Source organism: Haliotis rubra, unplaced genomic scaffold (genome assembly GCF_003918875.1).
Source record: "Haliotis rubra isolate DU_JTF1 unplaced genomic scaffold, ASM391887v1 Scf56, whole genome shotgun sequence".
Taxonomy (NCBI): domain Eukaryota; kingdom Metazoa; phylum Mollusca; class Gastropoda; order Lepetellida; family Haliotidae; genus Haliotis; species Haliotis rubra.
This window is the reverse complement of record NW_025767257.1, coordinates 2,005,472-2,128,534: the sequence shown is the minus strand read 5'-3', so window position 1 is coordinate 2,128,534 and position 123,063 is coordinate 2,005,472. Positions and strand designations below refer to the sequence as shown.

Sequence of the window (123,063 nt, the reverse complement as noted above, 5' to 3'; positions counted from 1 at the left end):
CTCTCTCTCTCTCTCTTTCTCCCTCTCTCTCTCTCTCTCTCTCTCTCTCTCTCTCTCTCTCTCTCTCTCTCTCTCTCTCTGTGCACGCGGAAAAAACCAATAGACACCTGGAAGAAAGGCTGACGTGATCCAGCATGTGAAAGAGAAGACATTATGAAGACGGCAAAGGGCAATTGAGATTGCAATCCATCGAAAGTTCAATGTATCGTTACAGCCTATTGACAGTGGTATAATCGAATCCTGATATTGACTGATATTGTGGTGCACAAAATGAACAAAGTCATCAAGCCAAAATCCGGTTTCATTTGGAAATAGTCTGACCCGGAATCTCGACGGGAATTACAACAAAGCACTTTGTCCTGTCCCACGAGTTAATAAATAACACAGAACATTCGAACACTTAATATTCAGGTGTTTTGGTCGAGGGAAGGGGTAGTTTTAGTTAGAGACACTACTTCAAACCATACACAAAGCTAAAACATCTTCATAGTATTACAATTTCTATTGTTTCAGGCCATTTTGCTTTGCGAACAAATATAAAACGTGCGGCCTCGCAGCTGACATGACAAGCCACTATGTGCTAGGGCTGCGCAATATAACCGGTTCAGACATGAAAAGGATACGTATTGCGATACGCTGATCGAAAACCGGTATTTTGACATGCATTCGGAAAACTTCGTAACGCTCGGAAATCTGCGGATATTTCCGTTTTTGAATTGTTCTTTTCCCTGTTTCATTAGTGCCAAATGTTACTTAAATTTTTATTTTGTCATGATTAAAAGTTTTTATAAAAGGTTAATCAATCATAGTGATTTTGTTGTGTTTTTGCTTTATAATCAAGCATTAACTCGATTCTAAGTAGTTTTTGTTAAAAACATAATCCTTGCAATATATTGCAATACATATCGCAATATATGCTTCCGCATCGCAATATATCGCAATATGAAAATTCTCTGCAATACCCACCCCTACTGTGTGCATTGGTCGTCAGCTGACATCTTAGAAGTGTTGGATTACGATGCCATGGATCCTTTCAGGTCATGCAGGTCATGCAGAAAGGTCACGTTGTCGCCAGGTACCAGGTTGTATTCACCATCGACAGTCAGTTCAATGCTATTTCCCGACGAGTCACGTCTCTGGGTGTCCTCTAACGTCCAGGCGAATAGATGAATGAACTAAAACGTTTTAGTCTAATTTATAATGCAGACATGACGAGATGTATCAGAATTACCCCAAAGAGCTCTTGTCAAATCGGTCTAAGATTTGGAGTGCGACAGGGTAAGGTGCTATCAGCAAGGTTCTACTTTTTATGTTTAGTTTATCTCCTGATATCTAACCTGAGGAAAGTTGCAGAGTATACTTGCACTAGAACACTTGGTGTCCAAGAAGGTGGCACCATCGAAACCTGCTCAAGATTATCTTTCATGCAAGGATTTATACTTGAAATATAGGAGACATACATTGCCACAAATGTGATGTTGCTCTGATCTTCAGTCAACAAATACGTAAACTATATCATGTCACCAATGCTTAATATTCTTTGATACTAGTACGTATATAATTACGATGTTATACTACGCTTCTCTCCCAGGCAGATGTAGATGTCATCAACAGGACCAAAGACAGATACAGCTGATAGCACGTCAGCTGAAATGTACATGTAATGTACACCACCAGGGACTGTCGCCGTCCTTTCTTTTGTTGCAATTCATTATTATTTACACATCTGAGTGTGTTAACACATTCAATGTACTAGTCACAACTGTAAGTCTTTTCTACAAATTCTGCTGCCACCCACGGCACCCCAACGTATTAATTATATGTCGAGAGGAATTGTTTGTTTTCCTCGTATACAAGGAATTCCTACAAGATGTTTCAAAATAAACATAAAAATACAGTTGAAATTCCTATATGCGCTTCTTTTGGGGGAGAGTATATATATTATATTGTACAAAACATACACTATTTTGATTTGTTGTCGCAATACTGAATCATAAAAAAAATTGTCTAAATGAAAGGACCAGGTGTAAGTAGTGTAAAATTATTCCAATATGTCATCGAAACATTATTTTAATTTCATGTGATAATTCAGGGACATTTCAGATAAAAAATCTTTGCTTAGTGCCAAGTAAATATGCATGTAATGTTTGATTTTAAGAGAAAAAGATCGTTTTTCCTATGTTGAGTAATGCAAGATAAGACATGACAGTCAACTTGGATAATGAAGGAACATGTGTCAAGACCCGTGAAGATCCGGGTTAGAATTGATCTTCAGTAACCCATGCTTGTTGAGGCGAATAACGGGATCGGGTGATCAGGCTCGCTGACTTGGTTGACACATATCATCGTATCCTGATTGCTTAGATCGATGCTCATGCTGTTGATCCCTGGATTGGCTGGTCTAGATTCGATGATTTGCAGACCACCGCCATATAGCTGGAATAAATTGCTGAGTGCGGCGTACTAAATTCCTCACGTACTTGTCAAGGTCAGGTGAACGAAATCCATCCCTATGCATTCTTTTTGTTGTTAAAGGGTTACGTTCAAAACCTCCGAGGATAATTTGTGCTGGATATGCGTAGGACAATTCCTCAACATTGATTCATCAGTGACCAAAACAACCGATACAGTTGTTTCGTTTCACTTGTACCGGTTTGTGTGTGTGTGTGTGTGTGTGTGTGTGTGTGTGTGTGTTGTGTGTGTGTCTCTATTCGTGTCAACAACTGAGTTGCCGTTGCGTGTGTTTTTGACGGGTCAGGATGCGCTTTCTTCTTCGTAGTATCATTAGCATCTGAAAGTGACTGCTCCTGATAAAAAGTCAGAATCGTACAACCGCCTGTGGGGTCGAATCATTTACCGACGCACAACTGAAATAGACACTGCCATCGACAGTTGACAATGGGAATCTGCAGCTCGGTCATACTGCGGTTGCGTCACACAAACAAATGGTCTTGGCGAGACTGGTCGGTTGGTTCGCGCCGACAAATATCCCTATATAACGGCGGTCTGTAAATAATCGAATCTGGACTGCACAATCTAATGATTGACATATTGTGCATCGATCAACTCATCAATCGAGAACATGCATCAACCAAGTCGGAGAGCCCGGCTATATAACGGCGATCTGTAAATAATCGAATCTGGACTGCACAATCTAATGATTGACATATTGTGCATCGATCTACTCATCGATCGAGAACATGCATCAACCAAGTCGGAGAGCTCGGCTATATAACGGCGATCTGTAAACAATCGAATCTGGACTGCACAATCTAATGTTTGACATATTGTGCATCGATCTATTCACCTGCGTCACTTCTTACGACAAGCGTGGGTGTCTGAAGATTGGTACCGATTCGGATTCTTCATGGGTGTGGGGAACCCAAAACGTTGAGTGAATGTGAATATCAGTAGACCCATGGCCGTGACATGAGTATGGTAGCACACACATCGCACGTGATACAATACGTGCCTCCCTCTTCATATTGAAACTGGACGCTACAACAGACCCTCCACCCCCTTTTAACACAGAGTTTGCAACTTTTGCTCAAACAAACTTGAAAATGTAATTCACTTCCTCTCCGAATGTTCACTAAATGAAGACAACAGATACGACATTAAACAAACATATATTTACAGCAACCCCTCAGACCTACTTGTTAACCCATGAGTGACAAAAACCCCAAAATATCAAACACACTGCAGTTACACCACACAAAATGACTGTATTACCCAAATTTACTAACGTCAGGAAATACTCGTTTCATCCGGCGGCCATATGAACAACGTTTGAAATCTACGTATCATCTGGCCGTCAGATTTACACACGTTTAAAGGGGTGTTAAAATAAACGAACATTCAACTCTGCATTTACATGTATTTCACAGGTGTGTAAATCTGGCCATTGTTTCCATGTGTTTCCTAACATGTGTAACATATGTAAATGCTGTGATTGTAGGACATGCATTTCAATACCCTTGAAATCTCGTATGACCAGGGTTAGGTTTGTCATATATTTAGTACATGCGTAAATGGTTGGAAATGAGTAAATATAGTGTTACAAGATTAGCACTACTTTAACATGTATTTCAATGGTTCTGTAATGTAACTGTCACATAGGGTTCGTTAGCGCGTCCGACCACGCCATAATGTACTGAGATAATTAGAAACACATGGTGAAGTGATACCCATGACTGAGCACCACTAATAACGTGCGTGTCTTCCTTGACATACACATGATGTCTGTTTAAAAGGTTCAAATATCGGGTCTATGGGCCAGAGCGATATGTATGTTAGGGAGTGTGTGTGTGTGCGAGGGAGAGGGTGTGGCATGGGGGTAGGCTTAGGGTGGGGTGGTGGCGGTGGGTCGGTGTTGGGGTACTGATAAGTCTTTCTAACCAGTAGGTAATATCGTTTATACTTTTTGTAATGGAAATTACATAACAGTTTAAATAACTGACCTTAGGTACACTTCATATATATGCTATACAAGGAGACACTGCTAATTAGAATAAAACACAGACAGATGTGTTCACACAGACATGAACCGGTAGGTCCCTAATTTTAGTGCTCACTTGTATGAGTTATCCGACTGATCATAACTGAACAAATTTCATTATCTATACTTTCATAAAAGATGATTACAATGTATTAATGATTCCCGGTGTAAATTACTGTTGTAAATGTGTGAACATGCACATACTTGGTATGACCTCTTTTTGATTCGGAATACAGGTATTATTCCATACGGACGTTTTCTCAAATTTCAGTTACCCGACGGAATATACTGTAGACATATTTTGTTTCCACCTCTTTGGTAGACTAAAGAAAATTGTAGTGATTGCAATTAGCTCATAACTAAGCAGTTTCGATAATTATTGAAAGCTTACTACCTGACAGCATTATGTTGCTCATGCGTTTTCTTTTTTGCTTTTGCTTTTTGCTGTCTAATTTGTTATACATTATATAATTATGTTAATCATTTTGGTATCTCAATATCATGGAATATAATTTGTACTTATTAATCTATCAAAGTACCGAAACGTATTATCTGTATGCTTTTATTTGTATGGGTGGAACTGTTAAAAGTACCTTCGTGCAGAATTTCCAGGAAATAGAAACTGAAAATTACTAGATCAATGGAAAACTAAATTGGATAAAGATCGCAAACAATCATTATTTATATTCCACTTTTTAAATTATCAGTGTGCAGATCATGTCACTAACATAAAAACTGAAGGATATATGGTGACAAAACTGGGTTCAATCTTGAATGTATAATAAATGTACAAATGTATATTCTTTAACAGTATCAAGGAATGATGGTCCGAGATATGTTTTTAAGACGCCAAATATTCATTTAACACCCGACACACACCCTATATCCCTTTCTCAGGTATTTATTTACCCATTTTACACCACACCTTTATTTTTTACCAAAGTGTTATACATATGTTTTAAATGCTAGTGTCTCATAAGCCAGGATATGGCCAGATGTTAAACATTATTTTAGTTTCTTATACTGTTGTAACTTAATTTTATGTTTAACATGTGACACTATAATAAACTCATTCTGTCTGCAATATTCAGAAAGCTGTAAGACTTCAAATGACGATTTTGGATGCAGATAGTAAGATTGTTATTGCACTAGTAAACGCAATATGCCAAAACAGCGAACCGACCGAAGCGTCCTGTAAATCAAAACCTGACAGACAAAGTGATAATTTGAATGTTACTGCGTCAAACAGGCATGGCTGTTGTGAAGATGAACGATTCTCGGTAGCCATTACTAAACTTGAGTTGCTTGGCAGCATCACTGTAGTCGGTTGTGGACAGACGAAGGCAGTAGCATGCGATCATATACACTGCATTCCTATAATAAGCGCCCGGGCACTTATTTTTTCAACGGACTTCCAAACCGGGCGCTTATTGGAGACCCTGCACTTATTGGAGACCCTGCGCTTATTGGAGTCCCGGCGCTTATTGGAGACACGGCGCTTATTTAATCATGCACTGAGTGAGTGAGTGAGTTTAGTTTTACGCCGCACTCAGCAATATTCCAGCCATATGGCGGCGGTCTGTAAATGATCGAGTCTTGACCAGACAATCCAGTGATCAACAGCAGGAGCATCGATCTACGCAATTTGGAACTGATGACATGTGTCAACCAAGTCAGGGAGCCTGACCACGTGATCCCGTTAGTCGCCTCTTTCGACAAGCATGGGTTACTGAAGGCCAATATTCTAACCCGGACCTTCACGGGTTAATCATGCACTGACACACATGTTTACAACACCCCGTCGCTCCTATTTGAAAACATAACATTATCAAAGAAACAGCAATAACTCTGTGTTTCAGCGGCATGCACATCTTCCCTTTATGTGGTCTTATAAACAATAACAAATTCGAATTTCCAACAATTTGAACAAAGGATTTCTGAACATTAGGTCGTAAGAAACGTCAAACACTTTTTACACAGTTGACAATTGTGAATTGAAAGTTCTTGAATCTCGTATCATCTAGTTCTCTGGGTCCATCTCTTAAAAAACCAAAAACCAAAAAAACCATATCCAGTGCTTATTAGAAGAAATACGGTAGGCTACACAGTTATGTTAGGCAGCTGTTTGCGACCGAATCTGAAACTGACAATTTAATAACATATATGATATATATATATATATTGATCTTGTGTGTTTAATTCATATAAAAATATAACATATGTGATATGTGTTGATTTTTGTGTTTAATTATACGCTTCGCACATGACTGTATTTCGAAACAATATTTGTTTTGATGTAGGGATGCCATGTGGCTCGATTTGAACAATAACGCCATATATAACGTGGTAGTCAGTGATGGTCGTTGTCGGCACAGGTACTACAGATACTTACCCCAGGTACCCCATACTAAACAAAGTCAAAATACGGAAGAGTCCATATTCCGCAATCCAAAACCGAAACCGCATGTAGTTGTTCCCGTTCAACAGATTGCGAGTGGTATTCAAAGTGGTATTCAGTGGTTACTGTGTATTCTCATTACTTACATAACGCAATCAAATGTATCTAATACAACAGCATGACAGTTCCGATCAAGAATACGACACAATGGGAATGGAATCGTCCTAGGGTACGTTTCTGTATTCGCATTATGGCCAGGGTACATATCTGTGTACAGTGTACAGAAACGTACCTGGGGTACATATCTGTAGTACCCGTGCCGACAATGACCCCATCAGCGTCAGTGATGGGTGATGATGACATGGTGCGTTCAACTGCCTCATACGCGTTATGATTTGTAAAGTGTTTTCATCACAAGGAATAACTAATTTTCAGTCGAGTTCATTTGTCTGAATAGGTATAGTAACAATCCAGATGTAAACAAGCTAGAGTTGCTCCCCGCTTCGACCTCTTATTGGGCAAGAACATTTCCGGGTTAGACAATCACGTGCGGTTTCGTAAATTGTTGATTTCATATAGAGTTTCCCACACAACTATTTAAATATGTATTTGGTGGCAGCTGCTGACTTTGCGACAAATGACACATGAAAATGAAACAGCGTCGGTGCACATCATCAACATATTTATATCACTAGAAACTGAGAACAAAGTAGCACTAGTAAAATAATATTCATAAGAAACAAAAAAATATAAACCCAAAATACGTACAATACGTACAACGTACAATACACTTTGCATAAATGCTGTGGTAAACACTTGTGTATGATTACAAATATAACTCCCAAATATCAATAACTTTATCAGATAATAGTTCCAACGTCGACAATGTTAATTACTCCCTCCTTCCCGTTCACTCCGCATATCAGCCTTTCGCCAAAGCACTAAGCAGATGTTTGTAAGGGAGTAGGAAATTAGTGCAATAATGTACGCCTATGTTGATTAGTTTTGAGTTAATAAATTTAACAGTGCAAAACTGTTACAACACAAGAATATATTACAAATCCATAGACAGACTTTCATATGAACACACAGATGTATGACATTACCCATTTCTCATAGTAATCGTTATCACAAACTTCAGCGGTAGAATTAGAAAGAACGATTGACTTAAGGAAAGTAGTATATACAAAAATCAAGATGGAGGCAGTGCCCAGGCTGCCGATGTTATCCTTCGAATTAAAACACAGCCCAGAATACGTAGAATTTGGACCATCACTGAAACAGGTAAAATATCATATGTGAATAATCAGTGTATATGATATTTTCGATGGGTTGCCATTTGTGCCACGATCACTTTATCAGTCGGCCTGCATTGGTAATCAAAACACTGTTTGACATTTCCGCATTTATGTTGACCATCGCACGTTTGTTTTGATAATTTTTTGTTTGGACACGGAAGCATTGGTCATGAAATATACCACACTAGTTACGCATAATTATGATATTGTTCTTATATTATATAATGTGGTTGTACACATAATAAGAGTACTTTTGCGAGAAGTTTCAACCTCGAAGATGACGTGACATAAATCTAACCTTTATGCTATCGTTGATCACAAATGTCAATGTGATTATATGTAAACATTGATATTCATTTTATAGTTCTACTATCGGCATGACTGTATATTGGTAATAGGCCAAGGACTGCCGATTGTGATCTTCAGCAACCCATGCTTGTTGTAAGAAGCGACTATATAACGGGATCGGGTGGTCAGGCTTGCTGACTTGGTTGACACATGTCATCGTATCCCAATTGCTTAGATAGATGCTCATGCTGTTGATCACTGAATTGTCTGGTCCAGACTCGTGTATAATTACAAATATAATTTTGATATATATTTATCATGTTTATACAAGTGTCTGAAAAGTGACCGCTATGCGGCTCTGCTACTACCTAAGACAATAAAATTACATGGATATGTAGAATATTACATTTATCATGTTTATTATCCAATGGTGTAAGTTTCAGTGGAAATAGTAAGGTGGTTTGAAAAGTAGACACTGTTAAAGGTTGTCCAACATTTTGTTATGTGTTAAAAAGCAGTAAGTTTCTCTCAGTTTTATTGTATACTGAAGACCGTGAAAACTGTGAGTGAACAAAATACTGCCTGAACAACACAACAGCATAAAATGGATTTGTATGCATATGTATGACATTATTCATTCAGTATATAAAATAGCTTCCCATAAAATGTAATACTGAAAACTGATTTTCCTAAGACTTCAGCTGACAACAGAGTCACATGAAGATGAGGGGTATAATCCTGCTATGCTGAACACTGGGTCATTGTGACTCGGGTCACTTGGAGAGAATTAGCTTTGGACCATTACAACATATTTTCATGATGTTTTGTTCATGGTGAACCTAACTATTCCATACAAAGATCCACTTTGTAATCAGATATGATTGGGTAGTATTACAGATTATAAGAAACGATGAAATTGCCCAACGCAACAAAGGATGTAATAGTGAAATGGATGGACCATGTAGTAATTAAATTAGTACTAACATTCTCGGTTTCTCCTGCTTGTGTAGATGTATTTTTTTAGGATAGGACCCTTCTTTAATAGTTATTATGTGCCTATTTCTCTTCATAATCATACAGTTTAAGATGATAAAATATTGCTTGTTTCTTTTTAATGGAACTACCAGGATGTAACAGTTTGAAAAAAAGGAGGACATGGCATCATTTATAAAAATAAAGTTAACATTTTTCATCATTACCACGAGAAGTAGTCTGAAATGATGATCATTCCCATTGTTGTTGTGCATCATTTTGTGTCAGTTGTGGCATCATGCAGCATGAAAACCTTGGACAATTTCCTTTGAATTTACCAAGTCTTTGTATTTCTAATTTCCTAATTCCTGCTACATTCATATTCTAAAAATATTGAGAGAATGTGTGCAACTAATAGATGAATGGATCTCTTAAAATTTGAGAAAATGCTACACAGTGTAAACTCTCATTTTTGGGGTTTCATTTCAAACAAGCAGTCTTCCGAGCACAGTGTTTGTTTTCACACCTAATATATTTTCTTTGATTTCATGTGGACACTTTGTATTGGTGAAAAAGGCCATATTTTATTATATTCTAAAATGTATGAGGATTTCAGTGATGTTTGTGTCCCTGCTGACTGTGAAATAAAATTCAAATATACGCTTCGTGAAATGTGATTTTGTAAACGATATCCCATATGGCAGAAAGCTCACATTGTCGTTCGTTTTCACATATTTTCCAAAACATCCTGACCAATTCTAGGTTTATCAAGGGTGTTACAGAAGCATCACTGGTGATTGGAAGAAAAACAGATATCAGTGATCACTATGCTATTTCTGAAGTTCATGCCTCCAAGTAATTATCCCCATAAAGGGCATTTACCTTTGGATTCACTTACTTGTCTAGCTCACCTTTATGTTACTCAGTTTAGGTACCCCTTTAGTAAAACCTCCTTTGCAATCATTAGGTGAATTCAAACATCCTTGTACAATTCTTAGGATTAAACAGGCAATCTGTACCCAAGGAGATTTGTACCCAGACCTATTCAGCAGACTTGAACCCAAGTGTTGACGATCCATACTCACTTATACCTAAACAACTGGAAAACTCATACCCAAAATGGCTGAATTCCCAGATATTGAGCCATCAAGACCTCAGTCACGAATGTATGAATGTATAATGAATATATGTTTCAAATGTTCAATGAATGTTATTATATTATTATATGCCACATTTCTAAAGCGCGCCCCTTTTGAACTACTTCAAGATCACTCTAAGGCACTTCACAATTTGTTTTTTCACTCGATCATTGGATGTCAATCTCAAACGGCACATTGTATTATCAATCTCAACTCCCTGGGGATCATACAACTCTTGCAGCCATTAGGTGCACCGAGTTAATGTGGCTTTCCCATCCTTACAAGGTACCCATTCACAGCTGGGTGGACTGGGACACATAGTCACGGTACTTTGTCCAAGTTTACTGCACGTCGCTGTACCCGCAACTAGGTGTTTGCACGTATTCACATGATTCATGTGGCCACCATCTGGTCATATACCAACGGATTCGTGTGTTCTTTTAAGTGCACAGGGTTGTGTACTGTACACTAGGGGTTGTGACAACCCTGAAAGAGTCTTCACACAAAGCTGACTCCAAGGTTTTTGAATGTATAAACTGTATGAAAGTTTGAAATATATTAGGAATAAATGTTTCAGAATTGGGTATGAGTCATCCAGATTTAGGCATGAGTCATTCAAATGTGGATATGAAGTATCTAAATTTGGGTACCGGTCAACCGAACGGTATGAATGGTCCAAAAAGGTATGAATCTGAATGTTAGGTGGGAGTTTGCCATTTTTGTTGGGTACAACTACAAATCGCCATGGATAAGGATATAGTACCTAATTAGACACCTTTTACAATCCTCAGGGCAGTTGAGAATCAGGGTGTTGTCTAGTTATCACTTCTCTCGAAATCTTTATAATGTTTCTCAGAGAAAACATGCTACTGTGCATAAGCACAAGTAAACAGATGATTTGTGTAGCACCTGTGATACGGCGATGGCTAATTAGATTAAGTCATTAATTTAAAGGCACTATTTCACACCACACTTCTCTAAAAATAAATAATGCATTTCTCTCAATAATACTAACTATCGTATCAGCCCTCGTGCTAGGGTTACACTATGTTCTCGGCAGCCCTGTTTTTTGACTGAAACATCATGAAACAGGGACAAAGCGGGATGGATGTGAGACAACGTATCGGGACTGAATCAGCAAATGTTACAGTCTGTGATTGCCATTGATGCCGTGCCCAGAGTTTTAAACTGTTCAAAATATTGTCACGGCAGTTTACAGTACTAATGAGAAACACAGTACTATTAGTAGGCCGTAGTAAAAGGGGGGGAACGCAACAAAACGTGACAGCATGTAAAAGGCTGTAACAAAACTTGACGGCGGTCCGTAGTGGGACAGGAGGCATGTGTATTCCCAGGCATCTCACAGTCATTTCAATTTTGTCACGTTTGGCCGACACCTTAAAACAACAACATTTACGGTTCAGTGAACAGATTATCTACTACCTGTTACCTATATATTATAATGGAATAGTCCAAATAGAAACACAGGAACAAACTGAAGCTATATTATTTATTTTGAAAGATGGATGAAAAGACAGTAATTTGAATTTTTATTGCTGCAATATAAAAACTGTTTATTTTCATAAATATTTCGGTTTAACCTTCTAGTCTAACGGGAGTCAGCTTCATCATATTGAAAACATTAGCTTAGCTATTAGAAATTGCGACACTGTTGTATCATATAAATCAAATAAAGAAAAATGTGAACCTAAATATTATTCATATGGAATAAAGAAGTTATATGTTTTGCACACAATATTAAGATATATGACGAGTGCACTTAATTACGATTTATTTAGAATAAATATTTAAAATATGACGCATCATGTGAATGTGGCCATGGATGAGAGAATGTTTTTCATTTCTTCCTTGAATGTCCATTGTATACTACTCAAAGACATAAACTGTTACAATCTTTAGAAAGTATTGTTAAAACTAGAACACTGATTGGTATTAATCATATCTTACATGGCAATGCAGGTGTCTCATTTACTGCAAATCAGAAATGTTTTCAAATATGTACATATCTATATCTCTCCAACAAAACGTTTTCTCAGTTAACTTCTATTGTACATATGCTATTATTGGGAAGGGTCTTTTCTATCAATAAACACAATCAAACCTCTCAGTGACAAACCTGTTTTTTATATTCGATAGTAATTGATAGTAAAATCAATTTTGAGAAGAGAAATCATTTATCATTTAATCACAACAAAGTTCTATTTACCCACAATCAAATTTCTCAGTAACGAACCTGTTTCAGGCTCACCCTGCTCTACTCATTAGACAGTGGACTGTTCCATTATACCCGTAGGTGTTACCCTACTTAACCTTTTAGTTCAGTGTCTGTCAATTGGGTGTCTGTCAATTGGGAGATAACCGTTTGGCCACATTTGTTTGGCATTTGGTCACTGTTGTTTCACCCTTGCAGTCCGTTTTGTCCCGGTTCTCATGGCAAGCTGGGTTGTATGGTAGCCGAGTCATCCCGTTCTATCACAACGCATCCAGCAGTCAGATACGCCACATTGCGTTCGCTGACAGTCCATTTTTGCAACTGATGCTGGCCTTCTTGCTGACGCAAGGACTCAATGTATGCCCAAAGCTGGCCGGCGTCCACGTTTCATCCGTAGAAAGTCTTGACAGAATGCGCAAAACGTGTCAAAACCTTGATCAAAACGTGAGAAACATGAAGGAACCCATAACAAGACAGGCCTGGAGGAAACGTAATGGCATCCGTAGTGGACTGCAGGCCGAGCCGTAGTGCGTCTTTCAGCTTCCAGGACCCGTTTATCACAACGGCCTATCACGGATAGTGTGATAAACTGTGAAAAATTTAGCAGCACCAAACAAAACTTGACTTTGGAGGGAAAAAATGGCCGAAATTCCACGCCACACTATGTTTCTGGGAAATGGGGCTGCCGTGGCCTCCAAGAACATAGTGTAACCCAAGCATAAGGGAAGCTACCATATAATTTATTTAAAAAACAATTACGTATTCAGATATTTAGATTTACAATATTAAATTAAAAAGTTTGAATGAATTAATGCAATGTTGTAGGAAATGACTCTCGTGTCCTCTACCTGCCGAACATTATTTCAAGCAAACCCCATAGAGTTATGTCCCTTGGAGTGCTCTCTATGAATATTCTACGTACCACTTGGGATTAAAACCAGTTTGGCAAACACCGACAACACCGCGTGCGACAGTTTTCGATGTGCAGAGCAATTGTTTACATTCCATATATGGCAAGTGCTCTCTGTTTGGAAGCTGTTCGCCTCGAAGTTTCAATTATCGATTTCAGGCAAATCATAAGGGATAATAAGTCTTTTATTACGTCAATAGGAAGCTAAAGTGAGTGCATATGCCCCAATATATATAATATAGGCCAAAATATTGTTGAAAATGTGTGAAATTGTGCCTTTAACCTAGCTTGGCTTCAAACATTCAATGTTGATGGTTAATATATTGATCATGTTATAAATGTTTGCAGTATATTCGAGAGCACTATGGGGAGGACCCTGCCCTGTACAACAAACCATGCACTGACCTGGAACAGCTCAGACAGGTAGGACTGGGGCAGATTATCATCCATAATAAGGGCCGTGCAGATAAACATGCTGGTCCAGAATAAGGTACACTGGTATCACTGATAATTAATATCCATGAACAATATGATAATTTATACAAGCGTTGTGAGAGCAATACAGATTATCATTATTTAACATGTATTTCATATGTTTTAGGAAGTTTTCTAATATTCTCTGCCTGACCTCTTTGACTATCCTAGGGTCGGTGGAATAGCCTAGTGCTTAAGGTGTTTACTAGTCACACCAAAACCCTGACTGATTCTCCTCATGTGTGAACCCTTTTTCCGGTGTCCCCCACTGTGATATTGCCGGAATATTGCTAAAAGCGGCATAAAACCTGACTCACTCACTCTTTGACTACCTGTGTTTTGCTTGGTGTACTTCCAGGGTGCCATCCACGTGAAGCGCGACTTCATGGGTTGCAGCACTCTTAAGAAGTACTATGCCCAGCTGCAGTTCCTGCAAGGTAGATTCCCCATGGGGGAAGGGGGAGAGGCGGCGATAGCCTTCACGTGGTGAGTAGCTGTCCTACTGGAGACTTGTGTGTTAGACCTGTGATGTGAGACAACTCACTGACACTATGGCTCTTGTGTGTTCCAGGGAGGACATTCAGACAGGAAGAGAATACATCCTCGGGGACATCAAGTTCGAGCAAGCCTGTATCCTGTACAATATCGGTCGCTCTGCATTCCATCCTGGGAGCAGTGGATACTCGCCATAGTGCTGAGGTAACAATATATCAGTCTTATTGGAATCAGATGTTTGTACTTGCTGCTGCTCAGAGATCTGTGGACATTCCATTACAGGTCACTTCAGAGCATGATCACAAAAGTAAAGGTCCAGATGTTTTCAAATCATGCAACTTTAGGATGGGGATCTCCAAATGACAGTTATGGGCAGCAAGACTGATTGCATCACGGACCCACCCTCCACATACCTCCCACCCTCCCTACATACCTTGTCCCTCACATACACCCACACCCTACATACCTCAACCACCACCACCCCAACACACCTACATACCTCGTCCCTCACATAACCCCCTTACCTCGTCCTTCACATCCCCAACCACACCCATACCATATGCATTACTCACTTTTCACCAAAACATTTCTCTAAATAGTACTATCAATGAAAGTACCAAAGTAATTCAAATGTATAAATGGAGAATCATTTGATTAGTTTTTAGAACACACAATGTGAGGTGGTATTTTCATGTGTTTGTTGTCATGTGAAACATGTCTTGACTTTCTTGTAATATATGTTACATTTGGGATTACGCTTTCTCAGCTAAGTACAGATTCTAGTACATTTCAAGTTTGAGCCCCATGTGGGATTTTAACCCACGCTCTCAGATTCAGGCACCTATTGTGTTTTTTTTGTAATGTTTTCAAAATATGATCTTTTTTCAGGGTATGAAAGTGTCATGCACACATTTCCAGTGTGCGGCGTGGGCTTTCGAACATCTGCGAGACTATTTCGGGAGTTCGGCAATGAGTACAGACATGTCCCACGAGCTTCTTACATTTCATGTCAGTCTCATGCTGGTAAGTTGTCCCGAATGTCCGATCTCCATTAACTAGCACCCAGGCTGGGAGACCAACACTTAAACTTTGCCTTATTCTGGGATTGGGGTTAAGGCGTTCGCTCGTCATGCTCAAGACCGGCTTTCAATTCCCCACATGGGTACAATGTGTGAAGCCCATTTCTTTTGATCCCCGCCATGATATTGCTGGAATATTGCTAGAAGCGGCGTAAAACCCAACTCACTCACTCACTCTGGGGTAGGGTGCGCATGTTTAGGATATGACCATATGTTAACTGTCCTGGCACACATTTCATAAGAAGTTCAATCTCACCATCAAACAATGACATCTCTTATTTTTTATTAGCGTCCCAGTTCTTGATAGAACTTGAAGCTCCCTGATTTTACTTGAAGACTCTTATATTTGAGCTGTTCAGGGCCTTTCACAAAGCACTAAGGTGATCGTAAGTCACTAAGGTAACCTTAGTACAATATTCATAATGGGAATTAAGGTTAACCTTAGTAAAGGTTTCTTTATGAAAGGAGCCCCAGGTGTTGTTGTTTACGTCAGGTGTTGCTTTTGGTCGTGATTCAGAGTTATTTACACATTTGCTTAAATTTTCTTTCTGTGCTCAAGGCTCAAGGTCAGGAATGTATTCTGGAGAAGTCAATGATTGACAGTCGGAAGAACACCATCACAGCCAAGGTGTCTGCTCAGGTGGTAGACTTCTATAGGACAGCCATCAAAAACCTGGAGACATGCAACCAAGAGGGCATTGTCAGCTCCAGGTGCTATAAGGTGAGCTTTTCGGGTTACATGATGGTCAGGAGGGGGAACAGTTGCCTGATGAGAGGGTGAGATTGTAGGAATGAATTGTGTGTGCAGAGCTGGCTCAAGTTGATCAGCTGGAGCTTGAGGCAAATGATGTTGAAAGAAACATAAGAATCGGACTACACAGATCAGTCACAGGCTGCTTATCAAGAGTTATTCCCCTTTATCTGCATCATTTTTTATCATTTCTGTATCCAGGACTGGAGGAAGTGTTTAGAGTTGAGGGTGTATTATGTCTGACTGGTGTTGTTGACCATGAGTGTTTCTGTATCCAGGACTGGAGGAAGTGTTTAGAGTTGAGGGTGTATTATGTCTGACTGTTGTTGTTGACTGTGAGTGTTTCTGTATCCAGGACTGGAGGAAGTGTTTAGAGTTGAGGGTGTATTATGTCTGACTGGTGTTGTTGACCATGAGTGTTTCTGTATCCAGGACTGGAGGAAGTGTTTAGAGTTGATGGTGTATTATGTCTGACTGGTGATGTTGACCATGAGTGTTTCTGTGCCCAGGACCAGAGGAAGTGTTTAGAGTTGAGGGTGTATTATGTCTGACTGTTGATGTTGACTGTGAGTGTTTCTGTATCCAGGACCAGAGGAAGTGTTTAGAGGGTTGAGGTTGTATTATGTCTGACTGTTGATGTTGACTGTGAGTGTTTCTGTATCCAGGACTGGAGGAAGTGTTTAGAGGGTTGAGGGTTTATTATGTCTGACTGGTGTTGTTGACTGTGAGTGTTTCTGTATCCAGGACCAGAGGAAGTGTTTAGAGTTGAGGGTTTATTATGTCTGACTGTTGATGTTGACTGTGAGTGTTTCTGTATCCAGGACTGGAGGAAGTGTTTAGAGTTGAGGGTGTATTATGTCTGTCTGGTGTTGTTGACCATGAGTGTTTCTGTATCCAGGACTAGAGGAAGTGTTTAGAGTTGAGGGTGTATTATGTCTGACTGGTGATGTTGACCATGAGTGTTTCTGTATCCAGGACCAGAGGAAGTGTTTAGAGGGTTGAGGGTTTATTATGTCTGACTGGTGATGTTGACCATGAGTGTTTCTGTATCCAGGACTGGAGGAAGTGTTTAGAGGGTTGAGGTTGTATTATGTCTGACTGTTGATGTTGACTGTGAGTGTTTCTGTATCCAGGACCAGAGGAAGTGTTTAGAGTTGAGGGTTTATTATGTCTGACTGTTGATGTTGACTGTGAGTGTTTCTGTATCCAGGACCAGAGGAAGTGTTTAGAGGGTTGAGGGTTTATTATGTCTGACTGGTGTTGTTGACTGTGAGTGTTTCTGTATCCAGGACCAGAGGAAGTGTTTAGAGTTGAGGGTTTATTATGTCTGACTGTTGATGTTGACTGTGAGTGTTTCTGTATCCAGGACTGGAGGAAGTGTTTAGAGTTGAGGGTTTATTATGTCTGACTGGTGTTGTTGACCATGAGTGTTTCTGTATCCAGGACTGGAGGAAGTGTTTTAGAGTTGAGGGTGTATTATGTCTGACTGTTGATGTTGACTGTGAGTGTTTCTGTATCCAGGACTGGAGGAAGTGTTTAGAGTTGAGGGTGTATTATGTCTGACTGTTGATGTTGACTGTGATTGTTTCTGTATCCAGGACTGGAGGAAGTGTTTAGAGTTGAGGGTGTATTATGTCTGACTGTTGATGTTGACCATGAGTGTTTCTGTATCCAGGACTGGAGGAAGTGTTTAGAGTTGAGGGTGTATTATGTCTGACTGTTGATGTTGACTGTGAGTGTTTCTGTATCCAGGACTGGAGGAAGTGTTTAGAGTTGAGGGTGTATTATGTCTGACTGTTGATGTTGACTGTGAGTGTTTCTGTATCCAGGACCAGAGGAAGTGTTTAGAGTTGAGGGTGTATTATGTCTGACTGGTGTTGTTGACCATGAGTGTTTCTGTATCCAGGACTGGAGGAAGTGTTTAGAGTTGAGGGTGTATTATGTCTGACTGGTGATGTTGACTGTGAGTGTTTCTGTATCCAGGACTGGAGGAAGTGTTTAGAGTTGAGGGTTTATTATGTCTGACTGGTGTTGTTGACTGTGAGTGTTTCTGTATCCAGGACTGGAGGAAGTGTTTAGAGTTGAGGGTTTATTATGTCTGACTGGTGTTGTTGACCATGAGTGTTTCTGTATCCAGGACCAGAGGAAGTGTTTAGAGTTGAGGGTGTATTATGTCTGACTGGTGTTGTTGACCATGAGTGTTTCTGTGCCCAGGACTGGAGGAAGCGCATGGAGCTGAAGGTCTGTTTCTACCAGTGCATCACATTCTACTACATGGGACGACAGGCAGAGGACCAACAGAAAATGGGGGAGAGACTGGCGTACTTCCAGGCCAGTCATGACAAACTCAACGAGAGCATCAAACTTGCCAAGGTCAGGGTCATTCGCAGGTCTTCTCACTGCAGACAATAGTTCTTTGGTTTCTGTAAATATGACATGAGAAGACTTACAGTTACTTCTGGTCATTCAGCCAGGGATAGGAGATTTACTGTTTCTGTCCTGGCTGATCGTAGTTTGTCTATTTGTTATTTTGGTGCTAATGTTTGATCTGTGCCTTGCATTCACAGAATGAAGTTCCTGAAATACAAGATGCCCTGAAGTTTGCTCAAGATGTGGTTGGCGGAAAGTAAGTGACTGGTAGCCACAGTAACATGCAGGTGGGCTTAGTTGGCCAAGTATCCCGAGGCAACACAGCAAACTGTGCTGAGATATATCCCAGTTTGCTGCCTCACCCTGGTTATTTATCATTATGAACATCTAGTCAGTGCTTGGGAGTTTCCCTTTGATGATAATTGTCTATGCTGACTGAGACACAGTTTCAACTCAATAAATTTATTCTGAAATTTTGTTGCGTTAAAAACAGGGAAATGCAGATCTCATTCACATCAGATTCACATTTGGTCAACACAACAAAATTCCAATTTTCACTGATGATGTTCACTAAGTTTGCAATCTGTATTAATATATTGCACAGGAGTGGATCAGGAGACTTCAGTCATACTTAAGGAAAACATATCCTGTAAATCATTAAATTAATGCGTCACGAATTTAATGCAAGTGCGAGGGTCCAGTCTAAAATGCGTCACAAAATTAATGCAAGCTCAGGAATCTGTGTTGATGATAAAATGAATTGAGCTTGTTAAGCAATGAATGGAAATGAGCTGACGATGTTTTGATTAAGCTGCCTGTTTGATCACGTGATTGCTTGCTACTACTTGTCTTATGACAACATGTATAAACGTAATCCGACTTGAAAGACAGTCTAAGTAAACTTAGACTCAGTATTATTCGTTACACTACTATACTGAGTCTAACAAAACCTTGTGGAAGGTCGCGTCAGGTAACCTTTGAGCGACCTATGACCGTCCAATCAAGCGCAAGACGACCGAATGGATTTAACCAATCAGACAACGGCTACTATTTAGGGTTTGGCGGGACTTACAAAATGGATTTTCTCTTCCTTGGTCGCCAACACTGATCTCATAACAAATGAAAACCCGCTTAAAACACAGATATATGACCTGTAGAATATACGCTTTTGGGTTTCTGTTGACATGGTTATCATTAGCTAATATTTCCGCAAGCTGACATCCTTGAATACTGACAAAACGCTATTCTCAGTGTTTACTCACTGTTGTGGCGTGCTCCATGTGCATCACTCGGAAGCGATCGTACGGAAAATAGTATTCGGAATCGTTCGGGTACAAAACTTTTTCAAGGTAAAAGTTCAAAAGGTATGTGCGAATGTCAACTTTCGTGATTTGGTAAGCTGTGTTCTGATTGGTCCATTGAAAAGGTCAGCTGACGCGACCTTCCACAAGGTTTTGTTAGACTCAGTATAGCAGTGTAACGAATAATACTGAGCCTAAGTTTACTTAGACTGACTTGAAAGACACAAGTCATCCACCAAGGTACAACAAACAAGTGGCTGGAGAATGTCCGGTCTGGCTGATGTGCTTGAGTGACTTTAAACAATGACCAGTGATTGTAACCAGTGGTAATTACATGTGGCTTGAGATACCTGTAATGAGGAAGTGACCTGTATTGGTGTAATGTGTAGTGTCAACAGATTTACGTTTTCTGCCTTTTATTACTAGACATGGTCAGACTGAAATGCGTCATTATAATAATGCGAGAAGAGTACAGACGCATTTTTCGCATTAATAAAATGCTCGCATTAATGTCATGATTTACAGTATGTAATTACATTTAGATCAGATTTTGTTCTAAATTTCAGATTCAACTCGGCCAAAAAAGACAATGATTTTGTGTACCATGAAAAAGTCCCTGCATTAGACAGTCTGCCAGAAATAAAAGGTGAGTTCATTTGGATTTGTTCAGATAGTTTGTATACATGATCATATGCCTGATCACAATGAAAGTATTTCGTTTTGCTTAATAGATGAACAAATTATTTTCCAAAAGCAAAGTTTTGCTTTTCAAGATTATGCATTGTCTTCCTTGAGGACATTTGACACAGTTTCTAGACAGTATGTCTTCAGTCTCCATGTTTCCATATTTTCAGGGGCATCACTGGTGAAGGGGATCCCATTCAACCCAACAGATCCAGAGATTTCTGGTCCAGATATTTTCCAAAAACTTGTTCCAATGGAAGCGCATGAAGCATCATCAGTGTACAGGTAATACAGACCGAGGAGATAGTGCCTCCATCAGGTCACCATGTCTACTGTGTATGAATAGAACCCAGTGAAAAGACCCACTGTCTGTTGTCCTTTTGACCCGAGAAGATCCGGGTTAGAATTGATCTTCAGTAACCCATGCTTGTCGTAAGAGGCGACTTATGGGATTGGGTGGTCAGGCTCGCTAGCTTGGTTGACACATGTCATTGGTTCCAAATAGCACAATGTTGATGCTCATGCAGCTCATAATCACTGGATTGTCTGGTCCAGACTCGATTATTTACAGACCGCCGCCATATAGCTGGAATATTGCTGAGTGCGGCGTAAAGCTAAACTGACTCACTCACTCACTGGTGTGTTTTGATTCTTGGGCACACTGGCAATTATTGGTTTACTCAGTCTGGCTTGATGAGTTTGCCAGAATTCTCCGCTAACCCTGTCACGCTAGTTGTAAACATCGAGTTTGATGCTGCTAGCTGTATCTTTGTTCATTTACGAACTAGGAGCGGTGGGGTAGCCTTGGGGTTAAAGTGCTCGCTCATCATGCCAAGGACCAAGGTTAAATTCCTTACATGGGTACATGAAGCTCATTTCTTGTGTCCACTGCTGTGATAATGATGGAATATTGCTAAAAGCAGTGTAAAACCATACTCACTCACTCGCACAGTCACAATGCTTTTACTTTTGAGAAAGATGAAAATGTGCTTGTGTACTTTATGTTTCATTTAGCGTTCATGCCTTGGTATAGATAGTTTCTATAGTATACAGGGTTGACATGATGTAACAGTCTGTTGTGATGTTTGTTTCAGTGAGGAGAAGGCAAAGCTTCTCAGGAAGGTCAGCGGAGAAGTGGAAGAGAAGGTCATGGAACTTGAGTAAGGAAACTTTGGACAACACTGCAAACTCTAGTTGGTCAAGTACTCTTGTTAGGGAATAATCATGCAGGAACTATTCGTTTAGATTATGATAGGAATTATTTTGAATTATATTTGAATGTTTTTCGTCAAGGATGTTATGGTTGAAGTGGAATGTACAGGACAATTCTGGCATGCTTGTCTCTTACAGACAGTACATGTCGTCGCTGCAACTTGACCCTCACAAGCTGATGCCCAGGATGGAGCCCCTGCCACAGGAACTGCTGGAGAAATGTGCAGCCATGAGTGTCAAGACTGGCGCCATCCAAAGCCTGATAGAGTCAATGGCAGGTCAGTGTAATAAGAGTGAGTGAGTGAAAGTTGTTTATGCCACATGCGACAGTATTCTATCCAGTCATGGTGGTCGTCTGTTGCTTCTCTCATCTGGACAAGACTAGTGGTCAATGGCGTGATGTGTTAAAGCTCAGCTCATATTTTGTCAAAACATTTATGAACTATATATATATTTGCTCCTTCACCAATAGGATCAACCTCTTCTGCTTTGTAGACAGTGTGGAAGAGTAGAGAATGGGCGGACTCTCTCTTACAAAGTGGTCCCTTGGCGGGGGTATTAATGTGCACTCCGTGCATCCGTCCGTCCCTGCACATTCGTCTTTTCCGGGGCAGAACTTCAAAACCGTTCACTACTAGTATTTCTTCACCAAACTTGGCACATGGATAGGTCTGGTGGTGTACTGGTGCCTTTTGGTATTTTTGGAATTCTGAATAAAATATTTTTTTGTGTTTCCATGCCAACAAGTTTGGCTTCGACTGCATTTGGTGGTAGTGCTCCTTTCTGGAGTAGCCTGCCATATACACACCCAAACATTTGACATAATCATAACTAGTAGACATATTCATGAAGAGTATTTTGTCATTGCGGGGGATATTGATGACTTTGTCTTCTTGTGTTGACCAGTTGTGTTAATGTGTTCATTGTGTAGAGCAGTTGTGTTAATGTGTTCCTTGTGTAGACCAGTTGTGTTAATGTGTTCCTTGTGTAGACCAGTTGTGTTTATGTGTTCTTTGTGTAGAACAGTTGTGTTATTGGTCCCTTGTGTAGAGCAGTTGTGTTATTGTGTCCCTTGTGTAAACCAGTTGTGTTAATGTGTTCCTTGTGTAGACCAGTTGTGTTATTGGTCCTTTGTGTAGACCAGTTGTGTTAATGCGTTCCTTGTGTAGAACAGTTGTGTTATTGGTCCTTTGTGTATACCAGTTGTGTTAATGTCTTCTTTGTGTAGAACAGTTGTGTTAAAGTGTTCCTACTAGTGCACTATCAGGGCTCGATTTAGTGCTTTGTTACTTGCACTGGTGCAACCCAATATTACAAAGTGCTACCTAGTTATTAGTGTTCTGCAGTTGTGTTAACGTGGTCTTTGTTGTACAGTTGTGTTAACGTGGTCTTTGTTGTACAGTTGTGTTAGCATGGTCTTTGTTGTACAGTTGTGTTAGCGTGGTCTTTGTGTTGTACAGTTGTGTTAACGTGGTCTTTGTGTTGTACAGTTGTCTTAGTGTGGTCTTTGTGTTGTACAATTGTGTTAACGTGGTTTTTGTGTTGTATAGTTGTGTTAACGTGGTCTTTGTGTTATGCAGTTGTGTTAACATGGTCCTTGTGTTATTCATTTGTGTTAACATGGTCCTTGTGTTGTACTGTTGTGTTAACATGGTCCTTGTGTTATACAGTTGTGTTAACATGGTCCTTGTGTTATACAGTTGTGTTAACAATGTCCTTGTTTTATACTGTTGTGTTAACATGGTCCTTGTGTTGTACAGTTGTGTTAACATGGTCCTTGTGTTATACTGTTGTGTTAATGTGGCCCTTGTGTTGTACAGTTGTGTTAACATGGTCCTTGTGTTGTACTGTTGTGTTAATGTGGCCCTTGTGTTGTACAGTTGTGTTAACATGGTCCTTGTGTTGTACAGTTGTGTTAACATGGTCCTTGTGTTATACTTGTTTAACATGTCCTTGTTTGTGTTACATGGTCCTTGTGTTGTGTGTTGTACAGTTGTGTTAACATGGTCCTTGTGTTGTACAGTTGTGTTAACATGTTCCTTGTGTTGCAGCTGTCGCTGGTACTGCTACTGAGGTGGAGCTCAACTTGAAAGAAATCTTTGGTTTGTTGGATGAGGAGCGGAAACAGGATGAAGACTTCCAGGTGAGTGATGGAGAGCCTGTAACCACTTGGGAGAAGTGTGTAAATGTTCGTATGAAGTAGTGAAGTAGCAGTCGCAGGTGACATTCTGCAACAGCAATTTTGTCTGTATGATGTAACGATAAGAAGTTGGTACAGTTGTTAGATTGCCTCTGAAGAATGACCCTGCCAAGTATATTTGTATAAACCTGTTCAACTGGTTCAGGTCTTCCTATTATCAGGGAGATATGTGAGCACATGATGCCAGTTGTTTTCAAAGAACAGTATTTCTTTGCTGCTTTATGTTCTGGCGACATCAAGTGCTGATTATGAAGTATATGGCCGAGGAGTTATCAGACAGGTATAATTTTGCCAGAAATTGTTGGTTTCTGATTACAAGAATCTTTTTCTTTTAGAAAACATTTGGCAACCGGGCACCCAATATTGTGTTGTCTGAGATCCGTAAAGACACTGAGATGCAACGCTAGAAACACAAGCAGGGCAGCCAGTCAAATGAGAACCTCCACAAGGCCATGAACGTCCACATTGCCAACCTCCGCCTGCTGGCCGGAGCACCTGATGACCTCCAGGCCACACTGCCCAAACAGGAGTTGACCAACTGTAAGTCGGAATGTCCACGGTGACAGATTGTTTTGCTAACACACAATCTTTTAAACATTTTATATGAATTTGGGCCATTTTCCCAATATTTTTAAGGTTTGAAAGTGTAAATGTCATGTGGTCATGAAATGTTGCATAACTGCGTATTCAAGTATTCAGTATTTTCAGTATTTGTGAAACTGATTCTTGGTGGGAGGTGGGGTAGCCTAGTGGTTAAAGCGTTCGTTAGTCACACCGAATACCCGGGTTCGATTTCCCACATGGGAACAATGTGTGAAGACCATTTCTTGTGTCTCCTGCTGTGATATTGCTGGAATATTGCTAAAAGCAGTGTAAAAGCATACCTCACTCACTCACTCACTCACTCACTCTTGGTTTAGTAGTGCCTCATCCACTTGGATATTTATAACTAGATTAGAATGTGGATCAGCTGATACAGGAATAAGAATCCAAAGTCAGAATCAATATATAATACGTTAAGGGTATCATCCATAACCTGTTTCAGCACCAGAGGATGAAGCTCTTGTACAGGAACTTCAGCGACTTCTGTCCAAAGTTGATGAGATGAGGAAACAACGTCAGTCCTTGATGGAAGAGCTTCGAACAAAGGTCCAGAATGATGACATCACAAACGTACTGGTTACTCAAGACAGTGGCAGTAAGGATGTAAGTTTGGGAATATTTTTATCCTTTACTTCAATCTTTCCAGTGTAGAAGTGAGTTACTTTCTGGCCATGCTTTATTTTCAATTCAAGGGCTCAATGTAAGATGTGTGTCAACACGTAACATATGTTATATTTGGGATTCCACTTTCTTAGTAAAGTGAGTGAGTGAGTGAGTTAAGTTTTACGCCGCACTCAGCAATATTCCAGCTATATGGCGGCGGTATGTAAATAATCGAGTCTAGACTAGACTATCCAGTGATCAACAGCATGAGCATCGGTCTGCGCAATTGAGAACCGATGACGGACCACCCATTCCCATTAGTCGCCTCTTACGACAAGCATAGTCACCTCTTGTAGCAAGCATGGGCTGCTTAAGACCTATTCTACCCCGGATCTTCACAGGTTTTCTTACTAAAGTACACATTCTAGTACTTTTTGTTGGGTTGATTCCCATCCAGGATTCAAAGCCACGTCTTCAGGGTCAGGCATCTTATCGCCAACACACAAAGTGTAATCCCAAATATAACATATGTTACATTTGACCACTTTCTAAATGGCATTGTGTAATCGTGTGTCAACACTGTCAGTTCTGATAAATGGAATGGTTCCAAGGTAACTGTGTGTTTGTGATTACTTGGTGAATTCCAGGTTTTATAATCCATGTAATTGCTTAGTGAAGCTGACTTCGCAAGTAACAATGCTGATTAATGCTTGGTCATGTATTATTGAATTTAATGCAATGTTCACTTACTCAAAGCTTTCAGAAAATAAGATTGTGAAGAAATATTAAAGTTTTGAACATAGTTTCTGAATTTGCCTATCAAGGCACTAAAATCTGAATTTTTAAACTTATCCTATCTCACGGTATGCACCTATCTTCTTCTTCTACAACCATGTGTGGAAACGTGCTGTAGGCTAAGTTGAATCAAAACTTCCTGGCCTCTGACCCCCGACCTCTGCCCCACTCCAATAGCAGTACCTGTAAATCATCTCAATAAGCGTGCAGATCGCTCAGATGATCACATGACGTTCTGTGCCTGTCATTCTCTTTCTTGTTGCTACGTTGTGTGGAAGTGTGCTGTTTCTTAGTGAGATTTTGACTGTGTGTTCAATATAGGTAAATCTTGTCGCAGTGCTTCCAATAAACGCAAACATTGCGACAGGTGTGATAGTATTTCTGCTGCGGACCCACATGCGTTGTGTGTAGATTGTTTGGGACGTTGCAACTGGTCGCAACGTTGTACTTTTTGTGCTAAACTTGATGATGATGACTTTTCGGAATATCTCCGTTTGGCTTCCCGATGTTTGGCTGACAGGGATCGCCGTAAACCCTTGGAGGGTCCTTCCTCATCTAAACATTCGAGATCTGAATGTCGTACGAAGACACCTGTTCACCGGTCTAAGTCCCCGTCTCCAATGAAGAATTTCTGGATGATGCTTCTGATTCTCATCTGAGTGAGAATCTCCGGCATTTATTTTATCCGCAAACGTCCAGTCCTATTGTAATTCAAGATTTTTCGCCGCCTAGAGTTGTAGTTTTAACTACTTCTTCTGCCCAATCTCGTCCGTCTACCCAGGTGACGATTTCTCAGAACCCTGGTGCGGCGCTCGGATTGATGGCCAGCATTCACTCTCAACCACCACCATCTAGCTGGAATATTGCTGAGTGAGGCGTAAAACTAAACTCACTCACTCAAGCAGCGATTACGTTCTGTTCGGCGCTTTCCAGCACAGTGATTGGCTCAACGCTTTCTACCCATGCGCTGCTTGTTTCCAGTTTGGCGCTTTGTCCCGGTTCAGCGCTCTCATACCCTCCTGTGATGTCTACAAGTATGGCGATGATTTCAAGTGCGGTGCTTTCTACATCTGACTCGAATGTCGTCCCTCCTGTCTATGGACCACCGCCTATTTCCAGTGCGCCGCTTACCTCCAATGTGCCGCTTGCTCCCGGTTCGGCGCTTACTGTCAGAGGGCCGCTTGTTTCCAATACTCTGCTTGGTCCCAGTTCAGCTCTTCCTGCCAGAGTGCCGCTTGCTTCCAGTGTGTTGCTTGTTCCCTGTTCGGCTCTTACTTTCAGTGCGCCATAAGTTGTTCCTGGTGCACCGCTTGTTTCCCAGTGCGACGCTTACTTCCAGTGTACCACATTCTTCCAGTGTGCCGCTTTCTCTTTGATCAACGTTGCCGCCTTTGCCAGGTCATCCACCCATGCCAACCTCTGGTTCTACTTTGCCTCCTACCTCGGGGACTACGTCTATCACCTCGGCCAGGCTTATTTTACCGGTTTCTTGCTTTTGGGATCTAAACAGAGAGCCTATTCTCCCTCTCTGGTTGAGGCCCGTGAGTTGTCGCACTTGGATGGCGCCATTCGGAAGGTTTTAGCTCCCTTCAACATGGTTTTGACAGCGACTGAAGCTGTGGCTATGTCTGTCTCGCATGCGTCTTCCCCTCAACAAGCTTATTTTCGGGCTTCGATGGTGTTTTTACAGGAGCAGTTCCAGACTATCTTGGATCAGCTGGCCCATTTTTTCTCTTACCTCACAGCGGTTCGGCGCAGGGGCCCACTTCACTTATCAGATCTTTTCCGTCGACCTTGGTAGGGCAGATCACTCTGTAACGGGGCTATAAGAAATATAGCCACAAAGGTTGGTCAGGATGCTCATTTGCAGGTCTCTGTGGAGCTATTGAACTTTCAGCGGTTTCAAGTAGAAGATTTGTTGTGTCAATGGCGGCCAGTAGGCGGAAGACTTGGGATTTATGCCCTCAGTTGGACCATCTTGGACAACCCTTACGTTCTCTCCACTCTGTCCAAGGGGTTTCACCTTCCCTCCTCTCACATTATTTCCGGAGCACAGGACGTATCCAGTTCGTCAAACAGCTGTGCTTCGATCCACCATAGCTCCTCTACTTCAGAAACTTGCGATCGAATCCCTGGGCCTGACTCCTGCCGACCCAGAGTTTTACTCTCCAATCTTTCTGGTTCCGAAGAAGGATTCCGACAAATTGAGTCTCATCTTCAACGAGATGTTCCTCCAACCACCGCCTCATTTCCGTATGGTGTCGTTGGCCCTACTCAAGACTATCATCAAACCGGGGAATTACATGGTCAGCCTCGTCCTACAGGATGCTTACCTTCACATCCCGATCTTCCCGGATCATCGCAAGTTTCTTCGTTTCGTCTTCGAGGGCCCCCACTATCAGTGGCGTGTTCTCACGTTTGGAATTTCTTCGGCCCCGTGGCTGTTTACACGGGTGACGAAACCCATCACCAGCTTCCTCCATCACAAGGGGATACTTTTTGTAACATACATCCAGGCTCAGACTGACCGTGCACTCCTCCTACATCACATGGGGTTCATGATGCAGCTACTTCACCAGTTAGGCTGGCTTGTCAACATGGAGAAGTCGGAATTAGTCCCTTCACGCAGTCTGCATTTTATCTGGGCGGTGTTCGGCACAGAGCTCAACAGACTGTTTGTGCCAAGGGACCGTTTCTACAAGATCTGGCGGTTAATTCCCCTTGTGTTGTCTCAACCCAGGACTCTTTGTCAATGGCAGGAGCCTCAGGGGTCAACTTCAGCTTCGACCTTTGCAGTTATTCCTGGCTCCTGGCAACCCGCTTTCACTCCTATGGTGGATGGAAGAGTTAAACTTCTGCGGTGGAGTCTGCTTAAGGCCATTCGTCCCGACTCACCACCTGTACGTGGACGCATCTCTACACGGGTGGGGGGCTCACCTTCTCGATCAGCAAGTGGCAGGGTGGTGGTCTCTCGCAGGTCACGCTTACCACATCAACATTCTAGAGCTCAGGGCTGTGATTTTTTCCATCACTCAGTGGCAAGAAATTCTATGATCGACCTCTTTCATGGTCCCGTCGGACAATGCAGCTGCACATCAACCGGATGGGGTCTACAGGGTCTCCTCAAATCCTACAGTGGACACAACGGTTCTTCCAGTTGGTGGACGCTCTCAACATCTCCATTCGAGCCAACCATATTCCAGGAGTGAAGAACGTGATTGTGGATCTGTTCCTTCCGATTCATCCCTCCCTGACAGAGTGGAAACTACATCCACAGGTGTTCCAGACCATATGCCTTCCGCTGATGACTCCGACAGTGGATTTGTTCGCCACTCGTTTCAACCACCAGTTGTTCGTGTCTCCGATTCCGGACCCTCTTGCCTGGGGTCACGACGCTCTAGCCATTCTTTGGGGCGACCTAAACGTATACGTGTTTCCACCAGTGGCCCTACTTCCACGTATACTACTGAAACTGCGCACCACTCAGCGGATGACACTGTTTTTTGTCACACCCTTTTAGCCGGTCAGAAGTTGGTTCGTAGATCTACAAGAACTGGCTGATCCAGATCCTGTACAACTTCCCGAACGTGCCGATCTCCTGGTTCATCCACACTCGGATCAGCTGCATTGGTCTCCGCTCACACTCCATCTTCACGTTTGGCGCATCTCCATAAGTCGCTAACTGCTAAGGGATATTCTAAGCGTGTCGCCACTGCCATCACTACAGCGCATCGCACCTCCACTAGGTCACTCTATGATGGCAAGTGGAAGAATTTTGAGGCGTACTGCAGAACTAAGGGTAAAGCTTCTCCCACTACTGTTTCGCCGCAGATGGTGGTGGAGTACCTACAACATCTTCGAACCTCCAGGAAGCTTAGGGGTTTTACATTGTCTACTTACCTGGCTGCTCTTAACACCGTTATTGCGCCAGCCTCAGGTGTGAAGGTGTCTACAGTTCCTGAGCTCCAGTCTCTCCTCAGATCTTATAAACTTGCTGACCAATCCGGGAAGTTCCGACCAACAGCTTGGGATCTTTCCGTTGTGCTTAATCATCTTACGTCAGCGGACTACGAACCTTTGGAGGAGAAAGACTTTGAGCAGGTCACTTTTAAGACCTTCTTTCTCTTGGCTTTGGCCACTGCAGCCCGCATTTCCGAGTTACACGCCCTCGACTTCTCTTGGGTGCGTTTTGACAGGTGAAGACATGCAAAAGTATTTCTTGGTTTGAGGTGGGACTTCGTCGCCAAGAACGAACTACCAGGACAGCCGGACCGCACGTTCACGATTCCACTGCTGTCCACTATCTTGGGTCCTGATGACACGGAAGATCTTTCCCTGTGCCCAGTTCGGGCATTGCGGATATACTTGGCTGATTCTATGGACCGATGCAGGTTGTGCAAGATACTCTTCATCCCGTTGTCTCCTGCCTCCACCTCAGAGGCATCACCTCCACCTCTCGCATCACTTTGGCGTTTTGGATGAGATCCACTCTCCTGCATGCCTATGCCTATGCCGACGTTCCTCCACCTTCGACAGCGAATCCTCATGAAACCCGGGCCCTAGCTTCCACCATGGCGCTTCATAGGAACTGTTCCCTTCAGGCAATCATGGAGGGATGGTTTTGGAAGTCGGATACTGTTTTCGCCTCATGCTATCTTCGGGATCTCTGTCAAGGATCTTTGTACCTTTTTCGTCTTGGGCTTAGACCTCACCTCACCTTCTCACCTATGCAACTAGGGTGTGTTTGCACTGTCATAGCCATGACTCGTTAGACTGAGAGGCCAGTCTTGTGCTACATGCTGAGATGGTCGACACTCAGCTTACTGACCTCTTCTCTCAGCAATTCCGTCAGTGAAGTGTTGATTCCCGATTACCTATGTGGTTTTCAAAGCTCCTAGTCCTTTCTTCCCTTGGTAAGTTAGGGGGATTGGTACTGAACGTTAAATCAGAGCAACCAGGCTGTTCTCCCTTTACCGCCTTCCAGCGTGTCTGTCGGGGAGGGTTTCGAAGCTGGGGCTGTCCAGATAAGGGTCTTAGACTTTAATTCACTGGGGCCACCTGGTAAATCGCGGGGTGGCGGGGCTTACTTGCCTAACTGCGTCCTTTTGCTTGTCAAAAGTTGCGGCTGAAAACCACATTAATTTGGGACCGCCCACTCCCTTGAGTTTTGGAGTCTGCATATCGGGAGTTGGTGCTTTCTCCTGTCCTCCTTATGTTTTGCGACCTCACGGTTGTAGAGTTCACACAGGGTAATCTGCGGCCCGCCTCCAACCGTGGGATAATGCATACTGTGAGATAGGATAAGTTTAAAATTTTGGAAATTTTAACCATAAATTGTATATTTATATACTTATCCTATCTCACGCGATGGATGCCCACCCGACCTACCCTACATCTCAGAATACTTGACGCTCCAAGACGAGAATGACAGGCACAGAACATTATGTGATCATCTGAGCGATCTGCACGCTTATTGAGATGATTGACAGGTACTGCTATTGGAGTGGGGCAGAGGTCAGGTGGTCAGAGGTCAGGAAGTTTTGATTCAATTTAGCCTACAGCACGTTTCCACACGTGGTCGTAGAAGAAGAAGATAGGTGCATACCGTGAGATAGGATAAGTATATAAATATACAATTTATGGTTAAAATTTCCAAATCCCAGGTATATGCCTGGTTATACTTGTTTCTGGATTTACTGTTTTAATGGTATTTTGAAGAATACATATTGCAGATACTTACCAAGTAAAAATCAAATGATGGTTCTCCTTGCTTCAGAGCATCTTTGAGGAGCAGCTGAAGAAACATGACAAGCTGGTGACTCTGATTCAGCAGAACCTTGGGGCCCAGGACAACATCCTCCGAGCCCTCACCGATACCAATGCCAGATACGCCACTATTAGGAAGGCCACCAGTGAGTCTATTGCCAGGTAGGTCTGTCATGGCAATAAAAATGCCAGAAAATTGGTATAATCCCAGATCAACAACTGGTATGATTCTACCCCTTAGCACAGTTTCATGATGACCATGTATTCTCCACAGACGTGATGCCCGGATCAGTGAGCTTATCAAGTCATATGAGGTGTACGAGGATCTTATGGGAAAGTCTCAGAAAGGTCTGGAGTACTACAAGAAACTGGAGGAAACGGTCGGGCGCATCTTGACTCGGTGTCGGTCTGTGTGCAAGGTACAGCAGGAAGAGAGAGATCAGATCACAAAGAGATTTGCTGCCAAAGGTCAGTACTATGACAGTCATGCTTAAGATGGGGATGGAAAGGTTCTGGCTACCTGATGCTGATGGAAGAGACTTGTCTTGAACTACAGATAAATTGACATTAAGGACATAACATGGTTCAAGTGTATTACTTTATAGTATATGTGTTTGGTGTTGTCCTGAATCCCTGTGTTGTGTTTTCCAGAGGCCCCATCAAGGCCAGCAGCACCAAAACCAGCATCAGCTCAAATCCCTGGCCCAGCTCCCGGCCCAGTGCCCGGCACAGCACTACCGGGTGAAACAACTTTGCCTTCCTTTGAAGGTCCCAAACTGCGAGATTATCTCCCATTCATGAAACCAGCAACATTTGGACCCAAATCTACAGACCGAGGTCCTCCAGACTCTCCAGGAGATCATGTCCCAGGTGGATCCCTACCTCCCAGTCTCTCGGGATCTCCAGTACACCAGAGAGGGGGATCTCCCCGGAGCAGTCCCGCAAGACAGGTTCCTGCAGGTGGAGGTCCTGCTGGAATAGATTACTCAAGTCTTCCTCCAGAAGTGGCTGCCCAGCTGGCAAAACTTCCTGCAGGCTTCTTCAACAAGCTCAAAGATGGAGGGGGTCCTGATGCTACCGATGGTCTTCGACCCCAGCAGCATCCCACTGTGCCTAGTGTCCCCAGTGTCCCAGACACTGGCATAGACCCCAACCTACCTCCAGAGATTCAGGCCCAGTTGGCCAAGCTTCCTAAAGGGTTCTTCAGTCATATGAAGGGCAGCCATGCTTCTGGAGGTGTTAGTGATAACCAGCCTTCTTCCCTCCCTCATCTACCAGTGTCTGGGTATGGAGCTGCAGCAAACATGGGTCAGAATTATCATGGTTCTTTGCCCAACATGACTCAGCTTCCCCAACATCCAGCAAGAAGGTTCGATAGCACTAGCACTGTCTCATCCGTGGAAACACCAGTTATCTCCCCTACAAAAGGCCCACAGGGTGATCCTAATATTCACCAACACACCCATCATGGTGGACAGGGTGGAGAATTCTCGGCAGGACAAGGACAGCCTCATCATCAAATGATGGCACAGTATCAAAATAGAAACTTACAAAGTCAGTATTCTGCAGATCAGATGTTGCCATCTGTTGGTCGTGAACCAAGCGCTATGTCACCTCACAATATTGGACAGTTGGGCCAATCAAACACAGCACAACCAGTTTCCCAATCTCATCCAGGAATGCAGCATCAGGCACATCATGGCCTCCCACAGCAACAATCTCAACAGCCTGTGGTTCCCCAACAGCAGCCACAGCAGCCTGCTCCTGCCTCTTCTCCTCAGCCTGGTCAGTATTCAGCCACAGGTCCTCAGAGTGCACCTCAGCAAACCCCACAATATCAATATCAGCAGCAGCCTGGGAACCAGTTTCAACAAGGTTATCAGCAGTTCCAGCAGCCAGCTGCAAGCCAGTATTACCAGACACCTGGACAAGGAACAGCCAACCCTAGTCAAACAAGGACCATTCCTCCTAACCAGGCTGCTCCATCACAAACTGGTTATGGTAGTCAGCAGTACACCTCATCATCCCAGTCTCACTATGGATCCCAAGTCAGTGGAGGTCAAACTTCACAGACACCTAGTGGTCAATCCTTTCCTCAAAATCAAACATATCCTGTTAATCAAACCCAGCCTGGTTCTCAACATGGGAGAGTTCAGATGCAGACATCCATGACGCAAGGTCCGGCTAATGTTGGACCTTCTCAAACAGTATTAGCACAGCAGTATCAAATGCCTAATGTGCAACAGCAACCAAGTGTTCAAGGAGGTCAAAGAAATGTGCAATCTTGGCAGGGCCAGCCAGGCCAACCACCTGTATCACAGACTCAGCCACAGCCTAATGTTAATTATGGTGGACAGATGCCAAATACTGCACAAGCCAAATGGCCACAGAGTCAAAGTCAGCTGCCACAGCAACAACAACAGCAGCAGCAGCATGTGCCAGCCCCACAGCAAGTATATCAACATTATCCAGGACAGGCCTCTACCCCATACAGCCAGGCAGGGTACAGCATGCAACAGCAACAGCCAACTATTGCCAGCTCACAAACATTCGTTCAATCTCAGCAGCCTGGAGTTGCAACTTCCTCTGGATATTACTCTCAGCAGCAGCAGCAGCATCACCAGCAGCCGCAGTCCCAGCAGTCTACAAACACTTATAATCCTTCGTTCCATACCCAGCAAACCCAACACACAAGAATGCCATCACAGACACAGGTGTATCCACAGTCTGCAAATCAAGCCCCTCAGCAATACCAGACTCAACCTAGAGGTCCTCATCCTGTTCGTCCCCAAGCCAATTACCCAAATGTCCAACCAGTTCAGTCTGCCACAGGGCAAATCCAGCCTCAGAGTCAAGGATACGGAATGCAGCCAGCTAATCAGCAACCACAGCAACAGATGATGAATCAACAGATGCATTTCCAGCAGCCACAGACTTCCGTTGGGCAGTATCAGTATAACAAACAAGGACAGACTTTACCCAACACATATTCCACCCAGCAGGGTGTACCTGGGCAACAAAGTCCACAGATGAGCCAAGGCCCATACCCTCAACAACAACCAGTGAGACCACCTTCAGGTGGGTACACTCAACCAGCTACCCAACCTCCCATGTCATACCCAGTAAATCAGAGAGCACCTGCTCCTCAAGGCTTCAACCAACAGATGATTCCACAGACAGGACAGACCAACCAACTGTCCAGATCACAACCGCAACAGCAGATGCAATACCAGCCTGTTCTGCAACCAACCCAAGCAGCAGCTATGTCAAATCAAGTGTCTGGTAGCTCTCAGCCAACTCCCCAATCTCCTGTAACTCCTCATCCAGTTCCCCAGCAACCTACTTCCAACACATCTGTCCATCCTGCTCAACCTCCTCAAGGTGCTCTTGCACAAACTCCTTCCCTCCATCCTGGTCAGCAACAGAACCAAGGTCTGGTCAATCCTCCGAACCTGTCCAGACAGAGCTCCTCCCTGGATGAGATTCTTTCATCCAGTCCAGAGAGTGCCAAAGACTCATCTATTCCTGCACCTGTGATTGCCCCCAAAGTGTTAACTGCCCAGGAGATTCAGCAGCAGAAGGAAGAAGCTAGGAAAAATAAAGACATTTTTGAGCCTCCAAAAGAGCCTTATTCTTCTGGTTGTGAACTCAATAAGTTTGTTTCGGATGTGGAAGCGTTTGGAAAACTTGTTGATGAACTTATGATGGCAAATGTGATGGGTCAGACAAAGCTCGATTTCATGTGGAAGGTAAGGATGTTTGTTACCAAACATTTTCTCTTCCTCCACAATAATTGATGAACTAACCAGTATTCCTGAATTTATATTCATTGGGTTTTTGGTTCCTGGAATTAATCAGTCTGAACATAATTACCACTTATTGCAGTTAAGTCCTTTGAAGGATGTGGAGGTGCCATTTCTTTTAGCTCACATGGCCATGCAGATTTGTTTCCTCTTTATTCAATGTCAAGACTCTTGTAAGTTTAGCTGGGATTGTATTTAATGTTTTGTGTTTTATGTTGAAGGAGCTGTCAGACCACCAGGAACAAGAAGGCAAAAAACATTCCATTGCAATAGCTCGATGTTACCCCATGAAAAATAGAGACCCAGATATTATGCCATGTAAGTAAAGGCCTGTTACTAGACTGTTAAATGTTTTTTTGTATCTTAAAGGATTAAGAAATGACATGCTTAAACTTGATGTACAGTTATAATTATTTGGTAGTATAGACAAGGCACACTTCAAATGACAATGGCATGCCTGAACAAACAGGTTCATTTTAATGGATAGGAATTTATGTAAGTATTGAATTTTTAAGTATACACGGTATAAGGTTTACTTTGAATCTCTGCTGTAACTATGTATTTTTCCTTATCCTGACTCATGCTAAATGCTTGTCTCCTTCTTGCGAATGATAGTGGAACACTTGAAATCCCTTGAAGTTCCCTTTTAAAAAGCGGACGTATAATCATCACTCACCCACGAGTAGTCTCCCTTGCCTCCTTTGGCGCCCTTTTTGGTCACATGACCAGCCATGTTTGTCACTCTCTCCTTCTTCGCCCTTGAGGACGGTTGTGAGAGCACCTGGGTCCCTATACGGCACATATCCTTTTCTATTTTGGACCTTTTCCATCTAAATGGCAGCTATATACGGTTTTTGGATTGTATATTATCAAATGTTTTGATATTATCATACTAATTTATACGTTGTTTGCCATGTTTTTCATCTGGTTTACAATTGATGAAAACTTGTATTTGTTGTAGGTACCGGCTGTCTGTGGCTGACCCGCATATGTTATGTCCTGATTGCACTACTACATGTTCTTCCAGCTATCGCTGTAAACATTGTCAGAAACTAACTACTTTTGAATTTAATAACTACCTTTTTTCTCTTCAAGGACTGAATAAGAAGGTATTCACAAGTCATGTCTGGTAAATCAAGTGATTGCGCTGATAACCATGTGTTAACTACTGCTGCCGATGTTCATATTCCAGTGAATTGCCGAGCGGTTTACGAGGGAAGGTTGCTGTTCCAGTGATGAACTCCGTCTTGAATAAGTAGAGATCATCATCAACGGAGCTGTCCTCATCTTCTTCAGTGCAGAAGAAGAAGTCTACAGCTCCTAAGACCTAGTCGAAGTCTCTTCACAGCTGTACGCAGAAGACGAGATCCTTCACTGCCGATATTGTACCTCCGTAAGAAGCAGACGTGTATGATGATCCCCCCCATCATCATACCTGAAGTCACAGTCGTCAGCAAGAAGACGAAGCCTGCTTCAACAGCTACATCGGCAACTATATCAGCGCAGACATTGACAGAAGAACTTCTATCAACGCAGACATCGGGTACCAGAGATAGCAGCAGCGTCAACTCTTCACAAGTGCAGCGTAGCTTACAAGAGGCCTCAACGTTCTCAGAAGCATCATCAACCCTGCAGCAGTCTCAACAGACATTCAACGCAGAACTTCAACCTGGGGCTGTTTATGCAACAGTTTACAGATCAGATGATGTCGCTGATGGAACGTCGCTTCATGCAGGAGGAAGCTGCTACGAAGACCACTATGACGACTACAAGCCTGTGTGAAGATTCAGCAGCCTCTCCAACGCACCTGGATGAAGAGGAAAGCCTGCGCGAACGCGAACGCCCACGCACCTGACGATCTTCAACGACTAAAGCTAGAAGTCTGGACAACGCTACAAACGTCAGTTCAGCCTTAGACGTCCCCGAAGAAGCCTCTAAGATTCTCCACACAGTAGCAGATTGAAGCGTTCTCCAGAACCCTACAGACGCCACAGATATGGATCGTCATCACCGTCGGACTCAGACTCACATCGGGAACCTGCACGCAGGCACCCCACATCTCACAGGGGGGAGATTACGTCAATCAGCCTTCGTGAAGGCTTAGAGAGATGTCTCATGACTCCAGGAGGAATACACGGTCACACCAAGACCGTTCACCTGCACACAGCTCTACATACAGATCTATATACAGAGACTCACGTCATTATGGATCTTCAGATAGGGAAATGTCCAACTTCATCGTCTGAAGTTAGAAGTCTGGAGAACTCTACTAACATCAGCTCAGCATAGCAGACCCCTCCGATGACAGTCGCCCTGCGCGAAGGAATATTAGCTATACAAGCTCTCTCGGATGAAGGCCTGCACGAACTGTTACGTTTGCAAAGATCTTTACTGTCAGAAGTATCAGCAGTTAGAAGCCTGGAGGATTCAACGTACGCCAGATCAATTCTAACCCGGTTCTTCACAGGTCCGATTCTGACATGAAGTAACATATGAAATGAAAGAAAGTGAAAAGGAGGGTTAATTGCAAGCTTATTGATGTATCAAAAGTGATTAAGAGTTATCTGATAGAACAATTTGAATGCCTACAACCAAAGCTTAGACGTAGTTATCGGCCATGAAGCATAGTTTTCAAACACTTTTGGATAATGTTATTTCATCAAATATTTTAGGAGTGTGAAGCTTTGATTGACCCTATCATTGAAATTCTATTCCTATACTGTATTAAACATTAGACAACAAATGATTTGTTTGGATTTCATATCAGTACAAATTTAGTCTTCCAATAAGTATATGTAGTTAAACTACAATGGTGGCCATTTTGAATTTTGGGTAATATGTAAACATTCCTAATAATATGCCGTCACTCTAGAAGTAAAGAGAAACCAAAAACAACTTGTTTTAGTAACAAAAATAATGTTAACTGCAATTAAATAAATCACTCTCACATATTTCCATGAAAAGTCGGAGAATTGCAAAAATACCCCTGTCTCAAAGAATAAGCTGTAAAACATTAAATTACCAAGCTATGGCCATACAATATGACTTGTTTTGTGCCCAAGCCATCACTCTAGGAGAAACAAGTGTCAAAACACATCAAAAGTATCAACTTTTGATGTAAATGGAAACATTCAGTGTTCATTTTTATGTAAATTTAAGTGCTGAGAAGGCTAAACACGACAAAACAAAATGGCGGCCATTTTGAATTTTGTTTCAAAACAAAATTATGTCAAATAATTTCTACACCCTTTAGCAGTACACAGAAGTCAAAATGAAAGTGATCAGATTGATAGTAGTAAAACTATTAATGATTAACTTTGAGGTGTTGTCAGGCAGCAAACCAAATGTGACGAAAATGCTCGCAGACCCCCACCACATATAATGGCCTGTAAAAAAAAACTGATACCACAATCTGAGAGTATTACAGGCCTTTTCATGAGCCCAAGACATCATACTAACTGAAAATAGTGTCAAACAAAATCAGTACTGTGGAGGCTACGATTTGAAATTTTTCAGCTGCCTCCTCCTGGACTACTTCATCATACGGAGCCCTTCATGATACATCAGGGTTTGAGATTACAAGATCATCAGTGAATCCCGTAATAGATCTTTAAGATAGAAGATAACGCAACTGGACACTACAACTAGATGTTGGCTCTGTTGGATCAACGCGTGGCTGAAGGAAGAGACGCACACCTGAACTAACGATGTCAGATAACATCCGATGAAACACTTAAGATGAAGTTTCATCACATGGGCTTACAAAATATCAAGGGGACAGTTAACAGCATTGTCGCAGTTCCTCAGCGAGACATCGGTTACGGTCAACTGTACAGAACATCTGTATAAGATGACGACTGCAGTAAAGATTATAAAGTTGAAGAATACAGTAACAACAGACAGGGAATAGTCTGCTTACATTGGTACTACGCGACAAAGTTTTCGCGCGCTTCCACTCAGCCATCTAGACATGTGTTCACTCGTGTAACTCCGGCACAAGCCGAACAGAGAGGTAATGGACAAGGCCGAGTGTTGACGAAGAAATCAACGACTGCACAAGATTCTACGAGGATCATTTACCTGCAACACCGGTGACGTCACTGTCTTTCAACGTGGGAAAGGCTCCATTTACAGTCCAGTTACCAGGGTACAGCGTGGTTCGACTATCTTCACGGGTCATATAGGACTTCCCCTGTCAGCAGATTTAATATTGGTTATCTGGGGACTTGCAGCGACAAGCGTTTGACAGTTTCTACTCGCGGCAGCCAGTTGACTATAAATAGACTTCACATCGATGGCAGTCCCAGTACATCATAGATTTTTGCTGATCTAGAGACGACGTATTATGCATCATTGCTGCACATTGTTCGGATTCTGGTTACAACATCTTCATTACATAATACCGGAAGATTGATGAGACAAGCTTCAAGCCATGATTCCAGAATCAATCATCTCTTCGCTTCCATGACGGACATGGCAAGGGTTCCTAGATCCACTTGCCTACAACGTAGGACATGATTGCAGTAGATGGCTAGTAATCTCCTAATCGGAGTTGGAACCAAAACAGGATCTTCAATTCTGGGAATATGGCTCATCACACCACAGAATCACACGGTCGTCTCAGAGGATTGTTGGGTCAAGATACAACATATGATATCTCAAGCAATGCTCTATCCGTTGACACTATGTGCTTGGCAAAGCATGCTCGGTCTACTCACCTCAGCTCAAGACATGACTTGCAGAGGGAGACTACAACTGTGCCCACTACAAATATTTGTGAACGCCCATCTCGACAGTCTGGATCCGCTGATTCTACGGAAGAGCGTGAAACCATACCTCTTATGGTTGACTCTGAAGTCGAATGTTTACGGAGGAACCTTTTTGTCAGAGCCGGTTTGCAACACACATCTCTACATAGATGCATCGCTACAAGGATGGGGTGCCCACCTTGACAACGAAGTGGCAGCAGGGAAGTGGTCGAGTCAGGATCAGAGTCTGCACATCAACCTGTTGGAGATGAAAGCAGTAATCAACGCTTTACAACACTGGTCCAGCGTACTACTACTACTACTAATAATAATAATCTACTTCTATAGCGCCGAGTTCCAGCTAGGCTGCTCACAGGCGCTTGTGCAGTTCAGTCTATTTCATTTCAAATAGATGTGTCTTTAAATGTTTTCGAAAAGTTTGTAGACTTGGGGCGGATTTTAGCGACATAGGGAGGTTGTTCCATAGCATGGGAGCTGCACATTCAAAGCAACGGTCCCCGTATTTGGTCCTGGATGGTCTGGTGATAAGCAGATCTTTATCTTGTGATCTAAGGGTTCTTGTTGGTCTATGGTTGTTTAGAAGAGATGACAAGTAAGATGGAGCAGTGTTGGTCTTCAGGCACTTGTAGATAATGGTAAGCACCTTGAATTTTATGCGTCTGGCAACGGGTAGCCAATGCAGTTCTCTTAACCTGGGGGTGATGTGGTCTCTTCGAGGACAACGAGTTATTATCCTGGTGGCTGTGTTTTGTATAACCTGGAGTCTATGAACCAGGGAAGCTGTTATCCCAAACAAAAAGAGCGCAAGGCTCATGGTCCACACGGACAACTCCACAGTAGCGTTCTACATCAACAAACAAGGATCAACAAGATCAAGAAGTCTGCTACAACTCAGCTTTCTCCTGTTCAGCATCGTTGGCGACCTGAACATCTACATGAAGGCATGCCACATTCCAGGAGCAAATGTCATATCAGACACCCTATCTCGTCCACTTCAACCATCCCCAACGGAGTGGATGTTACACCACTGATAGACCTGTTTGCAACAAAGTTCAACAAGCAACTACCAACATTCGTCTCCCTGATTCCGGATCCTCAGGCATGGGCAACAGATGGTTTAAGCATCTCATGGGAAGGACTAAACGCTTATGCGTTTCCACCTCCAGCACTACTACCACAAGTAATACAGAAAATCAAGCAGACAACAACGCTGCAACTGATTTTGGTCATGCCCCATTGGCCAGCGAGGGTATGGTTTCCCGTCCTCATACAAGAATTCGTAAGTCCAACCCTGAAACTACCAGAGTGGTCAAACCTGCTTGTCCATCCACACACCAAGCGAGCTCACTGGAATCCGGCATTGTTCCAGCTACACGCGTGGTCTGATCAAAGCTTGCCTGAAGACTAGAGGGTAGTCCGCTAGAGAAGCGAAAGCAGTAACACTAGCTCTACGCAGATCAACTCACAACTTGTACGACGACAAGTGGCAGAGATTTGAACAGTATGCAACGAGGAAAGGCTTTACAGCGGTAAAAGCAACCCATCCTCAAGTGGCGGAATACTTGTGTCATCTGCGACAGATGAGACACTTAAAAGGTTCAACACTCTCAGCATACCTGGCTGCTCTCAAGCACAGTTATCACCATGAAGATGGGTGTCAAGTTGACCAAAGTACCAGAGATACTGGGACTACTACGCTCGTTCAAGTTGGAAGACCAACAAAAGAAATTTAAGGCTCCTGCCTGGGATCTGAACATAGTTCTACATCATCTCACCAGTGATGCCTACGAGCCTCTAAAACGGACATCCTTTGAACTACTGACTCAGAAAACGCTGTTCCTGATCGCCCTAGCAACAGCAGCACGGATGTCAGAAATACATGCTCTTGACTTTGAACGAACACGATTTGAATGAAGACATCGTACATCTAGGACTTAGATGGGATTTTATTGCCAAGAACCAACTGCCCGGCCAGCCTGACAGACAGTTCCACATCCCAGCACTCTCTACAGTCCTTGGGCCACAGGATACACAGGATCTATCCGTATGCCCTGTCAGAGCATTGAAAGTCTACCTACAAAGGTCAAAAACAAGGAGACGAAAATTCAAGCGCCTATTCATCCCTTTATCCACTGAGACGCCCACAGAATGGAGGGCTGCTTTTGGGAATCAGACACCTCAGAGACATTGCCACCGAAGACGTCTCAGGCATTCACCAGTTTGGGCCACTTGTTGTAGCACAACAACTAATGGTTCCACAAAGTCGCTGAGAAAAATCTCACCCTTTTATCTGGATAACAAATGGTTACAGTCCATGCACACGTCTAGGACAGACTAGCATGAGTGATAGACCCTGTACTTGTATAGGACTTACTCGTACATGAAGAAGGGTCACATCTCCACTTGATGCACGCATCAAGAGATGGAGTTGCAATAGATAACTAATGGAACATTAGTATATCTAAAAATCCACATGAAAATGTCAGGAGAAGTTTCGGAAGAAATCTGACAAATTGTGGTTCCCCTACCCCTAGACTCATCAGAGGAAGTTGAAAGTACAGAATCATCAGCAGTGCCGTCATAAGTTCCCATGGGGAGTAATACAGGACGTAAATCAACAGCCAGAGAATCCAGAAGTGGCCTGACACACCACCGAATCCAACGGATTCTGCAAGCATTTAGCATGAGTCAGGTTAAGGAAAAATATGTAATTTTCTGACTAAAATTGATATTTTATACTTATTCTGACTCATGAGGTCAGCCCTCCCAACCTCCCCTCTTATGGCACTCTGGATTTCCCTGTAAATCCGGGTGTCGGGCATACATACGGAGAGAGTGACAAACATGGCTGGTCATGTGACCAAAAAGCGCGCCAAAAGGGAGGAAAGGGAGACTACTCGAGGGTGAGTGATTTTACGTCCGCTTTTTAGAAGGGAACTTCAAGGGATTTCAAGTGTTCCACTATCATTCGCAAGAAGGAGACAAGCACTTAGCATGAGTCAGGAAAAGTATAAATTATCAATTTTAGTCAGAAACTTACATTTCTGTACGTGTTTCAGATGATGATACCAGAGTGATGCTGTCAACCCTGAAGGATGACTATATTAATGCCAGCTGGCTCAATGTATGTCCACAATACACAGTATAGATGCTTGTGTTGGTGTTATCTTGATAAAGAAGGTTCTATTTCTCTGTTTTGAGTCCATTAAGGCATTATGGAAAGAGATAAATAACTCTTTAGGCTGTGTATATTGTCAATATCACAGAACTAAACAGTTGAATGGGTTTGGATTTTTCAAACAGCCATGATCTTTGCATTCCTAAAGGCTAAAAAAGAATAGAATATTTAGTATCCAGTAAAGCTTTACCTATTTGAGGTTTGCTTGCAACAGTGCAAATTACTTTAATCACTACTGATGTTAGCTTTTATTGAACAGATTGTTAACATTAGAAAACTTTCTTTGCTTCACTAAGGACCTGGCTCCATCTTGTCCCAAGTTCATCGCAACCCAGGCCCCCATTCCAGTGACAGTCAATGACTTCTGGGTGATGGTGTACGAGCAGGGCATCGAAGTCGTCGTGATGATCACCAGTGAATATGAGACGGGGAAAGTGAGTAATTAAGCCATACCGAACTAGTAACTGCAGACATCTGTTTGGTGGTTGACCTGAAAGGCAGTTGATGTCATTGATCCGGACGTCTGTTCAGTCAGCTTGTAACAAACACTGGAACACCCATACTTGACCTTACTGAGAAACAAGTACAGGAACTGAAACGCGTGGAATACAAACTTCCGTATCTTTTTCTGAAAGACATGCTCTTTGCTTTAAGATATTGTTTGTTTGTTGTTTAACGCTGCACTCAGCAATATTCCAGCTATATGGTTATGGTCTGTAAATAATCGAGTCTGGACCAGACAATCCCATGATCAACAGCATGAGCATCGATCTACGCAATTGGGATACAACCAACCAAGTCGGCAAGCCTGACCACCCGATCCCGTTAGTCACCTCTTACAACAAGCATGGGTTGCTGAAGATCAATTCTAACCTGTATCTTCACAGGTTTTTGCTTTGAGACAAGATTATACATGTTCGCCACAATATTGGATTGCATTACAAAAGTACATATGTGTCGGTAACTACAGGTCTCTGAAAATATTGAATGTGTGTGTCTTCTCAGAAATACCCCTGCTACTGGCCGACAGAGAAAGGCAAGCAAGTGGAACATGGCCACGTGATACTCAACATGCAGAGCGTCAAATACAAGGAGTTGTGGACAGAGAGGATAATCCACATCAAACATTCCGAGGTAGGCCCAACGTCTAAAGGTGTCTGTCATTCCTAGTGAGTGAGCATTGTTCCTGATGAGTGATTTAGTGGATGGGTTTTCAGTGAGAATTGATCCTGTTTGGTTTGGGGCATCAGTCCTAGTGAGAAGCCATGTTGGAAACTAAACATGAATGTGGATGGCGTCCTTGTCACAACCTTCTGGTTGACTGTGAGAATTTGAAGAGGTTACTTGTTCAGGTAACCAAGTTGCAGGCATCCATGACCCGTCTTACATTCAAACAGTGGCAAAGTAAATGCAAGCCCAAGATTACATGCACATATTAGTGTTGGTAACCATGGTAACACAGTCATAGAATGAAAGTACTAAATTAAGGAGTGGAGGTCGGCAGAAACTTTCAGGAAGTTGAAATATTAAGGGAAGTGCTGTCAATTGAGAGTTTTCCTAGAAGAATGATGATTATTATATGATTACTATAACAGTGTGATTGTAGTGTTGCTGCTGTGTATATTGATGTTGATGTATGATGTATCTACTCTACATCCCATCTGACGTGCTGTTCCTCCACAGACTAAACAAGGGCGCACTGTGGTACATCTGCAGTACAAGAACTGGCCTGTCAGGTGAGTAGGCAGTAGTAGAGCAGTTGGGGTTATGAACAACAGCACAAGGGATGATTAGGACATACTGAATGACATAGAATTCAAGTAGATTCACAGACAGAGGTTTCATTGATCTTTTTAGACGGCAGGCTAGGCTGAAGAAACAGTCATTGTTTCCACACACTTGACAACACAGTGACAATTTGCACACACTTGACAACACAGTGACTATTTGCACACACTTGACAACACAGTGACTATTTGCACACACTTGACAACACAGTGACTATTTGCACGCACTTGACAACACAGTGACTATTTGCACGCACTTGACAACACAGTGACTATTTGCACGCACTTGACAACACTGTGACTATTTGCACACACTTGACTACACAATGACTATTTGCACATACTTGACAACACAGTGACTATTTGCAAGCACTTGACAACACAGTGACTATTTACTCACACTTGACAACACAGTGACTATTTCCACACACTTGACAACACAGTGACTATTTACTCACACTTGACAACACAGTGACTATTTACTCACACTTGACAACACAGTGACTATTTCCACACACTTGACAACACAGTGACTATTTCCACACACTTGACAACACAGTGACTATTTGCACACACTTGACAACACAGTGACTATTTACTCACACTTGACAACACAGTGACTATTTCCACACACTTGACAACACAGTGACTATTTGCACACACTTGACAACACAGTGACTATTTCCACACACTTGACAACACAGTGACTATTTCCACACACTTGACAACACAGTGACTATTTACTCACACTTGACAACACAGTGACTATTTCCACACACTTGACAACACAGTGACTATTTACTCACACTTGACAACACAGTGACTATTTACTCACACTTGACAACACAGTGACTATTTCCACACACTTGACAACACAGTGACTATTTGCACACACTTGACAACACAGTGACTATTTCCACACACTTGACAACACAGTGACTATTTCCACACACTTGACAACACAGTGACTATTTACTCACACTTGACAACACAGTGACTATTTCCACACACTTGACAACACAGTGACTATTTACTCACACTTGACAACACAGTGACTATTTCCACACACTTGACAACACAGTGACTATTTACTCACACTTGACAACACAGTGACTATTTACTCACACTTGACAACACAGTGACTATTTACTCACACTTGACAACACAGTGACTATTTACTCACACTTGACAACACAGTGACTATTTACTCACACTTGACAACACAGAGACTATTTCCACACACTTGACAACACAGTGACTATTTGCACACACTTGACAACACAGTGACTATTTACTCACACTTGACAACACAGAGACTATTTCCACATTACTTCATCTGTGCCTATTTTACAGCGGATTTCCTGAAGATGTCTCACACATTGTCAAGTTCATCGAAGAAGTCCACAGCTTCTACAGACAACAACGAAGCTTAATGAAACCTGTCATGGTGCATTGTGGGTAAGCTGAACTCCACTTTCAAAGGGAAGATTTATGTAACTGAGCAACACTATACAAAAACAATTGTAATGCAGATCATATACGGTATGTTACTGTAAATAATCCGAATTTTGAAGACCAAAAAAGCAGCCTTTAGAAGGGGGTCGGCTCATCTATGGTAACACTTTTGTCAAACTTTTAGTTAGTAGGCTGTAGGCATGGCTGACCTGCCCAGTTTAATTGTTTGTCCAACTAAATCTCCTAATAGAAAACTATATCAATAAATAATCACAGTACTACATTTCAGACAGACTGTAAATATATTACAGTCTCCCTCCTCATAACCTGGACCTTGGGGTCCATGGATCATTCTTTCATTTAACAGAGGTTGTATAAACTTAGTGCTTGTCAGAGGTCCTTCATTTCCAACAAGGGTCCTTCATTTTGGTGTATATTACATATTTGCCAACAAATGTTTGACAGTCTATATATACTGGACAAAAATAGTTAGGGATATATGTAAATTTTGAAATTATGAATAAAGCTTTATTCATTCATTGACACACTGATAAAATATCAATCTTAAAAATACCAATATTCCTAACTTATTTTGTCTAGTATATATATCTGTTATGTATCTATCCAAACGCAGTGGACCTTGCAAGTAGTTTGGACTTCAGATTCATTTCATCTGTGTTATTGTTTTCTATTCAGTAACGGCATTGGTCGGAGTGGTGCCTTCCTGCTCATATACACTGGCATGCAGGAGATTCTCCATGGCAACAGTTTACCTGACATTCTGGTAATGGCAGGCCGGCTGTTGCAGAAGCGTAAGAATATGATACAGAACAAGGAACAGGTCAAGTTTGCCTATGACAGCATTCTCTTCTTTGCCGAGGAATTTCTCAGAAAGAGTAAGTTCAAATGTATACCCTTCACTGCTCAAATAACTTTAGGTGGCCATTCCCCCATGAGATTCCATGCTAGATATAGTTCACTGTTGGAATTCTTGGATAAAAGTGGTTCCTAATTGGGATTTCAGGATGGAATGGTCCCCTTCAGGATTCTGGGATAGAATTTGATTCCCATGGGATTCTGAGATTGAAATGGTTCCCTGTAGTGATTCTGGGGCAGAACTGGTCTCCCATCGGGATTCCACTGTAAAATTGTTGCCTGGAATTCTGTGCTTGCTGTAACAGGCAACAATATGGTTGACTTGGTTGACACATGTCATTGTATCCCAATTGTGTAGATCGATGCTCGTGCTGTAACTGGATTGTCTGGTCCAGACTCAATTATTTAGAGACTGCTGCCATGTTACCGGGTATTGCTGAGTGTGGCATAAAACTAAACTCACTCATTCACTCCATCCCTGATACTAATTTCCTGAGACCTGAGCAAAAATGGGAATGATTAGGTAATCCTTTACTGATGAGCAATGAAATCAATCTGAAACACAGATGCTATTGATCAGCCATACATCTTGGCTAGTTAAGGAACATTTGATTAATTTTTCGTTATCCTGACTCATGCTAATTATGCTTGTCTCCTTCCTCTTGCGAATGATAGTGGAACACTTGAAATCCCTTGAAGTTCCCTTCTAAAAAAGCAGACGTGAAATCACTCTCCCTTTCCTCCCTTTTGGTGCCCTTTTTGGTCACATGACCAGCCATGTTTGTCACTCTCTCCTTCTTCGCCCTTGAGGACGGTTGTGAGAGCACCTGGGTCCCTATACGGCATATATCCTTTTATATTTTCGGACCTTACATCAAAATTATTGCTGTATACGGTTTTTAGGATTATATTCTACATTAAGGTTTGAAATTTGATCTAATTTTTCCGTTGTTTGACATCTGGTTTCATTGTGTATACATTTGATGAAAACCTGTATTCGTTGTAGGCACCGAGTGTCTGCGGCTGACCCTCATTTGTTATGTCCTAATTGCACTATTTCATGTTCTTTCAGGTCTCGCTGTAAGTTTTGTGTAAATTTAACCTCTGTTAGATTTGCTAATTACTTTTTTTCCATCCATAGACTTGCTAAGGACTGGGTACGAAGGTATTCACAAGTCATGTCTAAATCGAGTGATTGCGCTGATAACCGTGTGTTAACCACTGCTGCAGACATTCATAATTCCAGTGAATTGCCGAACGTTTCTCGGGAGCAGGTCGCTGTACCAGTGGTGAGCACCGGAGGCCATAAGAGATCATCGTCTACTGAGCTGACCTTGTCGCAGATGAAGAAGGCTAAATCATCTTCTACGCAGAAGAAAAAGGCTACTACCATGAAGACTTCATCGAAGTCCATGCTCAGCTCTACGCAGAAGACGAGGCCTTTTTCAGCCGAGATTCTTCCTCCGGAAGAAGCAGACGTTTATAATGATCCACCCATCCTCATACCTGAAGTCTCCATCGTCAGTAAGAAGACGAAGCCTGCTTCTACAGCTACATCGGCATTGTTATCAGCGCAGACATTGACAGAAGACCTTCTATCAATGCAGACATCGGGTACCAGAGATAGCAGCAGCGTCAACTCTTCACAAGTGCAGCGAGTCTTGGATGACGTCTCTTCAGTATCAGATGAATCATCCCTGCAGCAGTCTCTACAGACAACGCAGAACTTCAACCCGGGACTGTTCATGCAACAGTTTACAGACCAGATGATGTCGATGATGGAACGTCGCTTTGCTCAGGAGAAGGCTGCTATGAAGACCTCTACAACGACTACTAGACTGCGTGAAGGTTCTACAGTCTCTCCACTGCATCCGGATGAAGAGGGAAGCCTGCTCGAAGGCCCACGGACACCACGATCTTCCCCATCTGAAGTGAGGAGTCTGGACACCGCTACCAACGTCAGTTCAGCCGTAGATGCTCCTGGAGATTGCTGCTAAGAAGTCTCCACGCAGGAAGAAATTGAGGCGTTCTCCTGAACCCCACAGACGTCGCAGATATGAGTCTTCATCTCCATCGGACTCTGACGCCCATCGAGAACCTGCGCGAAGGCACTCCTACAGAGGGGAAGCTACGTCCAGAAACCCACCTTCACGCACACCTAGAGAATCATCTCAAGACTCCAGAAAAGATACACGATCGCATCGGGATCGCTCGCCTGCTCGAAACTCATCATACAGATCATCCCATACAGACTCAATTCGTCGTGGATCAATAGAGCGAGAGATGTCCAAATCAGAGGAAGTAGGTGAAGGCATATTCTCTGATACGGAAGTTAACTCCTGGATCGCCAATGGCTTGGACTTAGCATCATCTTCTATGGACACAGATGAGGCGTTTACCTACAAGATGTCCAACGATGATTTTGACATGCTCACCTTTCCACCGATCGACCCAATCTCTCAAGTACCAGACAACCTCAGCGCAGCTTTTGATAAAGCCACCAAGTCGAGGGCTGTCAATGAAACACTCATCTCAAAGTTCAAGAACTCCTCCACTGAAGAAGACCGGATGATATACTCCGCTCTACTAATGCAGAAGAGGGACCATCAGTTTATGTCGGAGCACCTAGCATCCACATCAGCGGGCCTGACTCTCCTGAGAAGACAAGGGTTATTGTCAGCGTGCACTTGGAGTGAACGCTTCACCAAGTCCTTATACAGAGCCCCATGGTCAGCATCTTACATCTTTGGAGGAGGAATTGAAGAAGTCGCCAGAGAAGTCTCTCACGACTCAAGGGAGGTTATGATGATTAAATCCATCGACACCTTGGCTAATGTGATTCGTCAGACTGGAGTCTTCCACCCCCAGCCGTTCCTGTACAACCTTCCACAGTGGGTGGACGTCTTCAACGATACTGGGAAAATTGGGGAATCCTACAAGAAGACTACGTGTCCCAGATACTAAGCAGAGGGTACAAGATACAGTTGGAAGCCACCCCGCCACTCACAAGCAACCCGATGGTCTTAAACTATGCAGCCGACCAGATAGAGAAACTGGACGACGCTATCAAGACCCTACTCAACAAAGAGGCAGTAGAAGAGATAGATCAAGATCTCATCACGCCCGGGTTCTACTCCCCAATTTTCCTGGTACCGAAGAAGAATTCCAAGGAGAAATTTCGGCTCATCTACAACATGAGGAAGTTCAACCGGGAGTATCTACGCAGACCAGCAAAATTCAAGATGATACATCTTCCTCAGCTCCGACATCTCGTTCGTCCAGCAGACTACCTCGCCAGCATAGATCTACAAGATGCGTACCTCCACATCCCGATACATCCAGACTCAAGAAAATACCTAAGATTCCTTTTCAACGGACATCACTTCCAGTGGAAGGTTCTACCGTTTGGAATATCGTCGACCCCTGGTTGTGTACTCGAGTGACCAAGCCCATCGCCACATATCTACATCGTGAAGGTCTACACAGTGCTTTCTACCTGGACGACAGGGATTCAAGCTCATCAAGATCCCAGTCAACTCAGACTGCAACTAGACTTCACCATCAGGCTGCTCACTCAACTAGGTTGGCTAGTAAATCTCCTCAAGTCGGAACTGGAGCCTAAACAAGATCTGCAATTTCTAGGAATTCGACTCATCACACCAGTGAATCGCATTGTCGTTCCAGAGGATCGTTGGGTCAAGATACAACAGATGATATCTCAAGCAATGCTCTCTCCGTTGACACTACATGCTTGGCAAAGCATGCCTGAACCTCAGCTCAAGACATGACTCTCTACAGTTGCGCCCACTACAAGTATTTGTGAACGCCCACCTAGACAGCCTAGATCCGTTAATACCACCGGACAGCCTGAAACCATATCTCCTATGGTGGACTCGGAAGTCAAATGTTTGCGGAGGAACCTTTTTGACAGAGCCGGTTTGCAACACTCATCTCTATGTGGATGCTTCCCTACAAGGATGGGGTGCACACTTCAACAACGAAGTGGCAGCAGGGAAGTGGTCGAGTCAGGATCAGAAGTCATATATCAATCTGTTGGAGATGAAAGCAGTAATCAAAGCTTTACAACATTGGACTAACGTACTAAAGAATGCACAACTCATCGACAACTCCACAGTGGCGTTTTACATCAACAAACAATGGTCAACAAGATCAACAAGTCTGCTACAACTCAGCTTTCTCCTGTTCAGTATAGTTGACAACCTGAACATCTACATGAAGGCATGCCAAACAATGTCATAGCAAACACCCTATCTCGTCTACTACAACCATCCCCGACGGAATGGATGTTGCATCCAGAAGCATTCCAGTTCATCATACAGACTATAGGATCCCCACTAACAGACCTGTTTGCAACAAAGTTCAACAAACAGCTATCAACATTCGTCTCTACGATTCCAGATCCTCAGGCATGGGCAACAGACGCTCTAAGCATCTCATGGGAAGGACTAAACGCTTATGCGTGTGTACCACAAGTACTACAGAAAATCAAGCAGACGACTACGTTGCAACTGATTTTGGTCGCCCCTATTGGCCAGCGAGGGTATGGTTTCCCGTCCTCATACAAGAACTCGGAAGTCCAACCCTGAAACTACCAGAGTGGTCGAACCTACTCGTCCATCCACACACCAAGCAAGCTCACGGGAACCTGACACTGTTCCAGCTACACGCGTGGAGCGTATACGTATTAAAGCTTGCCTGAAGACCAGAGGGTACTCCGCCAGAGCAGTGAAAGCAGTTACACTAGCTCTACGCAGATCGACTCACAACTTGTACGACGACAAGTGGCAGAGATTTGAACAGTATACAACGAGGAAAGGCTTTACATCGGTGAAAGCAACACATCCTCAAGTGGCGGAATACTTATGTTATCTACGACAGACGAGTATCTACGACAGACGAGACACTTACTTGGCTACCCTCAGTACAGTTATCACCATGAAAACGGGTATCAAGCTGACCAAAGTACCAGAGATTCTGGCACTACTATGCCCATTCAAGTTGGAAGACCAACAAAAGAAATTTAAGGCTCCTGCCTGGGATCTGAACATAGTTCTACAACATCTCACCAGTGATGCCTACGAGCCTCTAGAACGGACATCCTTTGAACTACTGACTCAGAAAACTGATCGCCCTAGCAACAGCAGCATGGATGTCAGAAATACATGCTCTGGACTTTGAAGGAACACGATTTGAATCAAGACATCGTGACTTTGTACATCTTGGACTGAGATGGGATTTTATTGCCAAGAACCAACTGCCCGGTCAGCCTGACAGACAGTTCCACATCCCAGCACTATCAACAGTCCTTGGGCCACAGGATACACAGGATCTATCCTTATGCCCTGTAAGAGCACTAAAAGTCTACCTACAGAGAACTAAAACAAGGAGACGAAAATTCAAGCGCCTATTCATCCCCTTATCCACTGAGACGCCCACGGAAGTCTCATGGACAATGATATCGATCTGGATGAGAGCCCTTATACTAAGGGCCTTTTGCAGCAGGACTTGAGCCTCCACGAGCCTCCAACCCACACGAAGTCAGAGCCCTGGCATCAACACTTGCTCTGCATGGAAACTGCTCGATTACAACAATAATGGAGGGCTGCTTTTGGAGATCGAACACGGTGTTTGCCAACCACTACCTTTGAGACATTGCCACCGAAGATGTCTCAGGCATTCACCAGGTTGGGCCACTTGTTGTAGCACAACAACTAACGGTTCCACAAAGGCGGTGAGTAAATCTCACCCCTTTTATCACGTGACTTGTGAAAACCAATGCTCTGGAGAGCAATGGCTATAAGTCCATGCACACGTCTAGGACAGACTAGCATGAGTGATAGACTTGTATAGGACATACTCGTACATGAAGAAGGGTTGCATCTCCACTTGATGCGCACATCAAGAGATGGAGTTGCAATAGATAACTAATGGAATATTAGTATATTTAAAATCCACACGAAAATGTCAGGAGAAGTTTCGGGAGAAATCTGACAAGTTGTGGTTCCCCCCAGACTCATCAGACAGAAGTTGAAAGAACAGAATCATCAGCAGTGCCGTCATAAGTTCCCATGGGGGGTAATACAGGATGTAAGTCAACAGCCAGAGAATCCAGAAGTGGCCTGACCCACCACCGATTCTGACGAATTATGCAAGCATTTAGCATGAGTCAGGATAAGGAAAAATTGTAATTTTCTGACTAAAATTGATATTTTATACTTATCCTGACTCATGAGGTTAGCCCTCCCAACCTCCCCTCTTATGGCACTCTGGAATTCCCTGTAAATCCGGGTGTCGGGCATACATACGGAGAGAGTGACAAACATGGCTGGTCATGTGACCAAAAAGGGCGCCAAAGGAGGCAAGGGAGACTACTCGTGGGTGACTGATGATTATACGTCCGCTTTCTTAGAAGGGAACTTCAAGGGATTTCAAGTGTTCCACTATCATTTGCAAGAGGAAGGAGACAAGCATAATTAGCATGAGTCAGGATAAGTATACAATATCAATTTTAGTCAGAAAATTACATTATTGAAGTATAATAGTTATTATTGCTAGTTCATAGTCATCTGATTGATGTGCAGTTTTGATAAAGACAATTTTTGTTTTTCAGGGGATATTTTAGTGAAAGCTCCCCACTTCAGTGGACGAAAGAAGTCGACAGATTCCCATGTCTACCATCCAGACAAAGATGACATAGTTCTTGGATCTGTCAATCTTGAAATCATCAAGAAAAATGTTGGAAAACTTGGTGAAAAACACAGCAGTGATGTGCATGTTGCTTCCTCAAATGGAGACTTACAACAAGGGCAGACAATTCATGAAACAAATATCCCAAGGGAAGACAACTCCATTGGATGTTTGCCAGACTTAATCCAGCAACCATCGAGAAATGAGAATGTTGTGGGCGTTTCTGGTCAGAGCATCGCACAGACAGATATTTCGAGCGGTAGTGGCAGTCCGCAGGTACGAAGCAGATCAGGATCCAATACATCCATCAAGAGCGGAAGCTCCGTCAGTGCATCCCCTTTGAAGGGCTCCCCTCAGCATAAGGCTGAAGGAAAACCTGTTCCAAATTCTCTAGTAGATTTACAGAACCCTAGTACATTCACTCTCGGGACTGCAACACCAGAGAAGAAGAAAATAACGAAGGCAAGTTTTGCCGGAAAACCAGCAGGAATAAAGGAGAATTTGAACAGACCGGATGATCCATTAAGTTCACTGGATCCCTTGTGGTCAATTGGGAAAGAAAAATGATTGGCGTCCTTGACTTCCGGAAGTTTCTGTGTGACCTTGACATTGTGATGAATGTAACGTGATATGGCCACTAATGAAGGATGAATGTTGAACAGTCCTATTAATTTTAACAATTGCTCCTCAGATTAAGATATTGTATCAAAGCCCTGCAAGCACACCAGGATCCTCTAAATGTCCAACCTGTAGTCATGACAACCTTTTATTTGCATTTATGGCTATTTTTCAGTGTGTGAGTGAGATGTATCATCCATCTATGTATGATATACAGACACTGCTTTTGCTGCCTTCACAAATAAACCGGGTCCTTTGTCAAAAGGTGCAAGGAAACTAGTATATATAGTTTACTGGTGCTGACCAATATGGCATCTTTGTTTGAGAGTCTGCTTTTTTCAGAGTACTATATCTCCATCTGGTTTTGAACTATACCATGCACCCATTTGTTTATTTCTGACTCATGGGGCTCTAAAACTAACCATGCAGTTAAATTAATCTCATGTGCAAGAAACATTCTGTGCTGAGTTTTCTAAGTGAGTGAGTGATTATGGTTTTACGCCGCTTTTAGCAATATTCCAGCAATATCAAGGCGGGAGATGCCAGAAATGTTTCTAATGAAAGATAAGGAGATAGTGGTATTGCTTCCAAAAAGAAGCTATGGTGGCCCCAGGGATTAGATTAGAGGTGTAATCCACTGGATCATGCTGAAGTCTTGGTCAGAATAATGAGAATTGGTCATGCATTATCTAACATGTCATGAAATGAAATGAGCCATTGCTCGGCAGATGTGAGTGACCTTGAATGGTTATTTATTAAACATGGCTACAACAAAGGGGAGATGCACAATCGAAATGCTGTATTTACTCTGACAAAATTGGCTACAAATTTCTGTGTGTAACCTTTGGTTTTCCTTCCTATTTTAGATAAAACATTAAACATTGATTATGTTCATATATGATCCTAAAATATTTACTCCAAAACTGTCTGTTGTCTGGCTGTATTTAAGATATATCAGACTTCTGAAGTGCATTAAACATAGTCAATATATATTCTGTTATATAAGAAAGAAAATTCTATATATACTGGTTGTGGCAAGACTTATTACAACTGATGTATCAGATTCTTAGAAGGGCATATATTTTATTCTCTGTCTTTCAGAATATGTAATATTGAACTAGTCAGTGGGATTTTTTGAGAGTGGTTATTGTGACAGATGGGGGAAAACAATGGTGTTTATCTTACTTGTGTCAAAGTATCAGACTAGGACAGCGTCTCAGCCTGTAGTTACAGAATCAGCCTCCCAGACTGATCTTGACAGTGTGATATGAACGATCTTGCTGACAATTGCATCTGTGTGTTTGGTACTGTTGGCGAAAAATGTTTGTGATATTTCAATGTCGGTGTCCCGTTGTGACAAATGGATATTATTGATTAGGACGGTCAGTGTTGTAAAATGATTGACTTTATCATCAAAATGTCACGTAAGGATGTTGTAGACTTCTGCTTTTACCGTACTAGGATTTATATATTTATGATTGATTCCTTTTGCCTAGCATTGAGGAATAACATGGAATAGCTTCACTGCTACCGAGGCTGGTAACTGCAGCCCCAGTTTGGTGGAGTATTCGGATCAGTTTTAGTTAAACTGTTAAAGATATGATAATATCTTTATCATTGATTGAATAATTATGTCATATTATTATTTCTGAAATCACCAAAGTGTTATTCACTTTTCACATCTGTGAGAACATGGTATTTTATTTGGAGTTTGTAGTTAATAAACATTTTTAGGGCCAATTACTTAAAAAACAGCTTAACTATGCCATAGTATTCCAGAAGAAACAGTCTGACCAGAAGATGTGTCTGTGTTGTATTATGATTAATCATTAATGTTATTTGATAATACGAAGTGAGGAGGAAATAGGCCACCCACTGTCCTCATTAGGGTGGATATAGGTCAACTAGCGACAGCATGCGTGTTAACAAAGTATTTGGTCTCATGGAATTTTTCACCAAACTGCTTGAAACAAATACAGCATCAAACTTCAACAATATTGTGTTGAATGCTGAGCATGTTTTTTGTTTTTCTTATTTTTTCAACAAATATTTATTCTTTTTTTTCGCATGAAGAAGTACTACATTCATGACAAACATTGACAGTTTATCAAGTGGGGTGCTTAAGCCTGAAACATTCTTGAAGATTCTACATATGTAATTTTAATCTGTATAATTCATTCCATAGTGTTTCATTGTGGCCTTGTATCCTCTGTGTTGTGTATCATCAGCTTTAAGGAGTTACTCGCAACACGCTCACACCATGCTACCTCCCCAAATACTGATGTCATTTAGTAGAGACACAGCAACTTGTTTCTTTCAGCTTTCCACCAAACATTTGACTTGTACCATTTGCTTCTCTCTCCTGTATCCCGAGATATAGTGGAAATGTTCTGTGACATGTCCCCCAAAAACCCAGTAAAAACATCTCACTTAAACACACCCCTGATCTGGGCATGGGCACTGGCTTGCATGTGACCAGCCGACTTGTCACTTTCTCCATTTTCGTACTGTTCAAAGAGGACAAATAAATAGTTGAGAGCATGAAAGAATATTTTTACTCTATTAGATTATATGACGAAAAGAAGAAAATGCAAGTTTAACCTGTTCAATCAAATTCTGGGGTTTAATTGTATTGACCTCTTTATTTTGCTAAATAATGACAGTGAACAGTTCAACTTTGTGACAGCGTTTTGTTGTTTCATAATGTACTGTGGTAATAGCTGCTCAAGAAGTGTAGCAAATGTTGAAGACGATCACGCAGGCTTGAAAAGTGTTGAGAGAAATGTTTGGGGAATTTATACCCAATATTAAGCAATTATTTGTTATTGAGAATCATCACACAAGAACCTGTTTTTGCACATACTAGTAGATATGTCATTGTATATTCTGATGTTGTGGAACAGACTTAATGTCAATTTTGTATAGATTCAAATTTATGAATGTCAAAATTAAATAATCAGATGTAAACATTTCCATGGCATTTTGTTACAAGAATTAGTATGGTTATGGAAGAGAGAAGAAAATTTATTTTAAACATTTCACATATGAGCCTAGTTCATAATTGGCATTAACTCAATTAATTCCAGTGTACATGGTTAATGTTATCTGAAGACATACACAATACTAGTAATTGATTTGATTAATAAGTTATTTGTCATTATATCAATATATTGTGGTACTTTTTAAAAACTTGAGTGATGTCATTTAAGAATTTTTGGTGTTAACACAATCTTACATAATGGACTCAAATGGAGACGTCCTTGCATGCTTGAGTCAATTCACACAAAAGGGATTGTTGTACACACAAAGTTTGGTTTATTCATTCAAATTTGTACGTTTTTATGTGAAGATACAAACTAGGGTATGTTCATACAAAATGGTTGGTGGACACCCTTATTGAAGCCTGAGCAATATACTCTAAACTGTTTAATAATGCAAGCTTGGGACATAAATCCATTTCAGTCTGTCTGAAAGAGTGTCCTTTAAGAATGATCTGTAATTTACAAAGTTTGGAAGAACTGTGCTTGAAGCTTTGTCTTCCTCCAAATAAATGCTTCTGTTTGTGCAGATAATTGTGCTTTCTCTGGAAGTTAGTGATGGTATGTTGTGCAACGTGTGAATGGTATGCAGGTTATAGATATGATGTTGTGATTGAACAGCCGATTGTGTATTTCATTGTATATTTCATTCAGAAATATGAATTGATACCTGTCGTGTGTGTGCATGGTGTATATTTCATTATTATTTTCTTTTGAGGATTATGTTCAGAACAGTAATTCTACCAGAGATGGGGTCATTAATGCTCCACTCACCTTTAGCGTCTCGGTTGGCTGTGCAGCGAACATACCAGGAGATCCATGAAGATCCGGATTAGAATTGGTCTTCAGCAACCCATGCTTGCCATAAAAGGCGACTAACGGGATTGAGTGGTCAGACTCGCTGAGTTGGTTGACAAATGTCATCGTATCCCAATTGTGTAGATCGATACTCATGCTTTTGGTCACTGGATTATCAGGTCGAGATTTGATTATTTACAGACCACTGCCATATAGCTGGAATATTGCGGAGTGCGGCGTTTAACAACAAACCAACATACCAGGATCCTATTCCGGTGCTAATGGGTTTTCGCAAAAGTGGGAAATGCTTTGACATTCATCATTTAAATGTTTTTGTATTTTTTCCCTGTCAAGTCACCTGCCATGATACTGGTCGCTGATAGAGGCTTTGGAAATATTTTCAGGGAATAAAATAAACCCACATTTAGTACACAGTGCTCATGTGTTTTATTTATACTTGATTTTTGTTAAGTTTGAGGTGCTTATTCAATGAAACAATGTGTCTGTGGAAACACACAGTGAGGGAAGTAGTGGTACAACATACATTATCATGATCTGGACTGGATGATATTTATTCACATAGTGGCAAACAAGGATAAGTTGAGAACCGACCTGACAATTGCCCCGTAATAGCATCTATGAGTGCCACCCACTGGCGCTTGCCATTTTTAGCGAAGGGTCCCAGGTTGTCCGCGATCCAGTGCAGTGCGACTTGCTACACCGACGTGACAGTCTTATGAGCAAGGCATGTGCAGCTACGCGCTTTCATTGTCATGCAATGCACGTGCACTAGCCTACATCTGCTCTACCTTTCACAAACCAAATGGGTTTGCTCATTGCTGTGCACCGCCTACTTCTCGTAAATGTGTTCTCTGCGATGGTCCAACTTATCCTTGTTTGCCAGTAGTATTTATTCAGTATATGTCTAGCTGGCTCAAACTGGTCAATCTGTGCATGAATTTCTGTGTTGTTTAATGGCATTACTAGTAAGAGGAGTTTTGAAAACAATGCACCTTTCCTTCATTAGTAAATAATTCATGTCCTTTGTTAATGATATGAATTAATTCTTGTAAACACTGTTTTAGATTTTCATTCTTCATCCTATGGAGGAGATGCTGAGGGATACAATCAGTTAGTTTTCATGGGTGTAGATATTGATAAGAGGTTTCATTAGGTAGCTGTTCGAAAGTGTTCCTTGTAGTTCGGTGTTATCAATCTAACAGTAAAGAATACTAAGTGGCAGTAAACTATGGAACATCACCAACCCCATCATAGACATGATGGAAGTTTGTTTCCAATAGGCACAGTTGCTCTTGACACCATTTTGTGTATCCATGATAAAAGTACCATTCATTTTCTGGGCACATATATCATGATTACTGCTCTTATTGGTTCACTTGAATCAAACGCTGATAATTGACGCTGCCTAATTTGCATGCCTTGTATCCCCACCTTAGCATCCTCTCTCAAACTTAGAGATTTATTTTACAATTTTTACAATTATTTCCTTGAAACTTTGGACTGCTCTCTCAGACGTTTTTTTATTTATTGACGAATTCCTTTACTGAGGATTTAGTTTTTCATGATATCAGAGTAAAACCCTATTGATTGAGGTAATCAGCTTGACAACGATTGTCCAGTAAGGATGTTGTTTCCCTCACTGTTTCAGAAGCCTTAAAGTCAAAGTGCATGTCAACAGATGACTGGTGTAAATATGCCGACTTATTATTTTTGTTTGTTTTCTGTGACATGTATTATTATTCATTTTAATAAGTTTGCTTGTAATTAACATTAAGTTGATTAGAGGACATGTTCATGGCCAGTGCTTATTGTGTTAAGTTTACTTAATGCTCGTGTAAGTTGCATGGCTTACAACATTGCCACACTCCGATAGCTGGCTCTGTCTGCTTGAAGTAAAAGTTCCTTTGCTATCATTTTCAGTTTCCATTCTGCCCACAACAATCGAACAAGAGATTTCTTTTTAAAATCATTTTTGTGCTGTTGACATCTTTAATGCCCTGTGCTATGAGCCAAAAATGTCTGTCGAGAAACATATTTGATAAACTATTTTGTAACATTGGTGCAGTTTTGGGGTGATCCTATTTCACCCCACACTGCTCCAGTAATCACTGGACAGATATCCAGGGCTTGATATGTACACCAGATGATGTACATATCATGCAAAGACTTGTAGATTTCATTGATGGAACCTTCACTGTATGAAATCAGCAATGCATGTATTCTTGTCAATATCAGTTGTTCATATCATGCTGGCATCATGGCTGTACACCCTCAATTGAAAATGAATAATGTATGGCATTATATATAGACTAGATAACGTGACTCAACTGATTGATGTTGATATCAACATGATATGAAATAGATAACGCTTAATCTGTACAATGTTGTATAAATACTTTATTTATTTGTTACTCTGCTGCATCTCACCCTGATGACATTATCAATAAACTGGAAAATCACAAGACAAAATGTTGGTCTGTTGTCTTTACCTCAGAATGAGCTTTATGGAGGAAATATAAATATCTGTCAGAATGAAACCTTTGTATAATATGTTAGCTTATACAGTCTTTAGTTGGAAAACATAGGCTAACTCAAAATGCCATATGAGTGATGAATAATCTGTCTCACAGTCTCTGAACAATATAATTCTTCCGTCCTGACATTTCGGTAATGCAAAACCCCTAAACGAAGCAAGTCTAGATTTCCGCGGCTTGGGAATACCCATCTCACCGGGAATCGTATTCAGTGTTTCCATCCTACATTTGTAGAGATAGACCGTTAGCCTGACGTTTATAGTTCTGTGTCACGCAGACCCAACAGTTTACAACCATCCACTGTTTATTTACTGCCCTAACTACAATACCGATCTTTTGCTTCTACTTGATGTTTGTACAGCACAGATGTCACGCATGAATAGGATTAAAAGGTTGAGCTTTCACATCAACAGGACCCGTCCAGGACCGTCACCTTACAGAGGAGTACATACAAATACCATGCTAATCCGATCGAAATACGAACTCTCAACAAAGAAAAGCCACAGAGCAAACACCACACCATGACCAATGTACAAAATAGGCTACAAACATTTATCTTTCGTTTCATACCTTGTGGGCAAGCTGGAAGCCTCGCCATAGTGAATAGCCCAATGTCATCTTTACTTCTTAGGGCAGGAAGCTATAACAGATCTATTAGGGAACAGGTCCGAAGTACGCTGGATCAAGTCAACACGCATACATAATTTACAAACACTGGGAACACAGAGGGACTTGGGTGGCATTCACATTTAACACGTGTACAGGGTAACACATGGACTTAAATACGAATTCGAATCTATTATAACCTATTTCATGTCATTCCGGGGCTGTTTGGTTTATATTAACGTATTTATTTTTCCCAGGATATAGAAATAAGATGGCATTATTGTAATGTATTTATGAAACCACCCGAGGGCAAGAAAATAGTATGACCATGAGTAATCATCTTTAGGATATTATATTTTCATGAATGACTATCAACCCAAATCTTAGCAGTGTGTGACATTAATGCCGCTGTGTTACAGCGAGGTCTAAAAATATCCGGGTACTTGTTCGACAGGTTAGGAGGATTTATATTGTTTTCTCAGTGTCAATCTAAATTTAACTCAATCTAACTCTCAATATTGGAATTCACATTTATCATTTTTGGAAGTTAGCCATGATTGTTGCACGCGCCATACATCTGCGTTGTTGGAAACCAAACGTTTTGGCTGATTTTGTGAAAATATGCACATAGAACCAACCGAAGCCAATACCGACAAATATTTGCTTGAGATATACCCTAACAACAAGCTACAACCACACTGAAAGTGAACCGCTTTTCCTGGAAGTCGCTCGGCCATGACATTCTGCCACTCCGTGAATAGAACATTGTGTATGTAAGTAGGTCCCTTCTGACCTAATATTTTTACACTCCTCACTTATTGTGGTATGTTTACTATCAGTCACGTTTTTAATTCATTTGATATAAGTATATCGTCACTTCCAAGTACTTCATATAACTCCACCACTTGGGTCTTAATGGGCCAAACACAGAAAAAAACCAAAAACCAAACGAATATGACTCTCCAGGCGGGTTTTAACATTGGTCCATTTCTCTTTGAAATGTGTACATATTCCGCTGTTGGTACCTTCTTTAGTGAAGCGGCTAAGAGCAAGTTTCCTTTAGAAATGTGCATTTAATGATAAAAGCACAAAAATTGGTGATCATATACAAGAACATGTCTGAAATAATTTCTGATATGGAAGCACATGAATTGTCTGTCCAAAATGGCAGGTAGCAGACAGTTTTTTAGGAATAGTGAACTGTGACCAAAGAGAAGTATGTTTGGTTTTAGCTGATCAATTTCGGCTGAAAATGCACATAATATGTGCAAAAGAACCCTAGCACAATAATACATAAGTTTTGATATTTTGAACAATATAAATTCTAAGTGATGATTCCCCAACTTCATGACTCAAGGGTAAGTGAGGGAGATAATCGAAGTTTGTACTAATTCCAGGAAACATAACTGAACAGCACTTTTATTGTTTAATAGTACAAAACAACAATTATTTTTTGCAATTCAGAGACAATTTTGCCTAATTCGATTTTAAATAAATGTCAAATAAAACATTTTCAATAAGTCTTCTTTAGAAAATACCTTTTCAGCATTATGAAGTTTTTCCAGAAAGTTGAGGATAATAAACTCAATTTATGATCATGAAATATTTTAGTAGAAATTCAGTAGGTATGTTGACACAATAATCTTCTTCACTTACAGGCACCGTGGCAGTTATGATACAATGATCTTCTTCACTTACAGGCACCGTGGCAGTTATGATACAATGATCTTCTTCACTTACAGGCACCGTGGCAGTTATGATACAATGATCTTCTTCACTTACAGGCACCGTGGCAGTTATGATACAATGATCTTCTTCACTTACAGGCACCGTGGCAGTTATGATACAAATGACAAATTACGATATTGCAGTTGGACTTCATGCTTAACACCATAATGAAATATACCCACATCCATTAACCATGCACGGCCCACTTGTATAAAGATGAGTACAAAACACTACATGTTGTTGTATATGTTTTGAAAACCAAATTCCGCGGATAATGTTTTTAATTGTAACACATCTTACTCCGCTTTAACAAATAGAAGCGACAAACGCCTTTTCCACATTCATAAGAAATCTCTGCCAAAAGCAGAGACGATTGTACAACTGTGACTATATCATGAGTATACATTTCAGCATTATTACAGTTGTACGATGTTGTTTGTAAACAAATCGGGCCTGAACCAGACAATCCAGTGATTGTCACCATGCGATACGATGACAGAGCATGTGTTTATGAATCACTATGAAATAGTGATGATAGCAGGTGTTCGCGAAAAGGTGAGCGTATCCTGCCCCACTGTCATAAACATATGTTAAGTCTAATCGTTTGTTCACCAGAAATAATTCGGGAACGTATGGTATAAGTCAAAATAGGGAATTGCATCATTTTTGTCACTGATGCATCAAATTTGGGAAATTTCCTCCACAGCTTTACTATGGCCTTGAATATTGAAACATTGTAATAACTTACTTTCAATCTGAGAAGAATACACAAAAACATATGATTTTCAACAATGACGGAAAGTATGGTCCCCATCACTACCCCACAAATCTGATTGTCGCACAGTTTTAAAAAAAATAGTTGTGATTGTATGGGACCCGTGAAGATACATAAGACATAATTTAGCCAGTCGTTTGCCTGTTCTATCGAATTCAGACACGAAGCAGTCGCAGTAATACCCCGTTACATGTCAATGTTTCCTTGTTTTTATCACAGGATTATTTTATGTATTTCTGTTCATTCAGATAATTACCTAGTTCAGATCCATGTCTGAACGCCGCTGTGATAAAGTTGTAGTTCCCGTGAAGCAACCCGTGAAGATCCGGGTTAGAATTGATCTTCAGTAACCCATGCTTGTCGTAAGAGGTGACTGGCGGGATCAGGTGGTCAGGCTCGCTGACGTGGTTGACACATGTCATCGTCTCCCAGTTGTGTAGATCGATGGTCATGCTGTTGATCACTGGATTATTTGGTCCAGACTATTATTTACAGACCGCCGCCATATAGCTGGAATATTGCTTGCGGCGTTAAACAACAAACCAAGCAACAACCAATCTGACTGCATGAACCACAACAGGCGACCACACCAGTACCAGGTATAGCCATCCCTCGCACTTCTACCATTTGCCAGTCTCCTCCTCATACTGGCAATCAAGCATCGGATTATTAGGATCTGATTCCTTTGCCATTCCACATGAAGTGACTGCTTCAATTTTTCATTTTGAACATTAGGTGCTCCAGCTCCAGCTCGAACTTGGCGTCTAAGGTCGTCCCAAAGATGCATGATGGGGTTCACGTCGGGGCTCCATGTGTGTTCATTCATCGATATCTGACGATTGGCAATGTTCTGCAAATGTTGCACCATGGCTTGAATCCAGTACATGCTGTCCATAACATTGACCATTGCTTGTCCCAGGTACTGTACTGAGATCCAACTTGGAGCCATACGAAACAATGCCACACCATCACCTGGTACTGTGAAGATGCTGTTGAGGTTGTCATACCACACATCCATGCAATGATATGAAATGCCACACGTTTGGATCTCCTATGGGATAGATACAATCTAACAGTCTGAGCCCATCGGGGAACATGTGTTCGGAGTCAGGTCATTGGCACTGCTACTGTATCAGAGTGGAGAAAGCTACAAAGGGAACTTCCCTATATTTCCTCAAAGGTTTTTCATCAGTCTGTCCAGGAACAAGTAGTGTGCAATCCTCAACAACACAATCTGTCTACACTTGTCCCTTGCAACCATCAAGAAGCCGATGGTCACATCATGCTTCATACTACTCATGCTGCACAAAATGACCATGAAAGAATTATGGTGTGAACAGTAGCTGCAGTGCTTGCAGCAACGCTCAATACATACCGTCCCACCAACTCATGCTGCTCTTGTACAGCATTAAAAGGCACGTCATATATGGGGCCAGTCACCTCTACCACGGCCTTAACTCCAACCGAGTTCATCTGGAAACGGCAGGAAAGTGGACACTTCACCAAGCATCAAAGTCTTGCCAGGAGTTCTCTTGTGGCTGCAGAAAGTGGTGCCACTCTGTTGGTGTGAGGGCCAGTGTTTATAAAATTGAATCTCCTTTATGTTTAAGACACTTCACCAGAATATATTGGCCATTATTTGTCTGGTTAAAATTCCCCTTTAGTTCATTGAGGGCCATTCCAAAGCCAAAACAGCAGCCAAAAAAATCAAAGTGGTATTAACCATCTGCGTATGCCCGTGAAGATCCGGGTTAGAATATTGATCTTCAGTAACCCATGCTTGTCCTAAGAGGCGACTAACGGGGTGGTCAGGCACGCTGACTTGGTTAACACATGTCATCGTATTGCGTAGATCGATGCTCATGCTGTTGATCACTCGATTGTCTGGTCCAGACTTGATTGTTTACAGATATATGCGCATGCACAAAATGAAAATATTTTGAGTGCCTCCATATCCTTAAATGTTCACTATGCATCAGTCAATATGCAAGGTTTTATGCTTTTATCATTAAATGCACATTCTATCTGTTCAGCCGCGCCACTACTTCTGGTTTTAATTGTCAGGTCTGATCATACTGCTCAGAAGTAGTTGGTCTTCGTCATTTTGGGGTGCAATATATCACCCTAACAGAAGTTAGCGTCCGTGCCCAAGGATATGTGAAAATGTCTGAGCACATCCACAAAGGATATATTGTATTAAGTACAATACCTTTCATACTTACATGCTACATTGAATCAAATACACACCCACACTGCATACTTCTGCAGCTATCAAAATGACGAGGTATTAGTATCCACAACTGAAATGGTTGACACCAAACGTCGTCAAAGCGTTCATGGTGTCACATTTAGGGGTGATGATAACTCCATTTTCAGTGTTGGGATTGTCTAGTGGTTAAAGCGTTCGCGAGGGCCCGGGTTCGATGCCCCATATGGGTACAATGTGTGAAGCCCATTTTTTGGTGTCCCTAGCTGTGATGTTGCTAAATATTGCTAAATATTGCTAAAAGCGGCGCAAACCTACACTCAATCAATGTTAGGGGGTGGGCAGCCGATTTTAAGAGATCAAGAGAAACCCAAGATCTTGAAAAAACACCAAACACCACCCTTGATTAAAATGTTGATATGATCATGGATGGTCGGCGACTCACCACACATCACATGGCCAATACGGTAACAGTTTCACATGAGAGATGAGATGATTCTGAGAAGACAACGTCTGTAGAGCCCTGGCGTCAGCGCTAGAAATCATATAGGTTACTCGTTATAAAACGGATCACACCAAATCGGCGATGACACTACGCCGTCACGACAACGACGAGCATGTCCTGTAGTGCCAATCTCGAAAACATTCGTAACTACTCGTGTCATTCCGGCAAGCCGGATGGCGACTCGTACCCCTCTCGTGGCCATGTTCACGACTGGGCCTTGTCTAAGCGCAAACGGGCACGGAGATGAAAATAGCCTAGTACTATTTCCAAGGAAAGATAACTCTGAATTTCCAAACATGGCTACTCCTAGAATATCCCATATCCCGTGGGCAAAACAGCTATACAGTCATTCCCTTTGTAAAGATGTTTCAGTGTTGAAAGTAGCTGATCCTTTAGCACAAAGTTTATGTTTAAATTGTGCTTTGCATAGTTTAGCGAAGTTTTAAAGTTCGACAGTGCCGCCATTTTCATACTTCGAAATGCGTTTTGATTGGTTTGCCACGATTTTTGGCAATTCTTGAAGGTTACGGAAAGAGGCGAGTAGTTACGAATGGTCTCGAAAAGTGCCAATAAAAATATTGTTTCCCTGACGACTCCTGTCATGTAACGAAGGCCTGTAAAGCAAGACAGTCAGGTGATAGACCACAACATCCAGTTCTGACTTTGTTGACACTAAAATGCCACTTTAATGTTTTGAGTTACGTCTGCCGTGTACAGGTGCAAAGGTAATGCTGCTTTATGTGAAAGTAAAGAGAAACGTTAAAGAAATATGGTCGTTTTACAACACGCCGAGACTGCAGTTCAGAAAGGCTGTATTTTAATCCTCTCTCTTGAAAAGCTGATTTTGTTGAGCCACTTGTGACCAAGGATGAGTATTGGGTTTATCACTACAGGCCAGTGATTAAACATCTGTCAAAGAGGTCCTCCGAAAAATGCCAGGTCGTTTCTCTTCGTTTTTCTTGGCTTCATGTGAATCCCATGGGATTGAGTGAGGTCAGTTTTACACCGCTTTTAGCAATATTCCAGCAATATCACGGCAGGGAACACGTAAAATGGGCTTCAGACATTGTACCCATGTCGGGACTCGAACCCAGGTCTTCGGCGTGACGAGCGAACGCTTTAACCACTAGGCTACACCGCCCCGAATCCTTAATCATTAACGGCGAATAGTAGGTTTATTTGCTTGGCTAAACAACATTGGAGACTCTCTCATGGTGTGATGTTCCCCCACGACGACCTCCAGGAACACCCTCCGTATTTACTAGGTTTGTCAGCTTCAGATTTCAACATCCTGCTTAACTTATGCAGAGAACTGTCTGTCAAACATTCCCAAATTACGTCTTTGATGGGGCGTCTTTATAGGTTACACTTCCTGGAAGTAGCTGTCTTCACCAGTGGGATTCAGACACTCCAGTATCGTCCTCAGAAGTGTCGGGAAATCGAAGGGCATTATTATTATATATTTTTAAAAAGCATAGCAACTTTTGTCATCAACCGTCCATCATTGTTAGGCTCAGAACAGTCGACCCATCTCTTGTATATAAACCAGATGGCTATACATAATCCATGAATTAAGTTAAAGTCGGATTAAAGTCAACACATGAAAGTGACCTGAAGCTGTTTATCGTTATGGTTGACAATTACCAATGAATTTGACATAATTATGAATAGATAGTTCACTGACAAAAATGTCAGATCCTTCCTTGAGTGTCGTGAGACAGTGACGGAGGCAATGTTGTTTCTCGAACAAAGTTCGAAGAGATTGAGTTAAAAACAAATGTTTTGAGTTTTTGTTCAGCTTCACTGGAAGTTCTGATATAATCTGAAATGCAAAGGAAAGAGTACAGGGCTTGTTTACATTTAACGGAAATTTAACCAGTCAGTCATCACTCATCCCTGCAACACTCTGTATAAAGTCAACAATGGATTATTATGAATACATGAGCAAGAATCATCAGCTCTGAAAAGAATAAAAAGAAGTTGTTATCCATAGAACGTATAATTTATTCATGTTCATCCGACTTCTAAATGCCTTCAGAAGTTATATTTAAAACTATCATATTCAACACGTTGACACTACGTGCCGGAAAAAGTTGACTGCTTTTGAATCATAAGATGTCTAAGATTCTCCATATTCACTTTGTGTCCTGCAAAACAAAAAGCATTCAATTTTTAAAAATCAAATGACATTGTAAAAACAGAACCATGTATTCTTTGACGGCTGTCTAAGCTGTCTAAGTATAATTCATGATTTAAAATAATATCGCTGACTATAAACGTTTTTAATTTAAAATCAAATATAGAAGATATGTAGTTTATTTTACCTTTCAACATATGTTTCATGTGAGTCCTTATTTCAGGGACAAAAGGGGCGTCCTGAAGCGTTGACTGATAATTTGTCTCCAACAAACATTCCATCTCATTTCTCATTCTCAAGGACGTAATGCTTGTGAACAATAACATCTGGAATAGTCTATCGTCAAAGTCAGAAACAGTCCGTCAGTATCTTCTCTTAAAACTGCCGTATCGGAGCAATCCGCTCTGCCACCGACATATTACAATTGCGGTAAGAGATACACAAACGTATTGCACACTAGACTGAGACATAGTTGCAGCACATTAAATTTCGACCTGTTCCGGGTTAACTTATCTGATATTATTGCCTGTGAATGTGGCGCGCCATGCGGAAATTCATTTCACTTCTTTTTCGAATGTACTTTATATGATGACTTTAGGAAGCCGCTATTCTCAGATATTGATAGATTTGGAGGCCAAAAAACACTGCACACTTATTTGGTGAGCCTAACCTAAACGATTTGATGAATAAACATATATTCCTGTCTGTACACAAGTATATAGAAACTACAAACAGATTCACCAGCTAACACAATATTATTGTTTCTATTTCTATTTTAAATGATATACTGTATAATATTTGCAAATGTATGACATGCACTTTTTTCACTTTTTCACTTTCCAGCACACTGTACATATCCTGTAAAACACTGTATATATATCCCAACACTGCATATGTTTTCCCCAATGCCAAGCTTCCACTGTAAATTGTACATTGTATTATGTAATAATATGTTTAATTGTATTTAGGGAGAAGGCGATCATAAGTAGTGCACTTGTGCCTAATCCCGTTGTCTTTTGGACAATAAGATATGTTTAAACCACACAATTACATCATGTGTGCAAGTACGACAATTACAATAACATTATGATTGAGCTATGAAGGACATACTCTGCACTCAGATGAATACATCCAGCGCTATTACTGCATTCATGTCATAATCCAGAGCAGCTTTAGTTGGGCTTAAGATTCAGTGAAACATGTGCACTGACCCGGACAAAGCGGCGCGTTGCTTTGTTGGTGTTGCATAATATACTCTCCCAAAAAGAAACGCATCATGAAAATAGCAATTTCATGTAGCAATGAATTAAAACGTGATTCATTTTACAAAAGGTTTTGCTCTGTTTATGAGTCCTATGGTGTTTATGTTTTGAAACATCACAACAAAACGCACCATCCGTAAAATACCCGTATTTAACAGCATGATTTTCAATTTCGGCGTGTAGTGTCACAGAGTACACAATTCACATGCAATGAAAGTTGGGGATCAGATAGTCTCAATGATGGGTATAAACGGTTGATCGCTGTCTGTCGATTATTCACTGTATTTGGAATATTGTTGACGAACGCAAAATGCCACGTCTAAGTGAAGCCAACCGTCATATCGCCATTGGTTTGCTTGAAGCTGGTCAGTCTCAACGTGCAGTTGCCCGACGCATGAATGTTCACCAAAGCACCATTTCACGGCTCTAGGAGAGATATCGCCGGCAGAATGCGGTAGCAGATGCCCCTCGTAGTGGGCGACCTCGAGCGACCACTGCGGCGCAGGATCGCTACATCCGGGTACATCACCTGCGTCATCGAACAGCTACGGCGACCAGTACCGCTCGACAAATACCCGGATTGAGGAGGCTTTCTGCACAAACCGTCAGGAACAGGTTGAGAGAGGCTGGTTTACTTGCCAGAAGACCTTATTTTGGCCCTGTGCTTCGACAACAACATCGTCGACATCGAGTTCAACGGTGCACCAACGTTCAGGCCTGGAACCTACCGAATTGGCGTAGAATCTGGTTCAGTGATGAATCACGATTTCTATTGGAACGACGCGATGGAAGAATGCGGGTGTACAGACGTCGACGTGAACGTTTCGCCGACGCTTGCGTTCCCCAGGTGGACAGATTCGGCCGGGGAAGTGTTATGATGTGGGTAGCGATCACCTGCCGTAGGAGAAGTGATTTGGTGATGATCCAGGGCAACCTGACAGCTCAACCGTACTGTGACGAAATCCTACGCCCACACCTCCTTCCAATCATTGATCGCCAGAGGGAGTTGTTTCAACAGGACAATGCCAGGCCCCACACAGCACGTCACACTAGAGACTTCCTCCAGAACCACAACATCAATGTGCTCCCCTGGCCCTCAAGATCACCGGACTTAAACCCGACCGAACATCTGCGGGATACCCTGGACAGACGGGTGCGACGCCGTAACCCTCAGCCCCAGACACTTCAGCAACTCGCACAGGCACTACAGGCAGAGTGGGCTGCGATTGGGCAACACGAGATTCTGAGACTTATTCTTTCGATGCCGAGGCGATGCCGTGCAGTTCTGGATGCCCACGGTGGTCACACGAGGTATTGACTTCAGCGCCACCACGCGTCTCCATGTGACACTCAAACTGACTTTCCTCGAGTTGGTGCCAAAAAACGGATAAGTCTGCATTCCCAGTGTGCAATTTCGCTATATTTCATTGACTCATAAAGCCTACAAGATGTTTCAAAATAAACATAATAATACAGTTGAAATTCCTATATGCGTTTCTTTTTTTGGAGTGTATATATATGTATATATATGTGTGTATATATATATATATATATATATATATATATAAAACAGCTGAATTCAGTCTGCAACCACAACAAACCCAGTGTAGAATCATAAGAGTTACTGTAAAATAAGATAGAACTGTATAACAGATAGAACTGTTTAAAAGTGTGAACTGTATTAAAGAGAGGACTGTAGAAAAGAGACACATTTGCATAGAAAGAACTGCATGAAGAATTGTGAGTGAGTGAGTGAGTTTAGTTTTACGCCGCACTCAGCAATATTCCAGCTATATGGCGGCTGTCTGTAAATAATCGAGTCTGGACCACACAATCCAGTGATCAACAGCACGAGCATCGATCTACGAAATTGGGAACTGGTGACATGTGTCAACAAAACCAGCGAGCCTGACCACCCGATCCCGTTAGTCCCCTCATACGGCAAGCATGGGTTACTGAAGGCCAATATTCTAACCCGGACCTTCACGGGTCGCATGAAAAATAGAACTGAATAAAATAAGGACGTGAATAAATGACTTAACTGTATGGAAATTGAACTGTATAGAGAGAACTATATAACAGAGAGACCTGTGTTGAAGAGACAACTGTACAAATTATAGAACCGTGCACAAGAGAGAATCGTAGAACAGAGAGAACTGTAGTGAAGATAAAACATAGAACTCCCAGTTGGTACAAGTACCTAACGCTGACCCGGTCCGTCATTCTTTCTGTTTTATCGCGACGTGCGGCTGCCGACAATGATCCGACAGATTTCATTTTGATGGCTTCGACGGGTCTCTTGCCCACGAGTCTAATGACTTCGTTGTTGATAGAGGCCACCACTCGCGGCAAGCGTACGACCCATTTCGTGTTTCTGCTTTTGGGATCCATTAAATCCTGCGAGTACTGATGTGAGAACAGGCGTTCGGCTAAGGTGCGATTGAATCTCTCCACGATGGCTTGGCTGCGATGGGCTCCTGCTATACCTCGTCTCACCTGGACTTTGTGCTTGGCCAGCAGCTGCGACACGGCTCCCATCAACTCGCGTCCGGGATCGATTTACAATACGGTAGGCCAGGTCAATCGACTGCATTTGTAGATGAGTTCTAAGGCTTTGGCGACTTCGTTCGAATCTTTGGTCATCAACGGTTCGGCTTCCTTGTAGCGACTGGCGACGTCGACGACTGTCAGGGCGTACTTGTAGGATTTGCGTCTCACCCTGTCGTGAGGTAGAAACAGGAGGTCGGCTTGGTGAACGCGATTCGGCGTCGAAATGTCGAATTTTCTTCTCGGGATTTAAGCGACTCTAGCGGCTTTGTCGAGTTTCGGGATGGCGTCCGTGACTTTCCAGTATCCGCGTGGGCTGTAGTAAATTTTCTCCATTATGTATGTATTGCGTGCGTTTTCATTATTTAATATGTGCGTGTGTTCGTACGCGTAAGTGTTGACTCCGTCGATGGCGATCCATCATTTCGTGTCCATGGGAGACAGCGACGTCTTGTTGATTCTCAGCATGTTCATCTGGTGTTTGAACGTTTTATTCTTGAACAGGGCTTCCTTGAATCTGGTGTGCTTGATGTGTTTTTTCACCACGTGTTTTTTTACACCTTTCGCCTTTCTGATTTCGTCGTCGTTTGCTTTCTTGATGGATTGCATCTTGGGTCTCAAGCCGACGTACTCGGCGATCGGTGTGCCAGCGCATTCGTCCTTCATCTTGCCGAGTACTTTTTTGTTGACTTGGCTGTGCATTGGGGGATCTTTAGGGTAGTCGCTGGTGTCGTACAGGTGCATGTTTTTCTTCATGTCCTCGTACACGTCCTCGGTGCGAATTTCCATCAGCAGGGAATCCGTGTCCGTGTACAGCACTTCGCACTTGTCGCCGTACTGTTTATTCAGCTCGTTGTAGTAGAAATCGTACATCAAGTGTTTGGATAAGTCGAGGATGCTCATCCCCACGTAAACGGGGCGGTTGAATTTGATGTGACTTTTGTTCATGTGCAGCGCTGCCAAGTCGTCTTCGAATAGCTTGCTCTGGTTGAACGCCGGGCTGGCTATGAGTTTCCTGAGGTTTTTTTCCTCGCTGGATCTGACTAGCTTCACGTTCACACATTTTCTGAAATTCTCCATTGTCTTGCCGAACACCGAGTTGTTCATGAGCTTGTACAAGTTTTTCGCGAAATCGCTGGTGGCCAGCTTTTGTAAATCCATGTTCATTCTGACATAGGGCTCCATCCACGGACTCTGATCAAACTCGAGCGCCCTGTGTATTTTCGTCAGTTTCATTCCCAGCGACAAGTACAGCTGCAGGTTGCGATAGTGAACGATGTATTTTGACTTGTTCATCAAGTTCGGCACGAGTTTTTCGACGTTAGCCGGCTTATTGTCTCCCAGCAAGTTTCGTTGATATTCAGACATCCAGTCCGGGTTCACCGTCAATCGTTCGGGAGCTAGCGGATAGCTGTTGTGCGATTCGTGTAGTTCTGAGGGATAGTCCAAGTCTACTTCCAGTACGTAGCCTTTGTTCGAATCCGGTGCGATGCTATTCACGTCGATATCAGTCGGAGAGACCCATTCGAATCCCCCGGTGGGTAGATACTGACTCATGGCCCAGCCGTACAGGTTGTTGGTGTCGAGATAGAGGATGTGTTTGGTCGGTTTGCTCGAGTCGTGACCCGGAACGTACTTGTTGTTGGCTTTGGCGTACCGTTTGGATGTCATGGAAATCCCGCCTCGCAGACCTTTCTCCATGAACAGGTGCCTGTTGTAATCCGTCAGTAGTTTCAGTCACATGCCGGTTTTTTCAACAAGGCGTCCCAAGAGAGACCGTGGAAGGAGAAATACCACGCGGGATCTAGGCCGTACTGTTTCGAGCACGTTTTCCTGAATATCTCGAACACGTCGGCCAGCTGCAGTCATCTGTTTTCAAGTACAGGTCGTGGTAATCGCCCAAATTCTTGCAGCCCAGTTTGTCCCACACGTTGAGGGCGTGCGAGTAATCGTCCTGTGAGATGGTCGAGTCGGTCAAGTTGCTGTGAAAGCGGTCGATTGGAGGTAATTGCGCCCTTCCTCAGTAGCAGAGGTCGAGTATCGGCGTCGCAGTATCGATTGGTGATGTCGAAGTCGTCCGGGTCGTTGGCGTTCGACAGACTGTCTAGAGACAACAGCAGGAACTGAACGCTGTCAATAAATTTCAGACCGTCTAACGATAACGAGATGTATTTTTCCATGTTGTTGGGGATGCACGTTATGTTGCCGTCGACCTTCGCAATGGCCTGCATGATCAGGTGAGAATCGTAACCGCGAAGATTGTGAAACACGACGGGGATTTTGATGGTTTTGGGATTGATTTTGAGCTTCAAGTTGCACGTGTTGTGAGCGGCACCTCTGTACTTACCGGTGACGTGGCAGTGATCTCTCACAACACCTCCATTCAGGGGTTTGTTGCAGACTTGGCAATATATAGCTGGTCGATGAACGAACTTGTCCCTCGGCGTCATGTGCATGGAAGAAGGTTCCGACAAAGCTTCGCTGATTTTTCTCTCTTCGTCTTGCAAACACGTAAGAAATGGTTCGGCCGCGTCGGGACCTCGGTAGACCTTTCGTTTGTCCGTCGCATCGAACGACCACGTACCCTCACCCGCAGGCTTCGTGTTCTTGCGTTTTGTGCGTGAAACGTTTTTCTGGGGATGGAGCGACGGTGTCGATGATTTTGACGAAGGCTTCGAAGTCGGCGTAGATGACGTAAGGCACGGGCATTTGATTTTTGTGGTTGATGAATTTCAAGACGTTGTCGTTTTCGTAGGGCATGTCGATTCGGACGGCTGTCTCTCCCTACCTCGACAATCCTCCCGGTGCGCTTCCAGCAGGTCGGCTCGCGTGAAGCCATGGAGGCACTGTACGCAAAAGTGTTTTTTTCCATGGTATTTTGATTGATCGTACAACAGTCGGCTCAGACTTTTAATCGCCGTGTAGTGATACTTACGTAATGTGCATATACGTAATGTGCATTGGCTGGAGATAAGACAGCTCTCACCGAATATATTGCACAAGCATCGTCTTTATTCTTAATGTTATTAATGCCGTTTTGGTTTTTGTAGTAAGGTGGCAAGTCCAGGTACGATCCGCCTTTGAACGGCATGTAGTTTGCTACGTCCAGATAAACCGTGTCAATCCTTCCCATGACCCAACCCGAACCCATGTGCATGTAGCGTTCCAGTGATTCTCGTATTTTTGGCAACGAGGTGTCGATGGATTTGGGTTGTGTTGCTACTTATTGCTTGCATCTGAAATAAGGCGGGGCGTGTTCGGTGGTGCCGTCCGTCTGCTGTTTTTCCAGCGACATTTTCACGGTGAGTTGAAATTTGAAGCTTCCCAGATTGTTCAGTTCCTCGTCGACTTTGTCGGCGACCAGTGGTTTGATGTCGTCGACGTCCATATTTTTGTCGACGTCCAGCCTCCAGCCTCTAAGATACTTACCTACGGCGTGCTTCGTATGTATGCCGCAATATTCGGCGGTGCATTTCCTGCCGCAGGTTTCGGTTTTTCCTAGCAGCACGTACTTGCAATTATAAAGTGCACGCCTTCCCAGCTTTATGTATATACACTTAAATATATTTTAGTCTAATTGTTTGGCGATCAACACGATTGCCGCTAGACCCAGAGCCACAAAAATCAGTTCCAGGTCTTTCTGTTCTGGGGAAGGCGTGTGTAAAACTGCGAGAGGGTGGGTTCATCGCCGAGAGGTTCGAGACGTCTGCCGGTGAGCAGGTAGTATTCTCGCATGGCGTCGTCGACGTTCTTGAATGTTTGAACGGCATGGTTTTCGCACGTGAGTTGGTCGTTGATGAACTGTATTGTCTGCAGTCTTTTGGCGTACTCGGCTTGCACGGCTTGCAGTTTCTCCACGGCCAAATCATGACGTTTACGTTCCGCTTACACTTCGACCACGTTCAACGTTCGGAATTTGGAGAAGAGATAATTGCTGCCTGAAAATGCGAGGGTGTTGACTAATGCACCATCGACCATCATGGCGATCGTAGCCATTCTTTTTATATTATGTGTTTTAATATTACTTCAAAATATTTCCCCGGTAAAATTCCTTGTTTCACGACAATGTCCTTGGTGGCCATCGCCATCCCTAAGTCCATGACGAGCATGCCCATGTCCTGCACGTTGAAATCGAGTTTGATCGTAGGCTGTTTGAGAGCCATTTTCGTTAAGCGACCACGGCGGCGTGATATGCATCGTTGACAAATGTTTTTCCTTCGGAAGACTTCGTATATAAAATATATATATTTTATTTTTTTTAAATTAAAACATTATATGTGGATTTATTTCTTATTGTGATTGCGTCATCTACTGTTGCATTGGTGGTTGTTGTTGCTTGTTATTATATAGCAGCATGACGACGACCACGCTTAATCCCTTTGCCACTACGGCAACAATCCACGGAGCGTAATGGGTATTATTACTATTTTTGTGGTGCTTGGCTAAACCATCTGTTCTACCAGCGACGACTTTTTTAGGATTCTTGCGGGTGACTAGTCGTATCAGTGTCGTCGTCGTTGTTGCTTCCTCCGTCGGCGTTGGCGTTTCCTCCTGTTGCGCATCCATGTTGTATATTATTATCATTATTATTTTTTTCTTCTTTAAATTGACAATGCTTTGCCGTGATGATCGCCGCAGTCACCGGAGGCAAAAACATGCCGTATCTGTGGTACAGCACGCATCTGACGGCGCTCAAAGCGTGGTTGATGAACAGATCTTTCTCGAGATCTTCCCACAGGTAAAGTCGACGTTCCGGCAGAATGAGAAGGAAGTACGAGGCTACGTCGGCTTAGACCTGCGTTATGACAGACCCTATGGTTTTCGCCATTTCGACACCAAGTCTGGCTTCATATCTTGTGTACAGCTTGTCGATTTCTTCGGCTGGCATTTTGTGAATTTTATCGGGAGTGTGGTCGCCCCCACCCAAGTATTGTTTGGCTTTGTCGCCGACCGCGAGCACCACCAGTCTCTCTCGCTTGTCGTTTTTATTATTATCGTCATCCAACATTTGTTTGAGCAGTTCGTCGGACTCCATCTTATATTGTAACAAACGATTTGTAAGTCTAATAAAATAAAATCCGTTGTACGCGAAAACACAGCGAGATGAAAGTCAAGTTGCACACAACGATAGTTTCGAACATCGATTTACTTGAGTTATGCTAGAATTTGCTTGAATTTTGCTAAAATATTTTTGCTTAAGCTAGCAGACTTTATACACAACGGGTGGGTCGGTTTTCAACAGGAGTTTGGCATGTTTCGTTTCGGCGAGCTGTTTCTTCACTTGTTCTCGTTCTTGTTTGCTTGGGATCACGTCGTTTTCACGCAAGCAGTCCTCGAACGAATCCCTGTCCTTGCAGTGAAACAGCGCAACCCATCGCGTCTGTTCCTGTAAATCTTTCAGCACCCGTACGCCTCAGCGATGGCTTTGTCCTCTGCCAGCATCCCATCGAGCTTGTCTTGCGTGAAAGCTTTTCCCAAACGTATGTCGTTCGATTTGCAGTTATCCCAACAAAGCCCTTGATACAACATGTTATTGCGTTTGCTCTTGGTTCTCCACAGGTCCGTGTAAGTGAAAAACACGTCGCTGTCGTCGATGCTCAGCACCTCGTTCCCGCTGATTTTGATGGCGGTTTTCTTGATGATGGCGCGACCCAGGTTGCGCACGATCGTGCATTTGTCGTTCGCGGACTCCAACGTGATGAAAAGAGCACATCGAGGCTTGCCGAGGACGATGACGTCGTTCGCGCCCAGGTTTGGGAATCAAACCAGCAGCGTTTGGTTTTGATCGATCATCCTCAGATTGTTCGTGATGGTCACCGACTGACGAATGCTTTGACACCGAGCGTCTCTCTTGATCTTCGGAAAGGATCTAGCTTTCGTCTGTATTGCGACATTGCTTATATTGAAACTATATTATAAGATTAATATATATTTTAAAAAAAATGGCTGACGATTTCGACTTCCAGCCTCTGCTGAAGGACAATGCAGCAGCAGAGGACACCTCGTTTATGGGCGACACCGTGGGCAACGAACTTTTAAAGCAGACCGTGGACGATTATTACAATGCTTTAAAGTGCGAAAAAAATCGAACCATTGGGCCGCGAATATCCCAAGTTCAATTGTAAGCCGCTTCCTCCAACCGGGAAGCCCTCCGATCACAAATCAGCCGCATGCGTGAAACCATCGACTGAGTCTTGAACGAGGACACCACGCTGGCCGGACAGCTTTGGGATTCGTCATATCGACCCTGGTCATATCGCTGATGGGTGGCACAACACCAAGCCCAACACCACCACCATCATCATCATCAGGCGACGTCAGAGAGTGGCTAAACTGGCCGGCAAAGCTGCCGAAGCGCTGCCTGGCATCTTGGGCAGCAACGTTTCCTGGTTGTTAGGCTTTTTGTCGAAAACGGTCACGTGGCGCGGTCAAAACCTGTGGGCATCTAAGGAATTTTTAACCAAATGAGGCACAGTCCGACTGCGATCCTGCCGACCACCAGCGCCGTTTTGCGATCGACGTGCCGCTGATTGTTTGCCTGCACGTGCGGGGCAGCTGCCGCTGTTGTTGTTGTTGTCGTGGTGGTTCTACTTCTTCCGGTGTCGATGCCATGATGCCCGTTTTGTACTGCGGCACGACTCGACTCAAACCCAACTTTTGATAGCCATTGGTGAAGACGATTTCGTTGTTGTAGCCCACCACTCTGTTCACCCTCAGTTGCATGTCGCTCTGAGCCATGTACAGTTTAGCCTCAAACACGTAATCGACTTTCGAACGGGCGTATTCCAGTGTGTTTTCATAGCATTCGATGTCACTCGGTGGATCGACTGGTCTAGCAATGGCATCCTTGATGTTAGCCACAAACTGTTTCTGCGCATCACTACATGACGAAAGTCGTGAACAACAGAACGCTGCCTGTGGCTTACATCCCGACGCAAAGATGCAGCGTGATCGTCAGCACGTTGAGCAAAGAGTAACCCACATGCTGTCGAGCAAACCTGGGACGCAAAACGTAGGATTGCAGATGGTGTCGGAATTCGACAGCGTTGAAAACGTCCTAAAAAATCTGGCGGCGAAATCCACGCTGTACATCCAAGTCTACCTCAGCAAACCGCCATCGTCGTGTTACATCGTCGAAATCATGAAAGGGATCAAACTCCGCTGGGCCAAACAACAACAATACCAAGTTTGCTCCGTTTACGTGCGGGTGAACGTTAACGCCTACACCAGTCTGCAGGGAGTCAGCGTGACCGTGGAAGACACGATATCGCTCACCAAAATTTTCCTACTCGACAACATACATCTCATGGGTTTGAAGTGCACGTCCGAGGAATTATCTGATAACCAATTGAAAACCATTTTGTAATTTTGTATAATAAAAAACCCAATGAACCATCATCCCAACGTCACGCTTGCCGATCTCGGGGACACGCAGGGATTTGATCTGCCCGGCGAGGAAAACACCTTTGTACGTCCTGCACTTAAAAGACAACGTATACGAGCGGGTGTCACTAGCAGACTTCAAACAGCCTGACTGGTTGATTGACATGACCCTCACCTCACCCCACATATCTTTTAAAACAATGGTTTCGTCTCCAAAATTACGAACAACGTGATCTTTCTCACGTCTTTCACTCCAGAGTTTGATGTACAAGTTTTACGAATACCAGGTCACACGGGCAACATGTTAGCTTCAAACAACGTGGCTTCATATTTACGGTTCAACGTACCGATTACCAACGGGATTTTTTCGATTCAAATTTGACTATCAAATCACACACCACGCTCGTAATAGATGTCTATCTCGCTGACGCTCGTGGGTCAGAAAGAACACTTTTGACTGGGTTGACAATACGCTGGCTCTACAGACACAATCACCAATGGTGTGGTATCGTCATAAGACCGGGATCGACACCCTTAGTAAGCCTCGATGGAGTTCGTGTTATAGAAAAAAAATTGATTTGTGTCGCGAATATTTATGTGTACGATAATCTGAACCTCATCAGCCTCAAATACATCGATCGGATATTAACGGAAAACCAATTAAATATTATCTTATAAAAAATATATATATACACACAGAGGATGGGACTGTACCCAGTCGTGGATGAAGTAGCAAAAAATAGAACAAAGGAAGCAACAGGCCCGACAAGCTTTCATTACGAAAACCAAACAAATCATAGCAGATTCACAATAAATTGTTTTGCAGAAATCAACATAACGTAGCCAGCCAGCTCAGCGAGATGTAGGTGTCGAGCCGAGCAGAGGGAGACACACACACACTGCGTCTGGCCCACAGTTGTGGTATGGTATGATTCTGTGACTGTAAACACAAAGTGTGAACATCAGAACCGTGGTGTCTATATATAGTCTGAATTCGGGCATCTAAGTGTCAAACGTTCTTGTATATATGAACGTCTGGCCTATATATTCTCCTGTCACTATCACATCCAAGTGGCAAAAGTTTCGTCTGACACTGCGTTTCGAACTCAGAACCTCAGTATTGTTAACCCAGCTCTTTCAGCTTCACATCACTAGGCCCTCTAAAAGTGTTTAGCGAGTGAGAGCTACTTATCTATACGAGCTGTACACATAGCGATAGCAAGAGAGAGAGACAGTCATTCTAACCATATTTGTTACTCCCGCAATAGCAATGGATCGTAAAAAGTTTGGCCCCAAACTATCATTACATAACGTATCCAGACAGACAGACAGACAGACAACCAGCTAACTGTACATTATTATAGGAGCCTTAAAATATGTAGGGCACCATGGGTTTCGGCAACCCCATGCTCACTAAAAAGGCAATATCCTAAACTATTACACCGATTTTCGTGAAATTTGGCATGTACCTCCACCAGTAGTATACACAATAAAGGAACTGGATTAGGGACCTGGTCCAGTTCCCCTATTGTGTATACTACTATTCATGGACCTGGTCCAGTTCCCCTATTGTGTATACTACTATTCAAGATAGAACTGTATAAAAGAGTGAACTATACAAAAGTGTGTAAAAGAATGAACTGTATTCAAGACAGAACTGTATAAAAGAGTGAACTATACAAAAGCGTGTAAAAGAATGAACTGTATTCAAGATAGAACTGTATAAAAGAGTGAACTATACAAAAGTGTGTAAAAGAATGTTAATTTACTGTATTAAGAGATAGAACGGTATAAAAAGAGTGAACTATACAAAGAAAAGAATGTTAATTGTATACTGTATTCAAGATAGAACTGTATAAAACAGTGTGTAAAAGAGTGAACTGTATTCAAGATAGAACTGTATAAAAGAGTGAACTATACAAAAGTATGTAAAAGAGTGAACTGTATTCAAGATAGAACTGTATAAAAGAGTGAACTATACAAAAGTGTGTAAAAGAATGAACTGTATTCAAGATAGAACTGTATAAAACAGTGTGTGTAAAAAGAGTGAACTGTATTCAAGATAGAACTGTATAAAAGAGTGAACTATACAAAAGTGTGTAAAAGAGTGAACTGAACTGTATACAAAAAACAGTGTGAACTATAAAGAGATATAAAAAGAACTGCATTCAAGATAGAACTGTATGAAAGAGTGAACTATACAAAAGCGTGTAAAAGAATGAACTGTATTCAAGATAGAACTGTATAAAAGAGTGAACTATACAAAAGTGTGTAAAAGAATGAACTGTATTCAAGACAGAACTGTATAAAAGAGTGAACTATACAAAAGCGTGTAAAAGAATGAACTGTATTCAAGATAGAACTGTATAAAAGAGTGAACTATACAAAAGTGTGTAAAAGAATGTTAATTTACTGTATTAAAGATAGAACGGTATAAAAGAGTGAACTATACAAAAGTGTGTAAAAGAATTAACTGTATTCAAGATAGAACTGTATAAAACAGTGTGTAAAAGAGTGAACTGTATTCAAGATATATACAAAAGTATGTAAAAGAGTGAACTGTATTCAAGATAGAACTGTATAAAAGAGTGAACTATACAAAAGTGTGTAAAAGAATGAACTGCATTCAAGATAGAACTGTATAAAACAGTGTGTAAAAGAGTGAACTGTATTCAAGATAGAACTGTATAAAAGAGTGAACTATACAAAAGTATGTAAAAGAGTGAACTGTATTCAAGATAGAACTGTATAAAAGAGAGAACTGTATAAAGAGTGAACTATACAAAAGTGTGTAAAAGAATGAACTGACTGTATTCAAGATAGAATAAGACAGAAACTGTATAAAGAGAGTGAACTATACTGTAAAAAGAGTGAACTATACAAAAAAATGTAAAAGAGTGAACTGTATTCAAGATAGAACTGTATAAAAGAGTGAACTATACAAAAGTGTGTAAAAGAATGAACTGCATTCAAGATAGAACTGTATAAAACAGTGTGTAAAAGAGTGAACTGTATTCAAGATGGAACTGTATAAAAGAGTGAACTATACAAAAGTGTGTAAAAGAATGAACTGCATTCAAGATAGAACTGTATGAAAGAGTGAACTATACAAAAGTGTGTAAAAGAGTGAACTGTATTCAAGATAGAACTGTATAAAAGAGTGTGTAAAAGAGTGAACTGTATTCAAGATAGAACTGTATAAAAGAGTGAACTATACAAAAGTGTGTAAAAGAGTGAACTGTATTCAAGATAGAACTGTATGAAAGAGTGAACTGTATAAGAGAGAATGATACGAAATATACTCTCCCCCAAAAGAAACGCATCATGGAAATAGCAATTTCATGTAGCAATGAATTAAAACGTGATTCATTTTACAAAAGGTTTTGCTCTGTTTATGAGTCCTATGGTGTTTATGTTTAGAAACATCACAACAAAACGCACCATCCGTAAAAAAACCGTATTTAACAGCATGATTTTCAATTTCGGCGTGTAGTGTCACAGAATACACAATTCACATGCAATGCACGTGAAAGTTGGGGATCAGATAGTCTCAATGATGGGTATAAAAGGTTGATCGCTGTCTGTCGATTATTCACTGTATTTGGAATATTGTTGACGAACGCAAAATGCCACGTCTAAGTGAAGCCAACCGTCATATCGCCATTGGTTTGCTTGAAGCTGGCCAGTCTCAACGTGCAGTTGCCCGACGCATGAATGTTCAGCAAAGCACCATTTCACGGCTCTGGGAGAGATATCGCCGGCAGAATGCGGTAGCAGATGCCCCTCGTAGTGGGCGACCTCGAGCGACCACTGCGGCGCAGGATCGCTACATCCGGGTACATCACCTGCATCATCGAACAGCTACGGCGACCAGTACCGCCTGACAAATACCCGGATTGAGGAGGCTTTCTGCACAAACCGTCAGGAACAGGTTGAGAGAGGCTGGTTTACTTGCCAGAAGACCTTATTTTGGCCCTGTGCTTCGACAACAACATCGTCGACATCGAGTTCAATGGTGCACCAACGTTCAGGCCTGGAACCTACCGAATTGGCGTAGAATCTGGTTCAGTGATGAATCACGATTTCTATTGGAACGACGCGATGGAAGAATGCGGGTGTACAGACGTCGACGTGAACGTTTCGCCGACGCTTGCGTTCCCCAGGTGGACAGATTCGGCCGGGGAAGTGTTATGATGTGGGTAGCGATCACCTGCCGTAGGAGAAGTGATTTGGTGATGATCCAGGGCAACCTGACAGCTCAACCGTACTGTGACGAAATCCTACGCCCACACCTCCTTCCGATCATTGATCGCCAGAGGGAGTTGTTTCAACAGGACAATGCCAGGCCCCACACAGCACGTCACACTAGAGACTTCCTCCAGAACCACAACATCAACGTGCTCCCCTGGCCACTCAAATTGACTTTCCTCGAGTTAGTGTCAAAGACGGATAAGTCTGCATTCCCAGTGTGCAATTTCGCTATATTTCATTGACTCAAAAAGCCTACAAGATGTTTCAAAATAAACATAAAAATACAGTTGAAATTCCTATATGCGTTTCTTTTTGGGAGAGTATAGTTAACTGTACAGAAGAGAGAATTGTATACAGGACAGAAGTGTAACAAGAATGAACTGTACGATAGTTAGAACTGTACAAAAGAGTGATCTGTACAAAAGAGAGAACTGTATTGCTTAACATTAGATCTTGTAGACAGTATGTTCATAACTGTAAAAGAGTTAGTTGTACAAAGGAGAGAACCTGATATCTTGAAATATTAAAAAACTGGAAGAAAGGTTTGGTGAGTGGCAGGGTGATAGGCGTGTGTACCTAAGCAGATCACTTTCACAATTCGTAACCCCCATGCATTGACTGAATGCCCTGTATATATTACAGATTGACTGTGAAACACGAAGTAGATTCTTTTTAGCTGAGTTTCGACTTTACACACGGTTATTATAGATAACTCGTCATGCATGGGAGAGACCCGGGGACTAAGATGTGCACTATATGAAAAAGGCATCGCAACAAATGGGTTCACCAGCGTCAACGCGAACAATAGCCCTCCAATTGTATAGCCTTGATATTCCGGTGTGCGCACTGCACCATTCACTTTTACAATGGAGTTTTACTGTAGGGAACAGGGAAGGCTGGATGTAAGGGTGGAATCATTTAAAATAAACGATAAGTCAACGCATATTGCCAACATATCTAGCCCATCTTGTGATGGCGCCCAAGTGGTGTCTGCGCTTAACTTGAGAGATGCTATACCATCGATCGTTAACAAGGATCTGGATTCTCTCCTTTGTCTTCAGTATTGTATGTTAGAAAGTTCCATCCTTTGATTTCAGTGTTGTATGTTAAAAAGTTCCATCCTTTGACTTCAGTATTGTATGTTAGAAAGTTCCATCCTTTGATTTCAGTGTTGTATGTTAGAAAGTTCCATCCTTTGACTTCAGTGTTGTATGTTAGAAAGTTCCATCCTTTGATTTCAGTGTTGTATGTTAGAAAGTTCCATCGTGGCTTTCAGACGTTAACGGCATTTGTTGTAGTGTTCCCTGTTGGGGTAACTTACCCTAAATTACTTTGACCTGGCCCCGATTTCTCGAAACAAACTTAAGTCTGAGTTTTAACTTAAGTTCGAATTTTTACTCAAATTTGAGAAAGTGCATTTCCCATGTTGAACTGAAATCAATATTAAACTCAAACATAGTTGGCAATTTGAGTTTGGTTGACAGATTACTTAAGTTGTTTGGGCTTTTTTTATTTTAAAAATGCAGTTGAGTTAAAAATTCAGTTGTTTCATATTGTCAAACTCAGTTTGAAATCTGAGTAAAAACTTAAGTTTGTTTCGAGAAATTGGGGCCTGATGTACAGCAATGTCATTCAACAGACGCCAGACGCTCAGTCACGTCAAATATTGCGCCAAGTGCGACCAAAGTCAAAACGACGGATACACATGACAGCTGACTTCTTCTCTCTTTATACTGAAACATAATACACCGACGTACGAAAGAAAGAACACACCTGGGTTTAAGGGATTATCTTGTTGTTTTTTAAATCCAGCATCTATATTTTTCACAAACTGTTTATACGCGTTCCTGAAACCCTAGCGATATCGTATTACTACCCAGTTGCAACTTTGCCAGCGCTTCCCTTTTCTCGCCCTAGGTGTGCGATTAAGTCAATGTTGACGGAGTAATTACATGCCCTGAATGATCGAAAGGGCCGGGTGCTGTGAATTGTAAGCCACAATCAAAGCACTTATCAAAATATGTACGATGAAGGGGCAGAAACTGAGCAGAAACCGGGAGATGAAGGGCAGAAACTGAGACGGGAAGGGCAAATACTGGGAGATGAAGGCAGAAACTGAGTGGTGAAAGGTAGAAGCTGAGAGAAGAAAGGCAGAAACTGAGTGGTGAAGGGCAGAAACTGAGAGGTGAAGGGCAGAAACTGAGAGGGGAAGGGCAGAAACTGAGTGGTGAAGGGCAGAAACTGAGTGGTGATGGGTAAAAAATGAAAGGGAAGGGCAGAAACTGAGAGGTGAAGGGCAGAAACTGAGTGGTGAAGGGTAGAAGCTGAGAGGCGAAGGGCAGAAACGGGGAGATGAAGGATAAACAATGAAGGATGAAGGGATAGAAACTGAGAGGTCAAAACACCAGATGTACACGGTCTGTTGTACATCAGTGTACAAATCATTTGACATGTAGAAGTTAGGAATCCTTTTGTTTTAAAGTTGTATAACTTCACTTTACTCACCTAGGTTTGGTGGGGGCGCGGATTGTCATCCAAGGCGCCGCAATTTGCTATGCAGAGTTAGGTCCCTTAGACGTCCAGGAAATATATGATCGAGGGTTCGAATGTTTCTAGAGATTTCAGCTCCATACCCCTGGGTTTCTACAAAGTGATAAAAGTATAAGACCCACCTCATGTTATCATGCAAAGATATTGCTGAAATACTGTTCAAAGCGGCTGTAATCTAAACTCACCCATTCACATGGATTTGATTCGAATAAAGGGATATTCTATTTCAGGTACACAGGCACCCAACCTCAACCTCAATTACAGCATGCCAAAATAATCAAAATAAATGTCATGATTATCATATTTATATACACTACATTAGCGAGGGTGAGTGTTTTATAAACATGACAGAGAAGGTGATATCAGTGAATCAAAACATCTTATCAAACGGGGGCGTGCTTGAGAATCGTAACAACAAGAGGTGTGTTTTTACATGTTATACCACTGTGGCTTGTGAACGGAAACATTTGTCGTCTCAAACAGCTTGTTTTAAAGTACTACCCTGTCGTGATACCGGTTTTGAATAGGCCAACAACAACCTATGTTAGTTGTAAGGGGTGGCCAAATAAATCGTGTTCTCAGCTTAGAAATCTTGGCTGGTTGCGCGTCATCACCCCGGTGACGTTGGTGGTTGATCACTATATCGATCATTTGATTGACTTAATCATTTACGCGGCGTAATAAGCGTATTGGTATAATGTTGCTGGGTGTGCCGTACCTAGATACTCTCTTTGCGGATTCAAAACCCAGATTCGTCCTTATATGATCCTTCATCTCCTAGTTTCTGCCCTCTCATCTCTCAGTTTCCAGGATTCCATCTCTCAGTTTCTGCCATTTCACATCCCCGTTTCTGCCATTTCATTTCTCAGTTTCTGCCCTTTCATCCTTCAGTTTTTATGCCTTCATCTCTCAGTTTCTGCCCCTTCATCTCTTAGTTTCTGAGCCTTCATCTCTCAGTTTCTGCCCCTTCATCTCTCAGTTTCTGCCCCGTCATCTCTCAGACTATGCAGCTTCACCATTAAGTGTCTGCCTATTAACTTTTCAGTTTCTGGCTTTTCATCTATCAGTTTCTGCATCTCTCAGTTTCTGACATTTCTTCTCTCAGTTTCTTTCTCTTCATCTCTTAGTTTCTGCCATTTCATCACTCAGTTTCTGCCCCTTCTTCCTTCAGTTCCTGTCCCCTCACCTCTCAGTTTCCACCCAACATGCCCATGGCAATCGATTCGTGAACTGTCCGGGTATACTTGAAATACTGTTCAAGGAGTTTGACCCCAATCGAGGCGTGTCATCAATTCGTTCATGAGCTAAGGGTCGGCTAGATATTTGATGTTTACCTTTGACAGCGGGCGTTACAATCCACGTCAGAATAGGTGCAGTACGCCTCGATGTCATTCGTTATGAGGCTCGTGAATTGTGGATCGGCTATATACATATATTTGCATGTAACGGTTGAAAGGATGCTTCTTTAAATAAATGGAGGGATTAGGTGCGGGAATGGTGATGACGGTGGGGAAGTTGGGTGGAAGTTTTTGATTGGTGATTCACATCACTGATATTATTTTCCCAGCTAGAGTGATTACTCATACGCACTCCGTCAGCCAACAAATTGAAATCACGTTTTCTTTCCGTTCTAAAATAGCACAAGGTAAAAAACACAACCTAAACATTTTTTTAGAAGCACCACAAATTGGCACTGCTAATACAAGTCGAGTATATTTACAGTCTTTTTCAATTTTAAAATACAGCTGCTTGGCTTAAAAGTAAAGCCTGAGCAAGTCTATTGTGCAGCGCCCTGTCGAACCAGATCGTCTGCTTCGGTTTCCCCGACACACTCAAATACACAGGAATGCGCATGAGCATTGACTCCGCGAGAGGCGACAGTCTTCTCTAGAAGCGTTAATAGCAGGGTGATACCATCGCGGGTAACATAGTATTGTATCAGCTGTTGGAGAGTCGAGCCCCTGGCCAGCTCGAACAGCAGGGGGATAAAACTGTGAATAGCATGGTATTGAATCCGATTTGACCCTCCCACAGGCTATTGATAACCGATCCTACTCCTGGACCTTACGAGGCGAGGTAAGCGAAATACTCTCTCACTTAAACACGTGGAAATGTTGTCATATGCTGTTGTTGTCAAATCACCAGGAATTTGTTATCGGATATTCACGGTAAAACTCTGAAAGGTTGGATGTTCAACTGTGTTTAGTCTTGATATTCCTCCATCGATAGGTTGTATATAATGTGTGACAGAAGTGGAACCATGATCTGGGAAATGGTAGGGTGCACGTTCAGCCCTAGCTGTAAACACATGCTAATTGACATGTGAGATGCATGAAAAAAGGACCTGGCCTGTTCATGCTGGGATCGTCAGTGAGTGGTAATGTGAATTCTATTTCGTTCTTTCAATCACTGATTTGAGCTGTTTTATCGATTTTGAAAACAGGTTTCTGTTTGTTTTAACGCTGATGATTCTCCATGTTGACTATGGATCTTCACGCCCTGTTATGTAGATCAAGGACTCAACTGTTGGGGCACTCAAGGCTGTTTGTTTGTATTCGTTATTTCATTTAGAAATTGCGTAACTCACTATAGCTGTGATTATGAACGACACATGTGTCGGGTAGTACGTTCAACCGGAGGAAACATAACCGGCGCTATTCCAGACCCCACCCAGGTGTCAGAGGGTAGTGACAACATCCCTCCTACTGTGTTCTAACATTTAGGGCGTACTATACGTATACTAATTCATACATTCAACATAGAGGCATGTACCTGGATCTGATCAATACGACTTCATGTACCAGTCGAACTGGTTCCCAACGTAAGCGACGGCTAACAGATGCCCTTACGGTTGAGTGGACCAAGGTTATAGGTTCCATGAACACTGACAGCAATAATCAATAAGGGATAGAGATCATTGAGGCGGCGCCACTAGGGACTTGCTAAGTCTTTCTTTCAATGAATCGACGCAGCAACAGCTAATGGAGTCTTGATCAATCGTGCATGTTCCTTTTGTTTGATAGGCCGATATCCTTGTGACGTGTGCGTTGGGTGATTATACTGACTGACTGACTGACTGAGTTGGTTTTACGCCGCTTTTAGCAATATTCCAGCAACATCACGGCGGGGGACACCAGAAATGGGCTTCACACATTGAACCCATGTTGGGATTCGAACCCGGGTCTTCGGCGTGACGAGCCAACGCTTTAACCATTAGGCTACCCCACCGCCCCTAGGGTGATTATACAACACATTACACTATAACGCTGGATGTCAGATGATATATATTTATACCCTATCTCTGTATTTTGTCGTGTATGCTCATATTTATTGCTTATGGGCAGTCTACTGAATATATGCTTGACCGCTAGACCGTGACACCTAATTTGTATTGCGGACACGTAAACATCCAATGATGGGTTCTCAGCACGGAGTAGTACACAGGACTAGAATTCTGAACCAGTTCTCGATGTTTTAGCTTTGGCATATATTGGAAGAAAAACATTAAAGATTACAAGACATTAGAGTTTCCTCCCAGCTACACACACGCTGTATAGGAGGATTGAAATCAGGATTATGCTGATCTTTGGACTAATTTTAAAAAGACGAATTTCGAAAGTTGTGTGTGTTGTAAAAGAATGATCACTTCGTTGACATGACTTATGAGCTCGACAAAATCCAATTTATCATATAAAATATTTACCTAGTGTGACATGATTTAAGTGAATGTCGTTTTCATCCTTCCCTGATTGATCGGTTCTCATGCTATCAACCACTAGTTCGACTGACGTAGATCCGGTCTTCAACATGCCTCCACGATGAAGCTGGACTATTGCAGTTACAGATTTACACTGGGGGCTGTTGGGTAGCCTAGTGGTTAAAGCGTTTGCCCGGGTTCGATTCCCCACATGGGTACAATGTGTGAAGCCCATTTCTGGTGTCCCCGCTATTACTATAGTCGCCTTAAAACCATACTTACTCACTCACAGAGATACACAGGCAAGACACAGGGGGGTTGTTGTGTGAGTGTCAGCGCTGTGGTGGCGCTCGTCTCCGTTGGCTAATAGGATTATCCTCTAGTACTATTTGCACACATCATATTAAGATACTATTTGTTTGATGATTTTGTAAACTTGTATTGTTTGTTTATAGGTTTGACTTATATTTACTCGGATTACTTATAACACTATCCTAATCTGATCGCCTACATATATTATAAAGTTGCCCGGGACTACGTATAATCTCTAAAAATATTTTTGACTGACATGTGTGGAAGCATGGTTCATGACTAGCATGGCTTGCTGGAGGTCGCTGTAAGTTCACTGGCCAGTACACTTCATCTGTCGCTACACTACTGATATCATGCCCCCATCCACCCCTTATTCATACGCCGGTGTCTTGTGTTACGTTGATGTCGTAAAACATCTCAAGCTGTCTGTGACATTGTCCCATAAACGCCCTACACGGTCCACAGACCCGACTAACTGTCTCTATATCGCTGTCTCTCCTTAGAAACACAACCACTGGTTTGAGAGCAATACCATAGTGTCCACACTCTATGGTCTGAACGTGCGTGGATTTTTGGGAGAGGATATTACCACGTCCATATCAGTGGTGATCTTTGTCTTGGCTAACCAAGTGCGGCAGATATATAGCCTGGGTTTTTGTTAAATGGCTCGTTCGATCTAAGTTGTTTTCCTCTTTTGTAGCTTTGCTGCATTGCGTTTCAGTGTATCTCATGTGTAAGAAAACCAAGGACATCTCAATTTGAAAGATGTTGCGCAGGAATGTTTGTGAAGGCCATGTGTTAGGCAGCACTGTTGGGGTTGCCGTGGTGTGCTATATTTAGACTTGTGCTATAATTAGACAGAGTTCTAGAAGGTACTACGGGGCAACCCAAGAGACCTTTAAACTATATCTCTGTCTGTATTGCTGTAATCATTGCTTTTATATTATACTGTCTTTGTGCTGCTACTCTATGTTGCACCATAAATACCTTTGTAGTGATCTGTATTAATGTGTAAACTTTGTTTATTTTAGAATACAATTGGTAATTATATACTCATGCCAATAATGGTTGTCACCCCCTTCAATTTTTTAATTGGAGAGGTGGTGTGGGGTGGGGGTGTGAGGTGTGTGTGGGGAGGGGGTGAGAACCATTATTGGCATGGGTATATTACATTGCTCTGTTGTATTTCGACTCACAGTGAGTTAGTTTTGGGGCTGATTTCCTGTTAACTACTGTATCAGTTTCAACTTGAGAATCAACAAGTGACACAAGTTGAAAGCTGTAACTTGTTCAGAACATAAGAATCTTATAAATGCTACCTATTGGAACTACCAGAGTTTTGCATGATTCGCTTGATGTTGCAGCAGTTACGCTTTTGTGAGAAGTAAAGAAGAACGATTTCCATCACTGTGACTGTTGTCGTGATATGAGTCATGTGTTTATACAAAGGTCCCCAGGCGTGTATAGTACTTACTAAAGAATGTGTAAAGCATGTAGGTTTTTATGACTGAGAACTAGTCTGACTAGGCACTGAGACATGCATGCGATTTGTGTATCTGGAGTAATCTTGTGTCACACCCCACGTCACGCTTACAATAGGATGGTAACTGAAACCAGTGATGGGGCGCGCATTCTAACTCACAGGGATGACATTCCCAGGTCACAGCAGCATGACGAAGAGGAATATGTGTACAAGCATTATTCAGCATCGTCAAAACATAGTCGCTGTCGTATCTTTCAATAGGGCCAGCTCTGTTCTCCGGTAGCTATTTTTTAGCTTAATGCCTCCTCGATATACGTATAAGTTTTGCCTACCGCCGCTCAGAACAGAATTTCACTTTTGTCAGTTTATACCAGGTCGTGAGTGGGTCTAGACTTACGCCCCATTTAGCAAAATTCCAGCAATATCACTGCGGGGGATACCATTAATGGACTTCAGACATTGTACCCATTTTGGGAATCGAACCCGGGTCCTCGGCGTGTCGGGCGAACGCTTTAACCACTAGGCTAACAAAACACACACACACACACACACACACACACACACACACACACACACACACACACACACACACACACACACACACACACACACAGAGAGTAAGTGAGGAACGATCCATGCTATGAGAGTTGGTTGAAAACAACATTCACTCACTTTGGTTGGACGATATGTAAAACACGTAGGTGCACAAAATGATCCGTCGTCATTAATGTTTTAGGGGAGCATATGGTTTCTTTAGACTTCTATGGCTTCTTTAGACATGTTTTGAGGATATCTCATGTACCTGACAGCACTATATTAACGACCTGCGTGAAAGGAATTATCCACTTCTTAGCAATTCCCTTCTGTGTTACAGGTCTGGACCGTCATCCAAAATATATTCTTGGAGCGCCCGGTAGCATTCATTGACTGGAAGAAGAATCCCTGACCTGGAAGCAAGTCAGCGGTACTGACCAGAAGAACTCTGTTTACTCAGACAAGCCAGTCATCATGCCTCGGTTTAAGAAGAAGACCGTGGGATTAATTGCAGTAGCTGTTTTGTGCATTGTCATGGGTCTACAGCATTTCAACGATAGTGATATGCTCCAGGATGCAGCTTCTAGCCTTCGTCGACACAGCGGGGACATCAACGTGATGGTGCAGCAACCTCTAATCAGAGACTTCTCATCACTTATTCAAAACCGATCGCTTCTAAAGATTAATCGGCAGACCTCTCATGAATCTGTTAAGGAAGGTGGACTGTTAAATAGAATGTCAATGAGAGGACTAGACCTGCCAGGTGAGTTGCCACCACGCAGCTTTGACGACCTCGGACAACACGTAGTGCCCAACACGGTGTTTTACGTTTGGTGTGGGAACAGAACATTCGAGTATATTCACTACTTAAGTGTTCGCAGTGTTTGGACCCACATGGAGCCCGATGTATTAGAGATTCATTATAAGATCCCACCCCGACAAGACAAATATAACGACTGGCTGGATGAGCTTAAATCCTCCATTGCCAATCTTGGTTTGAAGCAAATGCCAGGATGGGTTGGTTGTGAAAATTCGCATGACTTTGGCCGTGATTTGTTACACGATACGGGTGGCATCTTAGTATCCGAAGACACAGTAATTCTGAATCCGTTGCCAAATTTTAGAAAGGAACACTTATCAGTATATTTAGCCGATAATAATATTCCGAAAGTTCTGATCAGCTCGGCGGGGAATGACAAATTAAATGGACTGCCATGTTTTAAAGGCTCTCAGTTTTATAAACCTTCTCCACTTGACAACAGTGCTATGAAGTCGTGTCAGAGGATCCTGCATATTTCTGACAGTGAACTTTCCCAACCTTCCCTCTGTGTCTACATCGTTCAGCAATCATATCCAAAGCATATAATATCACTTGACAGTCCTTTAGCTGCCGATCTACGGTATGTTGCTTATGGGCAGAGAGAACCTGTGTTTCCATCCACTGACACTTCTTCAACCATCCCCAAGAATGTCCATTATGTTTGGTACAACAAGGCAAATATGACATTTATTATGTATTTAAGCATCATGAGTTCACTATATGTGCTCAAAGCGGACAAAGTTTTTATTCACGGCAACAATGCACTGGAGGGCTTTTACTGGGACAAGGTTAAGGTCATCCCGCGAGTAAGGCTGGTTTTCAGAGAAATCCCAAGGGAAATTTTCGGAAAACAGGTATTATTCCGTCACCATAAAAGTGACATTCTTAGGGGAGACATTTTATACAAGTACGGTGGCATTTATGTTGACTGGGATGCTTTGTGGTTGAGACCTGTTGATGACATCATATCCGCCGGATATGACGTAGTTGTTGATATAGATCACCTTCCTCGTGAGCCGTATCCGGACTCTATCAATATGGGAGTAGTGCTTTCAAAACCACGATCAAAATTTATAGACATTTGGAGAAAAACCTACAGAAAATACAGGAATGATGATTTTTATTATAATCCAATCGAGGTTCCTTATAAAATATATGAGAGGCACCCGAATTTGGTTAAAATAGAGCCACGACTACAGGTGATGTGCTTTCGGCTGCAGTGCCATCCGATCTTCCACCCACAGTATAAAGACTTTCAACACTCCCAGCCTTTCAACTGGAGGACAGATGCCTATGCAATACACTTCACGTATCCGGACCCAGAAGAGTATGAAAACACCACAACTCTGAACAATGCATCTGGGATGTTTGCTGAAATAGGGAAACATATTTTGGATTCCATCAAAGATTAAAGTTATAAGAATATATGTGATACTGAATACTCGTGTGAATTCGTGCGGGCGTATGCCCTGTAAAATAGTTGCGTTGTCGTCTTTGAGTTCCCCGGAAGTGAGTTTGGTTTTTACGCCGTTTTATGTAATATCCCAACAACAGCACGGCGGGGGACATCAGAAATGGGCTTCACACATTGTACACTTGACCGGAATCGAACCCGGGTCTTCGGCGTAACAAGCGAACGCCTTAACCAGAAGGCTACCTCACCGGAAGAAGTCAATGCACGTACATCTAAGCTTTTTATATCCACTGAATGGGTCGCTGTGGTACTTTGGTAGTTAAGTCCTTCACTCGTTAGTTGACCTGAGTTCTGTTTAAACTCAGGCTTGTGTTTGACGCCTAATGTTCGTGTTCAGCAATAACATTGCTGGAATAAAGCACCTACCTCTGCAATGGCCACATGATGTTGGAAACTTGGGCACCTAGTAGTTCGACCTTGAAATACTTGTCGGAACAGGCAACGCGAGACGCCTCTACTTCACAGGGACATGGTGCAACCCAGTTAAGCTGCTACCGTTCGAAGCAAGAAAACATATCAGTTACATTACGACATAATTTAGCCCGTCATTTGCCTGTTCTAACGAATTCAGACACGAAGCAGTCGCAGTAATACCCCGTTACATGTCAATGTTTCTTTGTTTTTATCACAGTATTATGTTATGTATTTCTGTTCAATCAGAGAATTACCTAGTTCAGATCCATGTCTGAACGCCGCTGTGATACAGCTGTAGTGACTACCGACAGCAACCCGTGAAGATCCGGGTTAGAACTGATCTTCAGCAACCCATGCTTGTCGTAAGAGGCGATTAACGGGATCGGGAGGTCAGGCTCGCTGACTTGGTTGACACGTCATCGTATCCCAATTGCGTGGCTCGATGCTTATGCTATTGATCCCTGATTGATTGTCTGGTCCAGACTCGATTATTTACAGAATATAGCTGGAATATTGCTGTGTGTGGCGTAAAACTAAACTCACTAACGGCAGCGTTGTATTGATGCCATTCTCATATCTCTCTCCGAATGTTCCAGTTTGTACATGCCATCGCCTGCGTCATAACACTCCTTACCGTTGCCTATAATGAAAAATCAGTCGCTGTCACCTATTTGCTAAGTGTCAATACTATTGATATATTCAAGTGGAGCGTAAAAAAGACGTAAAGAGGCCTATGCGGGGGGTGAAGTGATGCACTCTTGGTCGCTGGGAACAGAGAGAGGATTCTGTTGGTATATCATACTTCACTGATCTTGATTATATGGTGATCAAAAGACTTACAGGAGACATTCACACTGTCAGAGCAAATGATAAACTGGAATGGTGAAAGGCAGTGAATCGCGTATGACCTCTGCTAACATATGAATAGGCCTCAGCCATCTCGACGCTCAATGCATGATGAACGTATTTATTATAGACTTCCTGTGAATAATTGCCCTTAGATACTATCTGACAATGGTTTTTAGTATTTGTATGTTTGTATTTTTAGTGACACTATTTGATGTTTGAGCTGTGCGGGTAGCAATATGCCAACAAGCTAACCTCACATATTAAGCCTATGGGGAATCGAACCCGGGACAAATGCCTGACGAGCGAACGTGTTAACAATGAAACTTCCCACTATTTGTGACGGCTGTGCAAAACTCACGTTCATCTAAATTTATTTCATGAATGCAAACAAATGTACTGGTTGCCCTGTGAGTCGGTTTCCTTATCCGTGTACAGCATGAGTCACGTGATACCGCGTCCGTAACGCCATTGTATTCTTTATCTTAGCGAAACATCTAGTTGCGTACAAATCAAAGCAAACACTCACACGATTCTATCTCCTGAGGAGAGATTGTTTGTGCGTACTCTCCCCTCTGCCCCGCCCAAACCTTCCTCCATCTGTGCAGAAGAAAGAATATGCTAGTATTTTAAACCCTCTTTCTTTAAACGTATTTTTGAAATGATTAAAATATAATTTTACATTGTAAACATATTCTGACATTAACTCCACCATATTGACAAAATAATCAAACAAGGTTATGACTGACAAGTTGTTGTCACAAATATACCTGGAAATTTGTCTGTCCTAATTCAGGCGCGTAGCAAGCGGCTTTTTTCGTGTAAGCGCGATAGGTTGCAAAGCTTTATATTTCGATAGTATTTGAGGTATATTTAGCAAGAATTAGAAAAAAAATAATTTTTTCAGCAAAATTCATGTGTAATCCCGGGCTTTTTTTTCATAATGGTAGCTACGCCCCTGTAATTATTCTTATGGCTTGAGCTACAAGAGGGACTGTTGCGTCGGTGTCGCTATCGACAGGCGGTTCAAGAAGCCGTCTTGGTAGACAGAGTTGCGTCCCTTTACCTGGCATCACGTTGCTGGGTGAGGAAACCGGTGTGGCCTGATTACCGCTAACGTCAGAACCACGCCTATCCTTTTGTGTTTTCTCAGAACTAAAACGTTTCAACAGGTTTCTCCTCAGCAGCGAGCGAGGGGGAGGCTACCAGGGGGAGGGGGGATTTTACGGTCTCCTGTCGCTCTTTCACATGAACGTATTTGTAATTTTGATTTTGTTCGCTGTTTAACGCCGCCGAAATATTCCAGCTATATGGCTGCGGTCTGTAAGTAATCGAGTCTGGAACAGGCTGTTCAGTGATCAACAATAACAGCTTTGATTTTGAAAATCTGTACGACGAGAAAAATCTTATATTCGTATTGTAATAAATTATTTCATTGTTATAATTTTTATGTCTTTTGTTATACAACTGATGTAATTTATCGCTATAATAATGGTGAATTTAATAATATCTAAAGGCACATGAATATACAAGGCACATGCTCAAAGCGCGAGCACACAATATGGTCAATATTATCCCGCATAACCCAAGTTGCCTGTGAGGCGCTAGAATGTTACTAGCCACATGACTTTTCCCACCGGGTACCCATTTTCTGCAGGTTGAACAGAGGTAAGGGTGAACAAGCTCACTTGCCTATGGTGAGACCATAGGTATCACATGTGTTTCATTGTGGGGCTGGACTGAAGTCCTTGACACTCTCAGGAGTCAAGCTGCCAAACACGGTCACCCATCCAAGCCTCTCCGCGCCCAACGTTGCTTACCTCAAATAGATTTGATATAACGATATCATGATTATGATGCGTATCAAGAAATTGATTTTATACATATCATTGGGTTATCAGCACGATGCCATTGACATTGGGAAGTCTTAAATGGCATATTTCACTCACTGAAAACACAACTGCAACGTGAATGATTTAAGATATTAATTCAGATTGGCAATAATTTAACTATATCGTGACTAAGATATAGATTCATAATAAATTCTGTTAAATTATAAAACCTGCCGATGAAGGACAGTAAAAACAACTAGAATATCACAGAAAATGATTTCAAACTAGCATCTATCTCTATCTCTATTTCTATTTTGAACAATACAGTTTTGAAAACGGGTTACAGTGAGCGAGTGAGTTTATCTTTACGCCGCACCCAGCAATATTCCAGCTATATGGCGGCGGTCTGTAAATAATCGAGTCTAGACCAGACGATCCAGGGATCAATAGCATGAGCATCGATCTACGCAATTGAGAGAGGGGATCCTCATGCAGGGTTGGACTCATTTGCATAAAGTTTATCAACATACTGCAAAGATACGGCATTGGTTAAGAGAAGGCTAGTCTGGAAGTTTAAAGTCATTCCCAAGTGACCATTTATGAATTGTATTTAAGCACATTTGTAATTGTCTTTCAGTGGTATGCATATTTTCACCACAACATGAGACATTAAAGTCATCCACAAACAATTTAACAAACATTTAATACTTTTAAGAGACTATTGATATGGTCAGACAGGGTTGATCCAACACGAACTTGAAATTGTCTTTCTGCTACAAACTGTGGCAAACGGCCTCTCACACCAACATCCTTTAAATCTCTTTGGGTAAGTGTTTCAGGGGCTGATAGTGGATATCATCAGGAGCTGACAGTGGATATCATCAGTTAACACATTGTGTCAATCATTTAGATGATGAACACTAGAATTTCTACCTTCAACTACCATGTTTCCATGTTGTATCATGAGCTTTTTCATGTTCGAAGAAGATTGATACAGCATGCTGGATGTTTGCAATTGAATTCTTAATGAATGTTTCTAGGCGAACCAAATGGTCAATAATGCTTCTATTTTTGCGAAAACCAAATTGAATGTTTGTAATAAGATTATTGGTTTCTAAAAGACATACCAGTCGATTATTGACCATGCGCTCCATGGTTTTACAAACGCATGTAGTTAATGGAATTGGTATATAGTTAGATGGATCTGTATGGTCCCGGCCAGACTTAGGTATTGGTTCAACAATGGCATGACGCCATGAAATAGGAAAGGGCCCTTTTGTCCAAATATGATAAAATGATGTTCAGAAGTTTTTCCAGACATGGGTTGGGTAAGTGTTTCAGAAGCTGACAGTGGAAATCATAAGCTCCTGATGCCGTATCATGAGCTTGCGCCAAGGCAGTATTCAACTCATGAAGTGAAACATACTTTATTAAGTCTTCACCATTATCAGAATGAAAGTTAATTTTCAGCTTTTCTTGATAAATTTTATATTTCTGAGACTATGGATTATAATTTGACGAAGAAGAATGGGTAGCTAACGTTTCATCCAACTTGTTTGCAATGTCAGTGTTATCAGTTAACATATAACATATATCTTTAAGATGATGAACACTAGAGTTTCTACCTTTGTCCTTGATTCTCTGTATCATGTTCCACACCTTCGTCATTGGTGTACGTGAATTAATCTTTGATACAAAACTCTTCCAAGACTGACGCTTACTTTGATTAAAAGTACGTCGAGCCTTGGTTTATTTATATTAGAATTTACGTTATTTAAATTATGAACTGCGAAAGTACTTTTACGGTAACGGGAGTAAATTTGGGTGTTTCAACATCTCATACTATGTCCAAATTGTTGGCAGTTAAAACAACGGAGCGGACTTGGTATGTACACATCCACTCTGATGCTAAAAAATCCTGCTTCAGAAGGAGAAATCTTTGTGAGAGCAAACGTGAAAAGGTATGTATTGGTTTTGATGGTGCTGTCACCTTCTTTCCTGGTGCACTGTTTTACTGATAGGACTCCTTGAAATTTCATTTCTGCTACAATCTCCTCTTCAGACATATCTGATATGCATTTTGCACGATCACGTACAATGCCTCTACAAGAATTGAGTGTTTTGTGGCTTGAGACGACAATCACAGTATTTGGAAAATGATTAGCTTTGAGAAGATTTAGAGATTGTTGTCACTTAGCTCATTCCACAAGAAGGGAGCTCGACCGGAGACGAGTAACATTTTTGACAGTTCACAGATGTCTTTCATAGATTTTGAGATAATAAATGGATTGATCTGGAAGGGCACACCATCGATTCCATTGACAACCAAAAATCGTGACAAAAAATTGTTAATGTGTAAAGTTTCTTCGGAAGATGTTACAGCATCAGTAATGTGAATTCTTTTAGTCTAAGAACGTGAATCAGTGTGTAGTTGGGTAGCCATGATGTTCAACATCCCTGCTCCCCCCAACCAACCTGTGTCACCAAGGAAGGACTTGTAGCGGAAGGAAGGACTTCCCAGATAGCAATGATATGTTGGCCCATAGTTGGCCCATAATCACCGGTTTGGTTGGCCCATGGTTGTCAAACTGACGATGGGCCCACTTGGATATGCTCATCGGCTCCACAGTGGCCCATCATGTTGGCTCATTGTTGGGCCAATAAATGAAAATTCACACAAAACCATGGCCCATAGTTGGCCCAACGTAGTGATTTTGTTGGCCTTATGTTGGCACCACCATGTTACAACATTTAGCTCTTTCTTGACCTTTGTACTAAACCATGGCCCATACTTGGCCCAACGATGTGATTTAGTTGGCCTTATGTTGGCACAACTGTATTTCAACATTTAGCTCTTTCCTGACCTTTGCAATCAGAAACATATATAAACAACACAACAAGTTAATCAAGTGAACTATTTATTTCTTTGTTATTTGAACATTATTGTATTTCTTGAAAATATTCTTGTCGTAGGTCTTTTGGCTGTCGCCGCTGACAGGTTTTTCGAACTGCTCCTGAAAAAGACAACCCAAAAATTTCATGAGACTGTCAGATATCATTATTTTAGACATGAGAACTATCGTGAAAGGACATAGTATTTGACCTTATGTATTATTTGAAACATACAACTTAATGATTGAAAACTTCTTGTTTATTGCACAGAGTGATGTTCGGATGTAGATTCTTACACTGTTATCAAGCTAAAACCAAATGATGAGAAGTATATACGTAGTATGTTTTGACAATCAGCAGATTGACATTAACAACAACATGTAATTGAATAACAACTGGTACATTATTGGGAGAGGCCAGATGGGGACTAAGAACAACAAATGGAATGGTGATGAAGCCAATAAACAAGGGGGGATTCAGTTGTAACAAGAAGCTGATAGGGTGCTTTGATAGAGTCTATAGTTTGATTAGTTCTTCATTGGTCTGTCGTTTTCATGTGACTGCAAAATTTGGTTTTGTTGCATTTATTAGATTTTGTGTTAGTGAGCAATTCATTGTTCTCAAATGGTGACTATGAGTTGGTGGGTTACTGGTTGAGGCTCATGAAGACAGACATGTTGTAGGTGGTTCCGCTCATGTTCTGGGTCATGGCTGCTGGAGCAAATGTCCTTAGCGTGCTTGATCAGGTTTGAGATGACGCCAAACTTAGTTTTAGGTGGCTGGTTTGACAAAATTGAAATCTTATCCTCCAAGAATCAGGACTTCACAAAAAGAAGACTTTTGGAAGCCATCAAAATCAGCCGCCACAAACCTTTGATCAATAGAGACCAAGGATACTACATACCACTGACTGACTGACTGAGTTTGGTTTTACGCCGCTTTTAGCAATATTCCAGCAACATCACGGCGGGGGACACCAGAAATGGGCTTCACACATTGTACCTATGTGGGGATTCGAACCTGGGTCTTCGGCGTGACGAGCCAACGCTTTAACCACTAGGCTACCCCACCGCCCCCACTACATACCATTGGGATATGAAGAACTAATCAAACTATAGGCTCTATCAAATCACCCTATCAGGTTGTTACAACCTAACATTCCACCCCTAGTCCCCCCTCCCTTCCTTGTTAATTGGTTTCATCACTAGATCAATTTGTTGTTCTTAGTCCCCAACTGGCCGCTTCAAATTATGTTTATTTGACAAAAACATACTATGTACATGTATATATACTTCTCATCATTTGGTTGTAGTCACTTGATAGTAGCTTGATAACAGTGTCAGAATCTACATCAAAACGTTGCTGTATACAATAAACAAGAAGTTGTCATCCATAAAGTTGTATGTTTCATTTTTGACGCACCAACTTCTAGACTACCCATCAAACAATGTTTTATTTGGATATGACGTGTAACTACTATAACTGTGACACATATATCTGATATGATGATGTTTAGCAATTATTGGTTGTAAAGATGAATAATAGAGAGAGTTGTATATGGAAACAGGAGTGTAACTGACAAACACATAAAGTTAATAAAGTAAACACAATAAATTTAAATAATTTAAAATGAAATGAGATTATCAAAGTGGTTAAAACAGGCTACCTAAAGAAAAGAGTCAATTAAATCTTTTATCTACTCAATCAATTGCCTTTCAATACAGTATGCGTCATTTTCTTTAGCCTAAATGATCACTTAAACCAATTATTTCACAATATATTTGCAATTCAGTATCACAGAAAAAACGATGCATATTTACCAGTTGAAGGCCTCCAGAAATGTAGTGTCGTCTGCCCTTTGAATATCAGGTAAAGCTATCAATGATGACAGGTTTGGTATTCAATTTGGAGAAAACAACGCTGTAAAATTCACTGCATCGTAGTTGAAAGACAGGGAAATGGATTCTTTCTTTTTGTCTGTGTAATTATTTCAACTTTCATCAAAATCTTAATAAGAAAACATGGCTAAAAATGACCGTGTGCTCACTCTATTATTCACAATGCTGGGCCAACGGTGGCCCAACTTTGTGAAATAGATGTAAGATCAGGGAAAATAGGCAGAGTTTTTCAAATGTTGGCCCACTGTTGGACCAACGTGTCAAAGGCCACCGTTACTTTTAAGTCATTAAGATAACGTTGGGCCAATGTTGTCAAACTGTTGGCCAACCAACCAACCATATACCAACATTGGCCCTACACACCTTTGCTATCTGGGTTGTAGCGGAAGCCGACTACAACACCAGGGCTACAAGGATGTTATACGCCAGCAAAAAAGGACACGGGTGGTTATAATAGTCAAACAGTGTAAAAGGGCAGGCTGGTTCGGCCGTGGACAGTTATTTGATGACAAATAGAACCCGGAGGTCATTAATGCCAGATTGGCACATGAGCCACCGCCTTCTGGCATAGGAATCTTGGCAAAATTGTAATATATTGCAAATTTGGTGGTTTCTATATTTACCACAAGAAATATCAGTATAGACATAAATTATAGTAACCATGCTGAATGCATGGCATGACCAGCCGACTGAAAAACCGGGCCCATTCTACCACTCGTCTTGGTGAAGTCAGTATCGAAGTTGTGTGTTCCGAACTACAAGAATCCCGTCCTCGTCCGACACCGGGGCGCAACCCACGGCAAACAGGTGGCCCAATTTGGTCGCGTCTCACGACCAGAAACGGGGTGCTGAGAATCTATTCTGTCCCGGGTCCACACGGAGGAAGAATCACCCAGCACTCACCACGAGGAGGTTGATCTTCACGAGTGCCACAACTGCAACGGCTCATGCCTACACAATTGGTAACGTCTACAACGGTGGTTCTTAATAAACAGCAGTCTGATCAGCTTCTAATAATGAAAGTGGATGTGACTAATATCCACCCGCTCTAGTATTTAAACCGAAGCAGCCAGTGAAAGGACGAAGTGTGTAAAGGGTATATGGCAACACTGCCAATAATGCACAAACTGGCCATTTTTCATATGTTAACACGTTTGGATCTACATAATGGTCAAATACGGTACAACCCTTAAAAGGAGTTAAATTGGTCCACGTTGAATTTAGCCATGTGTAAGTTCGTGACCAACGATGAATTATTACCATGTGGTTACACACCCACCCTTAGAAATGCAGCTCGGATCAAATACTCGTTTTGAGTCACGCAGCATAACTTTTCTGTCTCCAGCTTAGGTGAAACATATGAAACTTTGGTCTTCGTCTTTTGTCAGATGAAAAGGTTTGGTTACTCTCATTAGTACGATGCTCGGCTCACTTGGTACAGAAACAGGTTTTTTTTATCTGTTTGGTGGATTTAGATAGATGGCGATCACACATGTCGTTACTGTGTTTTCCACATATCAGGGCGGTGGGCTGGCCTTGTGGTTTAAGCGTCCGCTCGTCACGCCCTGGTTCGATTCCTCACATTGTGTGAAGCCCATTCCTGGTGTCCCCCGCCGTAATATTGCTGGAATATTGCTTACAGCGGCGTTTGACCCAACTCACTCATTCACTCACTCACTCACTCCACATGTTGGAAACCATGCCCAAGACGAAATTATAACTACGATCACATATATTCTGCGATGGCGTAGGGACATTTGAATTTTGTTTCCCACTACAAAATACCAACAAGCACAATTTAGTACGCTTTAAACTAGCTCTTTTGACAAGGTCTATTGCTAAGGACAAGATTGTAAGGAAGTCAGTTTTGAAAACGTTTTTCGGTTTTATATTAAAGTGAACGATGCGTAATAATTAAAGTAACGCTTCAATGCCTGAGAAACATTTCTATTATTCTCCCTAGCCGGTATAAGGTTTTTTATTGCCTTGTTACATAGTTTGTGTTGGGTGACATGGTTTAAACTATGTGTCACTGTTTAAGGTGAATATTTACGTTTCGATGCTCAGTTTTCTGTCTCATAATATAATACGCCCACTTTAATTTCTTAGTTAACGTCATTCGTGTGATTTGATGCATATTTTCTTGATACAACCTATTTACTGTGCTATCCCGCTGAGAATACATGCCGATGTGTAGCATGAATACCGCACTCAGACACGGTATACCGACTCCGAGAAGAGGGGCCATGCGTTTTCCCCCTTGCAGAGTTGTGTCCCTATAACTCTCTTAAGGTAGCCAAATTGTCTCGTCATCTAATTAGTGATCCCTATTTGGGTTATCGAGATTCCCACTGTCCCTAGCTACTATCTAGGGAAGGCACAGCCAAGGGAATAGGAAGGCACAGCCAAGGGAATAGGAAGGCACAGCCAAGGGAATAGGAAGGCACAGCCAAGGGAATAGGAAGGCACAGCCAAGGGAATAGGAAGGCACAGCCAAGAGTCCAGTCAATCTAAGGCTGAAAATAGGCCAACCTCAAACAAATTACAAAATAATGATTTTAAGTGTTTTAATTAGAGAAATGTCTCTTCTATCACATATCAAAAGTCTAACTTTCACAGAATGTCTGGGCTTCCATAGTTTTTTCCCTTGACAGAGTGACGCTGCATTTTGTGTCATTTTAATCTTAATTTCTACATCATCAATGCATCTCTTTTGATAACACGTACACGAAGTAGATTAGGCATGACGTTTGTAAAATCACGCCATATCTTTCAATCATGAGCGAAGACAATGCATAACTTATGTATGAAATAACCTTCCTGAAATTGAAACTGACTTGAAAACCGTGTCAAACTTCTTTTGACGTCGTGACGTAGCCTATTTACCGTCAATCAAATAGAGTTGTCTCCCTTTTTCCTTATGGTGGCCCTGATGGGTCAACTTTCGGGTTTGGTATTAGGATAAATTTACTTTAATTATTTTTATTGCTTCCCCACCTTAGATTTTATTAGAGTTTTTATATAAATTCTTTTGCAATTTGTTTGAGGGTAAATCGTAGATTGACTGAGCTAATTTTCACTGCAGGTTAGACAAGGTTATCTGTCTGCGTTTAATACCACCATACAAAGTCCCAGTGGTAAAACTTCTGATACCTGTATCACTTCCGGCGTTCCCGTCCAGTCGTGATATAACTGGAAAACCGTCCCAAACGATGTCAAACCCAACTCACTCACTCGTCAAATGCGAAGTAAGAAGGCAAAATGGTCGCGATGAAATGAGGGAAGTGATGGAAGCGGCGTAAAATGCGTTCAATTGGCCAGGGCCCCGTTCCCCGATCGTAGGTACAATCGTTTTGAGGAACGTGGCCCAGGCTGTCTGTTATCTGATTGGTCCATTCATGAAAATGAAAATACATACAAACACATGATTGGCAGCTATAGCCATCATTCATATATATCTGTCAACGTATTCGTAACAATGCATTAAATTATTGTGTCTGCCAATGTTATTATTTTGAGTAATTTCTATCACTATCATATACATTACATTTACAAGATCAATGCAACGTGAATCTGTTTCCGAGAGAAGCTGTTCAGATAGGACATTGCTCTGACCTATTACAATAATAATGAAAGAACTATAAATATATTTGTCCGGTGACGGTACTGGCAGATGTTGTGCGTCCATATACTTTTTCAAATTAAAAACATTAAGTGAACTTATTGCCATGTTGCCTCACGCCCTCAACACGCACAAGCCATGTCCGTTTAATTAAGATGCACACATCACCTAGAAACTGACGACACTGTTAATATCACTAATTACACCAAGTTGTGTGTGTTTAATATCTGTGACAGGCATGTTCATTTCAGTCAACATTTATCAGCTGGCCGATGGTGCCACTACAGCGAATTGTTTCATTTTGGAGGTTTCTTCTGAAACAAAGTCGTTCATGTTGACACCGCCGGACCTAGCCCGTTACGAATAAAAGGACCATTAAGAAGTATTGCTTGAAAATCTCATTAGTTCAAATATTTCGAAAATTTACCCTGTATAGTTAATTACTTGCCGGTAATTAAAGGAGAAAAAAAACCAGTTGAATTGAGAAATGCATTAATTCTTAATCGTTGTTATCAAATATATGACATCATTTTGAGGTACAATTGTTTTCCTTGATGCAATGTAGATCAGTATTGCACATGTGTAATAAAAACCACCTGTTTTTTTATGCTACGGTTTCTGCTGTAAGGCGTTGCCGACCAGGGCTATGCCATAACCTACTGCATACCCCTGGAGCAAGGTGAGGTAAAAACAGTTACATTATTCCTGTTATTTCTGTGTACAGATTTAGACATGACACCCGCCTACTGTGTCTGGCTGTAACCAACATGGAAGTTATCCTCCAGATATCTGGAATAAATAACCTATTGCGACAGCCACTAAGAAAGACAAACCCTTCAGGATTCATGTGCACGCACCCCGGATCGTAAGGTCATCGTTTCATGAGTTTGCGTCTTAACATCTAGAACATAGCATATTGTCACCTGCAAATTTTAAAGGTACGTACAAATAAAGTTGCTGAAGTTAATTTGAGGTAAAGTTTACTTAGAAATCTACTGCAAGCAATGTAACATTTGAGCACCTGTTTCTCCTGCCGACGAATACAGTAATGTTTTGTATATGGTGACGATTTCTTTGTAATCCATTCCTGGTGTCCCCCGCCGTTATATTTCTGGAATATTGCTGAAAGTGGAGTAAAATGTAACTCATTCACTCTCTAACTCACACTAGAAGGTGTATACTTTGGTATGTGTGGCTTTTATTCTAATATATGAGGGCGGTGGGGTAGCCTAGTGGTTAAAGCGTTCGCTCGTAACGCCGAAGACCCGGGTTCGATTCCCGACATAGTGTGAAGCCCATTTCTGGTGTCCCCTGCCATGATATTGCTGGAATATTGCTAAAAGCGACCTCAAACTATTCTAACTCTAATATATGATAGACATAGCTCATTTCATTTACTTTTTTTAGAAGATGAGGTGTCATCAAAATAATTAAAGTTATGTGCTCTGTGAATATGGAACAGCTTGGCTAAAAGACAATTTTCATTTTAAAAGAAACACTTATTTAATCGGTCAGATGGTTTAACACGAATTATACCAGCTATACTGCGGCATGTTAGATTGAATGGGTAAGTAGCAGTATTTGCAACCAGTCAACTTGAGACTGCCATCAATGTTTTACGTCCACAAGCCGGTGGTCAATCGCATAAAACATACGAGTTCTAAAGCAAGATAACACATGTTTTACACTGGCCGATTCAGTGCGTATAACCATAACTTTTTATTGATCTAGCATAAATATTTATTCTGGTATAATATTGAATAAACCGTTTCGGCTGCTGTTTGTTTGCTGATGTAAGATTTGAGTTCTATTCGAACAGTATTTCCATGTGAATGAGTGAGTGAGTTTAGTTTTACTCAGCAATATTCCAGCTATATGGCGGCGGTCTGTAAATAATCGGACGAGACATTCCAGTGATCAACAGCTTGAGCATCGATCTAGGCATTTGGGATACGATGACATGTGTGAACCAAGTCAGCGAGCCTGACCCCCGATCCCGTTAGTCGCCTCTTACGACAGGCATGGGTGGATGAACATCAATTCTAACCCGGATCTTCACGGGTAATATTAGCCCGTCAGCTGGTAATGGGATAAGAGCCTTTAGAGATGCAGGTCTTATAGATTCTGACAAACCTGGAAACATGCACAGGCCGATCTACGGGACCACGATGATTGGTTTCTGGCACGACAAAGGGAGGTAACTCGTCTTAGACGACTACATGTATATCCGTTCCCTCGTAACGTCAAAGAACAAATAATAAATCAAATGTTCATAAACTACTGTCAGTTGAAAGCGTTTGGTTTGAAGAGATATGTACATGCTCGGATTGCACCTTAAGACCTCAGAAAACATCGGGACCACAAGCCTCCACCATCGGGCAATAAATATGTGAATGAGTAGATTCATTATATTCTTGTATACTGACGTATACAGAGACTCTGCTTGATAATAGCGTAACTGTATACGTACATATCAGCATTTCCAGTACATGCTTATTAACCTATTTCAGGACCTGACAGCTACATATCAATAGTGCTGAGTGTGAGGATATTTGATCACGTCAATCTACGAGAGCCTGTTTAGTGATGCTCCGTCAAGAATTGTAAAGGTGCTCGATTATCTATGTTCATTAATTTACCTTTGATAATATACAGCGATTCTGGAACCAGCCCATAGTTATATTCACGACAGGTCGTCCCATACCTGCATCAATCATATTGCTCTGTGATAATATCACATATCTGTGTGTGCGTGCTTGACACTGCTTGTGACAGAATACACCCAAGGTTTAGACAAAATCATTTAAGCATCGAATTTGGAAACCCATCCTCATTTATTCGCTTCCAAAATGTCTCGCCTTTTTCGTGTTTGAGTTTTGCACGAGTTACTTTCCACATATTGTATATTTTCGAGTTATTTTATTCTTACGACAAGCATGGGTTGCTGGTTCACTGGTTGCTTTACTCTCGAGGACAAGAGAAGTTTGTGTTCATCTTTCATCTGTGACGTCATGTACGTTCCACAAGGTTGAGCAGCGAGTACAGATACGAGTTAACAAACCCCGGCCTGGCATAAACAGTGACGTTTAGCCATAATAAGGGTGGTAAAAGACCCTTGTCAAGACTAATACATAGTTCAGTACGTGATAAGCATCAAATTATGCTTACAACATAATTTTATGTTGTAGTCACTGAAATCAGACTGGACATTATGATAGTTGGGTCAATGCTGCTCTTACTGCCGATGAAACAATCATGCCGATCTGTGCCAAAATGTGCTGGATGCTATCGCGAAGGTCGCTGGTCATCCCATAAATAGCACATCATGCTGACGAGTGGGTCTTAAATATTACATTATATAAGTTTTAGCTACGGGAACAATCTGGATAGATATGTTTGGGACATACGCATAAAAATAGGGCTATAAAACAAAACAACAACAAACAAAAAACACCCCCCAAAACAACAACAAACACACACACACACGCACACACACACGCACGCACACGCACACACACACACAAAACAACTAACAAAACGATTAAAGTATAAAAAAATATTTAAAGTTTAATAAACAAATACATTTTTACGAATGAAAGGAAATGACAAGTGTCAAAACTTCCGAACAGCTTCCAGTTTCTGATCTATTGGGGCTTAAATGCGTGCAGTCTCGGTAAACTTTGCTTGTTAGAAGAATCACTTGAAAAATCTAAACGTTTTTAGGAAGTGATAATTAATTAATCTAATTTTAACCTTCGGACTCCTAATAATATTAATTTATCTTCTGCAAGTTTAAGATATTCATATTATTCCTTTTTACAATCAACTATAAGATTATGGAATAATATTTCTGATACTGAAAGAAATCGGCCTTCATTACAAAGCTTCATGTCATACTTACTTCGTGATCAACCTGTAGCTCTATCATATTACTCGTTTGGAATTTAAAAAATTTAATATTATACACACTAAGATGAGATATATGACTAGTCAGCTAAACTATGGCCTGTGTCGTTTCAACGTGAATGATTCCTGGTACTGTGGCAATGCTTGGGGACATTTTGAATGTAAACTGTACAATAAATTCAAAGAGAGACATTGATGTTAAATTTGAAAAGCACTGTAAAAAGCTTGATAGAGATACGGTCCTGCCCACTTAAAAAGTTCAATTAATTTTCAGAAAGTCCCATACCAAGCTGGATGAGTCCTTAACCATTCTAGAAGAAACTATACTGCACTTGACTTCAAAAGCATCACAATATCGTAGCATTCACACCACCAGAGACCATACAATATATGGTCTCTGACACCACTACTTATATTACATAGAAAACTGCGAAGAATACGTCTTCAGTAACCCATGCTCACAGGAACCCGTTATTATATGTAGGTTAAACATAGATCACTGGACAAGACCATAGATCTTCATGCACGTCATATATATAAATACTCCATTTATATACATGACGTGTGTGTAGATCTATGGTCTATGTTTAACCCACATAGCGACAACGGGTTCCTGTGCCCATGCTTGTGGTAAGAGGCGACTGGCGGAATCGGGTGGTCAGGTTCGCTGACTTGGTTGACACATGTCATCGTATCCAAAATGCGTACATCGATGCTCATGACATTGATAAATCACTGGATTGTCTGGTCCAGACTCGATTATCTACAGACCGTCGCTATATAGCTGGAATATTGCTGAGTGCACCAGAAACAATGTAATACGATTACAACATTATTAGCGATACATTACGCCACCATATTACAATGCTGTCCTCCATCACGAATACGACTGATGTTTAGACACCATGCACGCTGTGTGATAAGAAGCGGTAGGGAGAAGTGGGGGAGTTACCTCCCTTGGAACGTGCGGCATGTCACAATGCGTGTCGTTGGTTTATTGCTTTGATTTTATCAACTCAGAGTTTGTCAGCTCGACAAGTATAAAGTTCGGCATAACCGAAGCAATGGAACCCTGACTTTTGTCCATACAAATATATGCAGCACCTGTTGAATACATTTATCACGTGTATTCGTGAATATGTCAGCAGGCAATGAATTGCTAAAAACATATTTTTAGAGGAAGGTCATCGAGTTCTGTTTATGAGACAGGCGGTGCAAAAACGTCATCCTTGCCTCATGGCAAGTCTGAGAAATATTTATCAATGTGAGTGATTTGCTGTCATAGTTTTAGGATTGCCATTGTTGTTGAACATTTAGGGTGTCCCCCGAAACTGCATGATGGTAGTAATATTACCTGTAATATGAATAAGATGAACAATTCCTACTAGGTACATAACTGAACTGAACGCAACAGTATACGAAATACAGTATGGTTGTACAAGCCAATGGACGTTGTATATATTACCACAATGACATGATCAAGTGCCGTTAAAGGGGGCGATGCCGAGGGACGGTCAATAATGATGAAAAGTGTTATCTGGTCATGCAGGACTAATGATTCACAATCTTAATTCTGTATAAAGGCGGGTGGGGTAGGGTTGGGGATACAGCGGGTACAATATCCGTATCGTGTAGCTGAGTTAAGTGATACAAATGGCGATGGATGGTGATACAGTATGACAGGCGTTGTCTCATGTTTACGATGTCGGGCAATCATGTCCAGTCGCCTTCAGATTATGTACAGGCTGCCGCAATATGGCGGCACAGTGTCGTCTGCGCCTCTACACCCACTTACTTGTCAAGGGTAGTTGGTACGAGTAATGCAGATCTGCGGTTTGTTGCCGAGAATGTACTGGTCTTTCAGAGATGCATTATTCTCCTCATATATAAGTCATGCAAATTAGATACAGTGAATGCAAAGCTTATTCATGCTGATGCATCGCCATGGAAACATCGGGGCCAACTCTTTTCTCGGTATTTCTGCGCATTTATAAAGCTAATTTGTGAGATATAATAGTAGAATAAACGCGTAGTCAAGTGTAAGGGTTCTCTTCAGTACTAGAGTGGGAGTGTAGCCAAGTGGTTCAAGCCCTTGCTCGTCAAGCTGAACAAGAGGGATCTATTATTTTACCTCAGTACTCCGCTAGTGATTGTGGTATGATCTTCGTAATAGACTTTATGACTTTCATTGAGTTTATGCTTGTCGTATTTCCAGGTCAATGGAAATGACGGAACAGCTACAGATTGTAAACGGCAACAGTTAGATCCATATTTTCTTGTTAAGTTGATGACACATCGTCCTTTCCACCCAGATTAAATCAAACACTGCATAGCGTAGCAGTTTTGCTTCCTTTTAGAATGTTTTAAGATCGTGGGAAAATCAAAATCGTAAGACTCAACGGGAAGGCCCACCCTCTCCCTTATCAGGGGAAAGGGGTGACTATTTAGTTTGGTATACACATGTAACATCCAACTTTCCCGTCTACCGAAATAATATAGCAGCCCCCATCCCTACGTCCAAAGATGACGATTACAGCTGGTACATGGTTCTGTGTAATCTATACTTGTTGCAAGACGAGGCTATTGAGGATTGGATGGTACCAATGTCATCTGAGCGTTTGTCACCGTGTTCCATGACATGAGTCTCGCGTGCCTGTACCAGCCTGGACGTCTGTTACAGTTTGCATACATTTACATCGCTGGAAGATCTCTGCGGTGTACAACATTTATCTCTCGATGGTCCATAACAATGGCGGCTGTACTGTGTCTCGCAACAGCCGGACTTCAGGAAAACACAGCACAAACACAGTCATTCGAATAAGGCACATATTTATTCAACATATCTTGTAACACATATTCTTCCAAATCTTACATTTATGAAGCAACATAGTTATAAATATATTCTGATATCTACATTCGATGGACCAGTGTTATTAATATTCATGAGCGATGGCCTGTACATTGACTCGGGGACACTTGTAACAACAACAACAACAACAACAACAAGGACGATCAATAGGCGAAACATAGACAAATCCTATGGTTGTCATGCAACGACAGTGAATAGTCATGAAAACATCGGTTGTGAAAATAGGCGAACTTTAACATTATACAAAAAATCAAAAAATAAAAAAAGAAGAAAAAAATCCAACTGTTTCAGTTAATTCATTACTTTTGAATCTTCTGTCAACAGAATGTTGTTTTACATACAGCTCTTGGTTGTTGGTTTGGTAACAGATGTGGCCAATCTGTAATTCTCGGTCACGACCTTAAGAGTGCAGCCCTAAACATCTTGCCTCGAGAAACATACTTCCAGAACAGTGCAATAAACTACTGATGTAACGAACACTCGTCCAGACATCAGAACGTTATATCCAAAGTTAGGCATTACTATCGGCAATAACGTGATACATTAGGGTTTTCCTTGATAAGGGACCGGTCATTTCACCCATTTAAACGTAGGTGGGTAAGAGGGAATCGTTTGAGGGTCACAAGAGCAAGATATAAAAAAGTACACATATTTGGTAATAAAATGGACATTTTTTATTTCTTTTCAGGGAGGGTAATGAAACACGTGAACATGGACAAGGGGAGAGTAAAAAACTCAAGTATTTAAATAATTATATTACATGAGGGTAATTATTTACTGTGCGATGGTGTATCAAAACCCAGTGACTATCCCTCTCTATCCTTGTAATTAACGACCGGTCCCTTAAACCGACTAATCATTCATTCTCAATTTGTAGTAGATAGACTTGATTGATAGTCCACGGTTCGTCGCGACTGAATCTCAAATGGCATTCCATAGGCATCCGTTTCAAAGAAACTATAAACTGCCACGACCGAGTTATTTAAAACATAAATCTACAATATAACTGGAACACATTTTGGTAAACTTGGAACAGTGGTTCAAAAGAACTAAACAAATAGTTATAACGCTTGCTTCGAGCTTTGCGAAGACATTGTCAGGAAAGAACTGATCCACTTAATTTGTTCTTTTTCACCACCATGCCTATTCTAGTTATTGGTAGCTACTAAGTATAGGAATTAATTGTTCAACTTATACTTCAACTCCAGAAGAACTAATCTAGTCCATAGCCGACGCCACCAATAGAGATTAAGGCTGTGATGGTAACTAAAAGCTTCCTTTTCTATAAACCTATCTAATAAATTTGGATTATTTGTCTGTAACTTCAAAAAATAATATGTCCTAATTAAATATATAGGATATCACAATATGTATGATGGCGATCATACTGTAGCACTTTGTTAATATAAATAATCAGTTAGCACTTTCATGGTGATGCAGTGGAGAAACTGGCATGTGGCTACTGCCAGAATCTCAAGAAAACGAAATACTAGCTATGACACATGAGAAAAAATATATAATATGTACAACTGGTATGTTATTAATTATCACAATGCACATGAAATAGAGATTGTTGAACACTCAGACACAGAGTTCAACAAGTTCACCGGGCACACATCCGCTAGAAACTTCGCGCTGGTGAAGCACACAGTGACAGGTTTCGTTTACATATTCGGTAAGAAATGAAATGAGTATTTCAAAACCGACAAACCATTCTCCTTTCGCTATCATCAAAATATGCCCCAAATCGATGGCAAAACGCACCAAATATTAAAGTTCCTATAATTATGTGTTTAATATTTTCTCGAAGTTCAAATGGCTAAAACGGAAAAAGTGGTTACTTAAGTAATGACATTGGGGCGGTGATATTGCCACCTGTGAGGGCTAGCCCACACTAACTATCCTTCCCTACCCCCTCGAGACACCCAACCTCGATGGGCAACCAAGGCAGAAGGACAGACATCGAGGTGAAAATGGCGTCATAGCCGGGTTTTTTTTAGACAGAACATTGATTCATTACATGATTTTCTGGTTAAAAATAGACATCTTGGTTGTCCTAAGCATGTTTTAATTACTAGAAATACCACCAGCTACAGATAATGTAGAATAAATTTATAAATTTTCGTACGTATATAATCTTAGCAGTCTTTCGTAAAAGATTTCTTCGTTCACCTTTTCATATTTCTCTTCAGTTGTAACCAGAGCATCAAAGTTATCTGGCATCTCAAATATACTGTGTTTATCTCTAAGACATATGACATTTTAACCAAACTTGTAAAAAAAACTTTTGTCCCTATTTCCATCCAAGATAAAAAATGATAATAAAATCGTAGTTAAACAAATGTAATAGTGTTGGAATATCATTCGTAAAGACTATGTATAAAACATTAGTCTGATGTATTTAAGCATAGTAATATTTAGGCCACATTATGTGTCGTTTCTTAGTCTTGTCCTAGCCAAACCAAATATGACTGTATAATGACAATAACAACGGGGACGTTATAGAATCCTAAGCTAGAAAATCTGACAAATGAATCCTTACCTTAAGTTCGCAAGTCCAAACAAAATATGCAGTTCTGGGTATTTGTAACAGTGGACACGTGTAACCCCTGAATGTCGTTAATCTAGATGCCTTCGTTCCGTATTAACACATGTCCGAATTTCTGAATCATTGTTTATGATAAATGTATTTTGCACATACATAGATGCTACGGAGAGAAGTCGTCCGGAAAGTGAAGGGTCCTGACAAACAGGGTGTCGCTGTACAGGTCTCATGACGTATATGGCACAAACAACATATAATTTTGCTTCAAATTGCACAGTTCAACAACAGAATAACGATCTTATGAGTAAAGCAGTTCTGTAGAATATTCTACATTTTGTATATAGATGAACATGATATATAAACAATAGGACGTTTTAACATATTGCTCTCTGTTAGACGTTCGGGCACATAACATGGGTGATATGTAGAACACTAGACTATACAATGAGCTACACGGATTTCTAGTACTGTGACATTGCTTTTGTACAAATTGAGCATCAAAATGAACATATATCGTGATTTTAGAATAAATATATATGTTTTCATTATGAGTCCGAATGGTTATAGTTCTTCCTCTGTAGCTGCCATTTCCCGTTTTTTCTCAAACACAAGAAATGATTTGTCTCCTCTAGCAAATGTATTTTCAACTCCCGTGGAGGCACTAACAATGGTACGAACCACTAGTTGTTACTGACTGCTTTTGCCAATCAACTGTTAATAATAGTTCTCATACAAAAGTCAATTATATTGGACACATTTACGATTACAGTTAAAATACATAAATATATTTTGAAAAAATAAATACTGTAATTCATAACAATTTGAGCTGTGATGACTTCTGTGAAATGGGACAATATTATGCTTTGAACTTGTACAATGATAAAATACATAATTACATTCTGAAAACCTTTCAAACTGCTGCATACAGCTTGACAATATGAACAAACGTGTTATTGATGACCACGGGCGCTTAATTGTAGTCTACATGTACAAACCTGCTAGTAGTATCTAACTCTAAAACACCTAAAGCTGTTTTTGACCATCTGCGAGACACCGGGTAATTCTCATCTCCTTATACCTCATTCCTGTTTTATAAATACTTAAACCTCGAACGTGGTTCTTATACATGCCTATCCGTATAAAATAGGCCATCGTAAAATGTACGTGCAGAGAATTTTGCCACGAAGATAATATAAACCTTATTCCCATTTAAACGTGATTGTTAATGGCAGCGTAACAGGTTACCTACAGTGCATATGATAACCAAATCTCATCCCATATCCAGCAACCCACTCTCTATAGGCAGTCGTGGGATTACGTAGGTTTTCAGTTAACAATTACGGGGATATTTATGTCATAAAATTTATATTAACCTCGGATCATAAACTACAGGGCGAATGGTGTTCACTGTATTGCCGTAAAGCTCAATGAACACATGCGTGACTAACAGATTAATACCTATTACCAACCATTTCAATGATACCATACTTCAAACATTTTAATGATACCATAATTCAATAGAAGTCAGGTAAGACGCCCAGTACAAGATCATATTTCTACCTTGACAAAAATGTCTCATAGCAGAACACCTGCAGAACTACTATTTGAACATGCGGACACAAAGAGAATTATGTCAGAGGCTCTTGGACAACTGATTGTTCGGTAAATGGACACATTCAACTTAAGTCGAATATTTCTCGAAGTAAAGGTTTAACATTTGAATAGTCACCGGATTTGTCGTATAGTCCTTTCTTGAGATGATCTCGAAATTCTTCCACAATTTGAATTAGATCTGAGATAAGGACCAACAGTTTGGGCAGTAGAACAGTCTGTTTCGGATGGTTGTGTTTAAGGGCTATCCGTAGGGCTTCTATAAGATCAGCTTGCAAGTCCTCAACCAAGGAAGGGTTCAACAGATTGGGAGATTCTGAAAACAAAACGTCACGTGATTAGTTTCATTAATTGTCCTTCCATTTTGGTTAGTGTGAAAAGTTGGATCAAACGGCCCCGATGACCCGGATGGGGAATATTTCAAGTAAACAAAAACCCCGGATTAACAGAATGTCTGGATAATAAATTAATAAATTAACTGTCACTAACGTCACATTTATTACATGAATAAACGTCTATGTCATTAAATCACCCGGACAGTGGAGCGTCCTTTTAGAAGTGTCATGTCTTAAGATTTCATTTATTATTCCACAAAGCACTATAATCAACAAATGCATTCGCACATGGAAATGTTTCACGCAAATATCATAAATAAAAAATACTGTTAATAGACAGCGTCTTGGCTTTCAGTAGAATATATGTAGGTATGGAAAAGTAGGTACTGACAATTGAATATTTCATATAATACAGTATCACAATTCACAAATAGTTGCTGTAGACATGCAACAAAATCCAGCCCATCTCAAACCCCTACATCATCTTGTTACGGAACAGTTACCTTCTATTTGCGGTGTCTCGAAACGATATCTTTCATTATGCTGGCGAAGTTTTCAATCATAATGCATGTCTCCAAACGTATATCGAGTTCAGTTGAAATAACTCATATCTCCAAAATCTCGAGTTTTTTGTACAGATTTTTTTCGAGGAATGCACACCAATTTCCATCATATTCCATTATCTCTGGATATTTCGAAGACACGTATTTCCACATTTAGCCACCAATTTAAACCTTCTAAAAATCTGGCTATCTCGATATGATATCTTAGTCTGTTTTTCCTCGAAGGATTCAAATTATTTACTCAATAAGCGATGCCTACCTTGAGTTAAAAGTACAGCACAGAAGAGTGCAAGCTCCGCCGTTTGAAGCTGCATGGAGTTGATTCTGTCTGCACATTGAATTGTCCTCTCTAAAAGTGACTTAATCTCATCGCACAACATGGGGGACATCCGACTAAGACGCAAGGCTCCTCGCTGGGTGAAAAAATTGATGAATTCTCTGTCTATAATTGAATGCAACTGCAACAAAGACAAACATTTCTATTTAGAATAGAAAGGGCAATATTACATAAAATCAACAACGTGCCAACGTGAATACAATGACTGTCGTTAATATTTTAAAAAGTGTCTGAATGAAAATATTACATTTTGCATCAGTACACAGTTAACCTACCCAATCAGTATTCCAACAATTCGACCTTTTGGCATATAAATATGATTAACATGAATAATGATGATAGTTAAGCTAAATACTGCAGCTGTGTGGGACTAACGATAATGGCACTAGAAACTCACATAACGTTAATCTACATCAGCTAAATTGAACTTCAGGACATGTTTAGAAAACAAAATATATCCAAACAGTACAACAATCGTCATATATTTAGAAACGAATCGAAATAAGAGAAATAGTTTAGATAAGGGCCCTCAAATTCGAAACATTAAAGTCAAATTTAAAACTTACCGCGACCTGGACCACCATAAAGCCATTTCGCTTCATCAGGTTGATCTGATCATGCATGGGGATGTTGGTGAACCCTGGCAGCTTCTTGGCGAACTTCACACTCGCCTCCATCACAGGTAGGATCAGTTCCTGATACAAGCCGAATATCTGTCTGTCATGGAACTCCTCGGAGCTCATGCCATCCATAATAGTTTGCTGATCTTCTGTGTCCATCATCTGGAATACAATATCGAAGTTTCGGTGATCTTGGCGTCGCTATTATATGTTTCATATAGGTGTTCTTGAGGAACCGTGTACATTATGCAACCACCTCCTCAACCTAAGTAAGTGCTTTCATTCAAGTGAATATGACAATCATTTTATTACGAAATATGATGTCAAAATATATATATATATCCATACATTTGAACATAATAATTATATTGCATGTCAACATATACAACTATGTAAATTATTATACCAGGAAAGAATTCTGTCATTTAAGACCATTTTTTTAATAGGCTCATATGCAAAGTCTGCATCCTTTTATTGGTACCATCTACAAGCATAGGTAACACTGACACACACACAATAATATTTCAAGGGAAATTGATTCAATATTGATATTAAATTAATGATTTATAAAACTATAACCTACATGAGCATCCAGATGTAAGGAGGTACATGGTTGACTGTGTTCCCTTTTGAAAAATATGGTGTCATTAAAGATCTCTCTGAAAGCAGCTGTAATGAGGTCAGACAGAGATCGCAGCTCCACTATTCGTTTCCCGTCGGTATTACATAGAACCTCCTTGTCAGCCACCAGTTTCTCTCGCTCGGCCTTCGGCATACGTCCAAACCGAACAGCTAGAAAAAACACAAAAACAAAATAGTGCACCTGGTCCAAGAATTTATGTCCACATTTTGTTTTGGAAATGCTTGCAGATCTGAGACGTTAAGAATGATTTCTTGCTCTATATTTCATTCAATAATATACAGAACGGAGAAAATTGGTGTTTTTGGAAGGTTTAAGCATCGCGATGTTTTTGCTCATTGCTGAAGGAGTTGGAATCGTTGCATTAATGTTTCGGTGCAGACAAACGCTCTTGCTTTTTGTCAGTTCAGTTTGTTGTCCCTGTAACGATCCCTCAAATTGAAACGTAATGACATTATATAAATATTTATACGTTTATGTTGTTTTGCATCTGAACATGAACACATTACACTTACATGAGTATTCATAAAACTCTTTCAGCGACCCTTTATCATCAACAGGATGATAATTACTGTGACCACATAGTGTGTGTACTTGTATCATGCACAAGTATCGTGCATGTTTGTATAATGTGTGAGCGTTGTGTTGTGTGTGTGTGTGTGTGTGTGTGTGTGTGTGTGTGAGAGAGAGACACACTAGTTTCAGAAGGATGGAAAGTAGCTGATGCTGATTATCCGATATACATACCATCTTGTGACATGCCCGCGTTGAGGCATCGTTGGTAGCGACAGTACTGGCACTTGTTTCGTGAGTTCTGATCTATTTTGCATTGCGATCCCATCTGGCAAGGTCGATATGTCAGTTGTTTTTTTAACGTACGCCGGAAGAACCCCTGCAAGATAAATATATAATATCTAAACATGTTTTCTCCTATCTAATACAGCTTAAACATATGCCTCCAGTTCTTAGAAAATCTATTTTAAAAGCATTTATACTTATTCAAATGAATCATATATTGACCAACACACACTTCAGAAATACAATCAGTTACTAGTAACTCAATAAACATTTGTTAAAATCCCCTGTATTCAAGGTAGTAACCAAGTATTGATGACGTCAATGATGACGTCATTGCAAACTACGTACCTTGCACCCTTCGCACGAATGCACGCCATAATGAAAGCCTGATGCTCGGTCTCCACAAATCCGACAGAGGACATCCAGTTCCGCTGTGTATTGAGGTTTCACCTACAGGGAAATAGAGCAACGTGTTTGAATCACATCCTTTCATATCAAAATTTAAACACAACAGCTACTTCCGTCTGACCTGAAACCTAAACACAATACAAAGATGTGTCATTGTATTCGATATCGTCTCCTTGCTGGCACATCATGCTCTTCAGTGTCGCACTAATTTCTCTGACATTCATTTTATAGTCTTATGTAAATCACTTGAGTTCAGTTGTATTTTCCGATGGAATATATAATGCTATGAAGGAGTATATTGAAATGTGCGATCCTGACAAAATGTGGCAAGTGGATTAAGTTTGACATGACATACATAACACTTAATTTCCTAATGTGACATTTCAAAGCCATCAAGCCTTACACTGTGAATAGCACTGACACGTGTAGTCATAATCCAATAATTTCTTAAACGTGACATTTTTACGACATTTCTTATAGATCTGCTTTGTTATCGAAATTAACAACAGTTATGATGAGAAACAAGGACCACAAGCCACCCAGATTGGTAAATAATGCTTTACTGTAAAATACGCTTTAAGAGGTCTGCGATGACATTTACAATACACCAAAAGAGGGATAACTCCGGTAGAGCAAGTTTAAAGGGGGACAACTCACCTTTCCTCCGTCTGAAGAGACACTGGGGCTTCTGGATGGGTGCTCTCTAGGTAAAGGAGACGACATTACGAGTTGCCTGTGAAATGAAGATCCATATGGCAGGGAGTCGTCATAAGGCATGATGTTGTGCTTACCCTCTGTCATTGTGGTGCTGTAGGCCTCAACACACATATTGGGGGGCATCAAGCACGCGGAATAAGCATAATAACTGTCGTACAGTTCCGCAAGGAAATCTGAAAAACAAGGAAAGTCTGTTGAGAATGGATTGAGATTTCAGGTTTTTCTACACTGCAAATGCATATTTAATACAGTCAGCATAGATACATCGCTTGTCTGTCTCACAGTC

The 123,063-nt window shown here is 41.6% G+C and overlaps 3 protein-coding genes across 4 annotated transcripts in view; 2 read left to right on the top strand and 1 right to left on the bottom strand.

The window, feature by feature from the left end:
* The first annotated feature begins 8,088 nt into the window (after nt 1–8,088).
* LOC124253966 (tyrosine-protein phosphatase non-receptor type 23-like) lies at nt 8,089–57,784 on the top strand. The gene is given in 27 exon segments (XM_046687819.1): nt 8,089–8,180; nt 14,085–14,159; nt 14,569–14,696; nt 14,782–14,860; nt 14,862–14,909; nt 15,594–15,728; nt 16,344–16,505; nt 18,750–18,908; nt 19,103–19,161; nt 20,773–20,852; nt 21,061–21,175; nt 21,985–22,050; nt 22,241–22,380; nt 24,154–24,245; nt 24,638–24,842; nt 25,348–25,508; nt 32,080–32,231; nt 32,344–32,537; nt 32,721–35,818; nt 36,094–36,190; nt 43,701–43,765; nt 44,116–44,253; nt 44,825–44,953; nt 45,503–45,555; nt 46,960–47,064; nt 47,758–47,957; nt 54,569–57,784. Coding segments are annotated over 27 exon segments (6,666 nt in total). The 5' UTR covers nt 8,089–8,093; the 3' UTR covers nt 55,213–57,784.
* Nucleotides 57,785–62,801: 5,017 nt separating this feature from the next.
* LOC124253969 lies at nt 62,802–96,736 on the top strand. 2 transcript variants are annotated; one of them, XM_046687822.1, is made up of 2 exons: nt 62,802–63,033; nt 93,971–96,736. In XM_046687822.1, the coding sequence occupies exon 2, from the start codon at nt 94,105–94,107 to the stop codon at nt 95,860–95,862; it is 1,758 nt and encodes a 585-aa protein (XP_046543778.1). In that variant the 5' UTR covers nt 62,802–63,033; nt 93,971–94,104; the 3' UTR covers nt 95,863–96,736. The 2 variants fall into 2 exon arrangements, with proteins under 2 accessions (XP_046543778.1, XP_046543777.1); XM_046687821.1 differs by lacking the exon at nt 62,802–63,033 and adding an exon at nt 89,493–89,680.
* Nucleotides 96,737–115,942: 19,206 nt separating this feature from the next.
* LOC124253970 (peroxisome proliferator-activated receptor delta-like) overlaps nt 115,943–123,063 on the bottom strand; it is an 18,251-nt gene continuing 11,130 nt past the window's right edge. The window contains exons 2-8 of the mRNA XM_046687824.1: nt 122,718–122,950; nt 122,001–122,102; nt 121,602–121,746; nt 120,798–121,006; nt 120,161–120,376; nt 119,517–119,715; nt 115,943–118,675 (exon numbers count right to left, since the gene is read on the bottom strand). Of these exons, the coding sequence (XP_046543780.1) occupies nt 118,425–118,675; nt 119,517–119,715; nt 120,161–120,376; nt 120,798–121,006; nt 121,602–121,746; nt 122,001–122,102; nt 122,718–122,950 (1,355 nt within the window). The 3' untranslated portion in view covers nt 115,943–118,424. The remainder of the gene's footprint in view (nt 118,676–119,516; nt 119,716–120,160; nt 120,377–120,797; nt 121,007–121,601; nt 121,747–122,000; nt 122,103–122,717; nt 122,951–123,063) is intronic.

Excerpts from the sequence above, each read along its gene's own strand:
- LOC124253969 (XM_046687822.1), top strand. The coding sequence starts at position 94,105 with ATGCCTCGGTTTAAGAAGAAGACCGTGGGATTAATTGCAGTAGCTGTT.